General features: G+C 39.0%; 3 protein-coding genes, 1 long non-coding RNA gene and 1 other non-coding gene across 6 annotated transcripts; 3 read left to right on the plus strand and 2 right to left on the minus strand.

Annotated features, from left to right (window-relative positions):
• Positions 1–35,142: 35,142 nt before the first annotated feature.
• Positions 35,143–35,215, minus strand: TRNAR-ACG (transfer RNA arginine (anticodon ACG)). Its single transcript has one exon. It is a non-coding gene; the product is annotated as a tRNA-Arg (tRNA).
• A 1,776-nt stretch (positions 35,216–36,991) lies between these two features.
• LOC107778355 (uncharacterized) lies at positions 36,992–38,714 on the plus strand. Its single transcript, XM_016598604.2, has 6 exons — positions 36,992–37,382; positions 37,468–37,582; positions 37,782–37,863; positions 37,959–38,004; positions 38,169–38,223; positions 38,329–38,714. Exons 1-6 carry the CDS (start codon positions 37,044–37,046, stop codon positions 38,505–38,507), a joined length of 816 nt encoding a protein of 271 aa, XP_016454090.1. The 5' UTR covers positions 36,992–37,043; the 3' UTR covers positions 38,508–38,714.
• Positions 38,715–58,005: 19,291 nt separating this feature from the next.
• Positions 58,006–62,484, plus strand: LOC107778354 (uncharacterized). 2 transcript variants are annotated; one of them, XM_016598603.2, is made up of 9 exons: positions 58,172–58,477; positions 58,568–58,659; positions 59,434–59,572; positions 59,703–59,834; positions 59,964–60,110; positions 60,237–60,437; positions 60,525–61,589; positions 61,699–61,868; positions 61,997–62,484. In XM_016598603.2, the coding sequence occupies exons 1-9, from the start codon at positions 58,379–58,381 to the stop codon at positions 62,148–62,150; spliced, it is 2,199 nt and encodes a 732-aa protein (XP_016454089.1). In that variant the 5' UTR covers positions 58,172–58,378; the 3' UTR covers positions 62,151–62,484. The 2 variants fall into 2 exon arrangements, with proteins under 2 accessions (XP_016454088.1, XP_016454089.1); XM_016598602.2 differs by having other exon boundaries at positions 58,006–58,477; positions 60,237–61,589.
• A 286-nt stretch (positions 62,485–62,770) lies between these two features.
• On the plus strand, positions 62,771–64,570 carry LOC142169490 (uncharacterized). Its single transcript, XR_012699405.1, has 2 exons — positions 62,771–62,933; positions 64,115–64,570. It is a non-coding gene; the product is annotated as an uncharacterized LOC142169490 (long non-coding RNA).
• Positions 64,571–65,091: 521 nt separating this feature from the next.
• Positions 65,092–68,117, minus strand: LOC107778356 (uncharacterized). The gene is made up of 3 exons (XM_016598605.2): positions 67,888–68,117; positions 67,355–67,484; positions 65,092–65,983 (listed from the first exon to the last, which is right to left on the minus strand). The coding sequence occupies exons 1-3, from the start codon at positions 68,018–68,020 to the stop codon at positions 65,371–65,373; spliced, it is 876 nt and encodes a 291-aa protein (XP_016454091.1). The 5' UTR covers positions 68,021–68,117; the 3' UTR covers positions 65,092–65,370.
• Between the last annotated feature and the right edge of the window lie 76,062 nt (positions 68,118–144,179).

Consider the following 144,179-nt stretch of genomic DNA (forward strand, 5'->3'; position numbering starts at 1 on the left):
TAATCTTTGAGAGTGCCGAGTTAGACATGCCAGGAGCATATGATATTTTTACCATGGTTAATGATTTGTCATCTAGAGAATCAGAGGAAACAAGAAGAAAGAACAAAATGAGAGAGTTTTATCGGTGAAAACCCTCACGTACACCATAAGGCGACAGTGAGTTGAGAGAAAGAACAAAATGAGAGAGGCTTGATAGTGAAAACCTGTCAGGGCACTACAAGTCGACTGAGGATCATGAATTAGATAGGACAATTGGAGCATTGAAGCCTAGTTTCACAGCTTAGAGGTATGACAAGAATGGAAGATTAGACTTGCTTGACAGATCAGGCCACTTAATCCAAGATGCACGTTATGGACATTAGAGTTGGTGTCACATCAGATAAGTTTCTACTTGATAATTTTCTTGTAAGATATCATCTCTTTCCATTGTCCCGTTACTCTGTTCCTCTTGCTTTGTTTAAGTCCTCTTTTTTAGTCTGTTTCGTCAGAACAAGTGAGAAATGACTTCAAAATTTGCTACCAGCTTTCCAATTGCACAGAGCGGAGTCTGGCTAGCACATCAAAGTGGCATAAGTCAGGAAAGAGTAGTATGAACACTGAGTTGGTGACAATTGACGTGCTTTGGGATTCATATGAAATTCAAAGGTTCGGTAAATATCAATTCATGAGCACAATGCAACAGATAAAGGGTATAGGGATCGAATAGATCAGAGGTTTTTTCTGTGGTAAGGTTTGATAGAAAAGTGGTTAGCCAATAACAAGCAGGGTCTTTTAAGTTGAAATCAAAATTATCATGGCAAGTGTAGGAGCAATCGCCCTCAAGATCAAGGCCACAAACCAACCACCATGTTTTAAACTCACACGTTTTCTTTATTTGAAACAGGGACGAAGACTATGTCCAAATCAAGCTTGGAAGCTTGAATATTTCAGGTGTCGTGCCCAAATTTTGTCAGCACAAAGGTTGTTTGAGAAGGTTTTTACCTGCTAGACATTCCCCTAGTTGAGAAGATCATACCTCTTAGGCATTCTCCCCAGTCGGAAGAGGCTTTTGTTTTTTCTTTAAGTTTAGGGGTCCCACCTGGAGAATAGGGTCAGTTTTAGTTTCCTTAAGTCATTAATCTTTAGCATTCCTTAAGTTCAGGGGTCCCGCCTAGAGAAAAGGGACAGTTTTAGTTTTCTTAAGTCATTAATCTTTAGCATTCCTTAAGTTCAAGGGTCCTGCCTGGAGAATAGGGTCATTTGTTAGTTTCATTAAGTTTTCAATCTCTAGTTTTCCTTACGTTCAGGGGTTCCGCCTGGAGAATAGGGTTAGTTGTTAGTCTCCTTAAGTTTTCAATCTCTAGTTTTTCTTAAGTTCAGGGGTCCTGCTTGGAGAATAGGGTCAATTTTAGTTTCCTTTAAGTAGTTAATCTTTAGCATTCCTTAAGTTCCAGGGTCCCGCCTGGAGAATAGGGTCAGTTTTTGTTTCCTTAAGTCATTAATCTTTAGCATTCCTTAAGTTTAGGGGTCCCGCCTGGAGAATAAGGTCAGTTTTTAGTTTTCTTAAGTTGTTAATCTTTAGTTTTCCTTGAGTTCAGGGTCCCGCCTGGAGAATAGGGTCAATTTTAAGTTTAGTCAAGCTCAGTTTATAGTTTTCCTTAAGCTCAATCTCACAGGAGACGCACATCCTAGTCGAGTCTTTAGTTTTACTCTCATCACTGCATCTTTCATCAATAGCATAGGTGATTTACAGTTTTGCTAACAACTCACAAATCTTCCTAGTGCAAACTGGGGTAGAAAATTTTGTTCGTTTTGTTTGTTTTGATTGCAGGCACCCACCTGTAGAACGAGGTCAATATTTCAGAAATTGGTTTTAAGTTCAAATCAGAGAAGTACCAGGAGCCTGCCTGAAGAACAGGGTCAACTTTTAGTTTCTTTCAAGATCAAGCAGGAGGATCCCGCCTGAAGAACAAGGTCAACTTTCATTTTTCAAGTTCGAGTCAGAGGCACCAGGATCCCGCCTGAAAAACAGGGTCAACTTTCAGTTTTTAAGTTCAAGTTAGAGGCAGCAGGATCCCTCCTGAAGAATAGGGTTAACCTCCAGTTTTTCAATTCAAATCAGAAGTAGCACGAGCCGCCTGAAGAATAAATTTTGCAAGCACAACTCTACTCCAAGTTTAAGTTTATTTCAAGTACAAGCAGCAGGATACCCGCCTGAAGAACAGGGTCAACTTACAGTTTTCTTCAAATTCAAGTTAGTAGGATGCCCACCTGAAGAATAGGGTGGATTTTCAGTTTCATGTTAAAGGATCAAGTGGAGATTCAAGAAAAATTCGAGACAAGAAGTAGATAGGATCTTGTATTTTTCTTTTATTTTCGTTGTAATTTTTTCTTTTATTTTTTATGTAATGGCAGGGACCGCGGACCGGAACTTCGACGGCACCTCAATCGGCTCTCCACCTCGGTATACTCCATCGCGCTTCTCACTTCTGAACTACATGTGGTCTGATTCCTTTATGGCCAAGGATATGTAGGCAGCTCAATACCATAGCTCGGTCACAATCTTTTTAGCCATCTTTATTTTCTTTTGAATAAGCGCCGAGTCATAAATCAATTACGTTGCTTATTGTTCTTTGCTCCGAAAACTCTTCGTGTTTCCAAGCAAAGAGAGGCAGCTGTAAGCACGTAATTTTTGACCCGCGCAACTTTTAAAACCAGTATTTTAAAAATATTTACTTATTTTCATTTTAATAGGATTTCAATCAACATTTAATTTTTATTTTAAAACATAAGTTTAAAACACACAAAAAATAGTTTTATAATACATAAGTTTAAAAACACAAAAAATAGTTTTATAATATTTCTTCTCTTATTATTACATATCTTTTTATTTTTATCCTTTTTTATTTATTTAAGCTTATTAGTATTTTATAATGATAATATTTTAATTTTTACCATTACTTTAACATAGTTTTCTCTACCTTTTTTTTATAACATTTAAAAATATCAAAAATATTTTCCTTTTTATATATAGTTTACTTTAATAGTTTATTCTTATTAACTAAGATTAATTAGTATATTTTGGTAGTATTTTTAGTTTTATTTTTTATTTTTGTTCATTGAGAAAGAATTGAATTTGGATCAATTAGGAGCTCATTTTCGGATATTAGTGGACCAGCCGCTGATAGATTCACCATTTTTGAGGTCTTCAGCGGCAACCTGCAGAAAAAAAAGAGTGAAAGAATTAGGAACGGAGAGGAAAGAACTCACGTTTTTTTGGGGCTGAAATACCAAAAGCAAAAACTCTGAATTTGCCTCCCATCAATCTACATAGACCCAGCATTTTTGCCCCTCCATTTCACAGCTATGTAACCAAAAAAAACTCCATTGACACTGCTCATAAACCTTTCTCCAAAAGCACCACAAACAGCCCGAAGCAGCTCCAAATCGCCAGTCACTGTCACAGAGTCCGTTGGTTTCATTGTTTGGTTTAATTTGAGTTTTCCGGTGAATTTCGAGGTCATCGAAGGTCACAGTCTGTGGTTTTTGGGCAGGTTCGCGGCTCCGTCAAGGTTGCCGCTGTCTAAGATTTCCAGTGTTGAGCATTTTTCAATTCAAATTTATTTTGCTTTAAGGTCCGCCACTATCTTATCCTTTATTTATTGATTTTGTCCTATATGATGTTTGGATGATAGACTTGTGTGAATTTCATGCTTATTTGTGATATCTTGAATTGAAATGGTCTGATTTTGAAATGAAGCTTTATTACTTGATTTAGTGGAGAAGTACTTGAATGATTAGTAGTGCAACAATTTGCACAATTTACTTACTGTTGATGTATGCCTTTTAGACACACGCTCTGAAAGGAATTGAAATTGAAAAGGATTTGGCCATGGAGCTTGGGTAAAAAATCGAAAGGAAATTGAACCATAGGTGTTTTAATGCTTTACTTTATTTGATTAAAATCGCTAGTAGCATGTTTAGGCTGATCAAACTTGGGTAGGCAAACTTTAGATCTTTTCTTTCATTTTGTTCGAGGTGATAGGTCATTCCCTTTAGTTCATATTCAGGGAAATGCCCCGAAGTAAATGTAAAAGGAGGCCGATGCAATATCATGGAGGCATAGTAGGATAATTAGATTTATTTTTATTATTTTCTTTTTTTTATTAGGTGGGGACGGCCTCAAACCTCTTTTGGTATTTATTTTCCTTTGCGTGTTTTTCTTTGCCTCAATTTAGAGTATTCTTAAAAGCCAACTAGATCAGGTATGCAACCGTACTAGTTACGGGACTTGGGGAATGCCTAACACCTTCTCCCCCGAGTCAAATGAACCCCCTTACCTTGGACTTCTGGTGCAGACTATGTTTTAGAGTCAAAAATATTTTTAAGGGAAAATTATTTTTTAAACGGTGACTTGGCACACCGAGATTCATGCCAAGTGGCTACTCTGAGAAAATCCCTTCTAAACGATATTTTTGTCACTTTCATGATTGAAAACCCTTTTGAGCATTACAAATCTTATTATCTTTTTAAAGAGGGTTAGTGAGGTAAAAAGGGGTGTGACAGAACCAGGATAAGTTCAAAGGTGATTTTGATGCAGACCGACGGTCTTTTAAAGGTTGTTTCTTGCTTTACAAGAGAGCCGAGGGACGTGGTAGCAAAGGGTTCTAGTCCTCGGATAGGTTCGCTCCCGATAGAAAAAGTGATCGTGGTCGGAACAACAGATCATTACAAGAAAAAAAAGGTACCGGGGACATGGGATTCTAAATATCCCAGGTTGTCAGATTACAATTTCAACATCAACGTAGTGGAGTTAGTATCAGCGATGAGGAATATCCAAGAATCATGATTCCCGAAGCCAATCTGATCTGATCCCAGGCAGAGGGTTCCTAACTTATGGAGTGAATATCATGGGATTCACGGCCACAAAACTGGGGACTATCAGCATCTGCGTGAGGATGTGGCAACGCTGTTGAAAAATAACAATCTCAGGGAGTTCTTGAGTGACCGAGCCAAGAATAATTATGGTTGTAGCCGATACAATGCGAAACCCTCGAAGATAGGCGAAGACCGTTCTCGATTGGCTATCAACATGATTTTTGGAGAGAATAAAATAAATTGTGTAACCTTCTCGATGGCCAAGAAGACAAAGGTATCAGTGACCCACAACAAGAGACTCTAGGAAGTCGCCGAAGACAATATTACCTTCACAAAGGAAGGTGCCAACGGACTTCTTCTTCCGCATAATGACACCCTGGTAATCTCTTTTAATGTCCTAGATTTCAATATTAAGCGTGTTTTGGTTGACCTAAGAAGCTCAGCCAACATCATTCAATGGAGAGTGCTGGAATAAGCAAAATTAACTAGAAGTATTATTCCGGCTACAAAGCTCCTCGTCGTGTTCAACTTGGAGAATGTGACAACCCGAGGAGAGATTCTTGTGAGTGGAACTATTGTCACGCCCCAAACCTGGGGAGGCGTGGCTGGCAACCTGTGTCGTGTTGGCCCGAGCGAACCACTGTGTAACTCATTTGTTTTTCTTCTGTAACTATCATGGGCCAACATGGCCACAACTCATAATGTATATCTATAAGTGGGCAACACTGTATCACTGAACCATTTTTCTTAAAACATGAATACATATGGGCCGTCAAGGCCTCTTACATACAGTACAAAATGAATCTCTGTCTATAAAGCCTCTAAAAGTATTAGACATCAAACAGGACAGGGTACCGGCCTACCCATAAGTCTTTAGCAAAGCTCTAACATGATGACTCATAGACTCGGATGCACTCCGAATGAGGTGGAGTCTTACCGATCCTTCGCTGAATGCCAATCTCGTCTACTTTGAGGGCTCGTCAAACTAATTATCTATACCTGCAGGCATGAATGCAGTGTCCCCAACAAAAGAACGTTAGTACGAATAATGTACTGAGTATGTAAGACAGAACTGAAACATAACAATAAATCAATATTAATTAAAGACATATAAGAATCAACCTAAATCTATGAAGTGTCGCCGTATATGCATACTTATTATACTTACATATATAATGCTTCTCTTTGAGACTATTTCTATTATCCATATCGTATGATACATGACTGCCTAACTGATCAGTGGTAACTGCCCGACCGGCCGTAGCGTGGTGGTAAATGCATGACTGTCCGATCGGCCGTAGCTCGGTGATAAATGTGTAACTGCCCAACCGGTGGTAGATAATGATACATAACTGCCCAACTGGTGGTAACTGCTCGACCGGCCGTAGCACGGTGGTAAATGAATATGCATGAAGATACGTGTATCACTATATTATAAACATTAGCATCTTTATCGTACGCCTCAATATAGACCTAGCAACATACTTAGACATACTTGAATATAACTTTACAGGAATGAATAACATGGACATCCTTAACTGCTAAGAGTAGAACCACTTATGGAATAGCATTACGTTTACGTCTCGTTACTTGGATCATGCCAAACAAAAAAGGATTAGCCTTAACATACCTAAGTCGATTCTCTTGACAATCCTCTAATACACATTAATTACGACAAAACATGGAACAAGTCGTATGAAAAGCTCGAAGCAATCACGTTGCTATGCAAAGAAACTCTTAACCGAAACCTTTCCTTAAGAACTTAGCAACAACGTTGCTATTTGGAAAGTGAATTAACGCTGGTGCTTGAATTGTAAAGTTTCTATGTAAAGCTTGGATTGTAAAGTTTCTATGTAAAGCTTGAATTGTAAAGTTTCTATGTAACGTTGGTGCTTGAATTGTAAAGAACTTAAAATGGATCTCTTTCCTTAAATGAGTAAGGTGACTCACGTTCAAGACTTGCCCACCTCTCTTACTCTTGCCACCTCTTTTAATGACTTAAGAGTCATTTGGTTAAAGAGTGGCTTGCTGCCACGTTTAGGGCTGCCACGTTCTTTGCTTATCTTAAGGATTTAATTGATTTCTATTATCTTATTTAACTAATTAATCCCCCATTAACCAATTACCCATAATTAAGAATTGTCTCAAATTACATAAAATACTACTCATTTTTAACACACTTTATACATCACACTATCATGGTCATATGGTACCATATAAAATAAATACATACGCTTATTATTTTATTAAAACATCCATGTAAAAAAATGCATATATTTTCTCAACTTATAATTGTTCTAATCTCATATAAAGAGTAAAAATTCTCGTACGCTTAATTCTTAAAATGGTAAAAACATAACCTTCTTTTCTTGTGAGAAAAAAATTTCTATCTTTACAATAAAGAAAATCGCATAAACTTTCTTATATTATGTGTATAATTTACCATATTCGAAAATAGTAATAATGGTAACTATCCAAAATTATACTTAAAAAACTTTTACTAAAACACTCCACTTAAAAGAAAATACCATATTAACATCATATCTAACGGTATCAATGTTGTTAAACTTACGGAGTGTAACATCCTTCCCCCCTTTAGAACATTCGTCCTCGAATGTTAACTATCACAGATTTACAAAATTTTCACTAGGGTCTTCTCTGTAACTTAAACTAAACCCCAAATTATATCTGAAGTCGCAACTATTCACAAACCTCTGTATTTGAGTATCTATTTTCTTCACCTTTACCTTACTTATCTTTCAATCTCGCATCATATCTTCTGTTTCTTTCATAACCTCCCTTTAACATAGGTGGGAATTATGCCTTAAAGCTCTACTGTAATACTTGCACCTCTGGTGCATACAAAATCTGGCGAAAGCTTCATATTGACTTCTTACGACTCAGCTCTATGGCACGATCTGGAAACAAAAGAAGGGTAACATTTCCTAAATTCCCTATAGCCTCTCAATTATAAATGTGGCACGCAACACATCCAAAAGTGAGACTCTACTAGGCACGGCTTTGTAGACTCCCTAGGACACGACCCGCTCTGATACCACTTTGTCACGCCCCAAATCTGGGGAGGTGTGGCTGGTACCCGGTACCGCACTGGCCCGAGCGAACCACTCTGTAACTCATGATCATTCGACCAAAATTAGAACATACATAGGTCGAGTTGGTTGAACTCATTCCTTTTATAACTATCACGGGCCAACATGGCCACAACTCATAATGTATATCTATAAGTGGGCAACACTGTATCACTGAACCATTTTTCTTAAAACATGAATACATATGGGCCGTCAAGGCCTCTGGCATACTGTATAAAATGAACCTTTGTCTACAAAGCCTCTAAAAGTATTAGACATCAAATAGGACAAGGTACCGACCTACTCATAAGTCTTTAACAAAGCTCTGACACGATGACTCATAGATTCGGATGCACTTCGAATGAGGTAGAGTCTTACCAATCCTTCGCTGAATGCCAATCTCGTCTACTTTGAGGGCTCGTCAAACTGATTATCTATACCTGCAGGCATGAATGCAGCGTCCCCAACAAAAGGACGTCAATACGAATAATGTACTTAGTATGTAAGGCAGAACTGAAACATAACAATAAGTCAACATTAATTAAAGACATATAAGAATCAACCTGAATCTCTGAAGTGTCGTCGTATATGCATACTTATTATACTTACATATATAATGCTTCTTTTTGAGACTATTTCTATTATCCATATCGTATGATGCATGACTGCCTAATTGATCAGTGGTAACTGCCCGACCGGCCGTAGCGCGGCGATAAATGCATGACTGCCCGACCGGCCGTAGCTCGGTGGTAAATGTGTAACTGCCCAACCGGCCGTAGCTCGGTGGTAAATGCATGACTGCCCGACCGACCGTAGCTCGATGGTTAATGAATATGCATGTCTGCCCAACCGGTGGTAACTGCTCGACCGGCTGTAGCACGGTGGTAAATGAATATGCATGAAGATGCGTGTATCACTATATTATAAACATTAGCATCTTTATCGTATGCCTCAATATAGACTTAGCAACATACTTAGACATACATGAATATAACTTTACAAGAATGAATAACATGGACATCCTTAACTGCTAAGAGTAGAACCACTTATGGAATAGCATTACGTTTACGTCTTGTTACTTGGATCATGCCAAAAAAAGAAGGATTAGCCTTAACATACTTGAGTCGATTCTCTTGACAATCCTCTAATACACATTAATTGTGACAAAACACGGAACAAGTCATATGAAAAGCTCGAAGCAATCACGTTGCTATGCAAAGAAAATCTTAACCGAAACCTTTCCTTAATAACTTAGCAACAACGTTGCTATTTGGAAAGTGAATTAACGCTGGTGCTTGAATTGTAAAGTTTCTATGTAAAGCTTGGATTGTAAAGTTTCTATGTAACGTTGATGCTTGAATTGTAAAGAACTTAAAATGGATCTCTTTCCTTGAATGAGTAAGGTGACTCACGTTCATAACTTGCCCACCTCTCTTACTGTTGCCACCTCTTTTAATGACTTAAGAGTCATCTTAAATTAAGGGGGGGAGGGCTGCCACGTTCTTTGCTTATCTTAAGGATTTAATTGATTACTATTATCTTATTTAACTAATTAATCCCCCATTAATCAATTATCCACATAATTAAGAATTGTCTCAAATTACTTAAAATACTACTCACTTTTAACACACTTTATACATCACACTATCATGGTCATACGGTACCATATAAAATAAATACATACACTTATTATTTTATTAAAATATCCACGTAAAGAAAATAAATATATTTTCTCAGCTTATAATTTTCCTAATCTCATATAAAGAGTAAAAATTCTCGTACGCTTAATTCTTAAAATGGTAAAAAAAAAAACCTTCTTTTCTTGTGAGAAAAAAATTCTATCTTCTTTACAATAAAGAATCATAAACTTTCTTATATTATGTGTATAATTTACCATATTCGAAAATATTAATAATGGTAACTATCCAAAATTATACTTATAAAACTTTTACTAAAATACTCCACTTAAAAGAAAATACCACATTAACATAATATCTAACGGTATCAATGTTGTTAAACTTAAGGGGTGTAACAATTCTGCTGCCCACGAGCACCAAAGGGGTAACAAAGACCATCTTATTTGAAGTGGTGGACGGCGTCATGGGCTACAACATAATCCTCGTAAGGCCATGGTTACATGAGATGAAGGTCGTACCATCAACATATCACCAACTGCTAAAATTCCCAACCCTAGAGGGAATCAAACAGATAAGAGGATATCAACTAGTAGCAAGAGAAATAAATGCAGTGTCGATTTACAACAGTAAAGGGAATGAGACCAACAAATAGCAATTATAGGAACCGACTCCTGCTCCCATGTCAAGTGAAGATGATAAGGGTGAGGAGTCGTCGGAATACCACTAAGTACCAAGATACTTTCAGGTACCAAAAGAGACAGAAGCGACCAAATCCACGATAGAAGAACTCGAGCAAGTGGCTTTGTTCGAAGAATTCTTGGAGAGAAAGTTTCACTTGGGAACATGACTCAATCCCGAACTCATGTAAGGATTTATTAATTTTCTTAAAGCAAATGTTGATTGTTTTGAATGGTCGCACTCGGATATGACAGGTATCCCACTAGAGGTGGCCGTGCACAAGCTAAGCCTGGACCCGAACTTCCCTCCGGTAAGGCAAAAAAAAAAGCCCAATAGCCGAGGTCAAAAACAAGTTTGTTAAGGAAAAGGTAACTCGACTACTTGACATTGATTCAATCTGGGAGGTAAAGTATCTCGAATGGTTAGCTAATGTAGTTATGGTTCCGAAAAAGAACAAAATATTTCGAATGTGCATAGATTATAAAGACTTGAGTAAGGCGTGCCCTAAAGACTCGTTCCCATTGCCAAACATTGATCAAATGATTGATGTAACAGCCGGGCACAAGTTAATGAGTTTCCTCAATGCCTATTCCAAGTATAATTAAATCTAGATGAACTCGAAGTATCAGAAAAAAAAACTTCGTTCACAACAAACTTTGGCACATATTATTATAATGTGATGCCCTTCGGGCTTAAAAACGCCGGAGCCACTTATCAGAGGCTCGTGAAAAAGATGTTCGAAAAGCAAATAGGCAAAACGATGGAAGTGTACATAGATGACATGTTGGTCAAGTCTTTGAATGCAGGTAATAATTTAAAGCACCTCCAAGAGACCTTCGATATCTTGAGGAAGCATAACATAAAGCTCAACCCTGAAAAATATGTGTTCGGGGTTGGCTCCGGTAAGTTCTTGGGTTTCTTGGTCAAAGATAGGGATCGAGGTAAATCACGATAAAATCAAAGCCATAGAAAATATCCTGGAACAGCTTACGAGCGTAAAAGAAGTACATACACTGACCGGAAGATTGGCCGCTTTAAGCATGTTCATCTTTCGATCCTCAGAAAAATGTCATCACTTCTTCTCACTTTTGAAGAAGAACAACAATTTTGAATGGACTCCGGAATGTCATCAGGATTTGAAAGACTAAAATGTTATCTATCAATCCCCCCGCTACTATCAACACTGGGGGAAGGTGAACAATTGCTAATATACCTAGCGGTCTCGGAAGTAGCGGTAAGTGTCGTTCTAGTCTGGGAGGATTAGGGTACACAATTTTCTATCTATTATGTTAGTAAAATTTTGTTAGGAGTGGAGACTCATTATCCGTACCTCAAAAATCGCCTTAGCTCTCGTAGTCGCCTCTCGAAAGCTTATGCCTTATTTTTAGTGCCACCCGATAGCCGTTGTGACAACCTTCCCCTTGCGGAATGTTATTCACAAGCCTGTGTTGTCAGGCCGGTTGGTCAAATAGGCAATAAAAATTAGAGAGTTCGATATTGAATAATACAAGCCTAGGACAGCGATCAAATCACAAGTTTTTACCGATTTTGTGGCCAATTTTAGTCCGGGGTTATTGCCCCTGGCTGGTAAAAAAGCGGCATTGGTGTCCGAAAAGATATCAGGAGTTTGGACCTTGTTCACAGATAGAGCTTCCAATGTGAAAAAGTCCAGGCTCGGGGTGGTCCTAATCACGCCCTCGAGGGAAACCCTAAGGCAGGTCATAAAAACTATTCTATTAACTAACAATGAAGCCGAGTATGAGGCTTTGGTTGCAGGACGCGAACTGGCCGGGGGGACTAGGCTCTGAGGTCATAGAGATCGAATGTGATTCCCAACTAGTAGTAAACCAAGTGTGCGGGATTTTTGACAAAAAGGAGGAACGCATGCAGCAGTATGTGAATAAAGTCCAAGTATTGCTTGCACAATTCAGGGAATGCTCAATCACACATATTCTGAGAGAAGAGAATGTGGAAGAAGATGCATTGGCTAATTTGGGGTCGTCTACGGAGATGAAAGGATCTAACTATGGTACTGTCGTTCAACTTTTGCATTCGGTACCAAATGTGGACGAATATTGTGAAGTAAATACAACCAACCTATTCTGGGACTAGAGGAATGAGTTCATCGAGTATCTTCAGCATGGAAAGTTGCCCGAAGACACGAAGGCATCCCGAACACTACATACAAAAGCGGCTCGCTACTGCCTTATGTGTGGACAATTATATAGGAGATCATACCAAGGCCCGTTGGCCCGATGCTTAGGAGCATCAGAGGCGGACAACGTGATGAGAGAGGTCCATGAAAGAATTTGCAGGAACCATTTAGATGTCAATTCGTTGGTACTAAAGCTGGTTAAGGCAGGATAATACTGGCCCCGAATGGAATAAGACGCAAAAACATTCGTTCAGAAATGCGACAAGTGACAGCGCTATGCACAGTTGGTTCACCAACCGAAGAAACTCTTGCATTCGATATTATCCCCATAGTCATTCATGAAATGGGGGATTAATATAGTTGGTCCGCTGCCACTAGGTCCCGAAAAGGTAAGATTTATTTTAATGTTAATCGATTACTTCACTATATGGGATGAAGCAGGTCCTTACCAAAAGATCGGTGAGCGCGAAGTGATCGACTTCCTGTGGGAACACATAATCTGCCGATTCAAAATACCAAAGGAAATTGCTTGCGATAACGGACCGCAGTTCATAGGCTCTAAAGTCACGAAATTTCTTGAAGACCTGAAAATCAAAAGGATTACATCCTCACCATATCATCCGAGCGCTAATGGACATGCATAGTCGACCAATAATGTGATTATCATAAACCTCAAAAGGAGGTTAGAAGCAGCTAAAGGCAAGTGGCCTAAAGAATTATCGGGCATAATATGGGCATATCGGATGACGGCAAATCAATCATGGGAGAGACATCTTTCTCCCTCATATACAACGCGAAAGATCTGATCCCAGTAGAAGTAGGGGAACTAACCTTACGATTTTTCTAAGCAAACAAAGAAACAAATAATGAGGCATTGCTGGTGAAGCTGGATTTGCTCGATGAATGTAGGGACTTGGCACACACGAGGATGGTGGCTAAGAAGCAAATGATGGAAAGATACTATAATCGGAGGGCCAATTTCCGTTACTTTAAAGTTAGAGACTTGGTTTGGAGGAACGTGACTCAAATCACTTGGTAAATCAATGCTGTAAAGCTGGGTCCGATGTGGGAAGGTCCCTACCGGGTTTTAGGTGTCACCGGTAAAGAATCATACGAGCTGAAAAATCAAGAGGGCGTCAGATTGACCAACAATTGGAACGTGGCTCACCTCAAAAAGTATTGCTGCTGATGGATCCTACCTATACTGAAAGTATGTGCTGCACTCTTTTTCTCTTCGACCAGTTTTTGTCCCAATCAGATTTTTCCGGCAAGGTTTTTAATGAGGCAGCAATGGAAAGCATACTATGAAGGAAAAATCATCGGACCTTTAAATGACAAGGCATTAAAATGATAAACCATTATGGGATGGTTAAGTAATCTTTTCCTCGATGGAAAGTTCCTAATGGGAAGCAAAGCTTGCCATCGAACCAAAGACTATTCAACCGTTCACAAGTGTTTCAACCAATGAAGCAAAACCTCCAGCGTTTCAACCAATGAAGCAAAACCTATAGTATTCCAATTCGCATACTTCGAATTCGAACACTAGGGGGAATAGTATTGGATATGGCATCAAGGATGCCACAAAAATCGGGACTATGAGACCCGAGAACATTAATGTCTCATCGGGTCGGGAACTGCATGGCCAGCCCCGTAGAAACAAGTTATACGAGTTAGCCGCATGCATTTCTATTTTTAGCAATCGAATGCTTATGTACTTTTAAAGATAGAAGGAATAAAATGAATTTCTTTTATTTTTATCTTATTTCTTGTCTAAACGATGAGTTAATTTTATAATTTGAAAGTTAACAGAAAATTTCAATTGCTTATGCTGGAATGAACAGGAGACATCCTCTTCAAGAGCACCATACACATACGAGGTCACTCTCTTATGAAACCCTCACAGTAAAGGGTTGACTCCAGGAAGTTTATGCCTTGAACAAGAAGCTATCAGACGAAAATACACCCGAAGCCTTGTCTAATTCAACGCAAAAAGAATAAACTTATCACCACCGGAACTCAGGAGAGAGAGGCATCTGTGCCCCCCGGGAGAAGTGGGCGGATCAGCCGCCGGTTCGGGACCTGGGCCTTCATCATCATTCTCTTCAAGTTTCCTCAGTTCTCGAATACTCGGAACTGGTGCTTGAAGAGTCAGTTACATCAAGCTGAGCCAGGAGACGTTCTCGAGCAATTAACTCTAGTGCTCGGGCCTTGGCGATGCAATCATCAATATCAATGATACCCTCTTTGGCCTCCTCCAAGGTTTTTCTCCTCATATGATACAAAGCATACAATTTTTCAAATACGAGGAAATCCCCTTGGTGTTGGAGCTTTGCTTTAAGTCTGTCAACCTCAGCTGAAAGGCCATCTCTCTAGGATCTCGCGGCAACGAGGCTAGAATCGAGATCACGGATTGTAGAAATGTGAAGCCGGTTTTGGTCCATGATCTTCTTGAATCTCTCCTCTATCTGGGCCCCGGCCCTCTTCTCATTGGCGGCTTGAGCCTCCTCAATTTTGGAGCTCAAGGCTGCCTCCAAATTATTCGCCTGTTAAACAGAGACAGACTCATGCTCGACAACAACAAGAACAGTATCTTGAATCTCAACCCACCTAGCCTTAGCATCTTGAAGTTGTGCAAGTAGTTGAGTGGCTTCTTGGTTTTGGGCCATCACTTCCAGCTCACTTTGCTGCAACCGAGCCTCAATCTCTCTCGTTTCAGTAGCCTTCACCTCATTAACTGGGAGGTGCACAACAAGTGTCATGACCCAAAATCTCACCACAAGCGTCATAATGGCACTTAGTCTCTTAGACTAGATAAACCGATTACAATTACATTTCGAGCCATTTTGTTTTTGAAACATATAATTTAATAAAAATGTCGAACCAAAAGTGGATATATTATAACAACCTCCCAAGACTGATAATACTGAATCACGAACTCTAACTGAATACATGCAGTGATCTTAAGGATCGAATATACAACACTGTTCGAATAAGAGTTGACAATACAATAAAATGGAAAGACTCCAAGGGACTGCGACGACCAACAGCTCTACCTTGAATCCTTGCGATCAACACACTAACTTTGTCTGAGTCCGATATCTCTAATACATGGCTCTGCACAAAAATGTGCAGAAGTGTAGTATGAGTACACCACGGTCGATACCCACTAAGTATCAAGACTAACCTCGGTAGAGTAGTGACGAGGTACAGTCAAGACACTCACTAGTCAAATAACCTGTGCAATATAGCAGTATACAATAGTACTAAAAAACAACTAGCAATGTGTCACGACCCCAAATTCCCTCTGTAGGATGTCGTGATGGCACCTAGTCTCTAAGACTAGGTAAGCCTATCAATGCGGAATAACAATAGAATCTGAAATGAATAAATCTGTAATTTCACATAATTACAACTCCCAAAACCCGATAGGAATAAGTAACAAGCTTCTAAGAATTTTTTCTTAATGTCCCAATATATCAGAGTCTAAAGAAAATAAAGAAGCAACATAATAAGGAGAGAAGAGGACTCCGGAGTCTGCGGATGCTGGCAGATATACTTCGAAGTCTCCGTACACAGGTAGCTCACTGATATCTGGGCTGGTAGGAAGTACCTGGATCTGCACAAAAAGATGTGCAGAAGCGTAGTATGAGTACACTACAGCAGTACCCAGTAAGTGTCAAGCCTAACCTCGGTAGAGTAGTGACGAGATCTGGTCAGGCCCTACTGGAAATTTATAAAAGACATGGTGAAATGTTTAATAATATAATAAAAATAAATGACAATGGAAATGAATCAAGTAAGTAGTATGTCACCATTAAATTACACAGAATAAGGAAAAATAATACCTCGCGGAAAGAAAATAGAAATTTATAACTTTAAGAAAAATCACGACAATAATCAAAGGCAAATGCAGCCATAAAGAAATATCAACAAGGGCACTCCCGAGGTACCGCCTCGTAGTCCCAAATCATAAATAAATTCACAATATCTCATTTCCTTATATCATTGCGGGAGCCTTCACATTAAATTTTAAAGAAAATATTTTTTCCGAAATAGCATCGTGCGTTTTAGCCACCTTTATCACACCGCATGGCTTCTAGTAGTTCCCCTACTAGCCACGCATATAAAACCACCCTTATCTCACTGCATGCATTTCAACACCTAGACCTTATATCACCACATGCGTATCAATATCACAATATATCACAATTTGCACCTCAAGTGCCCAAATATTTCAACTTGCCAAAATAAATCAACAACATCGATATTATCCACAATAAGGAGCTCACAGCTCAATCACAATGAGTACAAAAATCTCACAAAATATTCAAAAAAATAATATTTCACAAATTTAACATCTTGACTTAACATCAAATTTTTAAATGTAAAATACAACATGTTTAATAATATTTAAATTAAGAAATCCAACCTTCAAATAATGCACAGAACAAAAGAGACAGAGTTTCAACTAAACAGGTAAAACACTTAGCAGGAACAGGTCATGCAAATTTAAAATACGAAAATATATTAATGATGATGAATATAATAGAATAAAATAATTTAATTAATATGCAACAGTGCTCTACACAATTTAAAGACATAATCTTTCACATTTAACCCGTGTACACACTCGTCACCTCGTGTACACGACATTCAACACATCAACATTTTCATATCAATACCAATCCTAAGGGAAATTTCCCCCACACAAGGTTAGACAAGTCACTTACCTCGACTTGTGTAATTCTTTACTTTGCTATGCCTTTTCCTCGCAAATTAGCCTCCGAAAGTCTCGTATCTAGTCATAATTAATTCGATTCAATTAATACAATTTATTGGAATTTATTCAATATGAAAATACAAATTTTCCAACAAACATACAAAATTTAACTCAAAAATCTCCTGTGGGGCCCACGTCTCAGAATCCGACGAAACTCATAAAATCCGACCCATTCAATTGCGAGTCCAACCATACTAGTTTCACTCAAATCCGACTCCGAATCGACATCGAAATATCAAAAATACGTTTTATGAGATTTCTACAATTTTTCCTAAATTTTCATCTCAAAACACTAATTAAATGATAAAAACAATGATATATTAGTGTATATTGACCAAATCCGAGTTAGAATCACTTACCCTAATCTTTTCCCTTAAAAATCTCTCAAAAATCGCCTCTCCCCAAGCTCCAATTTGTCAAAAATGAAAAATGGGACGAAGTCCCTTTTTTGTAACTTGAAGTTTCTGTCCAAGCGTGCCCCGGTTGCTGCCCCTGATCGTTGTCCCGATCGCTGTCCCCGATCACTGCCCCGATTGCTGCCCCCGATCGCTTCCCCCGATCCAAACTTAAATTTCTATTTTAGCCATTTCAAGCCTAATTTAACTACGGGCCTCCAAATAATTTTTCGGACACGTTCCTAAGCCCAAAATCACCATACGGAGCTATTGGAATCATCAAAAATTCTATTCCATGGTTGTTTATACATAGGTCGACATCCAACCAATATTTTCAACTTAAGTTTTAAACTTTGGAACTAAGTGTTCCAATTCATTCCAAAAATCTCACCGGACCCGAACCAATTACCCCGCAAGTCACATAACATTTATAAAGTACAGAATGAGTAGTAAATGGGGAAATGGGGCTACAACTTCTAAAATGACTATCCGGGATATTACATCCTCCCTCTCTTAAACAACTGTTCATCCTCGAACGGGTTTAGAATTATACCTGTAGTGGTGAAAAAATGAGGATAACAGCTGCGCATATCATGCTCGGTCTCCCAAGTCGCCTCCTCGATCGGATGACCCTCCACTGTACTTTTACTGTGGCGATGCTCTTCGATCTCAGCTTTCTAACCTGTCTGTCCAAAATGGCCACTGGTTCCTCGACATAAGATAGATCCTTATCCAATTGGAATGAGCTGAAGTCTAACACATGAGATGGATCATCGTGATACTTTCGGAGCATGGAAACATGGAACACTGGATGAACTGTAGTGAGATTAGGTGGTAATGTAAGTCTGTAAGCCACCTCCCTAACTCTCTCAAGAATCTCAAAAGGCCCAATATACCTCGGGCTCAACTTGTCCTTCTTCCCGAACCTCATAACACCCTTCATGGGCAAAACTCGGAGCAAGACCCGCTCACCAACCATGAATGCAACATCACGAACCTTCCAATCCATATAACCCTTTTGTCTAGATTGGGCTATACGAAGTCGATCCTGAATCAATTCAACTTTTTCCAAAACATCTTGAACCAAGTCTGTACCCAATAATAGCCTAGCTTCACCCAGCTCGAACCAACCCACTAGAGACCGGCACCGCCTACCATATAAGGCCTCACACAGCGCCATCTAAATGCTCGACTGATAACTGTTATTGTAAGAAAACTCCGCAAGTGGCAAGAACTGATCCCAAGCACCGCCAAAAGCTATCACACAAGCACGAAGCATATACTTCAATATCTGAATAGTGCACTCGGACTGTCCGTCTGTCTGAGGGTGAAATGTTGTACTCAACTCTACCCGAGTACCCAACTCTCAATGTACGCTCTCCAGAACCGTGATGTAAACTGCGTACCCCGGTTAGAGATGATAGATACCAGTATGCCATGAAGCCTAACAATCTCGCGAATATAAACCTGAGCCAGTTGCTCCAGAGAGTAAGTAGTAACCATAGGAATGAAATGAGCTAACTTGGTCAATCTATCCGCAATCACCCAAACTGCATAGGACTTCCTCTGAGTCCTTGGGAGCCCAACAACGAAATCCATAGTGATCCGCTCCCATTTCCATTCTGGAATCTATAACCTCTGAAGCAATCCACCCGGTCGTTGATGCTCATATTTCACTTGTTGACAATTTAGTCACCGGGAGACATACTCCATTATGTCTTTCTTCATCCGCCTCTACCAATAGTGCTGCCTCAAATCCTTATACATCTTTGCGGTGCCTGGATGAATGGAGTACTGCGAACTGTGAGCCTCCTGGAGAATCAACTCATGCAAACTATCTGCATTAGGCACACATAGCCTGCCATGTATCCGTAATACATTGTCATCTCCAATAGTGACTTCTTTGGCATCACCGTGCTGAACTGTGTCCTTAAGGACAAGCATATGGGGGTATCATACTAACGCTCCATGATACGATCATACAGAGAATACTGAGAAACCACACAAGCCAAAACTCAGCTCAGCTCAGAAACATCCAATTTAACAAACTGGTTGGCCAAGGCCTAAATATCCAAGGCTAAAGGCCTCTCTATTACTGGTAAATATGCTAAGCTGCCCAAACTCTCCGCCTTACGACTCAAGGCATCGACGACTACATTGGCCTTCCCGGGATGATAGAGAATGGTGATATCATAATCCTTAAGCAACTCCAACCATCTCCACTGCCGTAAATTAAGATCCTTTTGTTTAAACAGATGTTGTAGACTCCGATGATCGGTGTAGACCTCACAATGGACACCGTACAAATAATGCCGCCAAATCTTCAAGGCATGAAAAATAGCTGCTAACTCAAGGTCGTAGACCGAATAATTCTTCTCATGTACCTTTAACTGTCTGGACGCATAGGTAATCACCCTACCGTCTTCCATCAACATTGCATCGGGACCAATATTAGACGCATCACAATACACAGTATAAGACCCTGAACCTGTAGGTAATACCAATATTGGGGCTGTAGTTAAAGCTGTCTTGAGCTTTTGAAAGCTCTCATCACATTCCTCGGTCCACATGAACGGAGCACCCTTCTGGGTCAATTTGGTCATAGGTGCAGCAATAGAAGAGAAAACCTCTACAAATCGACGATAATACCATGCCAAACCAAGGAAACTTCGGATCTCTGTAGCTGAGGATGATCTGGACCAACTCTGCACTGCTTCAATTTTCTTCGGATCTACCTGGATCCCCTCGCACGAAACTATATGACCCAAAACTCCCACTGTCTCAAGCCAGAATTCACACTTTGAAAATTTTGCATACAACCTTTTTTCTCTCAAAGTTTGAAGCACAGTCCTCAGGTGCTGTTCATGGTCCTCTCCCGACTCCGAGAATACACCAGAATGTCGTCAATAAATACAATAAGGAAAGAATCAAGGTTGGGCTGAAATACATTGTTCATTAAGTGCATAAATGTTGTTGGGGCATTATTCAGCCCAAATGACATTACAAGGAACTCATAATGACCATACCGAGTCCTGAAAGCAGTCTTCACGATATCTGGCTCCCGAATCTTCAACTGATGATAGCCTGAACGCAAGTCAATTTTCGAGAACACTCTGGCACCCTGAAGCTGATCAAATAGGTCATCAATACGAGGCAATGGGTATATGTTCTTCACTGTAACCTTGTTCAACTAGCGGTAATCAAGGTCACTGTCTTGGTGATACTATTTCACATAAATGACAGGAGCACCCCAAGGTGATACACTGTACCGAATGACGCCCTTATCAAGCAACTCCTGTAACTGCTCTTTTAATTCTTTCAACTCTGTTGGGGCCATACGATATGGTGGAATAGAAATGGGCTGAATTCCCGGTAACAAATCAATGCCAAAGTCAATATCCCTGTCGGGTGGCATACCTGGAAGATCTACTGGAAATACGTCGGGAAATTCCCTTACTACTGGAACTGACTCCACGGTAGGAGTATCAACACTAACATCTCTCACATAGGCCAGATACATATCACACCCCTTCTCAACCATTCGTTGAGCCTTAAGAATTGAAGCAACCCTGCTAGGAACATGATCCAAGGTACCTTTCCATTCTAGCCATAGTAGACCAGGCATAGCCAACATCACCGTCTTAGAGTAATAATCAAGGATAGCGTGATAGGGCGACAACCAGTCCATGCCCAAAATAATATCAAAATCCACCATACTGAACAATAACAAATCAGCTCTGGTCTCAAACCCACTGATAACAATTAAACATGATCGATACACGCGGTCCACAATAATAGATTCACCCACGGGTGTAGATACATAAATAGAAGAACTCAAAGAATCTCGGGATACCCCCAAATACGGGGCAAAATAAGATGACACATAAGAATAAGTAGAGCATGGATCAAATAAGACTGATGTATCTCTATAACAGACTGGAATAATACCTGTGATAACAGAATCGGATGTAACAGCCTCTGTCCTAGCAGGAAGGGCATAATATCTGGCCTAGCCTCCCCCTCTAGGGCGACCTCTACTTGTCCGACCTCCATCTCTAGCTGGCTGTGCAGGTGGGGTGGCAACTGGTGCAGTAATCATGACCTGAGAAGCCTGAGGGCCCTGTGGAATAGGTAGGGCCTGAGAAATCTGTGGAGGTGCACCCCTCCTAAGTCTGGGGCAAGCCCTCATGATATGACGAGTGTCATCACACTCAAAACAAGCCCTCGGAGGATGTGGCTGCTGGGACTGGCTCGGGCCTGATCGACTGGACCGCCCACTGAAAGCACCCCGTACAGGAGGTACAGTAGATACTGTCAATGCATAATATGGAACCTGGGGTCTGGGAGTAGCCGGAATACCACTAGAAGCTGGAAGTGCTAAATGAATAGGACGACTCACATAGCCTCTACCATGACGGGCTACAGCTGGGGCACGAGAACTGTTATATGTGCCAGAATCCCGAGGTCTCTTAGCTTCCTTCTCTTCTCTCTCCCGAGTCCTCATACCCTACAATCTCCTAGAAATTAACACCACCTGTTGGTATGTAATGTCCATCTCCAGTTCTCAGGCCATATTGAATCTGATACTAGGGTGGAGCCCTTTAATAAATTGACGAACCCGCTTTCGAACAGTAGCAACCAAGGCTGGTGCATGCCTAGACAAATCACTGAATCAGACCGCATACTCTGACACGGTCATAGAACCCTGGGGCAGCTGCTCAAACTCTATGCGCCATGTATTTCTAAGATTATGAGGAACATACTCCCTCAAGAACATATCTGAAAATTGAGTCCAAGTGAGTGAAGCTGCCTCAACCGGACTATCCAACTCATATGCCTACCACTATTGGTAAGTCATTTCTCTAAGCTGGAATGCCGTGAAAGAAACCCCACTGGAATATACAATACCCGTAATACGGAGGATACGGTGACATTCCTCAAGAAAATCCTGAGGATCCTCTGAAGTTAAACCGCTGAATATGGGAGGATGGTACTTCTTATACCTCTCGAGCCTGACTTGCTCCCCCTCTGAAACTGCTGCCCTAACCTCGGGCCGAACAGGGACAACTGGCTATACTGGTATAACCTCTGGAGCATGGTCAGCATGGGCCCATGGCTCTGGGGTACGGGCGGCGAGAGTCTAGGCTCCTCCACCGGCCTGAGATGTGGCAGGATCAAGTGGAATTAACTCTGCCTGAACTAGAGTTCCAAACATACTCAAAAACTGGGCAAGAGTCTCCTGAAGTGCAGGAGTAGTAACAGGCATCTCAGGTGCCTGTTCTCCAGCTGGAGCTACTAGTGGTTCTGGTGCAGCAGCTCGTGCAGGTGCTCTACCTGCACCACATGGTCTTCCTCAGCCTCTGGCTCGGAATCTGGCCCGACCCCGACCCCTTGCAGCTCCAACAGGGTGCGCGGTTGTCTGATCATCGGATCCAGTTGTGCGTGTCCTCACCATATGTGAGAGAATAGAAAGACAATGGTTTAGAACTTTGAAGTCAACAAATGTGCACGATAAGGAATCAAAGAAGTGAATATTTTCCTAACAGTTACATAGCCTCCCGAAGATAAGTACAGATATCTCTGTACCGATCCGCGCGACTCTACTAAACCTACTTGTGACTTATAACACCTTTGAACCTAGAGCTCTGATACCAACTTGTCACGACCCCAAATTCCCTCCGTAGGATGTCGTGATGGCACCTAGTCTCTAAGACTAGGTAAGCCTATCAATGCGGAATAACAATAGAATCTGAAATGAATAAATCTGTAATTTCACATAATTACAACTCCCAAAACCCGGTAGGAATAAGTCACAAGCTTCTAAGAATTATTTCTCAATGTCCCTATATTTCAGAGTCTAAAGAAAATAAAGAAGCAACATAATAATGATAGAAGGGGACTCCGGAGTTTGCGGACGCTGGCAGATATACCTCGAAGTCTCCGTACACAGGTAGCTCACTGATATCTGGGCTGGTAGGAAGTACCTGGATCTACACAAAAAGATGTGCATAAGTTTAGTATCAGTACACCACAGCGGTACCCAGTAAGTGCCAAGCCTAACCTTGGTAGAGTAGTGACGAGGTCAGGTCAGGCCCTACTAGAAATTTATAAAAGACATGGTAAAATGTTTAACGATATAATAACAATAAATGACAATGTTAATGAATCAAGTAAGTAGTATGTCACCATTAAATTACACAGAATAAGGGGAAATAATACCTCGCGGAAAGAAAACAGAAATTTACAACTTTAAGAAAAATCACGACAATAATCAAAGGCAAATGCAGCCATAAAGAAATATCAATAAGGGCACTCCCGAGGTACCACCTCGTAGACCTAAATCATAAATAAATTCACAATATCTCATTTACTTATATCACCGCGGAAGCCTTCACATTAAATTTTAAAGAAAATATTTTTTCCGAAATAGCATCCCGCGTTTTAGCCACCCTTATCACATCGCATGGCTTCTAATAGTTCCCCTACTAGCCATGTGTATAAACCACCCTTATGTCACCGCATGCATTTCAACACCCAGACCTTATACCACCGCATGCATATTAATATCACAATATATTATAATTTGTACCTCAATTACCAAAATATTTCAACTTGCCAAAATAAATTAACAACAATAATATTCTCCACAATAAGGAGCTCACGGCACAATCACAATGAGTACAAAAATCTCAAAAAATATTCAAAAAACTAATATTTCATAAATTTAACGTCTTGACTTAACATCAAATTTTTAAGGCAGAATAGCCTAATAAACCTCTTTACTTATTTCACTTTGTCATTCCGGTCCCTGTACTTCATGGAGTTTCATCTAGACACTTTCACTTAATCAAAACCTATATTTTAAACCCTTCCGGCACTGTGTATTCCCCACTCGCTCTGAAATACATGACATATCATATCCATGTCAAATAATTAATACCACGTCAGAAAAAGTAAAAACAAAGGCAAAAAGTTCCCCTTCCTGTTTTTGCTATCTGCTTTCCTTCTAAGCAAATTTACGTCCAATACCTTTCAAAGCCATACTTCATCTTCATACTTGAAAATTTTGGGGGATTGTTCAATGGTTAAAAACAATAAAAAATTATGTCTTTTTCTCCCTTTTCAGCAACCAAAATTCTAAATCTTTTTCAGCTTTCTGTAACCAATATATAAAAAATATACAATCTTTATAGATAATTTTGAATATAAATTTGGAAAAAATAATTGAATCGAAGTGAAAATCTTGGAGAAGAAGACTTAAAATTTTGTGCCGATGGTTTGTGAGAGATGAAATCTGAAGTGGAGGTTTCTCTCCTCTGTCCCTTTGATTGGTGACCACTAGTGATTCCCAATGAGTGCTTCTTGATTTAGTAAAATTTTTACGGTACGAAAATGGATGATTTCTACTTGAGGTTTGTTTCAGTAGACGAGAAAGAGATGAAAGAAGAAAGAAGCAAGAACACTAGAGAGGAGTTAAAGGCGATGTGTAGCAGCTAGTGGTGTAGCAGCTGCCTCAAGCAGTGAAAGTTTTCTTTTGTCGTTTCTGAGTCAATAGATGGAGGATAACAAGTAAAAAGTTACTGGTGTGGTCATAGATTTGGCAAGGTGAGATTTTTCGGTGAGATTTCCGGCGAGGGATTTTGGGGTGGAGACATCAACGGGAAAGAAGGGGAACAATGTGCAAATATTTCTATCTTTTTCCTTTTTTTTCTTTTTTTTTTCCTTCTTATTTTGGTCTCCTTTTCAATCTAAATCTATGAATTCACGCTCATTATACGCGTGCATTGCACACATTTTGTCCAACTCAGCCATCAAGTTGCCACATATGCTCAGTCAATGGTCAGAGGAGTTTAAAATATAGGTTTTGATCAAGTGAAAGTATCTAGATGAAACTCCATGGAGTATAGGGATCAGGATGACAAAGTGAAACAAGTAAAGGGGTCTACTAGGCTATTCTGCCAATTTTTAAATGTAAAATACTTCATTTTTAATAATATTTAAATTAAGAAATCCAACCTTCAAATAATACACAGAACAAAAGAAACAGAGTTTCAACTAAACAGGTAAAACACTTAGTAGGAACAAGTCATGCAAATTTAAAATACGAAAATATATTAATGATGATGAATATAATAGAATAAAATAATTTAATTAATATGCAACAATGCTCTACACAATTTAAAGACATAATCTTTCACATTTAGCCCGTGTACACATTCGTCACCTCGTGTACACGACTTTCAACACATCAACATTTTCATATCAATATCAATCCTAAGGGAAATTTTCCCCACACAAGGTTAGACAAGTCACTTACCTCGACTTGTGTAATTCTTTACTCTGCTATGCCTTTGCCTTACGAATTAGCCTCTGAAAGTCTCGTATCTAGTCATAATTAATTCAATTCAGTCAATACAATTTATTGAAATTTATTCCATAAGAAAATATAAATTTTCCAACAAAAATCCGAAATTTAACTCAAAAATTGACGTCTCGGAATCCGACGAAACTCATAAAATCCGACAACCCATTCAATTACGAGTCCAACCATACTAGTTTCACTCAAATCCAACTCTCAATCGACATCGAAATCTCAAAAATTCTTTTTATGAGATTTCTATAATTTTTCCTAAATTTTCATCTCAAAACACTAATTAAATGATGAAAATAATGATATATTCGTGTATATTGACCAAATACGAGCTAGAATCACTTACCCCGATATTTTTCCTTGAAAATCTCTCAATAATCGCCTCTCCCAAAGCTCCAATTTGTCAAAAATAAAAAATGGGATGAAGTCCCCTTTTCATAACTTGAAGTTTCTGTCCAGGCATGCCCCCGGTCGTTGCCCCCGATCGCTGCCCCCGATCACTGCCCCCGATCGCTCGCTTGTGCGAGTTTTCTGCCTGCTTCTGCGGACCTTGCGCACCTGCGATGCCCATTACGCTTCTGCGTGCTCGCACCTGCGAGCCAAGTTCTGCATGTGCGATTGCACCAGAAGGCAGAAACTTCAGCAGTCTTCCAAATTCAAAAATCGATCTGTTAACCATCCGAAACTCACCCGAGACCCTCGGGACTTCAACTAAATTCACCAACAAGTCCTAAAACGTCATACGGACTTAGTTGAAACCTTAAATCACATAAAATAACGCTAAAACCACGAATCATAAATCCAATTCAAACTTAATGAAACTTAAAATTCCAACTTCTATATTCGATGCCGAAACCTATTAAATCAAGTCCGATTGACCTCAAATTTTGCAAGATTTAGACTCCTTCCCCCTTCTCAACGTAGAAAAAGATCGAGAGGGGCCCGAAAGCCGTCATGTATGACATAACAGACCTAATCAAATTTCCAGAATCGGATTTCGACCCCGATATCAAAAAGTCAATTCCCCGGGCAACCTTCCAAACTTAAATTTCTATTGTAGCCATTTCAAGCTTAATTTAACTACGGGCCTCCAAATAATTTTTCAGACACGCTCCTAAGTTCAAAATCATCATACAGAGCTATTGGAATCATCAAATTCTATTCCAGAGTCGTTTACACATAGGTCGACATCCAGCCAACATTTTCATCTTAAGTTTTAAACTTTAGAACTAAGTGTTTTAATTTATTTCAAAAACCTCACCGGACCCGAATCAATTACCCCAGCAAGTCACATAACAGTTATAAAGTACAGAATGAGCAATAAATGGGGAAACGAGGCTACAACATCACATAAAAATTACCAACACAATAACCCCACATCATCACATAAAAATTACCAACACAATAACCCTACATCATCACATATCATCCCTGACAATAGCCACCCTTATCTCTCCTATAGCCACCCTTATCACTCATATAATAGCCTCCCTTATCTCTCCGCCCTGACAATACCAATAGCCACCATATCGCTCCTATAATAGCCTCCATTATCGCTCCATTTAATAGCCTCCCTTATCACTCCGCCCAGATAATATCCAATACATAACAACAGTAAAATGCCACCCTTATGCCCACATAAAGTCAACAATGCAATGCCACCCCTATACGCCGCATAACAATAACCCAAATCACACAACAATTCACACGGAATATTATCATAACAGCACAACATCATCAACTCGTATTTACAAATTGCCCTTAGGCCACAACCTTTCCAAAGGTACAACAAGGTCAATTAATTTCACAACAGATAGCCCACGGCTTAACATAATGTATATAAAATCTCTAAAACAACAACAAGGATGAAAAAATAACTCAGCATAGGACAACGTCTTCTTTAATCCAAATTTTAGATAAATAGATAAACGCCTCAATTTAAATTTATTTAATTAATTATTTGCAGATGAAAAATCCATAATGTGATTATTTTCAAGAAATATCAAATCAACAAACACACGGAATTCATATAAAAATCCAAGTGGCAATCACGCCAAATTATCATATAAAATACAAACTCTACAAACAAGGAATGAGGCATGACAAATCAAGGGTTTACTAAGTTCCAACAATTTTTTAATTTAATGCATAAGAGTGTCTACGAATTTCAACAGATATAATTTGTACATATAAACCAAGTACGTACTCGTCACCTCGCGTACATGATTTTCAATCACACAATTTCTACATAAGACTCAATTCCTAAGGGAAAATTCTCCCACACAAGGTTAGGCAAGATACTTACCTCGACGAAACTAAATCGAGTCTTTAAATGATCTTCGCGAGTGAAGCCACCTCCGGACGGCTCAAATCCCGATGATTTCCTTGTAAATCCCTCAAAAATAAGATCGTCACAAATCGAGCTTTCTTAATTCAGCTCTTTAGTAGTATTAAAACCTCCCACTACTCTTACAACTTCAATCTATATCAACATAATTCAATTGGACTAATATTAGTAAACAAATTTCCAAATATTTTGTCATTTAGGCATTTTATCAAACACCTAGAGTACATAGCATTTTACTACATCTAGTAATGGTGTTTCTTCATCCAACAATCCCTCATCCCCACCAACAAGAGATACTAAACCATCCTTTGTCTACAAACAACCTTCTTTAGCACCATTAAAATCATCAATGAACTCACATCCACTCAATTGTTACTAATTAATTCATTACAAAATCACTACAATACCTAATAATCTAGTTTAAGTATTTATGACTTTCAAACACCATCTAGTAAGTGCTAATACTTATTTCTTGCTCACATACTTATAATAAATCCATGCATATATGTCTAAAGGTGTAGGATTACCTTTTGGAAGAAATCTTGCCAAAATCCTCTTTTGAGTTCTTGAATAAATTTCTTGAAGTTCTAAGGATTTAATGGTGGATTGAGTTAGTTTAAAAGTGGAAATGATTGAATGAAACGCCAAATTAGTAGGGATTACTCACCTTGGAGATGGGGGAGTTGGAAGTCTTGAGAGAGTGGAGGAAAACTCCAAAATTCGGCCAAGAGGAATGGGGGAAAATGAACCCCGAAATGAGTATATAACATTTTGAGAGTCACAGGTAGCATGGGGCGCTACCTATGGCCCAGTTTCCAGAACCTCAAGATTCCCAGCGCCAGGGCTAGCGCCCCACGCTACCCTGGGCGCTGGCGATGGGAAATCTTTTCTATTTCGCCTTGAAATGGGCATAACTCTCTCATACGATGTCCGAATTTGATGATTCTTTTTGCTATGGCTCCATAATTTTCATACGGATCTAATGCATCAATAAAAACTGAATTTGGAGCTCATTTTATTAATGTGATACCACTTATGCTTGAAGAAACGACGTCGAAATATCCTAGAATATCCAAATTAAATTTCGGGCATACGCCCGAGTCCAAAATCACCATCCGGACCTAACGGAATCATCAAAACTATAATCCTAGGTCGAATAAAAAAACTCAAACTTGGTCATAATACATCATATGAAGCTACTCAAAACGTCAAATAGTTGAAAGGAGCGTAAATATTCAAAACGACAAGTCGGGTCGTTACAACAAGTTGATTCTTTTTGGCCAACAGTTGATCCCGTTCGAACATAAATCCTTCTTTATCGAGAATCAATCTCTGAAGGCCCTTGAAAGCAAGGAAGTTATCCTGCAAAATGTATATCAAAGTTAGAAATCTCATTACAACAGATAAGTAAAAGACAAGCAATATGAGAACAAGTAAGATACCGCTACCGCATTATGCATGGAGTTATTCCACATGCACTCCCCTAAAAGGGAGTGTATCTTCTATTTATCCTTCTCTAAAGCCAGCAGCTTTAGGTAGTTGGCAAGTTCCACCGGCCTGGATAGCAGATGATACCCCTTCAAAAATGAGAGAGTGACACTAAATTGTGAATAATTATGCCCTAAATTCTCGTGGTCAGGAGACTGGGGAGGAGAAGCACCCTCATCTCGGGCATCTATGGCCGGCAGAGGAGATGCAACAGATGCTAGTGGCAAAAGTAGAGCTGGTGTAGAAGGGCATGGAGTTGTTAGTGTTGTAGATTGAGAAGCAACTGAAATAGGAGCAGTGCTGATTATTGCTATCTCATCGACCAAAGGCAGAAGAGGCCCGGGTTCTGACCTCCTGGAACCAGAAATAACAATAGGGATCGGAAAGCGAGAATTGACATTCTCTACTATCTCCATTTTACCCCAAAGTGCTCAGACCTTACCTTCAGTCGGGGTTTTGAAGCTCTCTCGGTTGAGTACTCGGTTGAGTTGATAAAGATCGCTGTCTCATTTGAAGGGAAGCCCCTTCATCACTGGATTCCCCATCATCTTCAATGACCACTGTGGTCATGGCCGGCTCAGTTATGGCCTTCTTTATTTTCTTATTTTTATCCTCAGCCAAGGAAGAACGCGTCATTTTTAGTTGCTTGTTCTCTGGCTGGGAACTCCGAGAGGAAGCGCCTCCACCGGAAGCAAACCCGAGGACACCACTTTAAGCGAGAGCACTTTATAAAAATCTTGTGGCCTCCACGGGGTTGGCCAAAACCTCGACCTCGGGGCAGGTGACAGAGCTTTGCAGGAGTCCTGAATCAAGAATAAAGATATAGTTAGCAAATTTACTTATGTACATATAGGGCAGAAGGTAGAATGACTTAGTATACTGTAGTTCTTGGCCTTCCACCCATATTTGGGGGCCATCTCCTTCCACCGACGGGTCTCTGGCGTTGTAATATCCAGAATCTTCTGAACCTATTGGTCCAGAACTTGAGCCCTTGGTGATGTCCACCGAGCAGCTGAAACAACGAAAACAAAGAGGTCAACAATGACAGAAAGCGGTCTTTTTATGAAGGAAAGAGATGAATAAATTACAAACTTACGTTAACAATTCTATGATTCAGTAAAGGATGGAGTGGTGGCCAGGATGATATTCCTAGTAGTAATGATGACAAACCGCTCCATCCATCTACGACCAATGTTGTCATCCACTCTGGTAAGAAGAGCGTAGTGGCCACGTTAACTAAATTTTATTACTCCCCCACGGAAGATTTTGGGGGAGTAGAGGTTCATTATGTGTTCCAGAGTCGGGGTTTCCCCATTTTCGTGCACAGCCGGCGTAGACAAGCTACCATTCGCCATATAGAAGGGCATACTTGTGCTAATCAAACTTGGTACCGATGGCAGAACTCCAAGATCACGGGGTCGAGCCCTCCGCTCAAAGAAAAGGGACCTAAGGTAAATGGGTATGTATAGACATACGTAAAACCTTCCTTGGTAAAGGTAATCCACTCTATCAGGTCTGGAGCAATGATGTTAAGGTCTGGGCAGTTATAGTCCTCCTTCACAGTAGGAATACTGGAAGGGTGAATAGAGGAAGGATACATGCTAACAACCCAAGTTTATGGAGACGTGGAGGGAAACTTCTCTTGGAAGTCATTGACGGTGCTCAGATATATGGGGATGATGGTGCTTACCGTGGGAGAATCAGCATCAACATTGACCTATTTATCTTTGCTTCTCTTCGAGCCTCCGCGTAGGAGAAGGCAAGAATTTTCGAAAGACTCAATAAAAGAAGCCATGATAGCAAAAAGATAATGGAGTTTTTTGAAAAAAATCGAAAAGAGATGAAAGCAGAAAAGGTTAAGTGCAAAGAAGATAATGAACTTATGAAAGCTTTGGAAGTGAAAGAGGTAAAATGATGAATATAAGTAAAGATATAGACGGTAAAAATTGTGGTCATAAATAACTCGAGAACCGACAAAAATATTATTGAATCGTGGGGCAACACGTGTTCAGGGTATTAAATGCGAGAAGACGTACATCTTTTCAAGCGTTAGAGACTGTTCAGAAGGTTTTCAAAAGCTTTTCTGCCAAGAAAGGGATTTTCATCAACTTCCCGGTGATACAAAGATATGCTACTGAAAAGTAGGGGGGATTATCTGTATAGGGTAAAATTAGTTTACATTAAGTGATCGAATGATAGCGTGACACGTGGAATTGAAGACAGGTAGAAAGCAAATCGTGTAATAACAAGTACCGGGAGCAATAACTACAATTGACATAGGATAGACCCCGAAAGGAGCATGATCAGCATGAGCAGATCAAATATTTGCCATTGGATAACATTCAATGAAAAATATTTCCTGACATTAAATTAATGGGCAGCCGTTACAGAGAATATTTGCATTTATGGCCTGCGGTTACATATTCATCAACAGTCCCTTTATTGTCATTTAAGAGGGGATTGGTCCTATGATCTTATTTCCCTAGGTATGCTATAAATAGTAGACTCAACATCCATTGTAAAACACGGAATCTATGTCAAAATTTATGCTATATTCCATTCTTAAGCCCAATAAAATAACTTTATTTGCTCTTTATATTATTCTATTTCTGTCCCCGGAGGCACTGCTCTCCGAGCCAAGCTTATTATTTCCTTTGATTTTAACCACAAAGTCTTATTTTTAATCTTGTTTATTTATTATTTTTGAATCAAATTAGTTCGCTTGTGTATAAACCACGTAACAAATTCAATTGTATCGTTTTACGATTAAACATCTTCCTCCTAGATTTGACTTTATAACACTAATTTCCGCTATGATTTACAATGTTACATTTATCTCATTTATTCTAATTTTTTATAACAATACTTTTAATCTATTTATCATAACATTAAAAATTTATAGCTTGACTAAATTGTCCTTTTTAATGTACTCCTTTATTTAGTTAATTTTATAAACATCTTTTATAGCTTTTATTTTTTTCTTAAATTATTTTAACTATCAATGCTTAAGTAAAAAGAAAATAAAGTGAGTGGATTCCAAAAGTACATGTATATATAAAACTCTTAATTTTGATTGTCTTTTATTTAACTTTTTACTTAGATTAAGTTCTATAAAATCAAATAGTAATAGTAATAAGCGAGAAGAAAGAGAAGCAAACAAAAAATTAAAAATAAGTAAAAAATGCAATTTCGAAGGAGTTAAAACAGGTAATCCTTTTTGTTTCTGTACTTCTTTCCTTTTTAAGTTTCTTTTTTTTATTTTTCTATTTGGAAAATTAATATTGAAAGAATTAACATGGAAGATTATAATTACGTTAACTTGTCCAAAATAAGGGAAGAGTTTATATAGCGTAAAGTTCTAATCGATTTTAATTTTGTACTTTCTAAATATTCAGTTAAGGAAAAGATTTAATATTTTAAATTTTAGTTGATTAAGAGCTCCTAAAAATTAGGCAAAAACTTAAATTACTTTCTTTTAATGTGAAATCTATTTTTAAAAGGTAAAAAGACGAACTACATTTCGCTAAGGATTTTCGTGTTTTTAATATAATATAGATATGAATAAAGTAGTAACATTTTTAATGGTGACAATCTGATGTTTACTTACCATGTGTGAGTAACTTATTATGATGTCGTGCCAATTATTATTATTATTATTATTATTATTATTATTATTATTATTATTATTATTATTATTATTATTATTGTTATGATTATTACTATTCTAATTACTATTATTGGTATTGTTTGTATTCTTAATGGTGTAAAAGTTTGACCTAGGCTGACCCTTAAAATGCCAATTTTTTTTAAAGCTTATCAACGTAGACAATGTTAGTTATTACGAATTTAGGTTATTTATTTATTCTTTGGTGTTGTAGGTTATTTATTCTTGAGAAGAGACTCCTCATATTGTCCTTGGGTTGAAGACTATTATATCAGAGCCTATAGCTTCTGCATTGAACGCCAAATTCGAATGATCCATCATCGCAATGGCTCAGAGAAAGCAAGCTGAAAAGATGGCTAAAGTTGGTCGTGTTGCCAAGGAGGAGAGTTCAGGGCTAGCGCTTTTTACATTAATGATAGGTTTTGCATTTTACTGTGCAACGATATGAATTTCGCTGTTATTAGTCAACGTTTCGGCCACTGGATGATGGTGAATTAAGTTAATTTAATATGTGTGTATATACATTAATTGTCCAAATGAGCTCGATTTTTTTGTTTGCGTTTTTCTAAAAGCAAGCATGTCAAATGTTTGACAAAATGCATGAAAGAGTATTTTAGAAACAACATGTGGGAACAAGCATGTGTAATACGTTCTATAATGAACAATACTATTAGGAAAGAGTATTCCTGTCATCTAGCCTCAACCAAAATAAATACGAAGAATAGAGTGGGCCAAAGCCCACAAGCTGGAACAGTTAAATTGAAAGGGGATTTAAGTTGCTGCCGCCTGCCAACTCGTCAAATTCAATTCCATAAGTACGTCGGTTCTTATAAGCAAGAATATTATATAATTCGAGACTAGCATGAGTGCTTTGAATACTAGTTTGGACTGCCATGTATATGTGGGGACGAGCGTATACCTGGTAGGCGAACATAGTTTTGGAAATCGTTGAGCTTTCAGATATGTTTTACCTAAAGCTTATGAATTGATAATATGCTTTATTGCATATTTTAGTATGTTATATTTAAATGCATATGTTTCTGTTTTTGCTACATTATTTGAGCATGGCTGTTTATTTGAGCATGGCTGTTTTACTAGAGTCTTGGACAATTTCTGTTATATAGCTGAGTGTTCACCCTGCATTGGCGAGGGTAATAAAGGTCACTGACTGATATCCACTCGACCAATGTCTCGAGCCTCAAACCAGAACCACATGTGTAGATGTGAGCTAGCTTTGTTGTGTTCACTCGACCAGCATCCCGAGTGTTCAACAGTTTATGTCACGCAGCCAGTGTTTTGGGGTGTTCATTCAGCCACCAACTAGATGTTCATCATCAGCCATTCTCCTCGTGAGCCAACTGTGCCCCTGAGTGTCGATTGTTATCTATGTAATCCTGATCTCTTGCTCGCACAGCTCTAAATATCCTTTGATTTTTGTCTCTAAGTTGTTACTTATTACTACTTTTTTGATTAGTGTAACTTCTCAAACTTGGGCAGCACTTCGGATTGGTCTTTTGTGAAAACTATCTTTTCATCTCTCTTGAATTCGAGAACTAACATAGTGTGTCTCTCGAATAAATAAAAGGTGACATTGATCTCCTAGTAATATGTGACTTCCAAGAATTCCTTGAGGAGATATTCTATGCACATACAATTATAAGCAAAAGAATATGATGACAATCGACTCTGCTGGGGATCGAACCCAGAATCTCTGGTTTCGTAGACCAGCGCCTTATCCATTGGGCCACAGAGTCCTTATTGAGCGGTTTTTCAACTGTTTGTTAATTTCATTGTTAGTGAGATTAAGAGTATTTTTCAGTAATAATTACCTTTTTTTTTAATCAGAAATTTTGCCCATCATGAGATTTTTATATATAGAGCAGAATAGTTACAAATGATTAATACAGTTGATCCTATATTCGTATGGGATCTAGACATTAATGGTTGATACTAATATGCTGTTATAACATCCCTGAGAGCTCATAATGAACAGTAATTAACAGTTCAATTATGAATGTTTTTTTTTTCTTACAATGGCTGGGGGTTGGGTGACAATGTCAGGCTGTGGAATATTCCTTTCTCCCGAACTTGTGGTCAAATAGAATTTGTCATATTATTTATTTACTGCTTGATGTATTTGCTTATTCTAGTTTTATATAGACAAGTTTTGAGCTTGTCTGACCGGGATCTAGGATGTGTTTTGTAGGTTTTATGAACTTATTACTTTTGACAGAACTATATATAAATATGCAAAATAATTAAAATTTATTTTGTATTCACCGATTCTAAATCTTGAATTCGCCTTTGCAAACAAGTTTCACATGTATACGGAGGTTATTTTTGTATACATATGGCGGGTTGTCTAGTTTTGAGTTTTGACAGGCTATTTTATACACTATACACTAATTTCTACTATGTGCACCAATCTCAACATGCATATTAAATAATATGTGGGAATACAGTGTTTCTTTCTTGCTTTTCGCACTCTGTGTAAATAAATTCCTCAAGCTCCCTTTCATCAAAATCTAATTCGATATAGTACTATTTCTTTGTAGCCAAATAGTAATTCTTTATAATCGTGAAATATTATTATGCATTTTCCAAATCTGGAACCGGAATCCTGCCTCATTAAAGACTTGTTGATATTAGGTCCACTTCCTCTCTATTTTAACCATGGCTTTGCAAAGTAATTAGTGATCTTTGGTATTCTCTATAGTGCCTGCCACCAGCATTTGTTAAGAATCTATTATGTTGTAATTAACAAATGAGAAGTCTGCATACTTTGTATCCTTAAATAATTGGTTGACAAATGGATAACACTGATTTATTTAATTCTTCCAGCTTCATAGTTAAATTAGAGCCCGTTTGAATTAGTTGATGGTAAATAATTGATATGCTTGAAGTGGTGAAAAATATTTTTAAGTATTGAAACTGATTTTTAAATAAATATTTATGTGTTTGGATAGATGTGCTGAAACTGATAATAAGCAGTTGATGTGTTTGGTAAAAAAATGCTCATAAACTGTTCTTTTATTAAAATGACCAAAATATCCTTAAATTTTTTATAAAAAATTACAAATTACAAAGTTCCTTTGTAAAAAAAAGGGATAAACAACGAATATGGAACGAAGGGAAAGTTAGAAAATTTATTTTGGGAAAAATATTTTGTGAATTAAAAAATATTAAGAAGGATAAACTAGTAAAAGCTTTGGTCAAACTAAAAGTGTTTTATAAGCCGAAAAACACCAACTTATGACTTATGACTGATTTTAGCTTATAAACAATTTGGATGTTTACCAAACGCTAAGCCAAAAAGTATTTATAATCGAGTTTAATAAGCTTATAAGCTTAGCTAAACACACCCTTAATCAGTTGGATACAAAAAGTTGCAATTATTCTGCTGAATTTAGGGAAACTCCAAACAGTCATATTCTGAGGTGGTACCCTAATTTTAAAGCAAGGCACATAACATTACAGCAATATTAAGAAAAGCACTTGGTACCTCCAGTGATTCCTTCTCTCCCTACCAAGGCATTGCATCAATAAATCATCAATCTTTCACTAAAGTTGTTACACATTATCATGGCATTTTCAGGCCAAATTATCTGGCAAAGTTTATTGTCCAAGCCGGAGTGTAGCAATCACCAAAGCATTCCACCATTAAAAGCTCAAAATGCAGCAATTGGAAAGACATACGAACAAAAATTTAAGCTAGGATGTATCAGGAGCAAAAAGAGGTCCTTGGTCACACTTTCAATGCTCAATCCTGATATTGGCAAAGGTTCATTTTCCACATCTAACACAATTAGAAAGTACTACTCTAGCTTAAACAACAAGGACCTTAACCAACTAGCATTGCTCATATCTGAAGATTGTTTCTTTCATGATTTCTCCTTTCCTCAATCATTTCAAGGGAGAAAGGTTTGCCCCTTATTTTTTCCATTAATAATAACATGAATTACACTCTTAATCCGACTCTATAGCTCCCTTTTGCAAATTTATGCAGGAGGTTTTAAAATTTCTGGAGCAACTAATCGCGAGCATGGGCCAGAACATAGAGTTCAACATAGACAACATTTATGAAGGTGTTGATCTTACAACAATAGTAAACTGGCATTTAGGTAATCATTACTTTGAGAATGAATTAGAATTGCATTTTTAAACTTACCGGTCATTTATCATATTGAATTACTCCTTAGTGGTGCTGTCTTGATCGAGTATCAAGTGTTCAATGATATGCTAAAATTAATTTTAACCAATTCATTTCAAGAAATGTATAGATTAGACGCATAAATTGAAAGAGTATACTTGTAATTGCAGAGTGGAAGAAGAAGGAAGTTCCTTTTACTAGATGTTGCAGCTGCTATGAATTATCAAGAGATGGAGAAGAACTACTCATTAAGTAAATAATCCACACTTATTAAAAGCCATTTTTAAATTAAGCCTCTTACTTTATCAGCACAAGCTTAAATACTGAGTGACATATAATGCATGCAGGAATGCTCAAGTTATTACTGAATCATCTATGAAATCGATATTTTTGGTATGTTTATCGTCACTTTTTTTTTCTTCTGTTTGTATAATAAACAAACTGAACAACTTAATTTATCAGAAAGAATGTCTTTTCTGGGCAAGTGGAATCGCAAATTCTTGTTCAGTTCCTGTTTCATTAACACATGCCTTTCTTGTCGTGATAAAAAAAAACAGGCAATGTACAAGATCGTAACTTCAGCATTTGATTACTTCCCAGAAGCAGCTGAGAGTATGTCAATTTCTTTATTTTCTTCACACTTCAAAATGGAAGAAAGTAAGAAGAGATAAATAAGAAATTTTTACAGGGCATGTAACTTTTTTTTTTCCCTTGCAGGGTTTCGAAAGAGCTACCAAATTACGTATCCACTGTTAGTAAATGTTTACAAGAATGTTTTTTACCCATTCATAAGTCCAATTCTTGCATGGTATAAAAAGCTATGGAGCTTCACAGTCACCCTTCTTAGATACACTAACAAATTAGTGCAGTTCATTATGAAAAGTTTCAGCAAGTAGAACACAGTTACAGAGCAAGTTCAATATTCACCTCATTGATTTGGCTTTTATCCGCATGATCATTTGCTTGCTTCCTAGGGGTCATTGTACCAATTGTATCAATATATTTTTAACGTTCGGTTAGCAGTTGTTACTTGTTGTATTTGATCGTATTGTTACTTTAAATACAATGTTTGTTTTGATTGTTATTTAAATTTTATTTTATCGTATCATTAAATCCATCATTACATGACGATATAAAATGTCATTTTATATAACGGCCGATTTGGTGTGGTCGCGTCATTACATTGTTTTTACTTTTCATTTTGCCCTTTCTTATTATTAAATAATCATATTTTATCATTTACCCTATCTTTTTATATAATAATTCTATCTCGTACATTGTTTTTTCTTGCCTTTTCTTTATAATATTACAACTTTGTTCTTCCTATTGTTGGTGCATGATATCATGAAACGATGGCAAACAATACAATTTATCCAAACATTATAGATATATATATATATATCAAAACGATACAACACAATACGATACGATACATTTCAATTAGGAAATGAAACATAACAACCATCCAAACAAGCTGTAAAATTAAGGGGTGATTGCAAGAATGGCATTGGAAGTGGGTGATCTTAATTTTTCAAGTTTAACAAGTATTGCCCGTTATTTGCCCCATGGGCAATATTTTTGACTTTGACCTTAAAAGTTTGCCTATCGGTAAGTGGAGGCCAAAAAATCTAAACCATCCATTTTCAAGATCATTGAGTGTACTTTTCTCAAAATTGAGAATGTCAAATTTGCTCTTTTTAAAAAAAATTTAAAGAAATGATGTGTTAAATTATGCAATCTTAGTACATATATGTTTACCTGTAAAACGGTACAATTGAATTTATACGTAATTTTCAGAAAAGTGAACTAATTTGATCCTGAAATAATATAATAATCGAAGAAATACACAGTACTTAGCCTTGGAATGTAGATGAAATAGCAAAGATAGTGATTCCGTAAACACGATTTTCGAACACAGCAATGATGAGGTCAGAAAGCAAGAGAGTGAAATTGTATAAAGCTTTGTATAGAATAATATATGTCATTGCCAGAAAATTCGTGTCGCTTACAGTGGTAACTGAGCTCACTATTTATAGTTATGCTTAGGGAAAAGGGTCCTAGGATCATGCCCTCCTTTAATGCCAATTATGAGGGTCATTGATGAAGATATAACGTTGAGTGTAAATGTCAAATTCTTTATAACAGACCGTCGCTCTTAATGTTGTAGAATATTTCTTAGTAAATGCTACCGGGTGCAGAGCATTTAATACACTTTTGTGAACGTTATCTGTTCCGGTGACAAGCGCAATGACTGCGTTCGGTTTTCAGCCATTCCATCTCGGATTCCACATGTCCTCCTTTTAGTCAGCCACATCTCATATCATATTTTACCTTATACATATAGTCCTCATGTTTTCCGGTGACATAACTTTGTGTTACCGGAAAGTTGGTAAAAATATCTTTTTGGAGGAAATTATTATAATTCCCTCTGAAGGTATCTGACGGTTGATTAGACGCACGTCTCTCCGCATTTAATGCCCCGAACACGCGACATCCCATGATTCACCACGGCTTTTGCTGATTATCGAGGTAATCATGGCCATGAATTTAGCCGCCAAAATTTTACTTATACGCAACTTTCTTTTCCTTTGTGTTTCATAATTGCTCGAGCTTCTGATTTGCATCCTTGTTTTCCATCCATTTTCTAATTTTTTTTCAAACACAAACTCTTTTACCTTCTTCTTTTCCAATGGCTTCTTCCTCCAAACGTGGTGGTTGTACAAAGAATAAGAACAAAACCTAGGATTCCGTTCCTCCAATAGTGGATTCCATCATCACAAGAAGGCTTAGTACTTCGAAGGATTTTGAAGAGAAATTTCCTATTGCTAACCCTCGTACACGAGTTGTTAATAGGTACCCTTCTTCGATTCGTCCTTCCAGTATTCCTGTTGTAAAGGAGGACTGTCGCTGCAATGAGTTGGAAATTATCTCTCCTGATCTATCGGAGCGAATGAACCTTCCAAGGAAGGTTTTATATATTTTTTCATATATCCCTTTTACTTTGGGTGCGTTTTCTTTGAGCGAAGAGCTTGATTCCGTAATTGCGGAGTTTTACCTTTGCTGCCAGGTATGTTTGGCACAGGTAAGTCCTTCAGTGTGGAAACGATCGACTGCCTCCGACGCTTGTGCCAAGAAACTGGGGAGGAGCTAACCTTAGCTCATGTGATGAATCTCTATTCCCCCAAAACCTTCCGCAGAAGAATGATAAACCTTTGTAAACGTGGCCACCATGCTTTGTTGTCTAGCATGGATGATGACAACGACCGTGGGTGGATGGAACAGTTCGTTGCAGTTGCCACCAATGCCATCATTCCGACAATGACTTCATCCTTTCCGGTTGCTTGGAACCGCACTCGTAAGTTCTTTGTATAATATCCTCTTACTAGATATTCTTCTATGGCCGTATCATCTCTTCAACCTTCGCATGTTTCACCAACTCGATGGATCCTACCGGTGGTGGAAGGTTTGAACCGGTGGGTTCAGAAGATTTTGGACGTCACAGCGCCCGAAACCCGTTCGTGGAAAGAACTGGCTCTTAAATACGGGTGGAAGGCCAAAAATTATGGTAATTCTAATTTACCTTGCCTCCATTTTTGTATATGAAAAACTTGGTTGAACCCTTCTAACTTTGTTCATGGAATTAGGTCTACCTGCGAGATTTGTTGCTATCCCCGAGTAGGATATTATGGCTGATCCTGCTGATACAACGAGGCTGCTTCAGGAAGCACTTACTCGAACAGGTATCTCCGGGCCTGTTTTGGGTGCAAATACTTCTTCACGGAGTCCCCGGCCGGAGAATAAACAAACAAAGAGAAGACACTCCCCCGTGGTCGAGGAAAAGAATAAAAAGGCAAAAGTTGATGCCCCTGAATCATCTACAGTGGCGATTATGACTGGTCCTCCTTCTGGGCCGGTCGTAGACACTGTGATGATTGATGATGATGAAGAAGTTATTGATAATGGAGCTTCTTTACACATAAGGTGACGATCCTCATCATCTCAACAACATGCTCGACCTGTTGAGATAGTTACACCAACTGAAGATGATATCTCGGCACTTTGGGGAGAATCTGATTTGGTAGAATATTCTAACTCCCATTTTTGGGCCCCAATTATTGCAACCAGTGTTGCGGGGCTGAGTACCGCATCCTTGCCGTCTTTGGTTGGCGAGCATCAAACAACCAGCACTATATTTGATGCAGCTGCTTCTCACTCTTCAACTCTATCAACTTCATCTCCACTTTCACCAACACCAGCAGCAGGTACATCATTTCCATCTTCATCTACTCTTCCACCAGCGGTTGCTACACCATCTCCATCGGCCGCACCTGACCATGAAGAAGGTGTTCCTATTGCACAGTCCCCAGTTCATGGGAACTTTGGGCAAAATTATGTTGCTCCTTCTGAAGATCCACAAAGGAGGAGGAACATCACTCTTTCGATCTCTATCAGGTGCAATCTGCTATCGCGGTCGGTGGAGCTTGCTAATTACCTGAAGCCTTTGGCTTCAGAAAAGGACTGAGAAAAGATTCAGACACTCTCGGGAGAGTGTTTGTTGAACAATGCTATGCATAACGCCGCAACAGTACGTTCCTTCCTTCCTCTGTTATTTCTTCTACTTTGAATGAATGTATTCTAAATTTTACCTCTTCTTATTTTATAGGCGAACTTCCTTGCTTCTAAGGGCCTTCAAAGGTTGACTCGTGAGAAGGAAGGACTTACTTCTGAACAAGATCAGCTTTTGGCGAAACGGGACTAAACTGTTCTCCGCCTCTTGGAACTGGAAACCAGGGTTGCTTAGGTCGTTGTTTTGGAGGCTCTTTTGTAGCAAAGTGATAAGAAGTAGTAACCCTTAGCGAAGAAATTGGTCCGCTGAGGGTTAATTTTGATGAGGCCAAGGCCAAATGGGCAGACGTCTAGAACGTCATTCTTGCTGCAGTCGACCGTGAGGTTGCCTCCGCTGAAAGAGTGATTATGGAGGCAGCCTTGAACTCTAAAAGTGAAGAGCTTGCTGCTGCGGAGGTGAAACATGCCCAGCTAGAATAGAAGTACAGAAAAACTATAGAGCATAATAGGCTCTTTAGTTTAATTGTCCGCGAGCTCGACGTCAGCCTCAAATATGCTAGATCCGCCCGAGAAAACCTTTTTGCCGAGGTTACTCAACTCAAAGAAGAACTTAAGCATCGAGTGGCTTCCCTTATTGTTGAAAAACCTTATTCCATGTAAAGCATAAGGAGAAAAACCTTGGAAGAGGCCAAAGCTGGTATTACTGACATTGATGCCGAAATTGCTAAGGCCCTCGAGCTTGAGTTGGCTGCAAAAAATAGACTCACGATGCAGTCTGATGCTCCAGGTTCTTCTAATTCTGGTTCCGAGTTTTCGGAAATTAAAGAAGGATCGGAAGGCGATGAGGTCGAATACCAAACTGGGGAAAGCGTTGAGCCATTGGCGGAACCACCTACCCTTCCCCGCAATGCGAATACTTCTCTTCCTCCTGACTCCGGAGGTGCTGTAGTCTAGCTTTTACTCTTCTTTTTTTCCATTTAGTACTTATAACATTTTGGCCCGTTCTTATAAATAAAGACATATGTTTTTGTTCAGGTGTCGTTTGAGTCTTACTTTCGTTTGATTATCCATGCAAGCCTTAAATATTTATGAGGGTTTCTATGAATATTTATGCAAGTTTAATTTTTGCGTCCTTTTCATATGCAGCTTCGGGTGTATTTTTCCCCGATGGCATTTTGGATTTCGGGCATTGATTCTTCCGAAACCAACTCTTTAACATGAAGATTTTCATAAGAGAGGCCCCCCTTATGTTTGCAATGCTCTTGAAGAGGACATCTCATGTTCATTATTGCACTAACATTTGAAGTACTTGTTTAACTTTCAAATGACAAAGTTAGCTCATCGTTCATACAAGAAACAAGATAAAAGAAAAATGATTTCATTTTGTTCCTTCTATTTTCAGAAATTACATAAGCATTTTGCTATGCAGAAAAGAAATTGCCAGTACTTGTGGCCATCTTGTACAACTTATTTCTATGGGGCTGGCTGCGCAGTCTCCGGTCCCGAAGATGCATTTATTTCCCAATTTTTGTTCCCGGTTGATGTGGAAGTCATTGTTGTCGTATCCTCGTATCATCCCCCCCCAGTGTTCGAATGCCAAGAATGCGAATTGGAACACTAGAAGTCTTGTATCTGGTGTCCCACCAATGAATTGCTAAGTAATCCTTCACTCGGCAACATATATTGTTTCCCCTTAGGAATCCATGCTATCGAGCGAAAGAATACCTAACAGTCCTCTGGCGGTTTGTGCCCGTGAACGTTCGGGTAACCTCTGTTCGGTAGCAAACTTAACTTCCCGATGGGAATTTTCTATCGAACCAAAAATTACCTAATTATCCCCGAGTGAGAGCTTGTTCGTTTGCCTTGCTATCAAAGGTCTTATTGCTGCTATCTTCGTAGTATGCTTTATGTCGCTGCCTCATTAAAAACCTCCAGAACTACTTCCTATTTGAAGGGGGGAAAAGTGCATCACATACTTCCTGTATGAGCGTCGTTTATCAGCAATAATATCTTTTGAGGTGTGCCACATTCCAGTTGCTGGGCAGTTTGTTCCCATTCTGGTTCTCCAACTTGTATGAACCTTTCCCAGTGATAGTTGAAATACGGTAGGGACCTTCCCACGTTGGACCTAGCTTTCCCACGTTGAGCTCCCGTGTATTTTATGTTACTTTCCTTAGAACCAAGTCTCCTACTTTGAAAAAAATGGAAGTTGGATCTTTGATTGTAATATCGCTCCATCCTCTGCTTTTGAGCTGCTATTCTCACATGCGCCAAGTCCTTGCGTCCCTCGAGAAGTTCCAAGTTGATTAGCATTGCTTCGTTGTTTGATTCTTCATTTGTCTGAGAATATCTCAAAGTGGGTTCGCCCACTTCAACCAGAATCAGGGCTTCAACATCGTATACGAGGGAAAAAAGAGTTTTCTCCTTTACTTGATTTGGACATTGTTCGGTAGGCCCATAGAACTCCGGGAAACTCTTCGGGCCATTTGCCTTTTGTTGTTTCCAACCTTTTCTTGAGGTTTTGAATGATTACTTTGTTTGTAGACTCTGCTTGACAGTTTGCACTCGGATGATAAGGCGAATATGTGATTCTCTTTATTTTCAAGTCTTCAAGGAACTTTGTAACTTTTGCACCGATAAACTGTGGCCCATTGTTTCATGCTATCTCTTTTGGTATTCCGAACCTGCAAATTATATTTTCGCACATGAAATAGACCACTTCGCGTTCTCCGATCTTCTGATAAAAAACTGCTTCCATCCATTTATAAAAATAATTAATCGAAATTAAAAGAAACTTTACCTTTCCGGGAGCCGGTGGCAGCGGTCCGACGATGTCCATCCCCCATTTCATGAACGGCCATGGGGACAGAACCGAATGTAGGGGTTCTGCCGGTTGATGTACTAGTGATGCATAGCGTTGGCACTTATCACTTTTTCGTACGAAATCTTTGGCGTCTTGTTCCATGCGAGGCCAATAATATCCGGCTCGTACCAATTTCAGCACCAAAGATTCTGCGCCTGAGTGATTGCCGCATATCCCTTCATGGATTTCTCTTATGACATAGTCAACTTCTGATGCTCTTAAACACCGGGGCAGCGGGCCTTGGAAAGATTTTCTATACAATTGGCCTTTCCTGAAGCTATAACGTGCAGCTTTGGTGCGTAACGCTGTGATGCTTTGGGATCGTCGGGCAACTTTCCGTGCTCAAGGTAGTTGATTATTTCATTTCTCCAGTCCCAGACCAAACTAGCCAAATTCACACTTAGTAACCACCCGTATCAAGGACTGAGCTCATCAGTTGTACCACCGTTCCGGACTCCGGTCCCTTTATTTCCGTTGATGAACCTAAGTTTACTTATGCATCCGCTTCTGCATTATCCTCTCTCGGGATATGAGTGATTGACCACTCACGAAATCATGCCAAAAGATCCTGGACCTTTACCACGTATTGTTGCATACGTTCTTCTTTGGTATTTAAGATCTCGTAAACCTGATTTACCACCAGCTGTGAGTCACATTTGATTTCGATAACCTCAGAATCAAATCCCTGGGCCAATTCGAGCCCTGCAATCAAAGCTTCATACTCTACTTCATTATTAGTTAAAGGGATCGTGTTAATGGCTTGCCTTAAGGTTTCTCCCGAAGCATGATTAAAATTATTTCGAGCCTGGACCCTTTTACATTTGAGGCTCCGTCTGTATATAAGGTCCAAACACCTTATGTCAATTCCGACACCATTACTGCCTCCTTGGTTGCCAGAGGCAGCATTCCTGGACTAAAATTGACCACGAAGTCAGCCAAGACTTGTGACTTAATTGCAGTCCTCAGTTTATATTCTATGTCAAAATCATTCATTTCGACAGCCCATTTGGTCAATCTTCCCGAGAGCTCGGGTTTATGAAGGATTTTTCGCAAAGGGAAAGTAGTCCTCACAACTATTGGGTGGTATTGAAAATAGGGCCTCAGCTTCTGAGTGGTGACTACGAGAGCTAAGGCCAGATTTTCAAAATGTGGGTAGCAAGTTTCTGCTCCCGTTAAAATTTTGCTAAGTTAATAAATAGGAAACTGCGTACCTTCGTCCTCCCGGACTAAAATCGCATTTACTGCAATTTCTGAAACCGCGAGGTAGACTAGCAATATTTTGCCTTCTTCTGGTTTTGAGAGCAATGGTACTTCTTCAGGTCCCTCAAAGCATGCTGGCTCTCCGACGTCCATTCGAAATTGTTCTTCTTTTTTAGCAATGTAAAGAAGCGAAGATATTTTTTCGACGACCGAGAAATGAACCTGCTCAAAGCTGCTAACCTTACCGTGAGTCTTTGGACTTCCTTCATATTTGATAATTGGTCCGGGATGTCGTCTATGGCTTTAATTTTGTCGGGGTTTACCTCAATTCGACCAGAAACCTCAGGAACTTACCGGAGTTGACCCCGAATGCGCACTTTTCGGGGTTAAGTTTCATGTTATGCTTCCTCAAGATATCGAATGTTTCTTGCAAAAGCTTAAGGTGATCACCTGAGCATATCGTCTATATAAATTCCATGGTCTTTCCTATTTGCTTTTCAAACATCTTATTTATAGCCGTTGATAAATGGCTCCGACGTTTTTCAACCCGAAAGGCATTACATTGTAACAATATGTATCGAAATTTGTTATAAATGAAGTCTTTTCCTGATCTTCCAGGTTCATCTTAATTTGGTTGTACCCGGAATAAGCATCAAGGAAACTCATCAGTTCGTGCCCGGCCATGGCATCAATCATTTGATCGATATTTGGTAGTGGAAACGAATCTTTCGGGTACGTTTTATTAAGATCTTTCTAATCTACACACATACGAAATTTATTGTTCTTCTTAGGAACTACTACTACATTGGCTAGCCAGTCTGGATATCTTACATCTCTGATTGAACCGATTTTACACAAGCGGGTTACCTCTTCTTTGACGAATTTATTTTTGGCTTCGGCAATAGGGCACTTCTTCTGTTGTACCGGTGGTATGTTGGGATCCAGACTTAGCTTGTGCACGACTATTTCCGTTGGGATACCTGTCATATCCTCGTGCGACCATGCAAAACAATCAGCGTTAATTTTAAGGAATTTATTAAAACCAGACCTGAGCTCTGGGTGCAGTCCTGTTCCCAAGTGAAATTCTTCGAATAATAACACTTGCTCTAGCTCCTCTATCGTGGATTCCGTTGCGTTTGTTTCTTCCGGAACTTGGAAATATCTCAGCACCTGATATTGTTTTGATAATTCTGCCTATAGAATAACCTCTTCTAACTCAGGAGTAGGCGTCGGTTCCTGTAATTGCTATATCTTGCGCTTCTTCCCTTTGATACTGGAAACTGAGATTTCATTCATCTCCCTTATTGCCGGTTGGTCACCTCTTATCTGCTTGATTCCTTCGGGAATTGAAAACTTCAGCAATTGGTGATACGTCGAAGGTACACCTTTCATATTGTGTAACCATGGCCTTCCTAATATGATGTTGTATCCCATAGCACCATCCACTACTTCGAAGAGAGTTGTTTTCATTACTCCTTCAGCATGCGTGATCAACAAGATCTCTCCCCGGGTCGTCACGCTCGCAAGGTAGAATCCAACGAGGAGTTTTGTCGCTGGAATAATGCTTTCGGTGAGTTTAGCTTGTTCCAATACTCTCCATTGTATGATATTAGCCGAACTTCCTGGATCCACTGGAACACGCTTAATTTTAAAATCTAACACATTTAAAGAGATTACCAATGCGTCATTGTGTGATAACAACAATCTGTCTGCGTCTTTTTCTGTGAAAGTGATATCGTCCTCTCGGAGTCTTTTGCTGTGAGTTATCGATACTTTAGTCTTCTTTGCCGCCAAAAAGGTGACCCCGTTAATCTCGTTCCCCCCAAAGATCATGTTGATCGTTTGGCGTGGGGTTTCTTCTCTTGCTTTCGAGGATTCCGCGTTGTCTCTGTTGTGACCGTAATTGTTCTTAGCTCGATGATGGTGGACTATAATCCCGTGTTTTAGTCGCTTATTGCACTCTAATTCATTACACTTTACTTATGTTGAGCTTTAATTAGGCGTGTTTTGCACTTATTGTGTGTTTTATGCCCTGTAGGAGTGATTCCGAACTATGTAGATGTTGTGGAATGAATTCATGCTATTTTGGAGTTTTGAAGTCTGAGTAAAATCCCAAGGGTTAAGTTGGGATCGTGTTTGGGGATCAATGGATGATAATGCGCTTTAAGAACGAAATGAAGAATCGAGCAGGCATACTGCGCATTGTCCAGTAAAATGCACATAATGTTTTGCTCATAAATTCTTTTAGGCTCCACAATATATCGTTGGAAAGCTATATAAAAGGGCTAAAACTTTCATGTTTTACGTTTTCCCAAATTCCCAACATACCACCCACGTGCGCGACTAAGTGCGCGATCGCACATCTGGGCGCGCACTTGGGGCAGAACAATGTGCAAAATGCGCGAGCAGGTCTCCATGTGTGCGACCGCGCATGTCATGTCCGGGAAGAGTCCCATTTCACTAAGAAAAGGGTAGTTTCGTCCGGGATTTTTTTGGGGGCGGATTAAATACCCCAAAACACCATTTTTGACAGACTTTTGACATACCTTAGACCTAAGGAAGCTTAGGAGAAGAAGGAGAAGCAAGAGCACAAGGATTTCATCCTTCATTCCTCACTCAAATTCGGGTTTGGATTGTATTTATGTTTTCCTCTATTTTTGTTTCATTTGTGAAGAACTCCTCCATGTCTTTGGAGTAGAACCATTTGGGTTTTGATGGATTTGGTGTATTGATGGTTGTTTGTGGATTATAACTCTATGTTTATGTATTTGAATCGTTTTTGGAAGATTTAATTATTGCATCTATGTTCACTTATTCTTGTAATCGAAAGAGGCATAACTTGTGATATGTTTGCACTATGTTGCTGGTTGAGTTCATAGATTCTTCTAATTAATCGAAAGGGACTAGTTGAATCCTTGATTAAACCTAGTTAGGAGGATAATCGAAAGAGGTTCTCCTAAAGACTAATCCATTACGAATTCTTACATATCTTCATCGAGCTTAAATTGGTTAATATTGTGAGGTTGTAACTTAATCGAGAGAGGAGTTTCTACTAAATATTTGTACTGATAATTAAGTAAATTCGAAAGACTCATTTGAACATTAGAAGTGAATTATCTAGAGTTAGATCTCGAACAATTATCTTGCACCTATCCTATCAAATCATATTTTCTCTCATTGATAACTTCCTTGCTTACCTTTATTGAGATTGTCATTAGTCAATAGTTTAGGTTCTTATTTAGTTTCAATTCTTAATTGTATAAATCTCCATTGTTGATCCTCCTGGATAGTAATCGGGCTACAAACTATGAGAATATTGTTTAAATCCAATCATTGTGGAGACGATAATTATACTATACTATCTTTGACTAGCGAGCATAATTTAAGTGTGTGTTTTATGCTCGTCAAATTTTGGCGTCGTTGCCGGGGATTGGCAGTCAATGGTGTTTGAAATAGTTTGTAGTGCTAATTCAGGAATTAATTTTTTATTTTTTTCTTTTATTTTTAGTTTGTTTGGTTAACTTCTCTTCAAGATTTATTTGAGTTGAAAAAATCTTGAAGAGCATATTTTTATTATTGAACTCTACATGAAGTGAAGATGGAGTACAACCAGCCTAAAAAAACGATTGAAGAGTTAACAGCTGAATATTATCAGCGGTGTGCTACATGTTTTAAATGCGATGGAAATCATCTTTGGGCTGATTGTCAAGCAGGTAGGTATTCTTCCTATGGTTCATCTTTTGAACACTCTTTTTTTTTTCTCTAGGCCGTCCAGGTATGAGGATTCATATGGGTACAATTCTAACTCTGGTTGGGATGAATACCCTTATTATGACTGGAATGAAAGCGAAGTGAGACAACCACCTCAAGAGGAGAATGGTAGTTTAGAAGAGCTTATGTATAAGTTCATAACTAAGGTGGAAGATAAATGTATACAAGATGATAAAGCCACTAACAACCTAACAATACAAGTGAATCAATTAGTAAATAGATTTAGCTCGTTGCATTGTGATGGTGAATATATGGAAGAGATACCGTGTGAAAATGAGCCTACCCGAGATGATGAACATCTACAGAGAGAGTTGTCCACTCTGCAAGAGGACTCTGTTTCAACTAAAATGATTAAAAATGAGGCTTTGGTTGATTATGAAGCAATATAAGAAGAGTTCAACCCCCATCCACCTATCCACAATTGCAATTTTTAGTAAAAGAAAATGAGGAACAAATGGTCTAGGACTTACCAGAGGAGTACTCACATGACCTTTCCTCTTCATTTTCTTACTCTAACCTTGATCATGTGGATTTTATTTTGTGGATTTACATGAATATGCATGGATTGATCTTGTAAATGAATGCAGAAACATGTTAAGGATAATCCTACAAGAACAATCCTCCGCTCAAAATGAGGTCAAGAAAGAAATAAAGAAAAGAGCGGGTCTTTCAAATATCCCGAAAGGACTTTAGCCTGATGAGCTCCATAAAGAATCCCAAGGAGCGAAATTGAAAAATGCATTCAGAATTAGGGGTGGAGTTCACAAGTTCTCGGAAACGGAAAAAGTCTAGGGAAGTTTTCTTTACCTCTTGCTTTTTATTTGTGTGTCATGGGAACATGCCACAATTTAAAGTGTGGGGTGGGGATGTAAATATGTAAACAAATGTTTATTTTAGTTTCTTGTGTGTGTTTTCGTTTCTTTTAAATGTTTGTTTTTGTTTCTTGTGTGTGTTTTTATTTCTTTTGATTGAATTTTTTAAGTTCGAAGAATATATATATATATTATTTTCTTTAGGTAGTATAATAATTTCCCCTTGGTTTTTCTTTGTATCGCGGTTCTTTTTCAAGGGTTTTGTTTGAACTGAGTGTAGTTAGTTTTTTTTAGGAGTAGGAAATCTTGTGCTGTGATTTTAAATGAAAGCAATATCTCTTGGCTTCATTATGCCTTGAGAATAATAAGTGCTTTAGTTGTGATGCTTAGGCTCAGTTTTTTACTCTTGTATACGCACCTTAAATTGTATGATCTTAACTTTACTTAACTGTTTTGATTAGAGTGTCTTGATAGTCCAATCTTGAGTGAGTTATGTGCCATATATGTGTGTGAGGTTTTGTGTTATTTTGTCCATTACATTTGATGTCTAGAACTTGCCACGTGTGTTTGCAAAGCGAGATAGTAGTTTAGTTTAGTCTTGGAAGTGATATAGGCATTTCTTTGTCGAGCCAACTATATGCTTTTACCCACCAAATTGTTATGTATCTTAGTTACCCCCCTTTGAGCCTATAATCTTGTTTCTTTGGCAACAACATTACAAACCTTACCCTTTTGTTTGAATTGACCATCTATTTGAACCATTTACCTCTCGTGAGCACTTGAATTGGGTATGAACTTTGTAAAAGTTGAAGTGTGGGATGATTGGTTTGTCTTTTGAGTGAAATTATTAAAATAAGAAGAAAGGTGCATTGTTGTGAAAAAGTATGAGCCACTTGAATCGAAAAAAGAAAATGAAGAAAAAAATAATTTATATTCATTTATAGTGGTAACTCTTGATGTATTTTTGCTTAAAGAAGTCGAGAGTTGACGTATATTGATATAAAGGTGGAGTTATGGGTTGACATAAGTATGGAGTTTTATATGGTTAAATTGTATGTATTAAAGTTCTTTGGGAGGTGTAGTCACATTTATATCAAATATATCATACCCATCCCACAGCTTACATTACAACCAAATAAAGTCCTACTTGATCCTTGACTGAATAAGCTCAATTAGTAGAGTAGTATACTACGGGCAAGCTTATGGTACATTTTTTGTTGCACATGAATGTTGTTCTGAGAGTGAGCTAATTTTTCCTATCTTGAGTTCCTAATTGTCCTACTTTATTGTTTGTGGAACTACTCTCTATTCTTGTGTGAGGGCACTTGATTCATGAAAGAATGGTAATGTTATTGACCTCTGTGTTAGAGTAAGTGAGCAGGTTGTGAAAAATGCGTGGTGTTGTTGAGTCAACTCTTGAGGCTAGGATATTACAGTCTTGTGCTTAATCTTTTCTAATACTCTTAGTGTGATGAGTTAGGTGAGTTGTTTAAAAATGTCATATCTATGTGAAGTGTGGTTTGATTGCTCGAGGACGAGCAATGGTTTAAGTGTGGAGTGTTGATGGTAGGCTATAATCTCGTGTTTTAGTCTCTTATTGCACTCTAATTCACTGCACTTTACTTATGTTGAGCTTTAATTAGGCGTGTTTTTCACTTATTGTGTATTTTATTCCCCGTAGGAGTGATTCCGAGCTATGTAGATGTTGTAATATGAATTCATGCTATTTTGGAATTTTGAAGTCTGAGTAAAAGTCCAAGGGTTAAGTTGGGATCGTGTTCGGGGATCAACGGATGATAATGCACTTTAAGAACGAAACGAAGAATCGAGCAGGTATACTGCGCATTGTCTAGTAAAATGCACATAACTTTTCCCTCATAAATCCGTTTTGGCTCCACAATATATCGTTGGAAAGATATATAAAAGGTACAACTTTTATATTTTATGTTTTCCCAAATTTCTAACTTACCACCTAGGTGCGCGCTCGCACACCTGGGCACGTACTTGGGGCAGAACAATGTGCAAAATGCGTGACCAAGTGCGCGACCGCGCATGTAATATCCGGGGAAAGTCCTATTTTGCTAAGAAAAGGGTAGTTTTTTCCGGGATTTGTTTTGGGGGCAGATTAAATACCCTAAAACACCATTTTTGACAGACTTTTGACATACCTTAGACCTAAGGAAGCTTAGGAGAAGAAGGAGAATCAAGAGCACAAAAATTGCATCCTTCATTCCTCACTCAAATCCAAGTTTGGATTGTATTTATGTTTTTCTCTATTTTTGTTTCATTTGTGAAAAACTTCTCCATATCTATGGAGTAGAACCATTTGGGTTTTGATGGATTTGATATATTGATGGTTGTTTGTGGATTATAACTCTATGTTTATGTATTTGAATCATTTTTGGAAGATTTAATTATTGCATCTATATTCACTTGTTCTTGTAATCGAAATAGGCGTAACTTGTGATATATTTGCACTATGTTGTTGGTTGAGTTCATAAATTCTTCTAAGTAATCTAAAGAGTCTAGTTGAATCCTTGATTAAACCTAGTTAGGAGGATAATCGAAAGAGGTTCTCTTAAAGACCAATCTATTACGAATTCTTGCATATCTTCACCGAGCTTAAATTGGTTCATATTGTGAGGTTGAAACTTAATCGAGAGAGGAGTTTCTACTAAATATTTGTACTGATAGTTAAGTGAATTTGAGAGACTCACTTGAACATTAGAAGTAAATTATCTAAAGTTAGATCCTGAATAATTATCTTGCACCTATCCTATCAACCCATATTTTCTCCCATTGATATCTTCCTTGCTTACCTTTGTTGAGATTGTCATTAGTCAATAGTTTAGGTTCTTATTTAGTTTCGATTCTTAATTGTATTAATCTCTATTGTTGATCCTCCTGGATAGTAATCGAGGTACGAACTACGAGAATACTATTTAAATCCAATCTCTGTGGATTCTTATCCTGCTTTCGAGGATTTCGTGTTGTCTCTGTTGTGACTGTAATTGTTCTTAGCTCGATCACTCAAGAATTCTCGGAGATGACCATTCTTCAATAGCATTGCCACCTCCTCCCGAAGATGTCGGCAGTCCCCTGTCCGGTGGCCGTTCGTCCTGTGGTATTCTCACTATAAATTCGGATCCCTCTGGCTGGAATCGGACCTCATAGGTCTCGGGAATCGTGCTTTTTAAATGTTCCTCATGGTTTACACCAGTTCCATTACACTGACGTTTAATTTATATTATGATAACCTGGGGGTAAGAAAGATCTCGAGACCCCAGCATTTGTTTATCTTGAAGTGATCTATTATTTCGACCATGATCAATACCTCCGTCAACGGTGAACTTGTTTGCTGCTCAGAAATTTCTGCCACGACCTTCAGTGCGATTGTAGGGCAAAATCTGACCCCTCGTGGTCCGCCTATCCGTGTCGTAGTCATCCTTTGATTTTTCTCTATTCTTCTCTCGTCCTTTGGCCGATGATGTAGAGACGTCCTGGTCATCTTTGATCCTTATCTTTGACTCGTACCAGTTGTGAACATCTACCTAGGTTGTTGCTTGAAACTCAAACAGGCTCTCCTTCAGCTTCCGGGAAGCGTCTAAACTTCTCGGATTCAATCCTTTGGTGAATGCTTCAACTGCCCATTCATCCGGGATGACCGGGAGCAACATTCTTTCTTTCTCGAATCGGGTAACAAACTCTCGTAATAATTCTGATTCTCATTGCGTGATTCTGAATATGTAGGCCTTCCGGGCTTGCAACTTTCTGGCCTCGGCATGAGCTTTAATGAAAGAATCCATGAGCATTTCAAAAGAATCTATGAAATGCTCGGGCAGTAATGAATACCACGTTAAGGCTCCCCTCGTGAGAGTTTCGTCGAATTTCTTTAGCAATACAGATTCAATTTCGTGAGGATCTAGATCATTTCTTTTCACTGCCGTTGTGCGGGTGGTAATATGTTTCTGCGGGTCTGAAGTTTCATCATACTTTGGAACTTCAGGTATTTTGAAACGCTTCGGGATTAGTTCTGGTGTCATATTTGTCTTGTACGGTAATTGAACATACTTCTTCGAGTTCGGGCCTTTCAATACTGGTGGTGTGCCCGAGATTTGATCCATGCTGGCGTTTACTTCCCTCATGAATCGTAAAAGCTCATCCTTGAATGAATCGTTCTCGTTGTTAAGACCTGTTCTACTCCCCCCAGCCCCATCGGAGCCAACTTCACCCCTGGGAGTGTTGTTGTCGACTCTCTGCGTTGTTTGGTATGCGTGAACAACGGGAGGAATTGGGTAGCGCTTGTTTGCATTATTTGAAGCACCTGATAGTGCCTGCTTTAGTTCCGTCATAACCTGATCTTGCCGCGTGAGATGGCCTAGGATGATTGCCTTTTGCTTTTGCAGGATCCTCACAGCATCCGCTACTTGTTCCTCGTCAGAATCATCGGGAGTTGTCTCCCGAACCCGTCGAGGGTATCGCCTGTCATGCACCGGTGTGGCATCATTCCCATTATTGCGGGTGTCACTGATCGAATCCTCGAAATGAGGTTGATCCCCTAGAATTGCAAGGTTGCGTGCATCGTTAACAGTGTTATATGCCATTTTTTGTGATTTTTTTAAAGACAAAATAATCAAGACACGTTAGTAAAAAAAGCAAGGATTAATTTAATTGCACGACTATCTAGACCCAACGGTAGGCGCCAAATTATTTACCCGTAAAATGGTACAGTTAAATTTATGTGTGATTTCTAGACAAATGAACTAATTTGATCTTGAAATAATATAATAATCGAAGAAATACACAGTACTTAGCCTTGAAATGTAGATGAAATAGCAAAGATAGTGATTCTGTGAACACGATTTCCGAACACAACAATGATGAGATGAGAAAGCAAGAGAGTAAAATTTTATAAAGCTTTGTATAGAATATAGTATATGTTCTTGCCAGAAAATTCGTGTCGCTTACAATGGTAACTGAGATCACTATTTATAATTATCCCTAGGGAAAATGGTCCTAAGATCATGCCCTCCTTTAATGCCAATTATGAGGGTCATTGATGAAGATATAACGTTGAGTGTAAATGCCAATTTTTTTGTAACGGACCGTCACTCTTAATGCTGTAGAATATTCCTTAGTAAATGCTACCAAACACAGATCATTTAATACACTTTTATGAACGTTATCCATTCCGATGATAAGTGTAATGACTGTTTGGTCTTCAACCATTCCATCTCGGATTTCACGTGTCCTCCTTTTAATCATCTGTGTCATATCATATTTTACCAATACGTATTCATGATTTTGAATTTGCTCGTTGAGGACCATAGAAGTGCTCTGCGTCGCATAGTTGAAGTTCTATCTACTTTGCCTTAAATAATGTCCTGCATATCCTCGAGGAAGAAAAAATAAAAATCCAATCAATGTGGACTGAAAGTCTGAAATAGGAATATTCCTATAAGGGATGGGACACCGGCCCATCTTGAGAAGATTTACAGGTTGTTTGAATTGTGTGTTCATATCATATTACTCTAATATATTGTTGGGGAAGGAAATAAATTGGGTCAATTATGTGGGTTAACCCGTAAAATAAAATAAAATAAAGTTAAAAATGAAGATAAAAAAGACAACAATTGGTAATAGGTGTCATATAAACAAGAGTTGTCTTATTTAAATATGACCACTCTTCCTTTTAACTGCGACTTTCCTTCTGTAAATAACTGAAAAAAGCAACTCTCTTTTTTCTACACCTTTGCGAAAGATTATTGAGAAGAAGATAGCAATAGGCAAAGTAAATTCCGCATCTACTAATTTTGCTTGGGCCATATGACTGAAAACAATTATTTCAGACTTGGTATTTATATCGACATATATAAATTATAAACCATTTATATATATCATAAACTACTTTATCGAGAAATATAATATCTACATTGCAAAAACCCTGGACATGTCACTTCCACTAAAAGATAAAAAAAGTACTGAATTAGTACAAATTTTGTGCCTCTATGTTTTCTTAAATGTAACATGTTGAGAGGGCGAAGGGAGTCTGCAGGTTTACACTTTTGTTTTGCCATGTTCACAAAATCGTACATAAGCTAACAAATTGCATTTTTATTTTCTCTTTCTTAATTCAGTTTGCTCTTTTTCAACTTTGATTAACAATAGAAAAGAAAAAGAAACTGCCATATTTTCTCTATCGTTCGACAACATCCTTTCTATCCCCCTACTCCCTGGCGCTAGCTTCAATGCGCAATGGTGGAGACTATGGTTGGATATTACTCATTTACTAAATTAAGTTTATTTTAAAATATTTAACGATTTAAAAAAAGTTACTTATTACTGTAGTTTTTTTATTCACAATTATCTTTTTTTTTAATTGGCGAAGTATTGACTAAAGGAGATGTTTACTTTAGATAAATAGTCACGTAATTAAGGATATTAAATATATTTTTTAAAGAGTATGCAAAAACCTTTAAAAAAATAGCACGGATACATTACGATGGCCAGTTCTCTTGTTAGGTAGATACGCGGAAGGATCAAAAGAAACATATAAGCAAGCTTGGTTTCTTATTTCCCTTTCTTTTCTTGAATTTCTGAGCATACGTCACACTTTTAAGTAACAAGCTTTGGCAAGTTAGAACGATCTCTTGCTTCACCATCTCACAATTGACTAACAAAATTACTCTGAATAAGGGTGTGTTTGCTATGAGGAATTTTTATTTTTTATTTTTTGAAAAGAAGTGATTTTTTTACTTAATTTTCGATATTTGATTAGGTATCAGAAAATATTTTTGAAAAATATATTATTTAGGCAAACGCTATATGAGACGAAATGAGTAAGGGTGAGGGAGGGTTGTAGGGCAGGGTTTAAGGGCCGGAGTGGCGGTGGCGATGTTTGGTGGTGGAGGAGGGTAAGGGTTGAGTGGTGGGGTGAGAGTAGGAACGAAGAATAGTGCGGGGAAGATTGAGAAAGAATTTTAAAAAATAATTTTTTATTTTTAATAAAGAATTCATTTTCCTGGGAGTAAAATAAATTCACGAGAAAAACACTTTTCAAATATTTGTACTTTATATACAAAGGAAAAAAACTCAAAAAAAGACAAAACTAGATAAATCAATAAAAAAACATCGGTTTATCTTAAAAATCGAAACCAAATAAAAAAGAATGTAGTGTTGTATTATTATGGGAGGAACAGCAGCGGAAAGCCCGAAAAGGAGGGGGCGAAGAAGAAAAAAGGGTGAAAAAAAACAAAAAGTGTGTCCGAAATTTGGCGGAGCGGATTCTCTCTTTTTGTTTTCATGTGACATAAAAGTAAAACACAGTCCGTCCACATGGATTTTTTTCACTATTTCCTGCCCTAAAATAATTAAATTTCCCTGTCACTGCACGCAGTAGCTGCGTCTACGCGGCTGCTCCTCCATCCTCACATTTAATTTTTCCCATTAATGTTCCATTCTCTACAATTTGAAATTTGAAAATGAACATAAAAATAGCTATATGTCAGTGTAGGTATTTACTCATATTTCAGAAGTGAAATTATTGAAAAAAACAATGGGCGGCTACCGAGCTGTTGCTGCCGCAGTCAGCGGCGATTCTTCCAAATCCTCGGCTGAATCTAGCTTCCGGGAACTTGATGATGTCTTTTTGCAGGTCTTTTTCTTTTTTTATTTTCTTTGTGAAATTCAGTTCTCACTTGTCAGTGTGTGTGTGTTGTGTTGATAAGGATGATGTATATTTCAGACTCAAACTAGAATATGGCTTGGGGAAGTTCTGAAGATGAGGTTTGACGAGCACCTACATATTTCTGATTTGCTTGCCGATGGAGATCTTCTGTAAGTTTGACTACTACTTCTAGTTCTTGCACCTTTACACTGTATCATTTCATTTCCCACGTGTTGGCTTAAATTTGATGTTTACTTGTATCCTCTTTGGCTCCGAAGAATATTGTAGCTTACTAGATGGTCAAGGGGATATGACCTTGTATATGTTATGACCTCAATATTTCAATTCAACCAAGCTGGTAATTCCACTTCAATTTAACTAGACCAAAAAGTCGAAATTGCAATGGAATTATGAAAATAACCAGGAAACTGTTTAACGGCTACTACAGTTAAGGAAACTAGATAACAATTACAACTGAAATATCAACTAATCTACTGCGAATCGCAGCTTCAGCTTAACAACTCCAATTCCTCATAACTTCAGTCACCAACATCAACTGCATTCGCTATTCAATAACCCTGCAATAAGAACTTGAGTGAGAAATTAATGGAGAGAAGAAGAATCAAGAAGGGGATGGATTCAGAGAGAAGAGAGAGAGAGGGAGGGCTAAGAGAGAAATGCACGAGGAAAGAGAGTAATTTTACCAGAATTCATTATGCCCGACCCCACATCGATTAGAGTTATTTATATCCTTTCTGAGAGTTGATCTGAGCCGTTGGTTGCAATGAATCCTAGCCATCCATGTCAGATTAACTAATTTTTGAATTATCTGTTAATTTTGTTTAGCTGCTAACCTTTCCAACTGTGTCGTTTCTCTTTTCCTTTCCTTCTCTTTGTTTCACGAATATAACAGTATTAACATTTGGAAGTGATAACCTGTGTAGGTTTGAAGTCTCCAAAGTATTATGGAATATGCTATTGGTTAAGTGTGGCGAGCTAAGACATTTGAAGTATGAACCACTTGGTTCACGGAGATGCAGTGGGAGATATATGCCTTACTCTAATGTTGACTCCTTCTTGAAGGTAAGTCATAGCTGCATTCTAGTCTGATTTGGCTCTATTTCAACAGCCGATAATGCTCTTTAAGAGGGGGAAAAAACCCTTAATGACACCCGACAAAAGGGGATAGCCTTGTAATCCCTTGTTTTGGCAGATCTGCAAAATACTGGGATTAAATGGTATCGATCTCTTCTCCCCATCAGATGTTGTTGAGAAAAAGAACATTCGTAAAGTTTGTATTTGCATAAGGGCACTTTCAAATAAGGCCTGTTCCAAACAATTGAAGGTAAGGATCTTTTCCCAGAGGCTATTCACTTCCTTCTGAAGAAGTTCTGCTTCTTTGTCTAGTTCTTATGTTCTCGGGGTTGCTAGTTATACTTCCTTACTTCTGCTATAAACCTGTTTGTACCCTTAGGTTCCTGACTTTGACTTGGTGACCTATACGGTGGTCATGCCAAAAGATATGGTAGGTGGCATTCGAAGAAGCTTGGAGACATCAAGCAGCCTTTCAAGTTCTTCTGGTTATTACTCGTATAAAGAAACAAGATCAAAACATATGGAGGTAGGTTAAATGCACCATTAGTAGAAACTATTGTACACTATTTTGTTTCTTCTTTTGTTCTCCTTATAACAAAAATGCTTTAACCCTTATATTAGAGATGCTAATATATCCATATGTATGCTATAGAGAAATAAAACCAGAGAATCTGAAGGAAACTATGATTCTTTATCTGAAGAATCTAACGAGGCTGAGAGCAAGTTTGTGGGAGAAGAGTCTTGTTGCTCATCTATGAATCAGCTTGAAGATAATAACGCCACAGATTCAGATGCAGACAATTCTATTGACGAACATTCAGCTGTTAGAAAGAATGGAAGAGAGAAAATTAGTGTACTCTCATGTTCTCATGACCACCATGTTTATAAATGTGATTTCTGCAAGTACGGATCAGAATTATCTAAAACTCTTCCATCTCAGTGTGCTAGGAATGACCGTACAGAAGATAGTTGTTCATCAATTTGCACCAGTTCTCAATCAAGATCACATCATAGAACTTCTCGAGGAAATGGAGGGAAATATAGTACTACCAATGATAGGATACACTTTGATTATAGCGACCTTAACATGGTAAATGATGAGTCAGTTGTTGGAGATTCTATGTATGACAATGACGTGGAAAGTAGTTATATATCTAACTACTTAGCATTCACAGATTCAGTTATTGGTGGAACTGATGGAAGTACTCCTGTACTGCGGAAAGGTGAAGATAATATTTTGAACCTTTTTATGGCTATTGATTCTCATGAACCAAATTTAAGCGAAAGGACTTCCCAAATTGGACTTCAGAATAAATTTTCTGATACTGAAGATGCAGAGGTCTCATCAACCACTAGCATGAGCTCTGTATTATGTCGGGTGCGTGCTTTGGATTTCGATGACCAATTTGATGCAGATGATTGTTTAACAGCAGAAACTCCTTGTGCCATGCTGGAAAATGATGCTGATAGGCAGTATAAGTATGCATCTGCAAGTCATAATGCATTGAATGTTGCAACCAACGAGCTCATGTTTCATGATACTAAAGAACCTTCTATAGTAAAACCTAAAATTTCTGGTAGTCTCACTGAGCTGACATATTCCTGTCCAGATGGATTGCAATTTGCTGCTAGAGAGCCTCTTACTGATAAAATTGTCTCATCGCATGGAAATAACTCAAATTATTTTGATGAAGAAATGGAGGCTGCTAGAAGTAAAAATAAGTTTGTTGATACTGCATGTAGAAATAATCTTAAGAATGTGTCTTTAGTTAACCCTAGTGAAGGATGTGATGGTGATTCACAGTATCTGAAATTTGTTTCTGATGAAGTCAGTAGTACATGTGAACCATCCATGACTCTGGATGGTGTTAACATGGATCAGAATTCTGTTATTTCTGCATATTATTGTGAACATATTGAAAAAGGGTTCCCCTGTTCCTGCTCCCCTGTCTACGATTCAGGAGATGCAAGTGAAGTATGTGAACCAACAGTTCCAGGAGATGATGTAAGTATTCTTCGTCGCAAATTTTCTTGAACTAACTCTTTTAATTTACGATTTCAAGACTTTGCCTTTCAATCGCATTGGTAATTTCTGTTTTATTTTTGTTAAATAGGGTGATACAAAACATAAAGTATCATATGTGTTGGAAGAAAATGCTTCACCGAGGCGGCAAGAAACAGATGCTGGTCAATTAAATGACAAACATCGTCACAGGCCATTGCTGAAAACAGTTGCCAAAGGCACTGCACTTGTTGGTGTATTGTGTCTGTTGCTGCATTTCAGGTTTGTATTTCACTAATTCTTAAGATTCGTGGTCCTATTTCATTTGTTATTTTCTTTCCTCTCTCGATTAGTTGCAATCTTCTCTATTTGGTCAATCACCATAAATCTTGTGCCTTTTACATTGACAGTCGTAGGAGAAACAAACAGGAAAACAGTGAAGCCGGCAGTAGACCAACTCAAAGTAAGAAGTTCCGTGGCAGAGATTTCTCGTATGGGGATGGACAAAATGGACGTCGAGTAGATAAAGTTTATCCTTCAGAAAAACTCAAGTTCAAGAATTAGATTCTGGATCTGTGAGACTTAGTAAGAAGCATGGCTGGTTTTTCATATGTTCAGCCCATCTCATTTTAGTGTAGAATAAGCATGAGGTATGGTTCATACGCTAATAGCACATTGAATGGTAAATTTTAGGTTTCCCTATGCCGCTTAAAGAAGAAAAAAAGAAAAGTAAATAGCTGCTTACTTCCATGAGTTAATGTAATCTTGAAGGAATTAATGGCTACAATCTCTGTAGTAGGCACAAAGCATGTAATGATGGGAAACTAGCATCTTGTACCCATTTTTAATTCGTACGTCACGTAGAATACTATTTATATACTTCATCTTTTTTTTATTATGTCCTCTGAGGAACATTTATTTCTTTTATTTCATACTTTATCTTTTGAATCATGAAAGAAAAAGTTTCTAACAGGACACTTATGAAAAGGGAAAAAAAAGAAAGGAAAAAGATACTGCCCTTCTCCTAAGAAATAAGATCATATTTCCTTAAGATATGCATTTATATCAGAGCCATCGTAATTAGTTGAATCGATCAAAACACTAGGATTGTTTCACGTTGTATATGTATGAATTATGATCCCTTGGAGACCATTGGGGTTGATTTGAGGAGGATTCCAACGAAGGTAGAAGCTGAAAATTTGTAGAAGGCCTCGTCTGCCTGAGGAATGCTGCAAACGCAAACGCCGGAAAACTTGCATGAATCGCGGAGGCGGACTGCATTTCGTGAAAGCGGAATAAGGTTACCCGGAAATTGTAGAACTCAAATTGACTTCAATTATTACACAGGTATTCTGCACTACTGAAAATTTTTGCATTCGGTGATTGTACTTAAAGTTGTGTTGCTGAAGTTTGAGAAATTTGAACCAAAAAGCTTTGCTAAAACTTAGTTGCAGCTATCGTCTAATACCTAACACTGATTTGAACAAAGATCAAATTTCCCAAGCTTTTAAAATTAATTGTGTTCAGCTGGTTCTAGTCGAACTAATTGGTATTGGTTGTAGTAGTTTTGTTTCTAGAGTGTGGAAATTGATTTGAAAAGTTCAGCTGGGGACTGTTTAAAGCTGGATTAAGATCAGAAAAACCAGCTGAAGTTGGCGAGGTGCTGAAGAAGGGACTATTCTGCAAAGGCGATACTCATTCTTAAGTTTCCATTTCTTTTTTCAGTTTTCTTTAACAGAAGTTCAATACAGTTTCATTCTTTAGTTTTTGCAGAAATTGCAGATTGCAATTTTTTGGTCCAGATTTTGCCCAGTTTAATTTTTGAGAACCTGCTGCTGTTTCTTAGCTGAAATCTGTTGAATAACTTGAAATCTGAGTTTTAAACTGAATTCTTCTTTGTTAGCTGCTGTTAGAATCGAATTAGCTGTTAGAAGATTCAATTCAGGGTTTGAGGATTTGTTCCAAAATTCTGGTATTCTGAGTATCCGATTTGAGTTTGTATTTTGGAAACTTGAATTTGAAGTTTCGATTTTTTTATTGAAAGGGTTTGTGATTGAATTCGGTATCTGCTGTGTAATATACTAGTATTGTTTGGACGAGAATCAGTTCTGAAGGTTTGAAACTGTTTACAGTGTATTGAAACCAAAGTTCACCAAAGTGGGTGGGAAATATCATCTGAATTTCAATTCCTTTTTACTAAAGTCTTTTTGGAATGAAGGATATTTGTAGTTGTAAAAAAGCAACTTGATTTTTCGGGGAATTGGGACAGTCTGGTGTGAATTGAATCAACTTGGGTCAAATTTGAGCTGCAAAATCTGCAGCAAAACAGCAACTCAAGAAGCTATCCCGAAAATTTCAGACTTCCATCGACTTCCATGCAGAGCTGATCTCAGCACTGATTTATGAATTCTGCACAGTCCAGTTTCGCACAGTTATTTCTGCATAGTCCAGTTTCTGCACTGTCAAAAATTCTGCAGTTTGGTTCAGTTGGGGTTACGCCAAACTGATTTGGAAATTGGTTGTGACAGGAAGTTGTCGAAGTTATTCTTTGATGACTCTTACAGTTTAAGTTCGTATGTACACACTGCTTGAGGACTGTTCGAATTCTGGAACAGGAGAACACCTGCAGATTTGAAAGAACTTGATCTTCTGGTATCATTGGAAGTTTTGGAGCTGTTTTGAAGAAGGCTTTGGAGCAGATTGTAGCAGTTTCAGTTGGAATAAAAAAGTTCGACATAGCCTTTTCATTACTGTCCAGTTTTAACAACCTGCCACTGTGATTAGGAGTCTTATTTTTTGCATCAATTCTGAAGTTGTACTTTTCATTCCCTGGTGAATGTAACAGAAGAAATTTCCAGAAAAGTGTCCAGTTTCTTTAATTAGTGTAACTGTTTTCTTCTAATGTTTCACATCTAAACTAGATAAACTTGATTATTGTTCTTATTAAATAATATTAATCTAGTTTCTTGTGTGCTTTACTTTCAGTTCGTGCTAATTTTTTCACGCTTCTTTCTTTTGTTTTATTGTATGTTGATTTGATTCATAGTCCGTTAGCTTAGTTAACCTTCTTTGATAATGACATAAACTCCACTGCAAACCGAAACTTGGTTACCTATTGATTTGAGAAGTTGGTTTGTGTAGAGAATTGTTAACAACCCTTGTGAGAGAAAATGCTGAAGTGATAAGTTCAATTGCACGAGGTAACAAAAGCCTTTGACCTTTGAGTGTAAATATGAGCGTTAAATGACACTTTGAGTGATACACTAAGGGAATGACTTCCTTAAATCGAAGTCATTATTAGTATTGTTTTCCAAAATTACATTGTTTTTCTTAATGGAAGCTCACTAATCATCATAAATCACATCTCTAAGTTTAGGTTTCACATATTTTAAAATTGCCTTATTGTTTCAATCAGTAAAGTATTGACCAAATGTGATGGTTAAGGAAAGATAAAGGATACTTTAGACAAATGGTCATATAGTAATTAAGAATATTAAATACTTTTATTAAAGGGTATGCTAGAACCTTAAAAAAAGAAGATAATATGAACTACGACGGCCCGTTCTTTCATTAGACAGATACGTTGAAGGATCAACTGAAACTTGGTTTCTTATTCCCTTTCCTTTCTTGAATTTCTGAGTATACGTCAACCACTTTTAAGTAACAAGCTTTGGCAAGTTGAAAGACCTCTCACTTCACCATCTCACAATTGAATAACAACGTTCCCCGAATAAAATTAAACCAGGAATTTAAAAATAAAAAAAGAATTAACAGTTCCACAAGATTAGGAAGGAAAAGAAGATAATAGTTCTTCAATGTTTGATGTGGTTGGAGCTAAAAGGTCGTCCCCAATAAGCGGGCTTGTTTCTTGATCCCAAATTATATAGCTTGGATAAAATTGTTGCGTTTCCACGCCCCATTCATTTAGTTGATTTCTTCCCATCTGCCCTGACACGTCTAACATGTTGTTAGTACGACAAGCTGAAGGTATTCCCATTTGTGGATCCATGCTCTCTATCAATGGAGGCAAATAATTTGAATTCGTTTGAGCTTCATGGTTTTGTTGTTCATGAGTTTGCCCGAATTCGGAGTACAAAGACAATGTGTCTTGGAACAACGAGCTGGTACTAGTAGTGTCGAAAACGAATGAATTTGGTGAATAACATAGGGATTCTTGTAGGACTTGGGGCTTTGTTCCAAAATCTTGACTACTGAAGATTTGGTGCTGCTGATTTGTTATGTTATAAGCAAATTGGGACTGGTTCTTATCACAGGAAGTAGTTGTCTTTGTTGAATGTGGAGAAGGCTTTTTTAACTTCTTTTTTATCCAAGAATTCCAATAATTTTTTATCTCATTATCTGTCCTTCCAGGTAAGTGACTTGCTATATGAGCCCATCTGCAATTAGTCCACGTTAAAAAACTGAAATATGAGAAAGGATAGAAAGTAAAAAGGAAAAAGAATGTAATTCTTTTAAGTATACTATTTAATTACCGGACTTGCAATGAGTTCAGTATAATCCAACTTTTCTATAACAACCGCGTTTGTTTAGATATTTTTTGATTGCTATAGTAAAGTGCTGTTATAGAAAACATATATTATAACATAACATGAACAATTGGTTCCAAAGAAAATTTGGCCGTTATACTCCCTTCGTTTCAATTTATGTGAACCCATTTGACTGGGCACGGAGTTTAAGAAAAGAGAGAAGACTTTTGAACTTGTTGTGTAAAATGAGGCAAATATATTTTGTGTGACTATAAATCATTGCATAAATGTAAATCGTTTCCAAATAAGTAAATTGATCATTCTTTTTGGCACGGACTAAAAAGGAAATAGATTCACATAAATTGAAACGGAGGAAGTAGTAATTAAAATGCTGTTATAAAGGATATAGAGAGGACTGACGGTGTAATTCCAAAAAAAATAAAAAATGGAGAGCAACAGTAGCTGTTTAATTTAGTATTAAAATCAACACGAAAGCATATGATCAAATTTCCTTAACGTCTTCGAAAAGAGATTAGTAAGCTGACAATGCCTCCTGTAGAAAGTACTTTGATAATGAAATTGTCTGGACTAGTTTTGTGTGAGCTATACGCTATCGATAATAAGTTACGTGATATCTTAGATATATTGAGACTTGCTTAGAAAGTGAAACCGAAATTAGAAATGGGAAAAAGAAACGTTGAAGGGTATTGCTAGCTACATGTTGCTTGGAAATGAATATACTTGGAATTCATTTTTGCATATGCATACCAAAAGTTTCTTTCAAAATATTGACGACTAAAATTATAATTATGCATTTGGCTGTCCAACGAAGAAGAAGATGAAAATGTTGGCTAGCATAGCACATGATACCGAGCTATCCTACAAATATTTAGAGTTTTACACTTTTGTATTCTTACATTCTTTTGGAATCGACCAGTTATACTTGCCTTACATCACACTCCTTGGGTGCAACTCTACGTAAACGCAGGATATTTCGTGTACCAGACTGTCCTTTTAATTCGGGGTCAGCAGGTAGAAGGATCCCTTTTCATCTTAGGAACATAAGGAAATGCATAGTATATCGAATATGGCTTGACGGAGGATTCAAGAATAGGGTAGGGTCCTGTCTTAAGATTCAGATAAAGCGAATTCACACTTTTATACATGAACCTCCGTATAAGTACTTAGTGCATACAAGTTCCTACTAAGATGATTTACGAAGTGGTTTCAGCGTTAGAGCCTCCAGAAAAAGAAACAAGTTAAAAAGTTAAGCTACTATACCTGTTTCCCACAGCTGCATGAAGATCGATAATCAACTTTTCTTCATCTGGAGTAAATCTTCCCCTTCTTATATCAGGCCTCAAATAGTTGATCCACCTCAACCGACAGCTCTTCCCACACCTTTGTACCCCTATATCCAAAACCACCAAATTATGAACTTTCAGTCCAGCAATGTGCATGGTTTTTTCTACTATATGGAAATTCATGATATCTCAAAAATAAGAGTAATTTCATATTCCACTCAATATGGATTTGCATAAATGTCATTTAAAGGGGACAAAGATCACTTTTAGCCCGTGGCCGAAACTATTGCCGTTTGGTAGCTAAAAAATGCAAAAATCTGTATATAACATACACAAATATATATAATATTTTTTCGGCTATTATTTTAAGAGCGCCTATACAATATTATTTTGGAGCGACAAAAGTTTTTTTGAGAATTCAAGAGAAGGTCACGGCGAGACGAGCCGTTTATCATTACGATAGGTGTCTAAGGGGAAGTGGTGTGTTAAGAAGTAAGAAGAAAAGAAGACCAGCTTTGTCAGGGACTTCACTCCAACAGCCATAGCTATGAGTGGTAATGTATGTGATCAGCTTTTCATCTTCTTCAGGAGACCAAAGCCCTCTCTTAACCTTTTGCTGGTTGCAGCATGTATGCTGCCCCATTTTTTGATGGATACAGTGAAATTAATCCTTATTCCGCGCTCCCTCTCACTTCTAGTATTTGTTTTCTTGCTGTCTCTTGTGATATGGTAAAAGCAAATTATTTTTGCCTCCCTACCATGAATGGATTTCAAAAAAATATATAAGCCGACATTAGAATTGTGGATAGGGCCCTCGCTGCTTCGCCTCTTGTTTCCCCATCTAACCCTGAAATGACGTTCCATCAACTTCCTATATATATATATATATATATATATATATATATATATATATATATATATATATATATATATATATATATATATATATATATATATATATTTTGATTGATTTCTGTTTCTCGCTACATCTTTCCCGAGAAACGAGGGGACTATCTGTATACGGTCAAAACCGGTTAGTCCTTCATATGAACTGGTCGAAATGGTAATGCATTGGATCGGAGAAGCATTTTCATAATATCAGGTTGAGGTCCGAAGTCAGGTCACCAAGCTTCGAGCCTTAGGGACCGATTAATGTCGAGCTCGATATCATTATTGAGCTCGAATCCAAATCAATACTGACCAACCAACACTGACCCCGAATCAATATAAGGATCCGAGTCAGAATCGAGCTCGAGTCAAGATCGAGAGCTCGAGCCGATACCAAGCTCGAGTCAATATTGAGCTCATAGACAAGAGCCGTTGCAATCCTACTAGAGGAGAAAATCATGGCAGAAATTATGGAAAAACTGATTCATCATGGGTCTCCCACTATGTATTTTTAATTATATCTAAAGTAGGATCCCTCAACTATATAGGGGATCGATGCCACGGCCGGCCACGAGATCCTTACTTTTCTCGATGCCTATTCCGGGTACAATCAAATCCAAATGAACCCGGAGGACCGAGAAAAGACTTCGTTTATCACCAAGTATGGAACCTATTGTTATAATGTAATGCCCTTCGGGCTAAAAAATACAGGAGCTACTTACCAACGCCTAGTAAATAAAATATTCGAGGAACAAATAGGTAAATCAATGGAAGTTTATATTGATGACATGCTAGTAAAGTCCCTGCGCGCAGAGGAACATTTGTCTCATTTACAGGAAACATTCAAGATTTTAAAGAAATACAACATGAAGCTCAACCCCGAGAAATGTGCTTTCGGGATCGGATCGGGCAAGTTTCTTGGCTTCATGGCATTGAATCGAGGGATCGAGATCAACCCCAATAAAATTAAGGCCATCGAAAACATCACCATCGTGGATAGTGTAAAAGCCGTGCAGAGGCTAACGAGACGGATTGCTACCTTAGGCCGATTTATTTCAAGGTCGTCAGATCGAAGTCACAGATTTTTCTCTCTGCTCAGAAAGAAGAACGATTTCACCTGGACCCCGGAATGTCAACATGCATTAGAGGAATTGAAACGATACCTATCGAGCCCACCACTACTGCACACTCCAAAGGCTGACAAGAAAATTTGCTTGTACTTGGCAGTATCGGAAATCGCGGTAAGCGGTGTCCTAGTTCGAGAAGAGCAAGGTACGCAATTTTCCGTTTATTATGTAAGTCGAACCTTAGGGGAAGCAGAAACTAGATATCCACACTTAGAGAAATTGGCACTGGCACTGATAAGCGCCTCTAGAAAGTTAAGACCATACTTTCAATGCCACCCCATATGTGTATTAACCACTTATCCATTTCGTAATATTTTACACAAGCCCGAACTATCAGGTCGATTGGCCAAATGGGCCTTCAAACTCAGTGGGTACGATATAGAATATCAACCCCGGACGGCCATCAAGTCTTAAATTTTAGCGGACTTCGTGGCCGATTTCACGCCAACCCTCGTACCCGAAGTCGAAAAAGAACTCTTGTTGAAATCGAGTACGTCATCGGGGGTATGAACCCTTTTCACAGACGGGGCTTCAAACCTGAAAGGGTCCGGGCTAGGCATCGTTTTAAAGCCGCCTACGAGTAGCACTATTATGCAATCTATCAAAACTACTAGGTTGACTAACAACGAGGCCGAGTATGAGGCCATGATTGTAGGTCTCGAGTTAGCTAAAAGCTTGGGAGCAGTGGTCACTGAAGCCAAGTATGACTCTTTACTGGTGGTAAATCAAGTAAAAAAACCTTCGAAGTTGGAGAGGATAGAGTGCAAAGGTATTTAGACAAACTCCAGGTAACTTTGCACCATTTCAAAGAATGGACTTTACAGCATATACCTTGAGAACAAAACAATGAGGCTGATACACTTGTAAATTTGGGATCATCGGTCGAGGAAGATGAGATCAGCTCGGGGACTGTCGTTCAACTCTCGAGGTCCATGATCGAAGAAGGCCATGCCGAGATAAATTCTACAAGCTTAACCTGGGATTGGAGGAATAAGTATATTGAATACTTGAAGAACGGAAAACTCCCATCGGACCCTAAATATTTGAGGGCCCTGCGAACCAAAGCTGCTCGATTCACATTGAATGCAGATGGAACATTATACCGAAGGACATTCGATGGACCATTGGCAGTATGTTTAGGTCCAGGAGACACCGACTACATCCTACATAAGATTCACGATGGTACTTGTGGAAATCATTCCAGTGCCGATTCATTAGTCTGAAAAATAATCAGAGCAGGATATTATTGGATCGATATGGAAAAAGATGCAAAGGAGTTTGTTTGAAAATGTGACAAATGTCAAAAGTTTGCACCGATGATCCATCAGCCCGGAAAATAACTTCACTCAGTTCTATCTCCATGGCCATTCATGAAATGGGGAATGGACATCGTTGGCCCTCTGTCATCGGCCCCAGGTAAAGCTAAGTTCATTTTATTTATGACTGACTATTTTTCTAAATGGGTTGAAGCACAGGCGTTCGAGAAAGTGAGAGAGAAAGAGGTTATAGACTTCATCTGGGATCATATCGTATGTCGATTTGGGATACTCGCCGAAATAGTGTGTGACAATGGGAAATAATTTATCGGCAACAAAGTGACGAAGTTCCTCGAAGACCACAAAATAAAAAGGATATTATCAGCACCGTATCACCCTAGTGGGAACGGACAGGCCGAATCGACGAACAGGACTATCATTCAAAACCTAAAGAAAAGGTTGAACGGCGCTAAGGGAAAATGGAGAGAGATCCTGCCCGAAGTTCTTTCGGCATATCGAACAACATCAAAATCTAATACAGGGGCAACCCCGTTCTCCTTAGTATATGGCTCCGAAGCCTTGATCCCAATCGAAGTCCGGGAACCCAGTGCCAGGTATCGATATACAACAGAAGAATCAAATCATGAGGCTATGAATACTAGCCTCGAATTATTGGACGAAAAATGAGAAGCCGCCCTTATCCAATTGGCCGCCCAAAAGCAGCGGATCCAAAGATACTATAATCAAAGAACCAATTTTCGCCATTTTAACATCGGGGACTTAGTGCTAAGGAAAGTCACCTTCAGCACCCGAAATCCAAACGAAGGAAAACTGGGTCCGAATTGGGAAGGACCGTATCCAGTACTCGAAAACGTCAGTAAAGGATCCTACAAACTCAGTATAATAAACGGCGAACAACTACCAAGCAATTGGAACGTGTCACACCTAAAACGATACTACTGCTAAGGTACGACCCTCCCATATTCGTTTATATTTTGAAACTAACCCTTGCAATATTTCAATCAAAGAACAAGGATGGTTCATTCAACACGAAGCCTTAGGTCTGAAAGCACGCGTTGCATTCTTTTTCCCTTAGACCGGTTTTATCCCAAATGGATTTTTCGGCAAGGTTTTTAATGAGGCAACCATTGATCGTGCTAACTTAGAATGATTTAACAATATCTGAGGCCTCTTTACAATCAACCACAAATACTGGTGGGGCATTACCCTCAAATATATTAAGTTTGATGTAAGAAATTTACTTCATAACAACAGGGTTCCGATAGGAAAATTTGTAAGAGCCAAATGGTCAAAACGAACCATGCTCATGTAGATTGCTCGATCCCTGGTGTAAAATATAAACACATGTATAACACTATGAAAAGAAAATTCTTTGCCCATATCTCATGCTGTCCTCTATTTCATGATCTATTACGCAAACATGCTCAAGCAAGATTTCAATCAAAGAACAAGGATGGTTCATTCAACACGAAGCCTTAGGTCTGAAAGCACGCGTTGCACTCTTTTTCCCTTAGACCGGTTTTATCCCAAATGGGTTTTTCGGCAAGGTTTTTAATGAGGCAACCATTGATCGTGCTAACTTAGAACGATTTAACAATATCCGAGGCCTCTTTACAATCAACCTCAAATACTGGTGGGGCATTACCCTCAAATATATCAAGTTTGATGTAAGAAAGTTACTTCATAACAACAGGGTTCCGAAAGGAAAAATTGTAAGAGCCAAATGGTCAAAACGAACCATGCTCATGTAGATTGCTCGATCCCTGGTGTAAAATATAAACACATGTATAACACTATGAAAAGAAAATTCTTTGCCCATATCTCATGCTGTCCTCTATTTCATGATCTATTACGCAAACATGCTCAAGGGCCGACGACTAATAAGCCTACGGGCTACATCATCTCGAATTTGAGCAATCACTCACTTGACTAATAAGCCTACGGGCTATATCATCTCGAGTTTGAGCAAACACTCGCTCGACCATTAAGCCTACAGGCTACATTACTTCGAGTTCGAATCACTCACTCGACTAAAAAGCCTACGGGCTACATCATCTCGAGTTTGAACAAACACTCACTCGGCCATTAAGCCTACGGGCTATATTACTTCGAGTTCGAATCACTCACTTGACCATTAGGCTTAAGGGCCGACCACTACCGAAGGAGTTTTGAAAAAACTTACACCATAAAGCCTACGGACTGAAATGCTTCGAGTTCGAGAAATCACTCACTCGACTATTAAGCCTAAGGGCTATCTTACTTCGAGTTCGAGCAATCACTCACTCGACCATTAAGCCTATGGGCTACATTACTTCGAGTTCAAATCACTCACTCGACTAATAAGCCTACGGGCTACATTACTTCGAGTTCGAATCACTCATTCGACCATTAAGCCTACGGGCTACATTACTTCGAGTTCGAATCACTCACTCGACTAATAAGCCTACGGGCTACATCATCTCGAGTTTGAGCAAACACTCACTCGACCATTAAGCCTACGGGCTACATTACTTCGAGTTCGAATCACTCAATCGACAAAAAAGCCTACGGGCTACATCATCTCGAGTTTGAGCAAACACTCAAGCCTACGGGCTACAATATTTCGAGTTCGAATCGCTCACTCGACTAAAAAGCCTACAGGCTACAATACTTTGAATTAGTATCGCTCACTCGACTAATAAGCCTACAGGCTATATCATCTCGAGTTTGAGCAAACACTCACTCGACCATTAAGCCAGCGGACTACATTACTTCGAGTTTGAATCACTCACTCGACCATCAAGCCTACAGGCTACATTACTTAAGGTTCAAGCAATCACTAAACTCAACTACTAAGCCTATAGGCTACCTTATTTCGAGTTTGAGAAAGCACTCACTCAGTCATAAAGGCTACAAGACACAAATTCGATCAAATTGCCTAAAGCCTTATGAAAACTTTCATAAGGTATGAATGAAACAAAATCTTCTTGTTATACCCCATGTTTTTGTATGTGGAAGTACGCCATAAGTAAATTGATCTAAGCTCGGAAATGAGATGTTACATCCGTACGTTAAAGTTTCATCGTAAGTTAAGTGACATAAGTTCGGGAATGAGATTATTTTGGGATTATAAGTATTACGTTATTTCAAACAAGTGATAAGTAAATTCGTGAAGGTGAAAGGGTAAGCAAATCGAAAAAGATGAGTTTCGTCAAAGTTTGGCAATTTGAGATAAAATACGGTCCAAGCTATAATACCCGGTATTTATGGACTAGTGCCATAAAAGGTATCACATGACCGTGATTATAAGGTGTATAAAATGTATTAAAAGTATGTGATATTTTAAATAATTTGAGATAATTCCTAATAATATGAATAATTGGATAATTATTAGTTAATGGGAGATTAATAAATTAATTAAGTAACTAAGTGGATAAGAATTGTGATAAGGATAAATCCCCCATGTGGCAGCCACCACATACCTCAATTTGGCACATTTTCTAATGACTTAATGAGTCATGATTATCTTATTTTCTCCAGATCATTTGACACAATACAATTCAAAGAGCATTTGGCATATTAATTTGTTTAATGTTTAGATGGGTGTAATGGTTATAGTATTTTAGTCTAAGATCGGTCAATTGAAACTCAAGAAAATTGCCTATGGTGCATCATTTCTCCAGGTTTCAGTCGTATTTCATTTTTTTGCAATTGGTTTCGTTGCTTGCTTTAACGCATGAAAAGAGAATCAGAAGATGCTGGTTTAGCCTCTTATACATCGCAAATTCCTAAAAAATGGTAGGCAACTTAGTAACATGACATTTCTCCTTCAACAAGAATTCGAGCAAGAATATCATACAGATTTTTCCTACTCCAGGTATGTTAAGGCTAAGCCCTTCCTTCATTTTGGCATGATCTCGTAATTACATATATTTGATAACGAGGAATAAAGAGAAGTTCATACTCCCGAATTTATATACATTATCCTAGTCTCATAAATTACAGTATTCTCCTTATCGGGACTTCATATTCAATTGAGTATAGTCTTCTTCGAGTCAAGACAACAGAGAGCCTATATATACAGTATTACATTATTTTCATTTCCATCAGGCTATAATCGATGGGCAAGCCCCTATTAGGCAACCTCTGATCAGATGGTAAGTTATATACCGAGCCTACTGTGGCCGAGCGCCTATGAGAGAGCCTACTATGGCAGAGCAGTTGTATATATACCGAGCCTTATAGGGCCAGACATCTATTTTACTTACTATATTGAGAGAGTTGAGTCAATATCAGCAAGTAAGCATATCTTCAGATTATCTTTGACTCCTAATTGCTTTCAGTTATTATATTATCAGTTCAGTTTCAGCTTACAGTATATTGCCTTACATACTCGGTACATTATTTCGTACTGACATCCCTTTTCTGGGGGCGCTGCATTTCATGCGTGCAGGTTCAGACAGACAGACGGGTAGACCTCCTCATTAGGTGTTACCCGAGTTCAACTTGATAGGTAAGCTCCATGCCTTTCGGAGTTGTCGGGTCTAGAGCTTTGTGTACATTTTTTATATATATATATATATATATATGTGTGTGTGTGTGTGTGTGTGTGTGTGTGTGTTATAAGTAGGTCGGGGTCCTGTTCCAATCACAGTATATCCATCAGTAGAGGCTTGTAGACATATCCTATCAGTTAGTGCAGTATGTTGGGCTTGTAGGCCTTGTATGTATATTTGGTTGGCTTGTCAGTTGTAGTAGTTATGACGGCCTTGCCGGCCCAACTTTATTTTGATGTTTAGTCCGCGTTGGTTTCCATTCAGTTTTATATCTTGCTTCGCAAATTGTCTTGCAATGTGACCCATGGCCAAAGTATGACATTATATGTTCAGAGCCCTTTAGTCGTAAGTTGGTATGTAAGGATAGATGAGGCACCGGGTGCCGGTCTCGCCCCCCAGGCTCGGGGCGTGACACTTCTCAAGGCAGAGAATAAAATTAAGGCGAGTCAGAAAAAGAAAAGATCTTTATATATACAAGAATATTTACAATGTCCGAACAGGACTCTACACAGAAAACCAAAATATAAACTAAGGGCTATGTTTCTTGGTTATCTATGGGGGCAGTCTCTTCTCAATCGGGCTCCTCCCCGCTCTCGGACCCACTCTTGCTCCCATCATCGCTATCATAATCATCATCATCATCATCATCAGAAGCCAAGTCTTCAACATCAGCTTCAAGATCTTTAGCTCTTTTTATCTCTTCGGTGAGATCGAAACCTCGAGCATGGATCTCTTCGAGGGTCTCCCTCTGAGATCGGCATTTAGCAAGTTCAGCAACCCAATGTGCTCGAGTGTTGGCGATCTCGGCTGCTTCTCTCGCTTGTACATGAGCAGCTTCAGCATCTGCCCGATTGACGGCCACTAATGCATCCGCATAGGACTTTGCTTTCTCGGCATTAGATTTTGCCTTGGAAAGTTTAGAGGCCAACCAATCCTTGAGTTCCACTATTCTTCTCGCTTGAACCGAGCTCTTCTCCTTCATGCCTTGAAGTTGGCTTGCAGTCGATAACAATTGGGCCCGAACAGTTTCCTTTTCTGCAGCAAGATAGTCCATGCCATCTTTCCATCCCATGGTCTCCGCCTTTATTATATCAACTTCCTTACGAAGTTGCCCGATCGTCTCGAGTTTATGCTGTGAGATCGAAATATTAGCCTCCAATCCTGAATCAAGCCCATGAGTTCTTAATATTATCATTACCTGCTCGGTCAGGTCTTGATGAGCCCTGGCCAACTCAGCTCGAAGGCCTTTGATTTCTTCTTCTCTTTGACCGAAAAGGAGTCTGAGGGCGTTCCTCTCCTCCGTAACTCGTCGGAGGTCATCCTCAAATCGATGCAGCTCAGCTTGAGATCGGGAACATGCTTCTCAATGAACCGCCACGGCCCGCAAAGAAAGAAGAAGAGAAGTTAGAAAAGAATAGCAAGCATAAAAGTAATATCAACGAAGAGAGTTAAAGCTTACCCAATTTAGAGCTTACTGCACTTTGCAGAAAAGGCCCGACATATTACTAGGGCCAGCAATGTTCTCGACCCTAGTAAATAAATCACTGAAGGGGTCCTCACCTTAATGAGACCGGCCCATCTCGAGTGCCCCCAAAGCTTGGGCTTCCCGAATCACCCCTTCAAAAAAGGCAGGGAGAGTGGGCGAATCTCCGATTACTATTGCCCCAAGCGACTCGCTTGGGGCGTTCTCCTTAGTTCGGAGAGCTTCAGGACCGGCCACTTCCGATATACCCACCGTTTGTTGACTTTGGTGGGAAGCATCCTTGATTTCTAATGATTTGGGGACTCTACCCGAACCTTCCTCCAATATCTCCTCAGTTTGAGGCGGAGCTTTATAAATCACCATCGATTCAGCTGCCTTTGGGGCATCGATGGATTTATTCATTCGGGCCACCAGCACGGACCCGTCATTTTCTTCTTCTTCTTCGTCTTCATCCCTTAGATGCAGAACTGATTCTACGGTCAAGTAAATGGTATTCTTCCTCGGCTTGCAAGCCATCCTCATCTTCGGTTTTGGATCTTCGGAGGCGGAGGCCCTTTTTCTCTTATTATCCTTCACCAGCTTTGTATTAGAGGCCGAAGCCTCTTCTTCGATGGATGAGGGCCTCAAAACTGCATCTTTGCCCACACCTACATACAGGAAAATTGATTTAAATATATGGAAAGCATCTCGTTTGAACTACCAAAGATACGATAAAGAGGCTCACCATGATTTTTGGCCTCCCATCGGCCCTTTGACAAATCACGCCACAAGCGCTCGGCGTATATGGAGGTCGAGGCTAGATCTCGTACCCAGTTCTTGAGATTGGGGACTGCACCGGGCATCCAAGAAACCACTGCATCACAAAAGGGGGATATCGATGAGAAAAGGAATGAAGGGGCAAAATAGTAGAAGATAACAATAGAATTACATTTACGCTTCATGTTCCACTCCTTGGGAAAAGGCATCTTTTCAGTCGGAATCAGGTCCGAAGTCTTTACTTGGACAAACCTGCCCATCCAGCCTCGATCCCTGTCCTCATCTATACTCGAGAACAGGACCTTGGTAGCCCGACACTAAAGTTTTATTAATCCGCCTCGAAAGACGCGAGGGCAGTACAATCAAATGAGATGGTCGAGGGTGAAAGGCATCCCCTTGATTTTTTTCACGATGTAACGGATCAAAATAACGATCCGCTAAAAAGAAGGATGGATCTAGCCTAGGGTTATTTGGTATTGACGGCAGAAATCAATAATAACAGGGTCGAGGGGACCTAACGTGAAAGAGTAAGTATACATACTTAAAAACCCTTTCACATAAGTGGTGATATCTTCTTCAGAAGACGGGATTATTATTTCTTTATTCTTCCAATTGCAATCTTTCTTTAGCTGTTCGAGGTGCCTCTCGGTTATCGAACACATATACCTCGATAATGGCTCACATCGGTCGGGAACCGATGAGACTTTGTCGACCTTAAAATCAGACGTAAGAACACACGCCCCAGGAATGCATTCCTCAGGCCGTGGCTCTGTCGGTGTTTTGTCAGCGGCAGGCTGTGAAGAAGAAGCCTTTTCTTTCTGAGGAATGGTTTTTGATGTTTTCGCCTTTTTTGAATTAAAATATCGAGAATTGAAGGAGGTAATAAAGATTTAGTGTTTTTAAAGAAAGATTTTGCAGAGAAGAATCACATATTTGCGAGTAAATTCAGAAAATATGAGAAAGAAGTTAGAAAATTTAGAGTTTGAAGATGTAAAAGTGATTAAAAGCGAAAAAGGGGTTATTTATAGGTATAACAATGGCGGTTTAGTTTCGATAATGGTCGACCACCGTTTGACATGCATTAAATGCCTTGAAAAACTAAACTGACGGGACAGCTATCACGTGCGTCATGATCGAGCCTAATGTAAACGTCAGCATATATCTGATCGAGCCGTTGGGAAATCATGTCGTTTTTCGCTACATCCTTTCCGAAAAGCGAGGGGCCTATCTTTATACGGTAAAAACCGATTAGTCTTTCGTATGAACTGGTCGAAATGGTAATGCATTAGATTGGATAAGCGTCTTCATAATATCAGGTTGAGGTCCGAAGTCAGGTCACCAAGATTCGAGCCCTAGGGACCGATCAATGTCGAGCTCGATATCATTATCGAGCTCGAATCCAAACCAATACTGACCAACCAATACTAACCCCTAATCAATACAAGGATCCGAGTCAGAATCAAGCTCGAGTCAAGATCGAGAGCTCAAGTCAAGATCAAGATCAAGAGATCGAGTCGATACCAAGCTCGAGTCAATATCGAGCTCATAGACAAGAGTCGTTGCAATCCCACTAGAGGAGAGAATCCTGGCAGGAATTATGAAAAAGTTGATTAATCATGGATCTCTCACTATGTATTTTTAATTATATCTAATGTAGGATCCCCCCACTATAAAGGAGATGGTTATTATTTCTGTAAGGACCAAGTTTTTGCATACATGGTAACTGAGGTATCATACACTCCTATATTGAAGAGTTATCCTTTTTTAGCTTCATAAATTGATTCATTCTGCTTAATCTATAAATCATCTTCTTCCCAACTTTGCTTATTTTTCATTCTCTACAGTCAACACTTGATATTTCTATTCATCCTTACGATTTGTGTCAAGTTATACCACATACCCTTAGAACTACATATAAATTTAACTCAATCCGTTTTTCGGGTAAATATTCCCCTAACTCAACCATGCTGTCAAGTTGTATTCATTCGCAGAATCCCTCTTCCTTATTGTACATTGTTTTTACAATGGTGTTTACATCCAACGAATGAATACATGGCATATCTTGCATATATAATTTTAGGGATTGTTTGGTTCAAAATAAGGAGATTACAACCAAGATAGACAATCCGACATTCTATATAAAATAAATAATTTCATGATATTGGTATACATTTTATCCTGGCCGGTTTGCTAATTCTCACAACCTAACACTCACAAATTTAATCCCAAATTTTATTGCGAGATAACCCCCAATCCTTTGACCTAAACATGCCTATTAGGAGAAAGTGAGTAAGGGTAGTTTAGTCTTTTCTAACTCACTATTAGTTAGACACGTGAGGAGGGGTGGTAATATACCCACACATGATGTATTTTCGGAGGTAAGAACAGATATACAATCAATAAGATTTGCTCTCCTTCTTCTACTTTCTCTCTCTAAATCCTCTCTTAGATTTCATCTTTGCTTCAATACATGTGCTTAGATCTTGATTCACAGCTTAAATCACAGATTATATCATGGTATTAGAGCAGTCGATTTTGGAATTGGATTGAGGATCTCACAATTTCCGTTTGGCAACCATTGTTACAGCTTGAAGTTGGACAACCATGGGAAAAATAGAGAATCTTCAAATTGATCATAATCACCCTCTTTACTTGAGAGAATCAGACATTTCTGGTGCATCCTTGATTGATATTAAGCTCACAGGTCTAGAAAATTATGGGCTACGAAGTCGAGCCATGCGTATGACTTTGCTGGTTAAGAACAAATTAAGGTTTATAGAAGGAACTTGTTTGAAGAGATTATATAAAGGAGAATCAGTGAATCAATGGGAAATATGCAACACAATGGTCCTCCCTTGGATAGGACGGACAATCGCAGCCGAATTGCAACCTAGTATCATTTATGCTTCCAATGCAACAAGGGTATGGAATGGATTCAAAGAATGATTCGACAAGTCGAACCTCACTCAGACGTATCGATTGTGGAAGGCGATAGGCTCATTGAGACAAGGTACAAATTTAGTGACTTCTTATTACTCTAAAATGAAGGATTTGTGGGATGAAATGGATCTACTAGTAGCATGACTAGGTTGTGAGTGTGAGAAAACTAGATCTTTTATTGAGCAATTTAAGAATCTAAGGTTGTTGCAATTTCTTGTTGGATTGAAAGAGAGTTACGGTCATATGAGAAGTCAAGTGTCACTTAAAAGATCAATATTGACAGTGAATGAGGCATATGCCTTAGTTGTGCAGGAAGAGAGTCAGTGTACACTTGGAGTGACTGAATCCAATCGAGAACTATTAAACTTTGTTGGTTGGAAAAAACCAGAGTTCTAATCAATGGTTCAAAGCAAGAAAATCAGGGTTAATTTGTGAATACTGTTGATATAAAGGTCACCAAAAAGAGAATTACTATAAAATCATAGGTTGCCTCCCTGATTTCAAGATAAAAAAGAAGGTTCTATGTATTGGTACGAAGTCTTATGCAATGTTTCTGCTGCTGAGGTTGGAAATACTTCTGCTAATCAAACATAGGGAACTAGAGACAAGGGAATTTTTTTACTGAAGATCAATACAAATAATTGTTGAGTCTGTTGAGCAATTCTAATTCAGGTTATTGTCATTCACTTATGGCAGGTATGACGACATTATTATCCAATACTTTTAAATGTAATTGGATAATAGATTCAGGTGCTTCACACCATATTACTTTTCATAAGGAAGTTTTGCATGATATAAAGGAATCTAGTCATCAAAATGGTAATGGTGGAGTGCAAGTGCCGACATACAATAAATGTACAGTAACCCATACAAGGAATGTTTCTATATTAAACAATCAGATCTTGAAGGATATCTTGCATGTTCCAGACTTTAAATTCAATCTATTATCTGTCTCAAAATTGACCAAAGAACTAAGATGCTGTGCAATGTTCTTCCCTGACTTCTGTGTACTACAGTGTCTTTACAATGGGAAGGTGATGGGGATTGATAAGGAATCATGTGGTCTATATATACACGGAGGAGTATAACACCTACAACATAGACTGTCACTAAAGATACAGAGGATTTAACTTTATGGAATATGAGACTTAGGCACCCATCACTAAATGCAATACAACATATTTCCTCCTTGGAGAGTAAAGTAGATGCTAGCGTGCAATATAATTATGAAGTATGTCCATTAGCTAAGCAGAGTAGATTGAAGTTTTATTTGGTAGTAGTGCAACTAGCAATGTTTTTCTGCTTATTAATGTAGATGTATGGGGTCCTCACATGATTCCTACCTATGATAGTAAGTAGTACTTTGTTACCTTAGTGGATGACAATAGTATAGGTACACTTGGGTGTATTTGTTGCATTCAAAATGTGAAATAATAGTTGTACTGAAGGATTTCTTCTTAATAATATATAATCAGTTTGGTTTGAATGTTAAAGGGTTGGGATCCGATAATGGCACATAATATTTTAATTCTAGTTGCAATAATTTGTTCTCTTCTTTGGAAATTGTACATCAAAGTAGCTATCCTTATACCCCTCATAAAAAAAATAGGATAGTAGAAAGGAAGCATAAACACACACTTGAGGTAGCTAGAGCATTGAAATTTGAAAGCCCAGTACCAACCAAGTTTTGGGGAGAATGTGTTAAAACAACTATTTATTTGATCAAAAAATAACTTGCTTCGTTGTTGAGGGGCAAATCTCTTCATGAGATTTTGTACAACATGCCAACAAAAATTGATCACCTCCGAGTGTTTGGTTGCTTGTGTTATGCTAGTAATCTGTCAAAGGGAGACACATTTAGTCAGAGAGCAAGAAAAACAGTACTTATGAGATATTCAACAACTCAGAAAGGTTACAGAATATATGATTTACAGACTAAGTCATTCATTATGAGCAGAGATGTCACATTTAGAGAACATGTATTCCTTTTTAAGGAACTGGTATCTGACTTGAATGAATTATTTCCTCTGCAGTCATCTATTTCACAAAAACCAAACGAGGCCTTGCTTAAGAACAATGTTCAGCACTCTGAACAAGTGGATGCAGTTCTCCCTCAAGTAGAAGCAGGTGTCCCAGGATCTATTTACACTACAAGTGATTCAGCTCAATCAACATAAGCAACACCTATAGAACAAGTCAATGTGCCAGACGCTAATGAAATCATCAATAGTTTAGTTCAGCCAATAGAAGACATACATGCAGAACAAATCCCTGCAAATGAAAATACAAAAGTCTTAGACCTCTCTCATGCACCACCGACAGGAGATCAAGCTTCTGATGTGGTCCAAGTCACAAATAAATCAGTTAGAACATCTAAGCCGCCAATTTGGTTGAAAGACTATGAGACAAATAAGAAATTTACTGGAAAGTGTTCATATCCATTGTCTAATAGTTTGTCTTATGCTAATCTCATAGTTGGATATCAGTCTTATTTGAAGGCCTTTTCAACTTGTATTGAACTTAGATCTTTTAAGGAATCTTCTCAAGACAACAAATAAATTGAGGCTATGCAACAAAAATTACAAGCTCTAAAATATAATCATACTTCAGAGATAGTGGATCTACCAGCAGGGAAACAAACTATTGGATCCAAATGGGTGTATAAAATTTAATATAGAGCAAATGGAGAAGTAGAAAGATTCAGAGAAAGGTTAGTTGCTAAGGATACACATAAAAAGAAAGGACTCGACTATCACGACACATTCTCACTTGTGGCTAAAATGGTCACAGGTTAGGACAGTCATTAGCACACCTGCATCAAGAGGATGAAATTTATTGCAGATGGATGTTAATAGTCTATAAGGTGACCTCTGTGAAGAGGTATACATGAGTTTACCATAGGAATTTTACAAACAGGGGGAGAAGAAAGTGTGTAAGCTTTTGAAATTCCTTTATGATGCTTAAACAAGTCTCACGACAATGGAATATCAAGCTAACTGAAGCCTTGCTTAATAGTAGATATGAACAAAGTTTCTTTGATCATTCTCTTTTTACCAAGAAACAACGGACTGAGAAGGTAATTATACTCATCACTGAGACTAATTCTTCACTGGTACAAGATGCAAAAATGACTTTGCATAGTCAGTTTAAAGTTAGAGATCTGGGAGAGTTGAGATACTTTCTTGGAATAGAAGTGATGAGATCAAAGAGGGGAATCTTACTCAATCAGAGAAAATATGCCCTAGAATTGATCTCACAAGTTGGGATGAGTGGATCTAAGCCTGTTACTACACCTCTAGAACTTAATCAGAGACTGACCACTGTAGTTATGACTCTTATGTGGGAAGATCGGGTGATCCAAAGTTAGCAGACATCACAACATACCAATAGTTGATTGGCAAGCTCTTTTACTTAATCACTACACAACCAGATATAAGCTTTGCAGTTCAAAGTTTGAGTCAATTCATGCATAAGACTAAATAGCCACATATAGAGGTAGCTTTAAGGGTAGTTAGATATATAAAAGGATCTCCAGGTTTAGGAGTATTGCTTCAGGCAAGTCCAATTGACAGTCTCATTGGCTATTGTGACTCTGATTGGGCTGCTTGTCCAAACACAAGGAGGTCAGTTACTGGCTTATGTAATAAAGCTAGGAAGCTCATTGATTTTCTGAAAGTCTAAGAAGTAACAAACAATGAGTAGAAGTTCTACAGAAGCAAAGTACATAAGTATGACAGTAGTTGTGGTTGAGGTCACATGGCTTCCAGGCTTGTTAGATGAACTGGGGACTAATGTATCAATACCGGTGCACCCATTTGTGACAACAAGGCACCTATCCGGATAGCCGGAAATTCTATCTTTCATGAAAGAATAAAGCACATCGAGATAGATTGCCATTTTGTCAGAGAGAAGATCAAGTTAGGCCTTATTGCAGCTCATCATGTTCCTTCTTCTCTGCAGCTTGTGGACTTGTTAACCAAAGGCTTACCTTCTGCCTAGCATAATCACTTACTTTCCAAGCTTGGAATGTTAGATGTATTGTGAGATAGTGAGTAAGGGTAGTTTAGTCTTTTCTAATTCACTATTAGTTAGACACGTGAGGAGAGGATGATTATATACCCACACATGATGTATTTTCCGAGATAAGAGAATACATATACAATCAATATGATTTGCTCTCCTTCTACTTTCTCTCTCTAAATCCTCTCTTAGATTTCAGCTTTGCTGCTTCAACACATGTGCTTAGATCTCGATTTACAGCTTAAACCGCAGATTATATCAAGCCCCTCACCATTTAATCATGATTAAGTGATATATATTTTCTTTAATTAGTTACTATTATGGTAAATTATTTGATTTGGTGTAAATATTATGTGCAGTAAATATTCCCTTCCCTCCCTATCTTTATCTCGCTTTTTCTTGCACTAGTAACGTTTATTTTGGCTTGGATCATGCTATGTTAAATGCTTTTAGATCTTTCTGCAAGCTAGAAATAAGAAATCGCCACCTGGGAGTGAATATTTTATTTAGCTACATATGCAATTGATTAAGGATTTTGCATTTTGAATTACAAACTTGTATATATAGCTTTCTAATGAATGTTTCTAGATTAGCATTATAGATATGCTACATTTGTACGTACTATATATAAGTGTTGTTAATTTCAACATTGATTTTTACAAAATAATCCAAATATGATTTAATGTTCTTGTATCGAATATCAATTAACTCACGACCTCGCTTTCTTGACAAGAATTAATTTAAGGACCCGGGGAAACGTCACTAGGTAGCATGATTTACGTCATTAGATTTCATTTCTTTCAAATTTACATCATTTTCTTGATGAGACTCCCAGACTTTTTCCCTTCAATTAATTTTCTCCAAATTTCATCAGATTGTTGCTTCCCATGAAAGGCATTCAGTGTTCTGTCATTCATTCTTTTAGCCACTAATAAATATATCTAAAGCTCTTGTAAAGTATTGTTGGTAGTTGTATCATATGTTAGCCCTTAATGTTTTTTAAGTGCAAATATATACAAAAATAGATTGAAGAGCAACTTTTACTTCTCTTTCCACGGAAACTCTTTTGAAGATAACCCAAAAACATTTTCTCCTCACTCCGTCCTCTTTCATTTTTTTTTGAAACTTGCTATGCCGATACAGACAACAAGGGGTGGCAAACGAGCGAATCAAATTGGATATGGGTAGGTCAAAAATAGGTAATGCAAATAACGAATAAACTATCCGACCCGACCCATATTTATTAAAAAATAAGTTAACCAGGGGATAATATGGATATCCATCTTATCTATGGCTTCTTGAATATCATCACTTTTGGAAGAATTCCTAGTGTCCTAAACTTGAGGAGCCCCCACTTTGAGTTTTTACAAATGTAAAAATTAAACTCAATGTTAATCCATTAATTATCTATTTTTTAAGTGGATAATATGAATCTTTTTTATATTAACCCATTTTTAAAAAGTTTATTACCGAACCCATTTTTTAATAAATAATATGGATCAATAACTATTTTTTTAATTAATTTTGCCACCACTATAGACAATTATAAACATGAATATATGAACTCACACTTTTTTAATTAAGCCAATCACCCAGGTTTTCGCCTTTTGGGGTGTTGGGAGGTTTGGCGAGACCCCAACCATGTTAATTCAAACAAAAAATGTACATAGGAGGGGGGCATGAACCCGACCGCCTTCTCATCTTGAAGAACATGAGGGGTTACAAATATTTACATCCCACTCATGTTCAACTACATAATGAATCAACTTACAAAGAAATTGGCTTTATTGTATCTAGTTCTAAAACTAGGTAATTGCCACTTAGCTAACTGAAAAAGTCCTTTTACATTCCCTTGGAGTTGTAGGAAATTGTAAAAGAAAGAACTTTCACTAGAAATAGCAACATTTTGGCAAGCTTGCCGGCTACTTGATTTGCTTCCCTGTAGCAATGAGCAATACTAACATCTACTTGCATAAGAACTTTCACCACTGGATTCCCATTTTTGTAGCCGTAGCCTCAGCGGTATTGTTGGTCGTACACTGGGCGGTTAAAGATAAAGCCATGATTAGTTCTCTTTGTTCGTCTCTGACTATTCCCCTTATTATTGCTTTACCTATCTCCTTGAAATAGCTTCCATCGGTATTCTCTTTGATCTTTCCAGAAGGAGGCTTCTGCCAGCTAACCTGTAGCACTATGGAGGTTGGTCTCCATATTTCATTATTTTTACAGAACCTTGGCCAAGACTCTATCTTACTGATTCTAGGGAAAGCCATATTTAGAGCCGCTTGGATGGTCCAATTGATGTGCATTTTCATACTCCTGGCTCGAAATTTATATTGTCTCACCATACCTACATGAACTCCAACTTCTCCATATTTCCCAGCATATGACCAGAGGGATAGCACGAGGTATAAATTTGTGAATGTTGTTCTTTGATTTTGCGTCCCACCAGTTATTAAAAATCCTCCCAATGCTGCAGTTTTCATGTTTGATGCCCAGGGGGGCTCCAAAAACTTTCCATAATCGTTGAGCTGCTTCTTCTTTTATGAAGACATGTTGTATTGAGTCTTCCTTAGGAAAGTTACAACACCTGCATCCGAAAACAACGTGGTTACCAAATTTAGAAATAACTTCATCAAAAGGAAGCTTAGCGAGGTATAATCTCCATGCCAAGAAAGAGATTTTGAAGGGAATGCAATTGAGCCACATGTTGTGAAGAGCTTCCGTCTTCGGTTTTCTAGTTCTTATAGTTTGCCAAGCACTTTTATTGGAATTTTGACCATCTGCTGAGGCATCGCATAAGGCATAGCCTTCTTTTATCTGATCTCCAATTTTAATAGCACTGATAGGTATAGCAATCTGCTCATTGAGAGTGTTGATTAGTTTGTCCATGTTCCAGTTACCCTCTTGAATGAACTCCTTATTGTAGTGTTTTTACTCAATCTGTCATTTGGGAAAAGCGCTAATGCCCATTTTCCTGACTAGTTATCCCACCAGAAGCTGCTATTGCCCTTATTAATATTCCAAATCAAGTTCTCTTCCACTTTATCTCTAATTTGGGTCATATGTTTCCAAGCATGTGAGTTACCTGGTGCCCACTCTTTAGCCACATGATGAGATCTGATGCAATATTTAGCTCTAAGGTAGGTTTCCCATGGAGTATTTTGAGTTCTAAATCTCCACCACCTCTTCATGGCTAATGTATTGCTAATATCCCCCATAGACCTAATGCCAATGCCACCTTCTTCTTTAGGAAGGCACTAGTTCCTCCAAACACTCCAATGATACTTCTTTTTATCCGCTGAAGTTCCCTAGAAGAACCTAGCCAAATATTTTTCAATCAAATTTAAGGTGCCCTTTGGAGGACTCATAGCAGATAAAGTGTAAATAGGGAGAGATTGTAGGACTCTTTTATTAAGGTCCATTCTACCACCACATATAAGTTGAGGAACCTGAAATACTTAATAACCTCTTGCAAATCATTTCGACATTTCATGAGTAAAGGGCGATGATCTGAACTTGTTCTCACAAGATACCTAACATAATTGTGTTAAAACTTTTGAGCCCATTGGTCGTTCATCAAGATTCTGTCCAACCTCTTCCAAACTCTCTTACTTGGACGTCTATTATTGCACCAAGTATGTTTAGGTCCCACATAACCTATATCCATGAGTCCTCATATTTTCATAGTAGTAACAAAGTCAAAGATTTTGTAAGCTCTGTAAGGACTGCCTCCCAACTTCTCCCCCGGCTCCATGATAACATTAAAGTCTCCACCCACACACCAAGGCCCATTGATAACACTTGTGATGTTCTCTAAGCCTTTCTATAAAGCTTTTCTTTCTGTAGCACTGCACTTAGCATACACTGTTGTGATATAAGTGTCATTATTTATGCTATTTCCTTTGAAACAAAAAGTAATTTGTTGATCCTCATTGTTAACTAGCATTACTTGGTAATTCCAAAAGCACTAGATTTGTTCGCTGGTATTTGCCAAATAGTGTTGGAAACCCAAGAGTCTTTTGTAACCATCAATTTTGTTGCTATTTAAGAAAGGCTCAAAGACAACCTCAAAATTGTAATTGTTTATGTTGATTAAGTTTTTCAAACGATGTATGGCATTTTTAGACCTAACACCTCTTATATTCCAGACTATGGCACTAATCATTGAAAACTTGATTTTGAGTACCCTGTTTTGTTCCTTCCCTCTTTGGGCAGGAGTATCTTTTGTTTTGGATTTTTTTCGTATTCTCTTTTGTCTGTTTTTTCCGTTACCATCTTCTGGCCATAAAATTTTCTTTGTTCCCCCTTTCTCTTGTGATTTTTTAGAGCTACCTCTTTTCTTGTCTTCATTGATATTTGAAGAACTTGAGTCAGCTTGTTGTAGTTCAACTCTATCCTTCTGGTTGTTCTGGTCGCTTTGTATTACCTCTTTGTATTTGTCATCACCAAACAGATCTAATACCAATTTTATAGGAGGTTGATTTCTTATTTCTATGTTTATGTCACTGGAAGGATATTGATGGTTGTTGTATTTTTTTTCCCTTGTCCTATAGCTGTCATTTGCATCCTGATCTCTTCTGTCATTCATTTCATCCTGTTTACTTTCATAATCTATATTATCTGAACTCGTGATTCTCTTCTCTGTAATTGTTTTTCTTTCATTATCTATATATGTTCTGCTGCTTTCACTAACCTCTTGTGATTGATCAGTTGTATGGTCTTTGATTGATGACTGGTTTGCCGAGTGTTCTTCAAAGGACTTGCCTGCTTGAACATTTGTCCCCTTCATGGCTTACTGTTGTGAATCCGCCATACTACCCAATATTTCCTCTGCTATCTTATCTATGTGTGTTTGCTGCTTGACCCTCTTGTTGATATCTTTATTGCCTTAGCTAGTTTAAATAAAACAATACTTTTTTTCTAGGGCATCTTTTACTTCTTGTGCTTTTTCTTTTTGGAATTGGTTCTGTCCTTGATTGTTTGTTCTCCTTCCCGATTCATCTCATGCATCCTCTTTTTATTTTCTATAGACTGCTCACTTGCCCTTGCTTCTATAACTTCCTTTTTTTCTCTTTTGCATGTTCCTCTTGGTATTGGATACTTGCCATGTCTCTTCTTCCTTATTATCCTTTCCCTCCTTGTAGCTATTTATATCCTCTTTTTCGCTTGTTTGACTCATGTCGCGTGCAGTTTGTACCAAATGTTTTCCTTGAGTTTCTTGTGCTGTGTTGACCTTCCCATTCTTAGTTGTGTTATAGTTGTTGTGTGTCTCCCTTGTATAATTCCTGTTATTATCTCCCCTAGCAATGGATTCCTCTACATCTTGATTTTTGATCTCTTTCTCCTTCTATCTTTCTCGTTACAACATCCTGCATTGCATAACAGAGTGACCAAGAATCCTACAGTGCTTACAATACTTTGGCACTCCTTCATATTTCAGCTTATGAGTGATGCCTTTTAGCCGATTAGTTTCTTGCTCATGGCCCACCTATACTGAATTGATCAGAGGCTTTGTAAGGTCGATCTCTACTATGACCTTTGCCATCCCTGGACTTGTCCTATAATCAGTAGCAATATCCATCGATAATGGTTCCCCCTGGTCTCAATATCTATTTAACATAGTGTCACGACCCGGAATCCCAACCTCGGGTCGTGATGACGCCTACATCCACTTGCTAGGAAAGCCGACGTGAGATAATTAAATAACCAAATTGTTAACAGTTAAAAATACGTTGATGATATACAATGAGACATAGAAACCCAATCTAACACAGTACTAATATAAGTCACGTGATAATATCTACTCCAAGAAATTCGGATTCATGAGTGTATGAGCAACTAGAAGTCTACAAACAAAGTCTGAAATAAATACAACTATTTTGAAGGAAATGAAGAGCAAAAATGGGAAAAGGAAGGGGACTTCAAGGTCTGCGGATGCCAATAGATCTACCTCGAGTCTCCGTGTGCAATGATCCAAGCTGACGCACCTCACACATCCAGGGATCAATACTAGTATCGGTACAAAAAGTACAGAAGTATAGTATAAGTACAACCGACCCAATATATTCCGTAAATATCGAGCCTAACCTCGAAGAGGTAGTGACGAGGCTATGACAAGACACCCACGTAGATAAACCTGTACAAGTGTATATAAAGCAACAACGATAACAGAGAATGATAACGTACAAACTGAGAGGGGACACGCAAAATGGACAAATATAACAGCTACGACAAGTATGAAATCACGAAATAGTCAAGTAAAACATTGACCGATGAAATCAGATAAACCAATGATATGAAAATGGCATGGCATCACCCTTCATGCTTTTACTCTCGTTCTCACCATGCAATAATATGAATATAATAGCACAGCATCACCCTTCTTGCTTTTTCTCTCTTCCTCAACATGTAATAATAATATAAATGAAATGGTACGGCATCACCCTTCGTGTTTTTACTCTCTTCCTCACCATGTAATAATGATAATGTAAATGAAATGGCACGTGATCACTCTTAGTGCTTTTACTCTCTTCCACACTATGTAATCATGATAATATGAATTCGAGTAATAAATATGCGTGGAATAAATTTAACGTCAAATATGGTTCCATGATACCCAACTTCAACTTCCAAAACTATGAAATAAGCAATAATTATGAAAGGAATAATCAAAGAAGCAATAACCTAACTTAAGCATGAATATCATAATTAAGAAATCAATAAAATACAAAGAAACAAGTTCCACCCGTATACTTTATCCCAATAACAACGTTTATAAGTACTCGTTACCTCACATATATGTTGTTCCCACACATAAAAACGTAGCAAATAGACTAACAAGTCCTAATCCCTCAACTTAAGATTAACCACGATACTTACCTCGCTCCGCAATCAAATCAAAGCTCAACCGAGGCTTTTCCTCTAGAATTATCCTCCAAACCAATCAAATCTAACAAAATATATTTCAAACAATTCAAAATAAGCTTTAGAAATTTCCTACGAGTGAAAAAGATTCAATCTTTAATGATTTTGAAAAAAGTCAACAAACGTCAACCCCGGGCCTGCTTGGCTAAAACCCAAGATTCGGACCAAAACTCAATTACCCATTCATCTCCGAGTCTGGTTATGTGATTTGTTTTGAAATCTGACCCCAATTTGAGGTCTAGATTTATTTTAACAAAACTTCCCAATTCTACCCAAATTCCTAATTTCTACGATGTAAATCCTAGATTTGATGTTGAAATCTCATGAAATGTAATGGGTAATGGAAAAAAAATGGATTAAAGTCACTTACCAATGAATTTGGGATGAAAAGTCTCTTGAAAAATCGCCTCTATGGTGTTTAGGGTTGAGAAATTGTGAGAAATGTGCTAAGTCTCGTTTCCCCCCTCTTTTACCCCAGATGTGGATATCGCAATTGCGATGTCTTGTTCGCAATTGCGAACACCGCAAATGCGAGACAAGGGTCGAAAATGCGAAACCTGTCTCAGGGCTACAGTAGTAACAAATACGACATTTGGTTCGCAAATATGAACTCCCAACCTTCGCAAATGCGGACCATTTCTTCGCAAATGCGAAGACAACTCAAGGACTACTGAGTCACAAATGCGATTCTGAGATCGTAATTGAGTTCACTGACAGTTCGCAAATGCGAGCAAAATCCTCGCAAATGCGAAACCACCCAATCTAGCCTATTCTCGCAAATGCGAATACTTGTTTGCATAAGCGAGGATCGCAATTGCGAGTCAGACCTCGCAAATGCAAGATCTGCAGCAGAGCACTAGCACTAGAAGTGTACCAACTATTCCAACCTTAACTGAATTCATCCGAAACACGTCCGAAACTCACCTGAGCCCCTCAGGCTCCAAACCAAACATGCAAACAAGTGTAACAATATCATATAAACTCTCTCACGTGATCAAAGCACCAAAATAATACCTAAAACCATGAATTGGACATAAAAAATGTATGAAATTTTCAAAGAAACTTGAGAACTTTCAAATTTACAACCGGACGTCCGAATCATGTCAAATCAACTCCGTTTTGCACCAAATTTTATAGACAGATCATAAATAGTGAAATGAACCTATACCAAGCTCCAGAACCAAAATCCGAACCCGGTAGTAACAAAGTCAACCTACGGTCAAACTTAGGAATTCTTTAAACCTTTAAATTACTAGTTTTCAACAAATCACGTTAAATTGAGTTAGGGACTTCCGAATTCAATTTCGGGCATATGCCCAAGTCCCAAATCACGATACAAAGCCACAGGGACTGTCAAAATACTTATCTGGGTCCGTTTATATAAAAATTTAACCGCAGTCAACTCAAATCATTTTTAAGGCTAAAATTCACATTTTCTTCTATTTTTCACATAAAACTTCTTCGAAAAAGGACACGGACTACGCACACAAATCGAGGAACATTAAACAGAGCTATTCGAGGTCTCAAAATACATAAATAAAGGCTAAAAATCAGAATAACCTATCGGGTCATCACATTCTCTACCTCTAAAACAAACGTTCCTCATCGAACGGACATAGAAAGGTACCTAGACTGGTGAAAAGGTGTAGATATTTACTCCGCATGTTAGACTCGTACTTCCACGTGGCTACCTCGATCGGCTAACCTCTCCACTATATGTTTCAGAGGGATAGCTCTTAGATCTCAACTTTCGGAGCGTGGAGACATGGAACACCGGGTGAACTGTTGATAAGTTAGGTCGCAATGCAAGCTTGTAGGCCACCTCACCAACTCTCTCAAGAATCTCAAAGGGTCCGATATACCTAGGGCTCAACTTGCCCTTCTTTCCGAACCTTATCACACCCTTCATGGGTAAAACCCAGAGCAAAACCCTCTCTCCAACCATGAATGCAACATCACGAACTCTACGATCGGCATAACTCTCTTTCCTAGACTGAGTTGTTCGAAGTCGATCCTAAATCATCTTGACCTTTTCCAAGGCATTCTGAACCTAATCGGCACCCAGCAACCGAGCCTCTCCAGGCTCAAACCAACCAACTGGCGAATCATGCCGCCTCCTATATGATGCCTCATAAGGAGCCATTTGAATAGTTGATTGGTAGTTGTTGTTGTTGGTAAACTCCGCAAGCAGAAGGAACTGATCCCAAGAACCCCTGAAATACATAACGCATGCACAAAGCATATCCTCCAATATCTGAATGGTGCGCTCGTACTGACCGTCCGTCTGGGGTGAAAAGTTATACTCAATTTAACCCGTATGCCTAACTCACGCTATACGGCCCTTGAGAAGTGCGATATGAACTGCGTACCCTGATCATAAATGATGGACACCGGCACACCGTGAAGACAAACGATCTCACAGATATAGATCTCATCCAACTGCTCTAAAGAATATATAACTGCTACTGGAATGAAATGTGCCGACTTGGTCAACCTGTCCACAATGACCCATACTGCGTCAAATTTCTTCTAAGTCCATGGGATCCCAATAACGAAATCCATGGTAATACGCTCCCACTTCCACTCAGGAATCTCAAGCCTCTGAAGAAAACCACCAGGTCTCTGATGCTCGTACTTTACTTACTGACAATTCAGACACCGAGACACATATGCAACTATATCCTTCTTCATTCTTCTCCACTAATAATGCTGCCTCAAGTCCTGATACATCTTGGTGGCACCTGGATAAATGGAATACCGCAAACTATGGGTCTTCTCAAGAATCAACTCACGAAGCCCATCCACATTGGGCACACAAATTCGACCCTACATCTGCAACACCCTATCGGCTCCAATAGTAACCTGCTTGGCGCCACCGTGCCGTACCGCATCCTTAAGGACAAGTAAATAGGGGTCGTCATACTGACGCTCTCTGATGCACTCACTCAAAGAAGACCGAGCGATCGTGCAAGCTAGAATACGACTGGGCTCCAAAACATCTAACCTCACGAACTGATTGGCCAAGGCCTGAACATCTGATGTTAGCGGTCTCTCATCAACTGGAATATATGCAAGGATACCTATACTCATAGCCTTTATACTCACGGAATCGGCTACCACATTGGCCTTCCCAGGATGATACAAAATGGTGATATCATAGTCTTTCAATAGCTCCAACCACCTTTGTTGCCTCAAGTTGAGATTCTTGTGCTTGAACAAATACTGTACACTTCGATGATCCGTGAACACCTCACACGACACGGCGTAGGTAATGCCTCCAAATCTTCAGTGCATGAACAATGACTGCCAACTCTAGGCCATGAACAGGGAAATTCTTCTCATGAACCTTCAACTGCCGCGATGCGTATGCGATCACCCTGCCGTCCTGCATCAATACTACACCAAACCCAATACACGATTGCATCACAATACACCATGTAGGATCCAGAACCTGTGGGCAACATCAATACTGGTGCCATAGTCAAAACAGTCTTGAGCTTTTGAAAGCTCAACTCACACTCATCGGACTACCTGAATGGAGCACCCTTCTGGGTCAACCTAGTCAATGGGGCTGCTATGGATTAAAACCCCTCCATGAACCAGCGATAATACCCCCACCAAACCTAGGAAACTTCAAATCTCTGTAGCTGAAGTAGGTCTAGGCCAGTTTTGAACCACCTCAATCTTCTTAGGATCCACTTTAATGCCCTTGGACGATAAAACATTCCCACAAAAGACAACTGAATCCAACCAAAATGCACTTTTTAAAAATTTGGCATATAACTGACTATATCTCAAATCCCGAAGTACAATCCGAATATGCTGCTCATGCTCCTCTCGACTGCGAGAGTAGATCAAGATATCATAAATGAATACAATGAGAAAAGAATCTAAATAGGTCTTAAATACCTGGTTCATCAAATCCATAAATGCCGCTGGGGCATTTGTCAGCCCAATTGACATCACTAGGAACTCATAATGCCCATATCGAGTCCAAAAGGTTGTCTTAGGGACATTCGATGCCCTAATCTTCCACTGATGGTAGCCAGACCTCAAGTCAATCTTCGAAAACACTTTGGAAACCTGAAGCTAATCAAATAAGTTGTCAATCCTTGGCAACAGTTACTTGTTCTTGATAGTGACCTTGTTCAACTGCCGATAGTCTATAACATCCTCATCAAACCATATTTATTCGTCACGAACAACATGGGCGCACCCCAAGGCGAGACACCAGGTCTGATGAATACTTTGTCAAGTAAATCTTACAATTGCTCCTTCAGTTTCTTCAACTCAAGTGGCTCCATACGGTATGGTGAAATGGAAATGAGCTGACTACTCGGAGCCAAATCAATACAGAAGTCAATATCTTTGTCGGGTGGCATCCCCGACAGATCTGCAGGAAACACCTCTGGAAACTCACACATAATATGTACCGAATCCATTGAAGGATACTCAACTCTAGAATCGCGAACATAGGCCAAATTATCTAGACGCTGAGCCTTCACATAAGAAATAACCATATTAGTAGAATGAGCAAGAGTCCCTCTCCACTCTAATCGAGGCAACCCCGGCATGGCTAAGGTCATCGTCTTGACGTGACAGTCGAATATAGCATGATATTGTGACAACCAATCTATGCCCAAAATAACATCAAGGTCCACCATATCAAGAAGTATGAGATCTACACTAGTCTCAAGACACCCAATAATAATCACACACAAGCGATAGACACGATCTACAACAATAGAATCTCCCACATGGATGGACACATACACAGGAGCACTCAAAGAATCATGAGGCATAACTAGATATGAAGCAAAATAGGATGACACGTAGGAATCAGTAGAGCCTGGACCAAATAGAACTGAAGCATCTCTATGGCAAACTGGAACAATACCTGTGATAACAACGTCACATGACTCGGCCTCAGATCTAGATGGGAATGTATAAAAATGGTGTTAGGCCCGACCACCCTGACCTTCGTCTCTCGGACGACCTCTAGCTGGCTGGCCTCCACCTCTAATGGCTTGACCTCCACCTCTGGTAGCCTGAACCCTGCCTCTAGCATGCTGAGTGAATAGTGAAGCAACCGGTGCTGGAACCATAACATAAGAACCCAGCTGGTGCATGCCGCAATGTGATCTAGGGAAAAATCTAAAAAGGAGCCTCGGATCTCCACAAGTATAACAAGCCCTCGGCTGCTGTGATTGCTGACCTTGGAACTGACCGTGTCGACCTGGATAACCACTCTGATAACTCTAGATCGGAGGTTTACTAATAGGAACTGATAGTGCAATGTAGGCTAACTTCTCAGGATGAGATACATAAGGACCACGACTACCTGAAGCACCATGGGATGCCTGAAGTGCTAACTGAAATGTCCTGAGAGGATGGCCTCTACCAAAAGTACACCTTCCTCCAGACAAGACACCATTGAAGCCACCGAAATGATGAGGCCTCTTATCCGATACCGATCCCCTTTCATGCCTACGAACTATATCGATTCGTCTAGCAATCTTTACAGCCCTCTAAAAAGAAATATCATCTCCGGTTTCCTTGGCTATCTGCAGCCTGATACTGAAGGTGAGTCCATCAATGAATCTCCTCACTCTCTCCCTCTCAGTAGGGAGTAAAATAATCGTATGGTGAGATAGGTCAAAAAATCGAGTCTCATACTGGGTAACAATCATGCTACCCTGCTAAAAGCACTCAAACTGCCTACGGTACTTCTCTCTCAGAGTGAAAGGAATGATCTTCTCTAGAAATAGCTGTGAAAACTGATCCTAGGTAAGTGAAGATGAACCAGCTGTTCTAGTCAACACATAATCTCTCCACCATCTCTTAGTAGAACCGATCATCAAGAACACTGCAAAGTCAACCCCATTAGCCTCAACAATACCTATGTTGTGCAACACCTCGTGGCAACGGTCCAAGTAATCATGTGGGTCCTTAGAAGGTGCACCGCTAAAATGAACATGAAAGAGCTTGGTAGACTTGTCCAGCCTCAACAAGGCCTCAGAAGACATAGCGGGCCTATCCCCGTCCTGTGCTGCAATAAACGGCTGAACTACCCTAACTGTCTGGGATGCTGGAATCTGATATAGGGGAGCCACCTGCTCCGCTGTTGAGTAGCGGGCATTTGTGCTCCTCCGCCAGCCCGAGAGATGGTTAGTGCCGCCAGAAATGCACCGGCATGGGCCACACTCTCCATAAGGCCCACTAAGCAGACTAGAGCGTCCTGAAGTACTGTAGTAGGTATGAATCCATCCGGGACCTGAGCTGGTACTACGGGTGCGGTCTGATTTGGGACCTCCTCCTCATGATCGATTTGAGGCACTACTGCAGGTGTTGCGGCTCGAGCTCTAGGCTGAGCTCTGCCTCGACCTCTGCCCCTGGTTGTAGCTACCATATAGGGCTCCGGCTCTTGTCCGACTATAGATGATGTGCGTGTTCTCGCCATATGCGAGGGAACAAGAATAGAATGGCTCAATCATCAATAATAGAATAAAATCGCACGATAGAGAAAGAAAGCAGTGGATAGTTTTCCTAAAACTCCATAGCCTTTGGAAGATAAGTATAAACATCTCCATACTGATCCTCCAAACTCTACTAAGTTTGCTCATGACTCGTAAGACCTAGGAAACCTAGTGATCTGATATCAACTTGTCACGATCCTGAATCCTAACCTCGGGGTCGTGATGGCGCCTAACATCCACTTGCTAGGAAAGTCGACATTAGATAATAAAATAGCCAATTTGTTAAAAGTTAAAAACACGATGATGATATACAGTGAGACATATAAATCCTACCTAACACACTACTAATATAAGTAACGTGATAATATCTACTCTTAGAAATACGGAGTCACGAGTACACGAGCAACTAGAAGTCTACAAATAAAGTCTAAAATAAATACAACTGTTTCGAAGGAAATGAAAAGGAAAGGTGGGAAAAGGAAGGGGACTTCAAGGCCTGCGGACGCCAATAGATCTACCTCGAGTCTCCGTATATAATGATCTAAGTTGACACACCTCACGTACCATGGGGATCAATACCAGTATCTACACAAAAAGTATAAAAGTGTAGTATGAGTACAACTGACCCAATGTATTCCGTAAGTGTCGAGCCTAATCTCGATGAGGTAGTGACGTGGCTATGACAAGACACCCACATAGATAAACCTGTACAAGTATATATAAAGCATCAAAAACAATAGAGAATGATAATATATAAACTGGGAAGAGACATGCTGATCGGGTCCAAGCCTACACTACTATTGAGTAGCGAGGATGGTCGATGCAGTTTTAACCCAACAAAGTCGGGATTGAATCCACAGGGAGTTAATGTTTGGAATCCGGTTTATATCTAAGCTAAATACGGGTTTTGAATCTAATAACACTTCCATAAGTTTGGGTTTGATTTCTACTTCTAACTTTACTCTAATGATTGTAATAATTGAAACTAAGGGCAATATTTTTGTTGATGTTTTTCAAATGTTTAAAGAGACTAAGGTAGTGACTTCTACCTAGGTGGGTATATAACGGGTAGCACGATCTAGGGCAAGCTTGATTAGATGGGATTTTAATATAGCTATCACACATGGGTACTCACTCTATACCTCTTAGTAGTTTGAGTGATTTTACCCAATTTGGCTTTCTCAAGTCCAAATGGGTATTCGTGCAAATCAAGTGATATTAGCTCAAGTTGGGTATTACTATCTCTAGTTTTAACCCTTTAATTTGGGCTATCAATTTATTGAGTTCACCCCAATTCCTCATTAGCCTAGTTTTCTTAGACTTAGTCCCTCTTTCTCAAGTAGAGACTAAGGCATGAATCAATGTTTGCAACTATTAATTCTTGAGTTCTAGCAAGAACTAGGCTAAATATCACTAACCCATTCACATTCAAGCCCTAAAATCAAATGCCCATTAAATACCCACACTAGGGTTGGGTCACAACCCGAGCTATGGGTTTAGCTACTCATGAAAATTACAGAAATTAAAGATGAAATGAAGATAACATCGATAATATTAATTTATGGAATGACACTATAATGTTAAGAAGTGAATCTAGTACAAAATTTCCGAAAACAGAAAAGTCAGCCGTCTCAGGTGCTCATACAAAACATAACATAACCTAAAAATGATAAAATGTTCTATTTATACTAAGCTAAAAATATCTGACAAAAATGCCCATACGGAGGTTGTGCGGCCGCGTAATTCTGAGTGCGGCCACACTCTTTCTTTCGCGGCCGCATAATTCTGATGCGGTCCGCGTTCTTCTCTTTTGGATCTGGGTTGAGCTGAACTTTTGCGGACCGCATAATTCTAAGTGTGGCCGCGCTCCAGATTATGTGGCCGCACAAGGGACTTCCGTGGCTGCACAATTCTGATGCGGTCCACACTTCTCTATTTTGCTCAAGTTGTCAGTCAGTCATCGCGGTCCGCGTAATTTCAATTCCGGTGCGGTCCGCGCTCATCATTTAGCCCAAAAATCACGCTCTCTGAATCTCCCTCTTGTGGACCACATAATTATGATCGCGACCGCATCATGGCTTTCGCGGCCGCACAATATTTGTGCGGTCCGCACTTCAGACCTCTTTGCCCAGCCTTGGTTTTTGTTCAACTTTTGACTCCTTTGTGAGTTGATTTTGATTCCTTTGACTCATTTTGAACAATTCCTGCAAGCAAGCATATTTCATTAGTTTTCGGGAATACCTTCAAGCATTTTTGGCCTAAAACACAAGTAAAAGAGAGCAAATAAAAGGTTAAAATCCTTACTTATCAACTCCCCCAAACTTAAGCTTTTGCTTGTCCTCAAGAAAATAAGGCAATTCTCACCTCCACTAGAACAAAAGGATATTTCAGCTGGCCTAAGGTGAATCAATCATGCATCAATTGGGACTAACAATTACCCTCAACACAAATGAATTATCAACAACATCATGTTTCGACCTTTTGAGTACCATAGTTCTAATGTGACACTAGAGCATCAAGAGTTGACTTAATTCACCAAGGAAGCTCGCTCTATCACGTAGGTCATTGTGGAACCCAAACTCCTCCTCCTCTACTCTCTATGAGCAAATCTCACTTTAGAATGTAACACTTAAAACAAGAATTGTGAAGAAGTGCGCTCATCTCTCTCAAAAGAATGTCACAAGTCCGGTTCTAAGTACCATAAGCTTGCCCCTTATGTAAATCATCACTAATGTACGCTCACTCAACTTGAAATCATATAGGACTTTTGTGGGAATGTGATGAAGGCTTCTGGATCAAGGTAGGACTTGTCGGCATATGATGGTTTCATCTTTCCTTAAGCACTCCATTTCTTTTTTTTGGCTCATTTGTTTCTTGACTCTTTGAGTCATTTTCTTCTTCCTTAGGTGAACTAGAGAGAAGTAATGTCACTCTTTCTTGCTCATGACAATCATTTTTCTCATTTTCTAATCACTCCATGCCTTTCTTTTTGTCCTTTCTTCCTTTTCTTTGCCTTCCCTTTTCTTCATTTCTTTTTTGTTCTTTGTACCTTTTATCACTTTCACATTCCTCGTCTCTCCCCAAAACTTATGCTTTTGCCAATTGTATCAAGAATGCTAAGGAAGGATCGGGTGCCAAGAGAGGGTCATTATAAAATAGATAAAGGCTTGTAACATGGCTATTGAATGAAAAAGGACTTCGGCTCAAAGGGGTTGACTAGGGATATCACATTGGTAGGCTACAGAAGCTTTCAAGTTTCAAATTGGATCAAGGAGAGCCTACAATCATTTCTCAAGTCGAGCTACACTTAGAATTTCGCCTAGACAAACATTCAGATCACGTTCTAGACTTATTGGCACGAAACTTGGACTTGTAATTCAATACCTCACCTCTCAAGCTGCTGGATTATTAAAGAGAATAGAGTCGAGGGCCCACAACAACCCTAGCTAAGTTTGAAAGTCACAAATGGCTCAAAGAAACCACTCGATGATTGTTTTAGTCAACACAAGAGTCTAAAGGTCACAACTAGAGCTATTCTTTGCCAATCAACTTGTTTCTAACCATAAGGTCGAAGGTAAATGTGTTAGTATCAAGTGAAGCCTGATTGAGACATTTTTATTCATTACTACTGTATATACAAAAACATAAAGAAAACAGATCCAATCCCTTAAGAAAATTGTCACGCCATCCATCATTGGGAAGAGCCACTCGGTTCACATAACATTCACCTTTGGAAAGAACCGTGACATTAAGAAAACCAGAGGCTTATTGTTTACACAAAACGTAAAAAGAAGCTAACAACTTAAAAAAACAAAGCTACTAAAGTAAATAAGAAGCTATGCTACTAAAGAAAATCAACGAAAGAAGTTATGAAGTAAACTACGGAAAGTAGATTGAATATGTACAAAATGAAGTAAAGCGAATATATACATAATGAAAATGAATATATACATCGAATGGTAAGAATATATACATACCAAAAGTGAAAATAAAGAAAAATAGTATAATGGTTATTACATACCAAATTTTATCAAATCAAAATGGACCACCCCCACAAATGAAAAATAGCATTGTCATCAATGCACATAACAAATAAGAACAGGGAAAAGGGGTAGAAAGTACAGAAAACTCCCTATATGGTCTCTGTCTCCATCGGGTCCTCAACATGGATGGGCTCATTAGCACCCTCCGTATCCTCTAAATAGATCTCCACATCCTCTGACTAGGGGACTACGGGGTTGCTGAGCATCTAAATCAGCTCCTCAGCAGTGCGTAAAGCGGTAGCCGACTCCTCAGACTGGCCAGCTACTGCCTCTGATGCCTCGGGCACTGCTACATGTGCTGCTGGGACTGTCTTCCGCATCTTCTTCACCTGCTTCCCCAAATCCTTGATAATCCTCCCATGTGTATCAAGAGTCTCCCGGATCTTCTTCTGGTCATCCAGAACCTTCTTCTGGTTGTCCATAATCTTCTTCAAAGAGTCTTCCACTGATGGAGGTACCTGAAGCTCTGATGGGGCTGAAGACTGTGCTGCCACTGTACTGAATATGGCAGTCATCTTTGTGGTAACTGCTTGCATCCAGTTGTTGAGACTAGATAGTGTCTGTGAAGCCTGCAGTGCAGTCTGAGGGTAGGTAGAAGATGTGGGCACTAACAATGGCACTAATAGGGATGGTCCTGAGGGTGGAGGAGGCATGGCAGCTGCTCCGGAAGAAGTACCGGCTGATGTAGAGGGCTCAGTAACTAACCCGGTGGTCACTACCCTTGGCTCTTCAGACTGGCCAGTGGAGGTAGTGGCTTTACCCTTGAATTTAGGGTTGTCCGCTCCCTGGAGGTGGTACCATGAGAAAGGCATTTTAGCCTTCACCTCCACATCAAAATGCCTCGGCTCTACCCCTTGGTCTTGGAAATACTCTGTGAGGAAGTTGGGGGTAGGGATATGATCTTTCTTCTTTTTGGACTGCATTAGAGATGTTGTAGGATATCAAATTTCCTACATTAATAGGATAGCCTTCCATGATGGAAGCTACCAATACAGACCGGGGGAGTGGAAGGACATTCTCATGCTGGCACGGGTCAAGACGACTGCACACGAATGTTTGCCACCTTTTTGATTCAAAGTTAAGGGTGGCGCTAACAATTTGAACTCCTGTTGTGAGCCATGCAGGTGTTGTTCCCGGAATAGCAAGTATCTCAACTAGACATGGGCGAACTACATCACCCAAGGCTAGCTTCTCCAGGTATTGCACTACCTCGACCTTCTCAAACCCTACATAATTATTCAGTGCATGGCCATCAAACCAGATTTTCAAGTTCCGGACCTTCGTCACCTTTGTACCCTTTTTGATGTGTGCAACATTGGCATAAAATTCCTTGACGAGGTATTCATTGGCATCTTGTAACCGGCTTGTGAACCATTTCCACCCTTTTCTCTCCGTAAATTGCCTTGGGACATTCAGATTGTGCTGGCTTAGGTCTTTGGTTATGAATTGTCGCTCAAGAATGAGCGACCTTTGGGGCCACCATTCCCGAAATCTTGCATTTGCCTTCTCACTTACAAATCTATCAGCCTACACCTCTGGCTTCCTCGATCTAGCCAGGCCTCCCACAATTGTGTCACCCCCTCTCCCGTCATCCGGGACCTTATCATTATCATCATCTAAATTGATTGGGGTAGCTATTATGGCAGGTGTTGTATCAGGTGGGGAGGATGGTTCAGATGCCTGACTACCTCCCTTTGAGCCATCATAAGAACTAGAGGAGGAGGTAGGTTCATCGACTAAACGGAGTCTATCGGTGAATTGTTGTAATTGTGCCCCCAGTTGTGGTTGTACAGAATCCCCCTCAGAAGTTTCCCGGGATAGGAGGTATTCACTGGTGTCTGAGGACTCTGGAGGTGGTCTACTGAGAGTAGTCCTTTTGCCCAAGACTTTCTGGACTGATAGTGGCATCTAAGGTTTTCCTCTACCCCGGCCTCGGGAGGATTCTGCCCTCCCTTTTAGAAGTATCACCTCGACCACGAGAACGCACCATTGTCTGCAACACATAAGTAGTGAAAGTCAGTTAGAATTAGGGTTCAACATGTGTTATTGAATTACAGTTGAAAAGAAAGACACTTCTTCTCAGAACAGGGCAGCGCGGACAGCACAAAAGTGAGTGCGGTCGTGGACCGCACAAAAATGAGTGTGGCCGCATAATACCCATCACGGACTGCACAAAATTAAGTGCGGTCGCGGAGATCCCAAGTTCAGACTACTGGTTCTCTGAAGTTACCTCAGCATGAACTGCATACTTTTGAGTACGGCCGCGAAAACCCATCGCGGGCCGCACAAAATTGAGTGCGACTGCATAATCAATTTGTTAGGTCTCTGAATTTTAATTGTGCGGACCACACAAAATTTAGTGCGACCGCAAAAACCAACCGCGGACCGCACAAAATTGAGTGCGGACGCACAAACTTAGCAATGAAATACCTTCAACTTAGGGTATCGCGGACCGCACAATTTTGTATGTGGCCGCATATCCTAGCGCGGACCACACAAAAATGTGTGCGGCCGCGAAATTCAAATCAGATCGGCACTGAAGTACGATTAATACTAGGGTTTTCACTAATTATGCATGATTTGTGATAATTAAACAATAAAAGCTACTAACCCCAGCCCCCTATTATGCATTCAAACACTATCCACATGTTTCTAAGCAAGAATTAAGCATCAATTTGACATTTTTGGCATGAATCTAACCCTAGATAAAAAGAAAACTAAAACAAAGAGAAAAGAAAAGAAAAAGATGAAATTAATTCATTTAAATCAACATACCAATAATGCATTGTAGTAGGAAATAAAAACTTGATGAATATGGGACGAGATTGAACACAAGAAAGAGTGCACTATGCTTTATTCTAGCTTGAGAGGTCACAGTGTGTAAAGTGTGAATAGTCTCAAAAAGTCCTATTTATACTTTGACCATGTTGGCCCATCGACTTACCTGAGTGCGGCCGCACAATTTTGGTGCAGTCCGCACTCTTTACCTTTTCTAACTCAGCAACAAATTTAGTGATGCGGTCCGCATAAAAATGGCTGCGGCCGCACAATCTGTGCGGTCCGCAAAATTTTGATCGTGACCGTGAATCCTTAAGGGATTTTGTCAGGCCAAACTTTAGAGAGTTGGCATTTTCCATCTTTCAGCTGTGCGACTGCACACAGAATTGTGCGGCCGTGAAGGGCTTGTGTGGTCCGCATAATTCTGGCGCAGTCCGCACAATTTCACCACTTGGCCAATTTTTGTTTTGTCAATTTTTTGCACTACACACGCAATTACTGCATACACTCCACAAACATTTAGTCCAAAACAATCCCTAATCTAACAAGAAAATCAAAAAAGAAAGAAAAACATATGGGTTGCCTCCCAAGAAGTGCCTGATTTAACGTCGCGGCACGATACATGTTACCATCATTCATTTGAAATGGAGCAATGCCATAACATGGCCATCATCAACCTTACCAAGGTAGTACTTCACCCGATGCCCATTGACTCTAAAGATCTCACCATTATTATTTTTCAAATCAAGAGCACCAAAAGGAGTCATATGTACCACTTCAAAAGGACCACTCCACTTTGATTTAAGCTTTCCCGGAAACATCCGTAACCAAAAGTTGAATAAAAGAACAAGGTCACCTTCTTTGAATTCTTTGTTCCGGATATACTTATCATGTAGGTACTTCATCTTGTCCTTATACAAGGACGAACTGGAGTAATCATGGAATCGGAACTCATCAAGTTCATTCAATTGCTCCACCCGAAGATTGGCAGCTACATCCCACTCAAGGTTCAATTTCTTCAACGCCCACATGGCCTTATGCTCTAATTCTACCGGAAGGTGACATGCTTTCCCAAACACCAACCGATACGGAGACATACCAATTAGAGTCTTGTAAGCTGTTCTATAGGCCCAAAGAGCATCGTCAAGTTTTCTTGACCAATCAGTCCGATTTGCATTGACAGTCTTGGATAGAATACTCTTGATCTCCCTGTTGGAGACTTTAACCTGTCCACTTGCCTGGGGGTGATAGGGGTTCACACCTTGTGAGTGACACCATACTTGGAGAGTAAAGTGTCAAAGGCTTTGTTGCAAAAATGCGAACCCCCATCACTAATGATGGCCCTTGGGGTGCCGAACCTTGTGAATATGTTTTTCTTCAAGAAAGCCACAACACTCCGTGCTTCATTGTTGGGCAAAGCCACAGCTTCAACCCATTTGGAAACGTAATCCATAGCAACAAGAATATAGGTGTTCCCACACGAGCTCACAAATGGACCCATAAAGTTGATGCCTCACATATCGAAAATATTAATCTCGAGGATGGTGGTGAGAGGCATCTCATTTTTCTTGGAGATCCCACCGGCCTTTTGACATCTATCGCAACTCTTAACGAGATAGCTAGCGTCTTTGTACAAGGTAGGCCAATAGAATCCACAGCTTAGGACCTTTGTAGCAGTTCTCGCCCCACCATGGTGACCACCATAGGGCGAAAAATGGCAAGCTTCAAGAATACCCAATTGCTCTTCTTCTGGAACACATATCCGTAAACACCATCAGTGCAAATTTTGAAGAAATATGGCTCATCCCAATAGTAGTCCAGGCAGTCCCATTTGAGCTTCTTCATTTGGTTTGAGGAGAGCTCATTTGAAACAATGCCACTCATAAAATAGTTGGCCATATCGGCAAACCATGGCATCCCAGTCATAGAAATGGAAAGGAGTTGTTCGTCAGGAAATGAATCATTGATCTCAAGGCCATCATGTGGCCTCCCCTCCTCCTCCAATCGGGACAAGTCATCCGCCACTTGATTCTCACTACCCTTTCGGCCTTGAATCTCTAGATCAAACTCTTGCAATAGAAGCACCCACCGTATCAACCTTGCCTTAGAGTCTTTCTTGCTTATCAAATAACGAAGTGCCGCATGGTCGGTGTGAACAATCACCTTTGTACTCATTAGGTACTGGCAAAACTTCTCCATAGAAAAGACAATGGCTAGGAGTTCTTTCTCGGTCACCGTATAGTTGACTTTGGCCTCGTTCATGGTCTTGCTAGCATAGTAGACCGGATGAAAGATCTTATTAATTCATTGCCCCAATACCGCACCAACCGCCACATCGCTTGCATCACACATGAGCTCAAATGGTAAGATCCAATTTGGCGCGGTGATAATAGGAGTGGTAGTCAACTTATACTTGAGTAGTTCAAATGCCTTCATACAATCTTCATTGAAAAGGAACTTGGCATCTTTCTCCAAGAGTTTGCACAAGGTGTTTACCACCTTAGAAAAGTCCTTGATATATCGGCGGTAAAACCCCGCATAACCTAGAAAGCTTCTCACTCCCTTTACGGAAGTAGGGGGAGGGAGTTTGGATATCACTTCAATTATTTCTTTATCAACCTCAATACCATTCTTGGAAATCATGTGACCGAGGACAATGCCCTCCTTGACCATAAAGTGACACTTCTCCCAATTCAGCACCAAGCTAGTTTCTTCACAAAGTGCCAATACCTTATCCAAGTTATCCAAGCACTCTTCAAAATTATCCCCCATGACAGAGAAATCATCCATGAAAACCTCGAGAAAGTCCCCCACCATATTGGTGAATATGGACATCATACACTGCTAAAAGGTTGCCGGTGCATTGCATAACCCGAATGGCATCCGCGAGAATGCAAAAGTGCCATATGGACAAGTGAAGGTGGTCTTCTCTTGGTCTTCAGGTGCAATAAGAATCTGGTTATATCCGGAATATCCATCAAAGAAGCAATAATAATCACGTCCGGCTAACCTATCCAACATTTGATCAAAAAATGGAAGCGGAAAATGGTCTTTCCACGTAACTTTGTTGAGCTTTCTATAATCCATGCACACTCTCTACCCGGTGACAGTTCTTGTGGGGATCAATTCATTTTTGTCATTTGTTATCACAGTCATGCCCCCTTTCTTTGGGACACCTTGCACCGGCGAGGTCCACGAACTATCGAAAATGGGGTAAACCACCCCGACATCCAACCACTTGATGATTTCTTTCTTTACTACCTCTTGCATGGCCTCATTCAATCGTCTTTGATGTTCCACGGAGGGTTTGGCATCCTCCTACAAAATGATTTTGTGCATGCAAAAGGCGGGGCTTATACCCCGAATATCCGCCAATGTCCAACCTATTGCTTTCTTCCTCATTTGAAGCACTGCAAGTGTGGTATCTACCTGTACGTTAGTTAAGCACGAGGAAAGAATAACAGGTAAAGTGGAACAAGGGCCTAGAAACTCATACCTGAGGTGTGAATGCAAAGGCTTTAACTCCAAGGTGGAAGGATCCTCGATTGAGGGCTTTGTTGGTGGAGTCTTCCGATTTTCGAGATCCAAGGAAAGTTTTCGGGGCTTATAAGTATATGATCACATTCCTTGCAAAGCATTGACACATTCTACAAAGCCTTCCTTCTCATCCTCATCATGATTCAACAACACAATTTCCAAGGTATCTTCCACATTTATCACAACACTTGTGTCATCAACAATTACTTCGGTCACAAGATCCACGAACGAACACACTTCGTTGCTATTTGGCTGCCTCATTGATTTACAAACATGGAACACCACTTTTTCATCGCCCACCCGGAAGGTTAGCTCTCCAGATTCCATATCAACTAAGGCCTTACCTGTAGTAAGGAAATGTCTCCCCATAATGATTGGCACCTCGTAGTCAACCTCACAGTCAAGTATCACAATATTTGTGGGAAGGATGAACTTGTCGACCCTAAGTAACACATCATAAATTATCCCCAAAGGCCTTTTTATTTTCCAATCCGCCATTTGCAACCTCATAGATGTAGGTCTTGGTTGCCCAATCCCCAACGTTTTGAACATAGAATAGGGCATCAAGTTAATGCTTGCCCCCAAATTACATAAAGCTTTGGCGAAATTAGCACTCCCAATAGTGCACGGGATTGTGAAAGCACCGGGGTCTTCAAACTTTGGAGCCATGGAGTGCACCATAGCACTCACTTGATGTGTCATTTTTGATCGTTTTACAGTTCATTGATCTCTTCTTTGTTACCAAATCCTTCATGAACTTGGCATATCCCGGCATTTGTTCTAAGGCTTCAACCAACGGCATATTGATGGACAAACTTTTCATCATATAAATGAATTTCTTGAATTGATTCTCATTGTTTTGCTTTGCAAGTCTTTGAGGGTATGGAGGAGGAGGCCTTGGCATTGGTACCTTAGCCTTTGGCACTACCGGTTCCGGCATGTCAGTCACGTGCTCTCTAGACGAGTTCACTTCTTCTTGCGTCTCCTCTACATTTTCATCAATATTAATCCCCGCTTCTTCATTAGCTTGAACATCATTGATTGGATCATCATCATCTAGCACCAACACATCATCACCCATATGTCTTCTTTGATTTGAGGTATTAGCAACTCCACCTCTCCCACTTATTGTTTTCACGGCCATTGCATGCCCCATATTCCCACTTTTCGGGTTCACCACTGTATCACTAGGTAGTGCCCCATTTGGGCGAGTATTTAAAGCTTGGGAAATTTGGCCAAGTTGAACCTCCAAGTTACGGATAGAAGTGTTGTGGGAGGCTAATTGGGCATCAGAGTCGGTGTTTTTCTCCATCATTTGCTTAAACATGTTTTCAGTTCGTCCTATTTCACTATTGGAAGTACTAGGACCTTGCGACGGATATGGAGACAGGTTGTTTGGTTGTTGATACATCGGGGGCCTCTAAAAACCCCGATTTCCTTGATTGATATTGTTCCAACCCCCTTGATTATTGTTGTTCCCCTAATTGCTTTGATTATTGTTGTTGCCACCACTCCAATTTCCTTGGTGGCCTTAGTTGTTCCAGTTTCCTTGAGATCTCCATTGTTGTTGATTTGGAGCATTGCTTCTTTGACCTTGATAATTGTTGACATACTAAACCTATTCATCTTTCTCATCATATGAATCATCTTGATCATACCCATTATTACTTTGCTCAAATTATTCCGGATGGTTTTGTACTTGTTGACCTCGTTGTCGTCTCTTGTTTACCATCATGTTCACCCCTTCTATAGCATTCACCTGTTTCGACCCTTGAACCTGTTGAAGCTGAGCCTTGGCCAATTGGTTCATGGTAGTTGTCAACGCCGCAATAGCTTGCCTATAATCATGTAGCTCCTTGTGTAGGTGAATAATATTTGGGTCACCCTGAGGAACATTGGCTCTACTTTGCCATGCTGAAGAGGTGTCCGCCATCTCATCCAAGATATCACAAGCTTCAGAATAAGGCGTGTTCATGAAGTTACCCCCAGCGAGTTGATTTACCACACACTGATTTGTTGTGTTGATCCCCCTGTAGAAGGTCTGTTGGATCATGGCCTCGGTCATATCATTGTTCGGGCATTGTTTGACCATGGTGCGATATCTTTCCCAAATCTCATGCAATGGCTCATTGGGCTCTTGTTTAAAAGCTAACATTTCATCCCTTAGTGTAGCCATGTGCCCCGGAGAGAAGAATTTGGCAATGAACTTCTCGGCCAACTCATCCCAAGTGTGAATAGAATGATTGGGAAATATCTCTAACCAGTCCAAAGCCTTTCCCCTTAGAGAAAAGGGAAACAACCTTAATTGCGTTGCATCCTCGGTGATATTTGTTTGCATGCTCCCCCAACAAGTATCGACGAAACCCTTGAGATACATGTAGGTATTTTGGTGTGGAACTCCGGTGAAGAAACCCCGCTGCTCAAGCAGTGTAAGCATCACGTTGGTTATTTTGAAGTTGCCCGCCCTAATCCGGGGAGGGACTATTGCACTTGCATAGCCCTCGTCCGCAACACCCGGTGCGCTACTCTTGGTGGAGGTGGGGGAGGGTTTGGGACATTATCATTAGGCGGTTGGCCTCGCCTGTTTACTTGAGGCTCGGGATGAACCCCGTCCACTTGATCATCATCTACCTCCTCCCCCAATGGTAAATTTCCGAGGGGATCGTTGTTAAGGGCCATTTTGTACCTAAAAGCAATTCACAAACAAAATTAGTGATTCGGAAGGAAAGAAAGACAAAACACACAAATACCTAAATATATAGATAAATCTGTTTAACTCCACGGCAACGGCGCCAAAAATTGATCTGGTCCAAGCCTACACTACTATTGAGTAGCGAGGATGGTCGATGCAGTTTTAACCCAACTAGGCCGGGATCGAATCTACAGGGAGTTAATGTTTGGAATCCGGTTTATATCTAAGCTAGATGCAGGTTTTGAATCGAATTGCACTTTCACAAGTTTGGGTTTGATTTCTACTTCTAACTTTACTCCAAAGATTGCAATAATTGAAACTAAGGACAATATTTTTATTGATGTTTTTCAAATGTTTAAAGATACTAGGGTAGTGACTTCTATCTAGATGGGTATCTAACGGGTAACAAGATCTAGGGCAAGTTTGATTACTTGGGATTGTAATATAGCTATCACACATGGGTACTCACTCTATACCTCTCGGTAGTTTAAGTGATTTTGCCCAATTTGACTTTCTCAAGTCCAAATGGATATTCATGCAAATCAAGTGATATTAGCTCAAGTTGGGTATTACTATCTCTAGGTTTAACCCTTTAATTGGGGCTATCAATTTCTTGAGTTCACCCCAATTCCTTGTTAGCCTAATTTCCTAGACTTAGTCCCTCTTTCTCAAGTACAGACTAAGTCATAAAAGCATGAATCAATGTTAGCAATCATTAATTCTTAAGTTCTACCAAGAACTAGGCTAAATATCACTAACTCATTCACATTCAAGCCCTAAAATCAAATACCCACTAAATACCCATACTAGGGTTGAGTCACAACCCTAGCTTTGAGTTTAGCTACTCATGGAAATAACATAAATTAAAGATGAAATAAAGATAAAATCCATAATATTAATTTATGGAATGAAAATATAATGTTAAGAAGTGAATCTAGTATAAAATTTTCGAAAACAGAAAAGTCAGCCGTCTCAAGTGCTCATACAAAATATAACATAACCTAAAAATGATAAAAAGTTCTATTTATACTAAGCTGAAAATATCTGAGTGCAGCTGCGCAAGGGACTTTTGCGGCCGCACAATTCTGGTGCAGTCCGTACTTCTCTATTTTGCTCAAGTTGTCAGTCAGTCATCGCGGTCCGTGTAATTTCAATTACGGCCGCACAAGGACTTTCGCGGCCGCACATTTCTGGTGCGGTCCTCACTCATCATTTAGCCCAAAAATCACACTATCTGAATCTCCCTCTTGCGGACCCCACATAATTATGATCGCGGCCGCATCATGGCTTTTGCGGCCGCACAATATTTGTGTGGTCCGTACTTCAGACCTCTTTGCCCAGCCTTGTTTTTTGTTCAACTTTTGACTCCTTTGTGAGTTGATTTTGATTCCTTTGACTCATTTTGAACAATTCCTGCAAGCAAGTATATTTCATTAGTTTTCGGGAATACCTTCAAGCATTTTTGGCCTAAAACACAAGTAAAAGAGAGCAAATAAAAGGTTAAAATCCCTACTTACCACATGCAAAAGGGGCAAATAAAACAGTTGCGACAAGTATGAAATCATGAAATATTCAAGTAAAACATCAACCGATGAAATCAGATAAACCAATGATATGAAAATGGCATGGAATCACCCTTCGTGTATTTACTCTCATTCTCACCATGCAATTATATGAATTTAATGGCACAAAATCACCCGTCGTACTTTTACTCTCTTCCTCACCATGTATTAATAATATAAATAAAATGGCACGATATCACCCTTTATGCTTTTAATCTCTTCCTCACCATGTAATCATGTCAATGTAAATAAAATGGTACGACATCACCCTTCGTGGTTTTACTCTCTTACTCACCATGTGATCATGATAATGTAAATAAAATGACACGACATCATCCTTCGTGCTTTTACTCTCTTCCTCACCATGTAATCATGATAATATGAATTCGAGTAATAAATAATAAGGGGGATAAATTTAACGTCAAATATTGTGCCATGATACCCAACTTCAACTTCCAAAAATATTCAACAACTATGAAATAAGCAATACTTGCGAAACGAATAATCAAAGAAGAAATAACCTAATCTAAGCATGAATATCATAATTAGCAAAGCAATAAAATACAAAGAAACAAGTTCCACCCGCATGTTGTAACCCAATAATAACGTATAAGTATTTGTCACCTCACATATACGTTGTTTCCATACATAAACACGTAGTAAATACACTAACAAGTCCTAATCTCTCAACTCAAGGTTAACCACGATACTTACCTCGCTTTGTAATCAAATCAAATTTCAACCGGGACTTGGCCTCTAGAATTAGCCTCCAAATCAATCAAATCTAACCAAATATAGTTCAAACAATTCAAAATAAACTTTAGAAACTGTTAGCATAATGGACAGATTATAGAATATCTACATTAATATATTCTCCATATGATAAATATATGGGATATTATTAGGGATATTCTATATTTAGTGTAGAATATTGTGTAGCATTAGTTATAGAATATATGAAGAATATTTTGTAGGATTTACATTTAGTATAGGATATTTTACTTCCTTTCATCTCTTATGTCTCTCATGTATAAATACCAATGTATCAAATATATTTGAATTAAGTAATTGAGATAGTCATTCTTCAGTTTCTCTCGTGCTTTCTCTGTTCTTGAAATGATATTACAACCTTCGTTTCATAATTTTTATTCTTAGTGTCTTTCATCTGTGGTTCCTTTCAAATTTATTTTTGAAAGTTTAGTTCTGTTGGTTCTCTTGATTGTTCGTTAACAAGCAGTCCTAAGCATCTAGGGCTTTTGGTCTTGGTCTCAATCTTGATTATTCTAGCTATTTTTATTTTGTATCATTGTGTTTTTGATTTTCTCTATTCAAAAACATGACTTGACATCAGTTTGAGTCCTCCAGTGTTTGTTTCGCTAGAAAACATTATTCTTCTTGGGAATTTTAGTTTCAATTATTTGTCATGGAAAAAGAATTATGGGGCCATATAGATGGAAGTGATCCTGCTCCTACTTATCTTACAAAGTTAGGTCAGTAGAAGGTCAAAGATGCTCAGGTGATGACATGGATTTTAGGGTCAATTGACCCTCTTATTGTTCTTAATCTCAGTCCATACAAGACTACAAAGGCCACGTGGGACTATTTACAAAAGGTTTACAACCAAGATAATAGCGCAAGACGATTTCAGCTAGAGCACGAAATTGCTAATTACTCTCAAGGATGTCTCTCCATTTAGGATTATTTTTTTGGATTTTAGAACTTATGGACTGAATTTACTAATATTGTTTATGCTAAAATACCTGCTGAATCTCTCTCTATAATTCAAGCAGTTCATGAGCAAAGTAAGCAAGGCCCATTTTTGCTAAAATTGCGATATGATTTTGAGAGTGTTCGCTCTAACTTAATGAATCGTGACCCGCCTCCCTCCTTGGATTTTTGTTTTAGGGAATTATTTCGTGAAGAACAACGTCTTTTCACACAAAATGCTTTCAAGGAAGAAAGTGTTCAGACTGTTGCATTTGCTGCTCAAGGAAAAAGAAAGGGCATGGATATGAGCACAACGCAATACTACAGTTGTAAAGGATATGGTCATATTGCTAGAAATTATAGTAAGAAGTTCTGCAATTATGGTAATTAGCACGGGCATATTATCAAAGAGTGTCCCACACGTCCTCAAAATCGTAGGATCAATACTTTTCAAGATGGAATAAATGGTTCGACTGATGATCATTCATCTTCAACTGGAACTAGCAACCAGTTTGCTACTCCAACAGTTGGACAAGTTCTTACTCCTGAAATGGTACAACAAATGATTGTGTGATCCTTTTCAGCTTTGGGGTTACAAGGTAATGATATTACATCTAATTTTTGGCTTGTTGATTCTGGCGTTTCCAATCATATGACAAACTCAACTAGTATGCTAAAAAATATATGTGACTATCATGGTCCATCACAAATTCAGATTGCGAATGGTAGTAATTTACCCATTACCAAGGTTGGGGATATCACTCAAACTTTCAAGAATGTTTTTGTATCACCAAAGCTCTCAACTAGCTTCTTTTAGTTGGCCAATTAGTAGATAATAATTGTGATGCAAATTTTTTTTGTAATGGTTGCCTTGTGCAGGATCAGGTGTCGGGGACGATAATCGCGAAGGGGCCTAAACTTGGAAGATTATTTCCTATATGTTTTTCCATTCCTCATGTTTTGTATTTTGCTTGTACTTCTACAGCTAGTTGATGTTTGGCATATTTCGATATGTGTTGATGTTACTTTGCCCATGCTTTAACCACTTTTTGATGTTATTTAATCTTTAAAACACCCAACATGGTGTAATTATTGGTTTGATGACTAATTAAGTTATGTGTGACGATTTAAGGTGTTCGGAGTACAAAATATGAAGAAAAGGTGGTTTAGCTAGAGGAAGAAGGGTTGGATGCGTCGCATCCAACCTAGGAAAACATCATCATGCATGCAACCTTAGCAGTGAAGTTGGGCCATCGCGTCTGCCATCGCATGCGAAACTGGGAAGTAGAAGTGAAGCTGGATGCGTCGCGTCCACCATCGCATGCAAGCTGAGAAATAGAGGACAAGGTGGATGCGTCGCATCCACCTTCGCAGGCAAAAATTGAAATGGAGGACAAGGTGGATGCGTCGCATCCACCTTAGCATCAATCCCTGAAGCCGAATTGGACTAGGAATAAGAGAGAGCTTTGGCCCACGACTTTTGTACGCAATATATAAGCTAAAAACGCCTCTTTTAGGTTATCTAACATATTGGGAAGAGGAAAAAAGCCAGGAAAAAGCTGTGAAGGCCGGAATTCATCAAGTTTCATCTTTCTCCCACCAAACTTAGTAATTTTTATGTTTCTTTATATGATTTGTTGTTTGGCTACCATGTCTATGTGGAGCTAAACTTCACGTTCTAGGGTTGTGGTTCTTTCATGACTATTGTTATTCGGATATTGATTTTGACTTCTTGATTTATCATATTAGTTTATTTATTCAATCTTGCGCTTAATTATTTAATTGCTTGATCTTTATATGATTTGTTGTTTGGCTACCATGTCTATGTGGAGCTAAACTTCACGTTCTAGGGTTGTGGTTCTTTCATGACTATTGTTATTCGGATATTGATTTTGACTTCTTGATTTATCATATTAGTTTATTTATTCAATCTTGCGCTTAATTATTTAATTGCTTGATCATCAATTGAATATTATCTACGAATCTAGAATTGAACTCGAAAGTGGGAATTCTATATTGCATATAGGATTGAGTAGGGCAAGTTCTTGAACTCGGGCATCGGGGAACGGATTCGTGGTTAGGATAGACATATACCTAATTGCCTTGCTTGGTTGATTTACAGGAATTATAAATGCGTTCTTGTTGATTCTAACTCCATAGACATATAGGCGTTAGGTTAGCTTGAATAGGCGAGTAAGAACTCGACAGATTCTTATGAGCATTAACCCTGTCAACCAATAAGCTAGATAAATTAGTCGGTCAATTCAATTGAAGAATACAATAGGATTGTTAGATAGCCCATAACCCTAGATCGTTTTCATTACATTGATATCATAAAAGTCTGCTCTTTCTCTGTTCAAAGTTTATTATTTATATTATTCTTATTTAATTAGTTAGAATAAAATATTTTTAGATTTAATTCTTGTTTAGATAATTAAGATAGGCTAATTTAGTTAATAGTTAATCATAAGTCCTCGTGGGTTCGACATCCGACTTTGAGTCACTTTATTACTTGACGACCGCGTATACTTGCGTGAGTGTGTTTGGTCGCAACAAGTTTTTGGCGCCGTTGCCGGGGACTTAGAAATTAGCTACGTGACTAAGTTAAGCTTTTATTAGATATTTGTTTTCAAGTTTTAATTTTCAGTTTGCCTGGTTTGTGTCAACGCAGGGTTTACTCTCGAATGCAGAGGAGTAGAAGTGCAAACAACCTCATTCCTCTTGATCCAGAAATCGAACGAACATTACATAGAGTGAGAAGGGAACACGAAGCTAGAACGAGAATAGAAAGAGATTTGGACATCGCAATCCAACCACAGCCAATAGATATGGCAGGCAATGAAGAGCGTCCGGTAATCGAAGCCGCAAGGCCCAATCTTGCGAATATGACTCAGGCTATTGTGAAGCCTGATATCACTGGGCATTTTGAACTCAAACAGTACATGGTACAGCTGATTCAGTCAACAGGACAATATGTGGGTCTATCTCATGAGGACCCGCAGAGGCATATTCAGAACTTTTTGGAAATCACGGACACTTACAATTATCCGAACGTCTCCAAGGACTATGTCAGGCTGACACTATTCCCTTTTTCACTGTTGGGGGAAGCTAAAGAATGGTTGCAAAAGGAGCCCGCGAACTCTATCCACACTTGGGATGATCTAGCAAGGAAATTCCTGATCAAGTTTTTCCCAACTAAGAAGACAAAGTCGTTGAGGAGCCAAATTCTTGGGTTCCAACAACGGGATGGCGAGACACTTCGTCAAGCTTGGGAAAGATACAAGAAACTACTCAGAGACTGCCCGCATCATTGTCAAACTGATGAGGTATTGGGTCACACTTTTGTTGATGGGTTAGATGAAGCATCAAAGATGAATCTTGACTCAGCTTGTGGGGGTAGTTGCATGGCAAGACCGTATAGTGAAATACAACTCCTGCTAAATAATTTCACTGCTAATGACCATAATTGGCAAGGAGAGGGGGATTCACGAAGAGTAATTAAACAGAAGGCCGCCGGTTTGATTGAGCTTGATGACTTTTCCGCCATGAGAGCCGATATAGCAAAATTGGCAAATCAGATGAATAGAATGACAACACAACAAATGCAACATGTACAGCAGATGTCTATTTGTTGCGAACTATGCGGAGACAGTCATATGATTGACATGTGCCCCACGAATCCTGAATCTATATACTATGTGGGACAACAAAACAGAGGTCCTATGAATCAACATGCGCAATATGGGAACACTTACAACCCAAACTGGAGGAATCATCCTAACTTCTCATGGGGCGGAAGTCAACAGAATCAGTATAGGCCTCAAGGGAATTTTACTCAACCTCAGAAGCCACCCCAACAAATGGAAGAAAGTACGAATGACTTGCTGAAAAAGTTGTTACTAGACAATCAACAGCTCAGGACCGATTTCAGAAATCTTGAGAGGCAAATGGGGCAGTTAGCAGCAAACCAAAATACTAGACCTACAGGCTCACTTCCCAGTGATACAGAGAAGAACCCTCAAATTAATGCAGTTACACTTAGAAACGGGAGGGAACTAGAGGAAGCGCCAAGGAAGATAAAAGAAAAACCTATACCTGGGGGGAGTTGACACCTAAGGCAACACAAGAGTCAAAGGAAGATGATGCAAGTTCAGAGCGAATGGAGGTTACAAGGCCACCACCACCTTTCCCCCAAAGATTGCAGAAAAGGAATGACGATCGCATGTTCAACAAATTTCTCTCTATGTTGAGTCAGGTTCAATTAAATATTCCATTAGTGGATGTACTTCGTGAAATTCCAAAGTACGCTAAGTACATAAAAGACATAGTGGCTCATAAGAGGAAATTGACTGAGTTCGAGACGGTTGCACTTACTGAGGAGTGCACATCAAGGGTCCAAAACAAGCTTCCCCAAAAGCTTAAGGACCCTGGCAGCTTCACTATTCCAGTACAAATCGGTAATATTAACGTGGGACGTGCTCTGTGTGATTTGGGTGCAAGCATAAATCTGATGCCGTTATCCTTGTTTAAGCAATTAGGTCTGGGAGCTCCGAGACCAACCACCGTGATGTTGCAATTAGCTGATAGGTCCATAGCCTACCCCGAAGGAGTGATTGAAGATGTGCTGCTGCAAATTGGAAAATTCATCTTCCCAGCTGACTTCATTATTCTAGACTTCGAGGCTGATGAACAAGTTCCAATCATATTGGGACGACCTCTCTTGGCTACTGGCGATGCAATAATTAAAGTGAGAGAAGGGAAAATGATTATGAGAGTGGACAACGAGGAGGCAGTCTTCAATGTCTACAAAGAAATCCAACTCCCCCGCCACTATGAGGAGCTCTCTATGATATCTGTGGTGGAGGTGGATGAGAAACTTCTTAACACGAGTGTATATCTAGGCGACTGTTTAGAAAAAGCAATCATGCTGTTTGATAGCTTGGATATGGATGATGAGGTTGAGGAGATGAAGGGAATCCTAGATACATCATGTGGTTACATGCAAGGAATAATCCCGTTTGAGCCCCTGAATAGGCCAAGTGGCCCCCCACCAAAGCCGTCAATTGAAAAAGCTCCAAATTTGGAACTTAAACCCCTACCCCCTCACCTTCAATATGCTTATTTGGGAAGTTCTGACACTTTACCTGTTATTATTTCTGCTCACTTGTCTAAATTACAGGAAGAAAAGCTATTAAGGGTGCTACGTGAGCACAAGCGAGCAATTGGGTGGACAATGTCTGACATTAAAGGCATTAGTCCAGCTTTCTGCATGCACAAAATCCTCATGGAGGACGGACACAAGCCGAGTGTAGAACACCAACGCCGACTAAATCCAATCATGAAAGAAGTGGTAAGGAAAGAAGTGATTAAGTGGCTTGATGCAGGTATTGTATTTCCAATCTCTGATAGTAAATGGGTAAGCCCCGTTCAATGTGTGCCGAAGAAAGGGGGGATAACCGTAGTAGTTAATGAAAATAATGACTTAATTCCTACAAGAACTGTAACTGGATGGAGAATTTGCATAGATTACAGAAAACTAAACAATGCCACCCGGAAAGACCACTTTCCCCTGCCTTTTATTGACCAAATGCTTGATAGATTAGCTGGCCAGGAATACTACTGTTTCCTGGACGGTTATTCGGGGTATAATCAGATTGCTATAGCCCCAGAAGACCAAGAGAAAACTACATTTACATGTCCTTATGGCACGTATGCGTTCAAGAGAATGCCCTTCGGTCTTTGTAATGCACCTGCGACTTTTCAAAGGTGTATGATGGCTATTTTCACTGACATGGTTGAAAGATATGTAGAAGTATTCATGGACGATTTTTCTGTGTTTGGATGTTCTTTTGATAGTTGTTTGATGAACCTTGATAAAGTGCTAGCTAGGTGTGAAGAGACGAACTTGGTGCTAAACTGGGAAAAGTGCCATTTCATGGTACGTGAAGGTATAGTTTTGGGGCACAAGGTTTCAAAAGATGGTCTACAGGTGGATAAAGCAAAGGTGGAGACGATCGAAAAATTGCCCCCGCCGACATCCATCAAAGGCATTCGCAGTTTCTTGGGTCATGCAGGTTTTTATCGTCGTTTCATTAAAGATTTTTCGAAAATTTCTTCCCCTTTGTGCAGGCTTCTAGAGAAAGACGTTACCTTCAAGTTTGATAATGCATGTCTGAAAGCATTTGAGGAGCTGAAGGGAAGATTGGTGACTGCACCAATTATCATTGGCCCCGATTGGGCACAACCATTTGAGTTGATGTGCGATGCAAGTGACATAGCAATTGGAGCGGTGTTGGGGCAAAGGAGGGATAAAATCTTTCACTCCATTTATTATGCAAGCAAAACTATGAATCCAGCTCAGATGAATTATACAGTGACTGAAAAGGAGTTGCTTGCAGTGGTGTGGGCGTTTGACAAGTTCAGATCCTATCTAGTGGGAACCAAAGTCATCGTCTACACAGATCATTCAGCTATCAGATACCTATTTGAAAAGAAAGACGCCAAGCCGAGGCTGATTCGTTGGGTCCTCCTCTTGCAAGAATTTGACTTAGAGATCCGAGATCGAAAAGGGACAGAAAATCAAGTGGCCGATCATTTGTCCAGATTAGAGAGCCGGAACCATGTAGCTGAAGGAGGGTCAATTACAGAAACATTTCCGGATGAGCAAATATTGGCAATCACCTCAGGTGAAGCCCCATGGTATGCAGATTATGTGAATTTTATTGCAAGTGGGGTAACGCCACTAGAATGGACAGCTGACAATAGAAGAAGATTCCTACATGATGTAAGGTTCTACGTGTGGGATGAGCCATTCCTATATAGGCAGTGTGCAGATCAGTTGGTGAGAAGGTGTGTTCCTGAGGAAGAGATGAAGGCTATACTACATGACTGCCATGCGTCACCATATGGAGGTCATCACGGCGGGGATAGAACCGCCCAAAAAGTGCTACAATCAGGTTTTTATTGGCCAAAATTGTTTAAGGATGCACATGCCTTCGTTAAAAATTGTGATAGATGCCAAAGAACTGGAACTATCACGAGGAAGCACGAGATGCCCTTGCAAAATATACTGGCGGTAGAACTTTTTGATGTTTGGGGGATTGATTTTATGGGACCATTCCCATATTCTAACGGACACAGATACATCTTGGTGGCGGTCGACTATGTTTCTAAGTGGGTAGAGGCCATAGCTCTTCCTACTAACGACGCAAAAGTTGTGGTAGGCTTTGTAAAGAAGCACATCTTCACACGTTTTGGGACCCCAAGAGTGTTGATAAGCGACGGGGGAACTCACTTTTGTAACAAACTGCTGAATAATATTCTCGCAAAATACGGAGTCAAGCACAAAGTTTCCACTGCCTATCATCCCCAAACGAGTGGTCAAGTAGAAGTTTCCAACAGAGAGGTCAAGCAGATTTTGGAAAAGATAGTAAGTATGAATAGAAAGGACTGGGCCGGGAAGCTGGATGACGCATTATGGGCATATCGCACTGCGTACAAGACCCCAATAGACACTTCTCCGTACAGGTTGGTTTATGGGAAGGCCTGCCATCTGCCCGTCGAGCTTGAACACAAAGCATATTGGGCGATTAAAAAGCTAAATATGGAGATGGACTTGGCCGGTGAAAAGAGATTGCTACAACTCAACGAGCTTGATGAGTTTCGATTGCATGCGTATGAAAATGCCAAATTGTATAAAGAGAAGACCAAAAGATGGCATGATAAGCATATCCAACATCGTGAGTTTGAACCAGGTCAACAAATTCTACTGTTTAATTCAAGGCTAAAGCTTTTTCCAGGAAAGCTTAAATCTCGATGGTCGGGTCCGTTTGAAGTGGTTAGTGTGAAACCTCATGGTGCGATAGAATTGTGTGATAAGGGGTCCAATACGACATTCTTGGTAAATGGCCAAAGAGTAAAACACTATTGGGGTGGTGACATTGCACGTCACAAGACCACAATGGATTTAGTGGAGGCATGAAGAACATGTTGCGTCGTGCCGCGACGTTAAATCAGGCGCTTCTTGGGAGGCCACCCAAGTTAGTTAGTTTATTTTTATTTTTATTTTAATTTTTTTTTCTCCTTTCTTTTCGTAGGACATAGATTTTATTCAAGAAAACGAGGCGGATGCGTCGCGTCCCCCTCAGCAAAAAAAAAAAAAATATTTTTTTTTTTGTTTGACGGGCCAATTGCTCAAGGCAGTGAAGTCTGCCTATCGCGCCCATATCGCGTCCAAAAATTTTTGAAGGAAGACAAGGGGATGCGTCGCGTCAAAGCTCGCACGCACAGGTAAGTAATATATATTTTAACACATCTTAAGATAACCTATTCGAACAAAAACGTTTCTTGCGATGCATCCACTCGTCTCGTTTTGGCCACGCCTACGAACGCAGAACAGAATTCTCTCATCGAAATTGTAACGCAATAAGATCAAACGCGACAGGTACGCATCATCCTCTTCGTTCTTCCGTTGGCTTCTCTCCAAATTCGTCTCTCCTCCCTCCTTCAATGGTAGCAACAAGTAGGTTTTGCAATTTCAAGATTTTTAGGGCTGTCGTTCTTGGTAGTTGTAATGGTTGAGAGATGATAAACTATAATTCCCTTCATCTCGTCCAACTTTGGGAGGGTAGTTGCACTGCTCAACTGATAGAATGAACTAGGCACACTTGTTGCATACCACATGTTCGACGAATTGTCCCTGAGAAAAATTTAGGCGTCGGTGAAGTCTGAGTAACCGAGCAACATTGGTGTATGCTTGAGAGTAAGTGTGGGGTCGAGTGAGGGGCTATGTGAAATTGAATTTTTGAAGAAAGTTATCACATACTTGCTGAAAGTCATGAGCTACAATTCCATGAAGAGTGAATGGCATGACTTTACGAATAAATTGAAGTCTGCAAGCTGTTGCAATTGCTTTCAAGCTGAACTTCGCTGTTTCATCTGCTAATTGTTGAATTCTTTGCATTGCAGGTACTTAGATTCGTAAAATGACAGCAGCGAGTAAACCATCCAAGCAACAAGACAAAGATGGTAACAAGCAACCGCCCAAAAAGCCTACCGGAAGGGCAGCGGGCGGTCCAAATCCACAGAAAAAGAGGAAGCAGATGGAGAAGGAAATGGAACTGCTGCCTAGGCAGTTAAGTGATGATTCAGAGCAAGAGGAGGAAACATTGGTCCGGAGGACAGTGAAGAAGGGTATTACACCAAGCAAAGGAATAGAGATACGAGAGCCTGTGACATACCAAAGAAAAGCTTCGAGAATGAGTGCTCCAACTGATAAAGGGAAGGAGAAGATTACTACAGAATCTGAATCCGATTCCGATTCGGACAATGACCACCTACAGATCAACATGATTGATGAAGACGAAGGTGAACCCATAGACCGAGTTGATTGGGAGAAATACTTTGTTAATGAGAAGGCATTCCGAGCCTATAAGAAGATATTGGTTTCAAAGAAGTACATTCCGGAAAAGCCGATAAACATCGGACCACTTAAGACAAAGTACTCAGAGTTTCTCAAGTCAATTCGAGAGGTGCAAAAATGGGGACCCATTCTGAAAGGTCATGGCAAAGCCAACCTCACCATTGTTAGAGAGCTCTACGCCAATTGGCGTCACGCACGGGGAAACATTGTGTGAGTAAGAGGGGTAGATATTAATGTGTCAGCTGAAGCTCTGAATAACTTCTTAAGGGTGCCACACACACTCACTGACAGGTTTGACGCCATATGCAAAACACCAGATTATGCACACATTAAGTCTGTCCTATGCCCTACCAGGAAGGATGCAGAATGGAAGCATGGGAGTATGGAGTACCACTCTATAGCAAAGGAATTCATGAGTGCGTTAGCACGTGTGGCTCTAAATTTCATTTGTAACCGACTGCTGCCATGCCAACATAAAACTGATGTCCCTCGTTACCGCGCACTCGTATTATATGCTTTATTAGAGGGGATACCACTCAACTTCGGAGCCATCATGCATGATCAAATGCAGCGAACCAGGATGAATTACAAGTGGAGGCTGTTCTTTGCTAATACCCTAACGGCTTTTTTAACAGAGAGGGGAGTACTATGGGACAAGGAGAATGACGACATTGAGGCTAAAGCTCCAGGACCATATGATGTCACTCATGTTCTAGAGCCGAACAAGGGAAGGTCTTCTAAGCTCACCGTCCAACAATTATTTGAGCATATGCAAGCAGATATGCATGAGAACAGGGCTGAGCTGATAGCGACTCGTGTCGAGTTGAGTGCCACCAGGGATGAGCTGAGACAGACTCGTGCGGATCTAAGCCGAGTTCAGACCGAGCAGGCCACGATGATGAAGGAGATATCATTACTCCTCAGAGCTCTGGTTCAATGTGCAGGTACAGACATCTCCCAGCTGATTGCATCATCCACTGCCAGACCATCCACTCCTGTTCCTCCCATAGTCACCGAGGCTCCACTCAACAGGCCTATTGAGGTCGCTGTAACACCTGATACAGAATCAGCACCAGTTGTTGATGATAGGAATGCTATGGATGCAGATGCTCCTCCACAGACTGCGGATGAGCCCTCCACCTTGACTTAAGGGAGTCCTTCTCACCCTACTTTACCTTGTTTGTGTGCGTTGGGGACAACGCACAGTCCTAAGTGTGGGGTGGGGGTGATTTATGTTTGATGTATGGATGAATGTACTAATATATTCACTGGATTAATGGCATAAAATAGCAGCAAATTCATCTATATGGAGTAACTATCAGTTTATCTATTAGTTTATTTAAAAAAATATATATATATATATATATATATATATATATATATATATATATATATATATATAGTATCTTTGTAGATAGTAATAATCCCCTGTGATTTTTCTTTGTGCCTCGATTCTTTTCCATGGGATGTAGTTTGAACCGGGTAATTTTGTTTTCTTTTTAGAGTAGAGTAGGAATGTAGGGAATAAAAGGAGGAAGAATGATGAACCTAGGTGACCTTGACTTGGTTGATACTGGCATATTTAAGCTTTTACATATGTAATATCTTCCCTTCTCACTCTGAAATTATTGATGATGCCTTGTTAAAACGGATAGCATGTTTTGTTGCAGCCTATTTCTCATTTTCTTGACTTGTGTTCACTTTGCGCTTAATGCTTAATATCTCGTTGCTCCGTGAATACTTGCATTGTTTGAGAGTCGGAATGTGACCGTCCTTAGTGAGTCATGTGCCATGTGTGGTGAGGTTTTTTGTGTAGTCCATGTAGTGTACTTGTGTCTAGAACTTGCCCGGTATGTGAGTTGAAGCGAAATTTTAGGTGATGCTCGGTTTGAAAAATGATTTTAGGCTTTCTTTGATCTTTTTGAGCTTATTGCTTATCACAAATAAAATCTATCCCTAGTTAAACCTTTTGAGCCTGTAGACCTTTTATTTGGTACCCACATTACAAGCCTATACCCTGTTTATTCTTAATTGACATTGTTTTGATCCTTTTACCTCTTAAAGCACTTTAATTGTTAGATGAGCGCTAAAAGAAGTAAGAAGGGACTAAGTGTGGGGTGACTTTTGAGTGGAATCAATGAAAGAAAGAAGGGTGCACTTATTTTGTAAAATAATACACCACTAGCGGAAATTGAAAAATCTGGAAAAAAAAAAGAAAAGAAAAATATAGATGAATAAATTGTTGTCTTGTTCTTGCTAGTGGGTATGAATTAAAGTAGTGCTTAAAGAAAGAGAAAATATTGTTGGGGGTGATATTATTTGTGAAATTGAAGTGGTGTTGAAGAATTTGCGCTTAAGTTATTTGATGATGTGTTAAAGTGCTTAGGAGGGTGAATCACTATTCCTTAAATATATCCTACCCGTCCCTTAGCCCACATTACAACCATGAAAAAGTTCTAATTGATTTTAGATCGAGCGAGCTTACATTAGTAGAGATTTACATTAAGGGCAAGCCTATGGTACCAACTGCATGCATGCGACTTCTTTTGTGAGAGTGAGCGATTTTCTTTGTGAGCATGAGATTCGAATGTGTGGATTGATTCTACTCTCTTTGCTTTTGTTGTGAGGGCACATGGTTTCACGAGGGATAGGTAACGTTATTAGACTTCTCTATGATGTTGGGTGTTCAAGCCATGAGTGCATTGTGACATTGAGTCGGTTTTTGAGGTTAGGATTGTTATGAGCATGTTGTCTTTGTTCGAATATGTTTAAAGAAGGGCCTAAGAAAAGGGAAGTGTGTTGATGCATAGTCTAGAGCCTAATTGTAGCAAATAACCATGGTCATAGGTGCAGTGTGCTTTGAATGATAAGAGTTTAATTTTGTTTCGTCTACTATAGGATGGTTTGTTCGAGGACGAACAAAGGTTTAAGTGTGGGGTAGTGATGTTTGGCATATTTCGATATGTGTTGATGTTACTTTGCCCATGCTTTAACCACTTTTTGATGTTATTTAATCTTTAAAACACCCAACATGGTGTAATTATTGGTTTGATGACTAATTAAGTTATGCGTGACGATTTAAGGTGTTCGGAGTGCAAAATATGAAGAAAAGGTGGTTTAGCTAGAGGAAGAAGGGTTGGATGCGTCGCATCCAACCTAGGAAAACATCATCATGCATGCAACCTTAGCAGTGAAGTTGGGCCATCGCGTCTGCCATCGCATGCGAAACTGGGAAGTAGAAGTGAAGCTGGATGCGTCGCGTCCACCATCGCATGCAAGCTGAGAAATAGAGGACAAGGTGGATGCGTCGCATCCACCTTCGCAGGCAAAAATTGAAATGGAGGACAAGGTGGATGCGTCGCATCCACCTTAGCATCAATACCTGAAGCCGAATTGGACTAGGAATAGGAGAGCTTTGGCCCACGACTTTTGTACGCAATATATAAGCTAAAAATGCCTCTTTTAGGTCATCTAACATATTGGGAAGAGGAAAAAAGCCAGGAAAAAGCTGTGAAGGCCGGAATTCATCAAGTTTCATCTTTCTCCCACCAAACTTAGTAATTTTTATGTTTCTTTATATGATTTGTTGTTTGGCTACCATATCTATGTGGAGCTAAACTTCACGTTCTAGGGTTGTGGTTCTTTCATGACTATTGTTATTCGGATATTGATTTTGACTTCTTGATTTATCATATTAGTTTATTTATTCAATCTTGCGCTTAATTATTTAATTGCTTGATCTTTATATGATTTGTTGTTTGGCTACCATGTCTATGTGGAGCTAAACTTCACGTTCTAGGGTTGTGGTTCTTTCATGACTATTGTTATTCGGATATTGATTTTGACTTCTTGATTTATCATATTAGTTTATTTATTCAATCTTGCGCTTAATTATTTAATTGCTTGATCATCAATTGAATATTATCTACGAATCTAGAATTGAACTCGAAAGTGGGAATTCTATATTGCATATAGGATTGAGTAGGGCAAGTTCTTGAACTCGGGCATCGGGGAACGGATTCGTGGTTAGGATAGACATATACCTAATTGCCTTGCTTGGTTGATTTACAGGAATTATAAATGCGTTCTTGTTGATTCTAACTCCATAGACATATAGGCGTTAGGTTAGCTTGAATAGGCGAGTAAGAACTCGACAGATTCTTATGAGCATTAACCCTGTCAACCAATAAGCTAGATAAATTAGTCGGTCAATTCAATTGAAGAATACAATAGGATTGTTAGATAGCCCATAACCCTAGATCGTTTTCATTACATTGATATCATAAAAGTCTGCTCTTTCTCTGTTCAAAGTTTATTATTTATATTATTCTTATTTAATTAGTTAGAATAAAATATTTTTAGATTTAATTCTTGTTTAAATAATTAAGATAGGCTAATTTAGTTAATAGTTAATCATAAGTCCTCGTGGGTTCGACATCCGACTTTGAGTCACTTTATTACTTGACGACCGCGTATACTTGCGTGAGTGTGTTTGGTCGCAACACTAGTAAAATGGAGGTTTGGCATAAGCGTCTAGGACATCCAAATTCTATAGTGTTGTCTCATTTATCAAATTCTGGTTTATTGGGAAATAAAAAATCAGTTTTTAGCTGCTTCATTTGATTGTTCTACTTGTAAATTAGGCAAAAGTAAAACTCTTCCTTTTCCTAATTTTGGTAGTCATGCTAAAAAGTGTTTTGATGTCATTTACAGTGATGTTTGGGGCATTTCACCAATTATTTCTCATGCTCATTTCAAGTACTTTGTGAAATTTATAGATGATTATAGTCGATTTACATGGGTGTATTTTTTTCATTCCAAATCTGAGGTATTTTCTATATTCAAGATATTTTTAGCTTACATTGAGACTATTTTCTACATGCATCAAAATATTAAGATCTGATTCTGGTGGAGAATATATGTTTCATGAATTCAATAATTTCTTGCTTGAGAAAGGAATTGTCTCACAACACTCTTGCCCATATACACACACAACAAAATAGGGTTGCTGAGCGTAAGAATCGTCATCTTTTAGTTGTAACTCGTACTTTATTGATTGAGTCCTGTGTCCCATCTAAATAATAGGTGAAAGCTTTGTCTATTATTGTCTATTTAATTAATAAACTGCATCTAAAGTGTTAAATCTTGAGTCTCCATATTATCGTCTTTCTCACCGTAATCCTAACTATCATAATTTTCATATATTTTGTTGTGTTTGTTTTGTGCATCTGCCTTATTTTCAACGCAATGAACTTTCTGCTCAGTCTACTAGATGTGCTTTTATGGGTTTAGTACTTCACGGAAAGGGTTTATTTGCTATGATCCAAGTTCCGACAAATTTTGTATTTCTAGGAATGTTATTTTCTTTGAGAATTAGTATTTCTTTCCTACTCATGTTGAATCATATTCTGTTTCTCCTCTTCTCCCTACTTTTGAGTATTTGTCATCTTCTTCTAAGCGGTTCAAACCCGAATTTGTATATGAACGACGTCACCGAACTTTATCCCATTCCGAAACTGATCCGCCACCTGAGACTGCTCCACAACCAGAATATGAGATATCTTCAAGGCCTGCTCCTCTTGAGCCTACTCGACGATCTACCAGAGTACGAAATACTCCTAATTGTTATGATTTTTCCTCTACTTTATCCACTATTTATGTTCCAACTTGTTACTCACAAGCTTCCAAGCATGAATGTTGATAGAAAGCAATGGAGGAAGAACTTTTGGCTCTTAAATAAAATAATACATGGTGCATTGTTTCATGTCCTTCAAATGTCCGCCCAATTGGATGTAAATGGATTTACTCAATTAAACTTCATTCTAATGGAACTCTTGATTGGTACAAAGCTCGCTTGGTTGTTCTTGGTAACAAACATGAGTATAGTGTGGATTATGAGGAGACTTTTGTACCAGTAGCAAAAATGACTACGGTGCAAACTATTATTGCCATTGCTGCCTCATAGAATTAGCCTCTTCATCAAATGGATGTAAAAAATGCTTTTCTCCATGGTGATCTGAAAGAAGATATTTATATGAAACCTCCACCTAGTTTGTTTTCGATCTACTTTGCTTCACTTCCCTTTTGAACAAAGTAAATATGACTCATCTTTGTTTCTTCGGAAAACGTCTACCGTTTGTGTTCTTCTTCTGGTATATGTGAATGACATCATTATCACAGGAACTAATTCTTTATTAATCACTAGCCTCCATCACCATCTTAAGGATTTTTTTTTCACATAAAAGATCTTGGTATTCTAACATATTTCTTGGGGTTAGAAGTTCATTATAATTCTTTAGGTGTGTTCTTAAACCAGCATAAATATACTCAGGATTTGATTGCTTTGGTTGCTCTTCAAGAATCTTCCTCTATTGATACTTCATTGGAATTGAATATAAAGTATCGTCGTGATGAAGGAGATCTTCTTCCTGATCCACCTTTTTTAAACAATTAGTTGGGAACCAAAATTATCTTACTATTACTCGCATGATATCTCTTTTGCAGTTCAATAAGTCAGTCAATTTATGCAGACTCCCCGTCATCTACATTTGGTGGTCATTCGTCGCCTCATTCAATATCTCTCAAGAACATCAACTCGTGGATTATTCTTTCCTAGTGGTTCTCCTATTCAGCTTAATGCATTTAGTGATTGTGATTGGGCTGGATGTCCTGATACTCGCCGCTCTGTCACGGGATGGTGCATGTTTCTCGGAGATTCTTTGATATTCACCATATATACTCGATATGGTGAATATATGGGATATTATTAGAGATATTCTACATTTAGTGTAGAATATTATGTAGCATTAGTTGTAAAATATATGAAGAATATTTTGTAGGATTTATATTTAGTATAAGATATTTTACTTCCTTTCATCTCTTATTTCTCTTATGTATAAATACCAATGTATCAGATATATTTGAATTAAGTAATTTAGATAGTCATTCTTCAGTTTCTCTCGTGCTTTCTCTATTCTTGAAAGAAACTACCCACAAGTGAAAAAGATTCAATCTTTAATGATTTTGAAAAAGTCAATAAAAGTCAACCCCGAGCTCGCTTGGTCAAAACTCAAGATTCGGACTAAAACCCAATTACCCATTCACCCAAGCCCGGTTATGTGATTTGTTTTGAAATCCGACCCCAATTCGAGGTCTAAATCTCAATTTTATAAAAAATTTTAATTCTACCCAAATCCCTAATTTCTATCATGAAAATCCTAGATTTGATGTTGAAATCTCATGAAAGGTAATGGGTAATTGAAAAGAAATGGATTAAAGTCACTTACCAATGAGTTTGGGAAGAAAAGTCTCTTGAAAAATTGCCTCTAGAGTGTTTAGGGTTGAGAAATTGTGAGAAATGAGCTAAGTTTCGTTTCTCCCTCTTTTACCCACCCGCGGATGCCGCAATTGCGATGTCTTGTTCGCAATTACGAACACCGCAAATGCGAGACACGAGTCGCAAATGTGAAACCTGTCCTAGGGCCACAGTAGTCGCAAATGTGACATTTGGTTCGCAAATGCGAACTCTCAACCTTCGCAAATGCGGACCATTTCTTCGCAAATGCGAAGACAGCTCAAAGGACTACTAAGTCGCAAATGCGACTCTGAGATCGTAATTGCGATTACTGACAGTTCTCAAATGCGAGCAAAATATTCGCAAATGCGAAACCACCCAATCCAACCCATGCTTGCAAATACAAATACTTGTTCGCAAAAGTGAGGCTCGCAATTGCGAGCCAGACCTAGCAAATACGAGATTTACAGCAGAGCACTAGTACCAGAAGTGCACCAGCTATTCCAACCTTAACGGAATTCATCCGAAACACGTCTGTAACACGTCCGAAACTCATCTGAACCCCCCGGGCTCCAAACCAAACATGCACACAAGTGTAACAACATCATACGAACTCGCTCGCGTGATCAAAACACCAAAATAATACCTAAAGCCACGAATCGGACATAAAAATGCATGAAATTTTTAAAGAAACCTAAGAACTTTCAAATTTACAACCAGACGTCCGAATCACGCCAAATCAACTCCGTTTTGCATAAAATTTTGTAGACAAGTCATAAATAGTGAAACAAACCCATACCAAGTTCTAGAACTGAAATATGAACCCGGTAGTAATAAAGTTAATCTACCATCAAACTTAGAAATTTTTTAAACTTTCAAATTACTAGTTTTTAACAAATCACATTAAATCGAGTTAGGGACTTTCGAATTCAATTTCGGGTATACGCCCAAGTCCCAAATCATGATACGGACCCACGGTACCATCAAAATACTGATTCGGGTCTATTTACATAAAATGTTGACCGTAGTCAACTCAAATCATTTTTAAGGCTAAAATTCACATTTTCTTTCATTTTTCACATAATTGTTTTTCGAAAAAGACATTGACCGCGTACGCAAATCGAGGAATACTAAATTGAGCTAGGTCTTGAAATTAGAAATAAAGACTAAAATTTAGAATGACCTATTGGATCATCGCACATAGTACCAAATATGACAATGGAATGGAAGTCCCGACAGTAGAACCAGACTAGCACTATTGGAGAGTCCTCTTCCGGCTTATAATCGGGGACCATTTTTGAAGCCACATAACCATTCCATCAATTTCAATAGATCTTCTGAACCAAACCGTTTTGCAGTCTTCGTCTTCGTCGTTGGTTACGTCAATAAACACGGTTCGAAAGTCATATACCCCAATTTGTGCCTCACCTTTGAGTGACACTTTTTCTGGAAAAATTGATCTGAACGTTCAATGTTAGGTCTTGTTCTCAGAAACTTACCAATGATTGTGTATTTACACTCTTCAGCCATTACTCCATAGTAGTCGCTAGCTTTAAAGATGATTGTCGAAATTCCGTTATGGGTTGAAACCCTAGCTTTAACATTTGGGTCACCCAATCTGACACCTTTGGATTTTGCGGGAGTCGCTACTGCATTAGCATATATAGTCTATCTTCTGAGGAATTGTTTCTACGTTGGTGGTCGGTGTATTAATGGCGTTGTAATAAATTAGAAGGTGAATATCCGATGTCTTTTAGGGTCTTCTTTTGGACCTTCGTCTTAATTGTTTTAGCTTTTGTCCACCTCTTATGGTGCTAACAAATGGACTAACTCATACATACCAATATGTGACACTTGACACCCTCGCACGATAATTAGGAATTTGGACCTAATTCAACATTAAAAACTAAACTAATTAAGAAAGTGAATCTTTTGTTAGTTACTGTATTCGAAAACATAAATAAAATAGAATAGTCAGCGATAGAACTTTAGTATTCCGAGCCCACAAAATTCATTGCAAATGAATTTAATCTCTTCACAGTACTTGAGGTATTGAGTTATTTTCTCCCAGAGTAGAATAGATATACCTTTGTTGGAATTGCGATATACTTCAAATTCCAGCAAACTTTGGATGCTAGGACATGAATAAACCACACAACAGAAACTCCTTTTTTTTTAGAGATATGCAGAAGAGCTCGAAAATTCGGTGGTCATGAGATCTTAGGCCACACCTCTGTATTTATAGCCAACGAATGAGTGAGATGAAAATGTGCAATTCAAACCAGGTGTCTTTTCTAGAAAACCAAAACATAAACAACTTAATTTGTATTTGCAACTGTCAAAGAAATTAAACGTCCTTAATCAGCAATAATTAACTTGTTCCTAGTGAAGGATTAGTTAGAACGTCAAAATGGAAACGTGCTCCAATTTATTCGTATGGAAAGACATATTTTGCATGTGGAAATACATAGAAATTTTATACTCTGTCAAAATAATAGGCAAAGATACTTTATGAAAAGGAGAGGATCTTGTTGGGGTCATGACGCAAATCACTCACCATATCTCTGATAGGAAGACATGAGACAAGTTACATTTGCTTGGGATAGATAGGAAGCTGAATTTGAAAGTAATAAGCAAATCATTAAAAAATAAAAAGTTGCTTATTAGGAGGAGGTGAAAAGAAAAGAATGATTATATTTTAGCTTTAAGGCGGGGCAAGGGAAAGAGTGTGGCCTACCTTGAGATTAAGAAATGATTAGTGAGAAAAAACATGAGAATTTGTCATATCCAGGCATGGTTGGTCGTAACACGCCGCGAATTCAAAATTTAAATTTGAGGACTCTATTACCTCGTACTTTTAAAATTATCTGTTTATATTTAGTACTTATTAATTTTGATAATTTTTGACATATATATTCGAACTATATGATAAAATTATTGGATTCGATTGAACTAGCAGTACAAAGGAGGCATCCGCCACTGCTGATGGCAAGTCTCAGCCACAAGCTCTTTACTTAGATATGGACCTTATGATATTAGGCTTACTGCTTTTAACAGTAATTAATCTGTTTTATTACAATATCAATAATAGTAGTAGTAAATTAAATAAACTATCACATATATTGGCCAGTCTCACATCACACCTGTCAAAATCCTTCCTATGGACCCTTATATATTTCCATCATTAGAAGTTAAAATCCTTGTAGCATGTTGCTCTCATCTTCTTTTTTTTCTTTTTTTTTTTTTTAGATATGCTTTTGAATGTTGGATAATGTTATGACTATACGTTAGATAATTAAACTGTGTCAAACATCTTTATTTTTTATTTTTTTTTGCTACCTACTATTTTAATATAGGTATGGTTCACAACGAATTCCACTAATACTTATAAAACTCTTAAAGTGGAATGTACAACACAGGAAATTATGATCTTGCCATTGCTGGTAGAGATGTTGGTACACTATTGATTAATTATGATAATCGAAATTAATATTATCTTAGAGGAACTTTCCAAAGCACTAGACTGTTTCATTCAGGACAAGTACAAATTAAACGTGTGATCTAAAGAGAATATTAACTTGTTGAATGAGCGACGCCAATATATTACAATATTGAATGGCACCTAAAGTTGGTGAGGTTTGAATAAATTGATTGTTTTATTGATTAAAGACTGGACTGACAGTTCATTAATTCTGCTAAATTCTCCCATTAATTACAGTCATTACCCACGAATTGCATTGCCGCAGCACCCTCTTTCCTGGTTCTCATGAATATAATGCTACTGGTAAAGATCACTATGCTAGTAAAGGACTAATCACTCTACCAATATATTGAATGTGTTAACACAAATTTCATTAAAAAAATGTAACAAATTACAATTACAACATTTATTAAGAAGAGACGGCATGCACCACAATTTCTAATAGGTGTCTTGATCTACGGACGACATCCTCCTGCTTCTCTTTGGACGAATATCAATTCAGGGCTGGAGATCAGCTTGAACTTGATGGACATTGAGTTTGATTCAACAGCTTGATTCAGGATTTGTTGTGCGTCACAAACAGTTCAACGTCCATCATATACATGATTTGAGATTTAACTACCACGAACACATGATTTGAACCGGTGCATATCGAATCTTGATTTTTCTGAAATTTCACATCAACCATCAATAAGTTTAGCCATGTCATTTATAACACGAGCCAAATAAGCCTTGCTCACGAGTAAGAACATTCTCATATTCTTTTTTATATATTTCTTGATACAATCTCTTATTATTTGATCTTCTTGTAAACTTTTAGAATAATTTTTTGATTGTAAAGACCAAAAGAATGATAACCTTGGGTTGTACAATCAAGTGGATTTATTTTTTGTCCCATAATTCCTCACTATTATAATTTATAAATATCATGATATGTTATAGTTGTAGATCTTTTTTCCATCTCGTTTTTCTTAACGAATACATCTCATTTCTTTGTTCAACTTAATTAGAAATATAGAAGAAAACTTTAATTTGAATGCTTCCTCTATCTATTCTTGAGCTTGCATGGTGTTTCTCGTACTTTTTTGGGCCCGTTTGGTCTTCTGAGAATTTGATTTGATTGGTTCGTTTAAGTTACGAACCAATCTCATTTATCTTGTGATAAGCTTTCATGTCATTGGCTAGAGCTATCATCTATACACTTTGCGCGCGTCCCTGTACTGGCAAGTTGATCATGCCACGCGGTTTGACATATGACATGATTCTAGTAGCTTTTTCATTTGACTTGGTGTTACACCTTTTTTTTCGAGGGGATATGAAGTTTTTTTCAATTAAAGTGACATTAATCGAAATGAGATTATTTATTTGATCAGAGTCGTCACTTGAAATAATTTGTGGTGTTTCAAGTCACCGGTTTATTTTAAATCTCAAATCGAGGAAATTTAACTCTATTTAAAGTCTGCGAAAACCAGAAGACCGGGTAAGGAATTCTGTTAACCCGGGAGAATGTGTGAGGCACTCTCGAGTTCCGTGGTTTTAGCACGGTCGCTCAATTATTAATAATTGGCTTAATTATCTTATTTAATACATATTTGAAGCCTATGGTGCATTTTTACGTTTTAACACTTTTAATTATTTATGAAATTATTTCTGGAACAAGTCACGATGTCGTGCACTTGTCGTTTTGATACACATTGTAAATCGCGCCACATGAAATATACCCGCGATTTACGACATGTTTATTTTTATTATTATTTTAAGTTATGGTCGAGTCACGTGAAACGCACACTCGAGTTGGGATTTACGTATCGTGACCATGCCACGTGAACCGTACCCATAGCCACAATAATTTATTAATCGCGCTTAAAACAAACTACGATGTTCAAAAGTTAACTAATTTCCTAAGTTTGAAATTGTTGTATGGCCATGAATTATGGAGTACTTGAGCCGTTTAAAACGTGAAGATCCTTAAAATGTCGCTGTGTCATTTTTCTATGTGTTGTTACTAAGTGAGATTTGCAAAAGATGAAATTAATAATACAAGAAAAAAATGAAACAAACCACTCTGACCCAGCCTACAAGAATGCAATTTTAATATTATAAAAGATTAAGAAAAACTTGGACCTAAATACTTCAAAACAGACTCAGATATCAGACAAAATAAGCTTCAAAAATGCTTGGCTAAATTTGGACTCAAACAGAAATGGGATAACTCAAAGAGAAAATTCATGAACTTACTTCCAATTAGGAAATTTAAACAAAATTCACGGGGAGAACTAGCAGATATATGCTACTGACTCAAATTGAAAGGAGAATCTAAGAACATGATATGAACATGATATGATACATACTAACGGATCCCAACAACGATGAATCAATTTGCGCGAATACAATGACTTCATCTTACTTCAAAAAATTCTAGGCGTTTATCCAAAGCTTCTACCCATTTTAGAGTTTTAAAAACTTAAGAAAGACAATTAAGCTAACATGTTATCGGTTCCTCAGAATACTAACCGAACATTTAACACAAATTAAGCATAGTAGTTATGGAAAAATAGACATAAAAACATGCGTTCAACTTGTTATGAGCAATCAACAGAAGAGACTTAAGAAGAAAATTAATACAACTAATGTGATTCAAACCAAAAAATTAAACGAACCCCCCAACTATCGCTAATTAATTTGCTCTATATTGGCTCATCTGAGGCTTAACTCACATAAATAAGATTAAAAGAAAGACTATAAGAGTAGAGATGAACATGTTAAGTCCTTCTCTTTTAAGATGTAAAGAAAGTTTCTGCAACAGATTCAACAAAATGAAGGCCCGAAGAAAATATAGCAACCATATGAAGCAGGAACCCCGAACTCAAACCGAGAAACGATCTCGAGCGAAAACTCCAAATCGAATACCCATTTCAACTTGAATCCATTCTTGAAACCAAATTCCGAAATTGAGAAGATGAAAGTAAAGGAAAGAAAAACAGAATATATCTTCTTTTTTATATTTTTCTTGAAAATTTGACTTAATCTCAAAATCTAGAAGAAGCCACAAAATCAGAAGATCTATCCGAAAATCTCCTCCCTCTCCCCGTCTCGAAAATGCTCCCCCCTTTAAATACTCGATCCTAGAACCTTCTATTCCCCTTCCCCAAGAAATCCGAAAAATCCAAAAAAAAAAGAAAAATATCTCTGAAATCAACAAACCTCAAGATAGATGGATGAAGAGGATTAAACACTTATTAATCCCACAGCTCCCATCCCTTCTTCGTTTGTTAAAGATAGATAAATCACGTGAGATGAGAGAATGGGAAATATTCGGGGTTGTTATGTGTCAGGCCACATGGAGGGAAGAGAGAGGAGTGACGGGGAAACAAACTCGCGCTGAAAAAGAAAACTTCTAGTGAGATTGGGTTGCGGCAGCGGTGTGGGGTGGGTGGTGCGGCCGGTTTAGAAATCAGATTAGGTTTAAGGTTTGATGAATATTTTGTTTATATATGATGATTAGGAAATAATATTAGCTATTAGATGGGGGAGGAATGGATGGCTAAGATTTAGAGGGGAGATGAGGCGGGTTAGGGAATTAAAAGAGGGGAAGTGGGCTGCTTGAGGTTAAAATGGTATTGGGCTCAGAGAGGCTGGCCCAATTTGGGCCAACCATTTGGACTACTTGAATTAAGCCAAGACGAAAGTTAGCCCCAAAATTTAATTCTCTTTGCAAAGATAAGATCAAAAATAAAACACTAATAAAAACTAATGAACTTTAACTACAACAAAACTCATATTAAAATGAAACTATTCCTGTATATATATTTTTGATTATTAAATACTGAAACAATAAAATTAAACTAATAAAGTGGTAATAAAATGGATTAAAAATCTATCATAACTCAAGTAAATATTTTAAAAATACTAATACTAACTTTAAAAATTATGCGGGTCAAAAATTACGTGCTTACAGCTGCCCATCTTTGCTTGGAAACACTAACAGTTTTCGGAGCAAAGAACAATAAGCAACGTAATTGATTTATGACCCGACGCTTATTCAAAATAAAATAAAGATAGACAAAAGATTGTGACTGAGCCATGGTATCTGAGCTGCCTACATATCCTTGGCTATAAAGAAATCAGGCCACGTGTAGTTCAGAAGTGAATGAAGTGATGGAGTGTGTGGAGAGGATGAGAGACTCGAGTGAGGTATCGTTCGAGGCTCCGGTCCGTGGTCCCTTCCATTACATCATAAATTGAAATCAAAAAATTACAGTCAAAATAAAAGAAAAATACAAGATCATATCTACTTCTTGTCTTGAATCTTCCTTGAATCCCCACTTGATCCTTCAACATGAAACTGAAAATTCACCCAATTCTTCAGGTGGGTATCCTGCTGACTTGAATTTGAAGAAAACTGGAAGTTGACCCTATTCTTCAGGCGAGCACCCTGCTGCTTGTACTTGAAATAGACTTGAACTTGCTGTAGACTTGAGCTTGCAAACCTTGTTCTTCAGGCGGCTCGTGCAACTTCTAATTTGAATTGAAAAAACTAGAGATTAACCCTATTCTTCAGGTGGGCTCCTGATGCCTCTCTAACTTGAACTTGAAAATTGAAAGTTGACCCCGTTCTTCAGGCGAGCTCCTGATGCTCCTGACTCGAACTCTAAGTGAATTCTGAAATGACTTCCCTCGCTCTCCAAGTGGGCGCCTGCTAATGAGTTAAAACTTAAAATGAATTCCCTCATTCTCCAGGTGGATGCCTGCTAATGCCTTGAACTTGAAATGAATTCCCTCATACTCCCGGTGGGCGCCTACTAATGCCTTGAACTTGAAATAAATTCCTTCATTCTCCAGGTGGGCGCCTGCCAATGACTTGAACTTGAAATATTCCATCATTCTCCAGGTGGGCGCCTGCCAATGACTTGAAACTTGAAATGAATTCCCTCATTCTCCAGGTGGGTGTCTGCCAATGCCTTGAACTTGAATTAAATTCACTTATTTTCTAGGTGGGTGCCTGCTAATGACTTGAAACTTAAAATGAATTCCCTAATTCTCCAGGTGGGTGCCTGCTAATGACTTGAACTTGAAATGAATTCCCTAGTTCTCCAGGTGGGTGCCTTCCAATAACTTAAAACTTAAAATAAATTCCCTCATTTTCCAGGTGGGCACCTGATGACTTAAAACTAAAATGAATTTGCCCGTTCTCTAGGTGGGTGCCTAATGAGTTAAATTATGAAATAAATTCCCTCGTTCTCCAGGTGGGCGCCTGATGACTTAAAACTTGAAATAGATTCCCCCGTTTTCCAGGTGGGCGCCTGTTGACTTAAAATGTGAAATGAATTCCCTCGTTCTCCAGGTGGGCGTCTGATGACTTAAAACTTGAAATGAATTCCCTCGTTCTCCAAGTGGGCGCCTGATGACTTAAATTTGAAATAAATTCCCTCGTTCTCCAAATGGGAGCCTGATGACTTAAAACTTGAAATAAATTCTCTCGTTCTCCAGGTGGGCGCCTGATGACTTTAAACTTGAAATAGATTCCCTCGTTTTCCAGGTAGGCGCCTGATGACTTGAAACTTGCAACGAATTCCCTCGTTCTTCAGGTGGGCGCCTGATGACTTAAAACTTGCAATGAATTCCCTCATTATCCAGGTAGGCGCCTGATGTCAACTTAAAAAGGATTACCTTATTCTCCAAGTGGGCTCCTGATGCTGACTCAAAACTTGAAATAAATTTCCTCTTTCTCCAGTTGGACGCCTGCTGACTTAAAACTTGAAATGGATTCTCTCGTTTTCTAGGTGGGTGCCTGATGACTTAAAACTTGTAATGGATTCCCTCGTTTTCCAGGTGGGTGCCTGATGTGGACTTAACACTTGAAATGAATTCCCTCGTTCTTCAGGTGGGCGCCTGATCCTGACTTAAGACTTGAAATAATTTCCCTCGTTCTCCAGGTAGGCGCCTGATGACTTAAAACTTGAAATGAATTCCCTCGTTTTCCAGGTGGGTCCTGATGTTGACTTAACACTTGAAATGAATTCCCTCGTTCTTCAGGTGGGCGCTTGATGCTGACTTAAAACTTGAAATATATTCCCTCATTCTCCAGGTGGGCGCCTGCTGACTTAAAACTTGAAATAAATTCCCTCATTCTCCAGGTGGGCGCCTACTGACTTAAAACTTGAATTGAATTCCCTTGTTTTCTAGGTGGGTGCCTGATGCTGACTTAAAACTTGAAGTGAATTCCCTCATTCTCTAGGTGGGCGCCTGATGCTGATTTAAAACTTGAAATAATTTCCCTCATTCTCTAGGTGAGCGCCTGATGACTTAAAACTTGAAATGAATTCCCTTGTTTTCCAGGTAGGTGCCTATTGTTGACTTAACACTTGAAATGAATTCCCTCGTTCTTCAGGTGGGCGCCTGATGCTGACTTAAAACTTGAAATAAATTCTCTCATTCTCCAGGTGGGCGCTTGCTGACTTAAAACTTGAAATAAATTCTCTCATTCTCCAAGTGGGCGCCTGCTGACTTAAAACTTGAATTGAATTCCCTCGTTTTCCAGGTGGGTGCCTAATGCTGACTTAAAATTTGAAATGAATTCCCTCATTTTTCAGGTGGGCGCCTGCTATCACAATAACACAGACAAAACAGAGAAAATTTTCTGCACTAGTTTGTGCCAAGTACATTCATTGATTGTTAGTTGAATCCCATTATCCAGGAGGGTCCTGAAAATATAAAACTATATCTCATTATCCAGGAGGGTCCTGAAAACCTGAAATAAAATCCCATTATCCAGGAGGGTCCTGAACAGTTGAAATTAACTCCCATTATCCAGGAGGGTCCTGAAAACTTAAAACTGAACTTATCTGGAACATGCTTTCTCATGGAGGATTCCTGGCAAAGCAAACAAGATTTCTTGCCCCTGCTTAAAACAAAGAAACTTTTGTCAGTTTGAAACTGTGGCGGTCAGTTTGTGGCATCCTTGCTGAAGGTGTCTGCTTCTTCTACTACCCCGCTTCATTCTGATTATTTGCTTCGGGCTACAAAGAATTGTTGACCTTTTGATCAGACCTCGACCACAAAACCTCTGAATGACTTGAATCCCTTACACTCAACTCGGCGTATGTCACTTTTATTCTGACAACTGTTGAACCTTTGCATTTCCTACAAATTCATGAATCACTTGACCACATGAACTTCAATTACCACCGCATTGCTCATTCTAAATCATGTCACTTGTGATGTGCCTGGCCGAATTTCGCTTGGTGCAAATAAAAAGCTGGTAATGAGCTTTGAAGTCATTTATTGCGTGCTTAACAAAGACTAATTTGACAGAGACTTAGAAAAAATAGACCCAAAAGAAACGAAGCGAAGTGACTTCGAGAATTAGAAATAAAAAGGAAAAAACAGAGATGACTATTTGAAGAAAAATGGAAAAGAGACTTATTTGAATGAAGCAGCTGGCTCCAATGATCATGACATGCATTTCAGATTGATCAGCCTAGTCCATCCAACCAATCACATTTCAGCTCATGCCACGTCTCCATACCTCAAAATTAGGATTTCCATAATCCAATTCCTCTATAAAATCACGAACCTCATTCGGCTCGTGGTGCCCCGAAGGGTTTTGACCAGCAAACCTCTCTCATTTGTGAATCTCTCAACTTACAATCACCTTACGGTGCCCGCGAGAGTTTTCACCAATAAGACTCTCTCATTTTAATTTTTTCTCAACTCACCATCGCCTTATAGTGCTCGTGAGGGTTTTCACCGATAAGACTCTCTCATTTTTATATATTTTCCTCGTGTCCATGATTAAAATGTTGCCCCTAATACCTCTATCTTACTTGACTTGGCATTCTCAAAGATTGATCAGAAGGTCTTTCTTTGGACTATAATGTAGGCTTTTGGACAGGGTTAGAAAGAAATGGTGGTATGAAGGCTCAAAATAATTAAAAAAAATAAAAGGGGTTCAAATTTACAACTTTTGGAATCAGATCTTTTTACAAAACTAAAACTTCTGCCCCATTTTCTTCGAATCTGGGGAATTTTAGTTTTTTATTTTGATGAGACCGAACTGTGTAAGGCTGCCTACGTATCCTTAAAATAAATCAGGTCGAACGTAGTTAAAAAATAAGAGTTTTATTTTTGTTGCTTTTTTTCTTTTCCTTTCCTTTTCTTCTTCTCTTTTTGTTTTCTATTTTTCTCTTCTTCTTTTTTCAAACTCTACTATTGATTCCAAAAAAGGGGGTATGAAAGAAAATAAATAAGGCTCAAAAGGGGTAACAAAGAATAAAATGCCTTCATCATTCCAACTTTGAACATGCCAAGTACAAAATGCAATTAAAAATAAACAAAGAAATCATACATAATATCTTTTGACTGCATCAGAATTGATAGCCATATCCGCATATTTGCCTTCTACGTCTGTTAAATACAAAGGACCATTGAGCAATACTTTTGTCACAATGAACAGACCCTGCCAGTTTGGGGCGAACTTGCCTTTAGCTTCAGCCTGATGTGGGAGGATGCGTTTCACTACCAGCTGGCCCACTTCAAATTTTCGGGGACGCACCTTCTTGTTGTATGCTCTCGCCATTCTTTTCTGATACAATTGAACATGACATACTGCTGCCAATCTTTTCTCATCAATCAAACTCAACTGCTCTATCCGGGTTTTGAACCATTCATCATCATCAATTTTAGCTTCAGCAACGATCCGAAGGGATGGAATCTCAACTTCCGTAGGTATAACTGCCTCAGTTCCATATACCAGCAAATAAGGAATTGCACCTACTGAAGTGCGAACAGTAGTGCGATAACCCAGTAAAGCAAAAGGTAACTTTTCATGTCGTTGCCTGGAACCTTGCACCATCTTACGAAGTATCTTCTTTACGTTCTTGTTAGCAGCCTCAACAACTCCATTTGCCTTAGGACGATACAGAGTGGAGTTTTGATGCATAATCTTGAACTGTTGGCATACCTCTTTCATCAAATGACTGTTGAGGTTAGCAGCATTGTCTGTGATGATTATCTTAGGAATTCTGAACTGGCAAATGATATTTGAATGAATAAAATCTACCACCACCTTCTTGGTCACAGGCTTGAAAGTTACAGCTTCGACCCACTTGGTAAAGTAATCAATGGCCACCAGAATAAACCTATGCCCGTTTGACGTTGCCGGCTCAATTGGTCCAATGACATCCATGCCCCAAGCAACAAAGGTCCAAGGTGCAGACATTGTGTGCAATTAAGATGGCAGGGAATGAATCAAATCACCGTGCACCTGGCATTGATGACATTTGCGAACAAAGCTGATGCAATCTCATTCCATGGTGAGCCAATAATAACCTGCTCGAAGAATCTTCTTTGCCAAGACATACCCACTCCTATGCGGCCCGCAAACTCCAGAATGCACTTCGGCCATGATAGTCGAAGCTTGTTTAGCATCTATGCACCTTAGTAATCCTAGATCTGGAGTCCTCTTGTACAAGATTCCACCACTTAAGAAAAATCCACTAGCCAGACGTCGAATGGTTCTCTTTTGATTACTTGTGGCATGTAACGGATATACCCCTGACTTGATGTATTCCTTGACATCGTGGAACCAAGGTTCAACATCAATTTCCTCTTCAACCACATTGCAATAAGCGTGCTGATCATGGACTTGGATATGCAGAGGGTCGACGTAAGTCTTATCCGGATGGTGTAACATTGACGCCAGAGTAGCCAAAGCATCAACAATCTCATTATGAATCCTAGGAATATGCCTGAATTCTACTGACCTGAATCGTTGACAAAGATCATGCAGACACTGTCGATACGGTATGAGCTTCAAATCTCGAGTCTCCCATTCTCCCTGAATCTGGTGGACTAGCA

This window comes from Nicotiana tabacum, chromosome 15, assembly GCF_000715075.1.
Source record: "Nicotiana tabacum cultivar K326 chromosome 15, ASM71507v2, whole genome shotgun sequence".
In the NCBI taxonomy this organism is placed as follows: domain Eukaryota; kingdom Viridiplantae; phylum Streptophyta; class Magnoliopsida; order Solanales; family Solanaceae; genus Nicotiana; species Nicotiana tabacum.

Bases quoted from the DNA above. Each gene is read 5' to 3' on its own strand.
- LOC107778355 (XM_016598604.2), top strand. From the start codon at position 37,044: ATGGCATTTTCAGGCCAAATTATCTGGCAAAGTTTATTGTCCAAGCCG. The intron at 37,864-37,958 runs GTAAATAATCCA...TAATGCATGCAG, and splicing joins GGAGAAGAACTACTCATTAA to GAATGCTCAAGTTATTACTG. The intron at 38,005-38,168 runs GTATGTTTATCG...AAAAAAAAACAG, and splicing joins CTATGAAATCGATATTTTTG to GCAATGTACAAGATCGTAAC.
- LOC107778354 (XM_016598602.2), top strand. From the start codon at position 58,379: ATGGGCGGCTACCGAGCTGTTGCTGCCGCAGTCAGCGGCGATTCTTCC. The intron at 59,573-59,702 runs GTAAGTCATAGC...TTGTTTTGGCAG, and splicing joins ATGTTGACTCCTTCTTGAAG to ATCTGCAAAATACTGGGATT. The intron at 59,835-59,963 runs GTAAGGATCTTT...TTGTACCCTTAG, and splicing joins CCTGTTCCAAACAATTGAAG to GTTCCTGACTTTGACTTGGT.
- LOC107778356 (XM_016598605.2), bottom strand. From the start codon at position 68,020: ATGGGGCAGCATACATGCTGCAACCAGCAAAAGGTTAAGAGAGGGCTT. The intron at 67,485-67,887 runs GTCTTCTTTTCT...TTTTGGATATAG, and splicing joins TGAAGTCCCTGACAAAGCTG to GGGTACAAAGGTGTGGGAAG. The intron at 65,984-67,354 runs GTATAGTAGCTT...GACTAATTGCAG, and splicing joins CATGCAGCTGTGGGAAACAG to ATGGGCTCATATAGCAAGTC.